General features: G+C 43.9%; 3 protein-coding genes and 1 long non-coding RNA gene across 14 annotated transcripts; 2 read left to right on the plus strand and 2 right to left on the minus strand.

The window, feature by feature from the left end:
• The first annotated feature begins 5571 nt into the window (after positions 1-5571).
• SLC1A4 (solute carrier family 1 member 4) lies at positions 5572-30746 on the plus strand. Its single transcript, XM_032653187.1, has 8 exons — positions 5572-6370; positions 17604-17646; positions 19589-19651; positions 21229-21395; positions 23640-23873; positions 25419-25613; positions 25916-26050; positions 27882-30746. The coding sequence occupies exons 1-8, from the start codon at positions 5844-5846 to the stop codon at positions 28108-28110; spliced, it is 1593 nt and encodes a 530-aa protein (XP_032509078.1). The 5' UTR covers positions 5572-5843; the 3' UTR covers positions 28111-30746.
• A 23591-nt stretch (positions 30747-54337) lies between these two features.
• Positions 54338-59206, minus strand: LOC116764496. The gene is made up of 3 exons (XR_004352897.1): positions 59147-59206; positions 55374-55485; positions 54338-54770 (listed from the first exon to the last, which is right to left on the minus strand). It is a non-coding gene; the product is annotated as an uncharacterized LOC116764496 (long non-coding RNA).
• A 3999-nt stretch (positions 59207-63205) lies between these two features.
• On the plus strand, positions 63206-100660 carry CEP68 (centrosomal protein 68). Of its 9 annotated transcripts, none has more exons than XR_004352708.1 (8): positions 63206-63327; positions 73908-75458; positions 76912-77034; positions 79449-79545; positions 83094-83266; positions 84228-84368; positions 85371-85453; positions 100544-100612. XR_004352708.1 is itself a non-coding variant. In XM_032652202.1 (7 exons), exons 2-6 carry the CDS (start codon positions 73908-73910, stop codon positions 84249-84251), a joined length of 1968 nt encoding a protein of 655 aa, XP_032508093.1. In that variant the 5' UTR covers positions 63206-63327; the 3' UTR covers positions 84252-84254; positions 85371-92795. The 9 variants fall into 9 exon arrangements, 4 of the variants coding, with proteins under 4 accessions (XP_032508093.1, XP_032508095.1, XP_032508094.1 ...); XR_004352705.1 differs by lacking the exon at positions 100544-100612 and adding an exon at positions 84524-84574 and having other exon boundaries at positions 85371-92795; XR_004352707.1 differs by lacking the exon at positions 100544-100612 and adding an exon at positions 85603-92795 and having other exon boundaries at positions 84228-84254.
• RAB1A (RAB1A, member RAS oncogene family) lies at positions 87572-115469 on the minus strand. Of its 3 annotated transcripts, XM_032652208.1 has the most exons (6): positions 115019-115469; positions 100594-100666; positions 96110-96205; positions 91106-91201; positions 89618-89749; positions 87572-89366 (listed from the first exon to the last, which is right to left on the minus strand). In XM_032652208.1, exons 1-6 carry the CDS (start codon positions 115039-115041, stop codon positions 89169-89171), a joined length of 618 nt encoding a protein of 205 aa, XP_032508099.1. In that variant the 5' UTR covers positions 115042-115469; the 3' UTR covers positions 87572-89168. The 3 variants fall into 3 exon arrangements, with proteins under 3 accessions (XP_032508099.1, XP_032508098.1, XP_032508100.1); XM_032652207.1 differs by having other exon boundaries at positions 87572-89749; positions 115019-115263; XM_032652209.1 differs by lacking the exon at positions 96110-96205 and having other exon boundaries at positions 115019-115259.
• Positions 115470-144179: the final 28710 nt, after the last annotated feature.

Here is a 144179-nt window from a genome sequence, read left to right on the forward strand (position 1 = left end):
GTTTAACCTTTTTAATATAGTCGTTAGTTAAAATATCTGGTGTCTCTTAGTCAAGGTAAAGAAGCACTCTAGAATCCAAATTTGCCTGTGACGAAGGATACAATTTTCCTTTTTCAGCCCATTCATTGGCGGAAAATAATTCCTGCCAGATGCTTGATGCCACTAGCAATTCTAGTGAAATAATGTGGAAAATACGAAACTGTCATCAGGTATAAAGTTAGAACAGAGATAATCTCTTTACCAGAAGAAGCCAGCATGTGTGTATGATGCCGAATCCAGCCTCTGTACCCCGACACTGAGTTAAATCTTGGAGATAGAGTTTTTGGTGAAGTAGAAAAGAATAGGTTTATTACTTTGCCAGGCAAAGGGGACCGCAGCAAGCGAATGCCCTCAAAACTGTGAGTCCTGAGCTGGAAGGGGTAGTGAGGAGTTTTATAGTAATGGCTCAAAGAGGGCGTGATCAGCTCGTGGACATTCTGATTGGTTGGTGGTGAGGTAAGTGGGAGTCAGCCAACATCAACCTTCTGGTTCCAACCCGTCTGGAGTCTACCTGCTTGTGGGCAGCATACTGTTAACTTTTCCCACCTGGTGGAGGTTTCAGTATCTGTAAAGCAGCTCAAAGATATTGTTATGTGTATCCGTTGAGGGGGAACCGGGACCCTGCCCCAAGGCTACTCTATAGTTTCTTGACTATTCCTCCCTTGTCTCCACATCCCCTCCCTTCCCTAATTAGCAACTGTTTAAACCTGCCCGTTGGAACGCAGGGAAGGTCATGGAGGCTGAAGGAAGCCTATTTCCTGTTATCAAGAAATGGGGAACACAGAAAGGCTTTTTTGCCCAGGAGCCTCACAGAGTCCTGCTCGGTTTCATGTATAATATCCATCGATACACGAGTATATTGGGAGTGATAAACAGTCACTTTGACAAGGTAGGAAAAACACCATTCTTATCACCGCATAAGTAAAAAATCCATATCATTGCTTTAATGAGGGAAACTGATTCTTCTTCACGATGAATGAGATATCCAGCCAGCCCCAGCTGTTCTAACCACACTAGCCTAGGTGCCAGGAGTGTGAATGAGTCATTTTGGACAGTCCAGCCTCATTAGTTGCAATGTGTAAAAGAACCAAGGATCACAGTGAATATGGCCCCAGTTGAGCCATCCCAGGCATCTTCAGGCATTAAGCCACCCCAGCTGAGGCTGCAGGCAGCATGCAGCAGAGATAAGAACCTCTGCTGTGTTCTCTCTGAATTTCTGGCCTACAAAATTATGATCACAGGGTTTCCCTGGTGGCACAGTGGTTAGGGATCCACCTGCCAATGCAGGGGACATGGGTTCAAGCCCTGGTCCAGGAAGATCCCACATGCTGCAGAGCAACTAAGCCCATGCGCCACAACTACTGAGCCTGCGCTCTAGAGACCGCGAGCCACAACTACTGAAGCTCGCGCGCCTAGAGCCCGTGCTCTGCAACAAGAGAAGACACTGCAACGAGAAGCCCGCGCACCGCAACAAAGAGTAGGCCCCGCTCACTGCAACTAGAGAAAGCCCGCATGTAGCAATGAAGACCCAATACACCCCCAAAATAATTAATTAATTAATTAAATTTAAGATATATATATGATCATAAGAAACTGGTTGTTATTTTATGCCACAACATTTGGAGTGGTTTGTTATGGTAATAGATAACTGGAATAGATGTTGAAGAGAGGACTTGTATTACTTGGCTATTGCCACAATAATGCATGACTCCAAAACTCAGTGGGTTTCAACAACAGTATTTATTTTTCTGACTCATGGGGCTGTGCATTGTCTGGGGTGCTCTCCTTTTGGCTGTGAGGGGGCTGGGCAAGGCAAACCTCTGGGCTGGTTTGAGACACACTCCTCTTTGTTCTGCTGCCAGGATGAAGGTGGAGCATCGACCTGGGGCACGCTGGGTGATGGATATTCAGGAATCCAAGGGCAACTCTGCAAAAACATTTTACTCCTCTGCTTATTTTATTGGCCAGGTAGGTCACATGGTCAAGCTCAAAGTCAAAGGGGTAAGTACACTCCCATCCAAATGGGAGGAAGAAGAAAGGAGATACTCGCTGAACAGTACTCCAACCTATTGAGAGATTCAAGCACAGATGATGGTGGTGGTGATAGTGAGTGGTGTCAGACTGGCCCAGTTTTAAGGTATTTCTGTAATTTGGTACTTATACATCTAGAACCCAGAGAGAACACTTGTGAGTGTAGTTGGGGGAAGGTGTCTAAATATAGGAATCAATAATTATTTATTTTATTTATTATGTTATAAATAATGTTTCTATTAATAATATAAATATTATTTATCAGTTTATATGATTTATTGATACTAAATCCTTACAAGCAGGAGGCATGTAAAATTATGAAAAGACAAAGAAAATGTAATAGAAGAACAAAAGGAGAGGGATTAAAAAAAAGAAAGAGAAAAAGAAGGCAGAAAATGAAACCCTTTACCAGCTGTTGGGGAGGCCAGGAGCAGACACCTGTTTTTTGGTTTGCCTCATATGTAGGTGGAACTGCTACAGGGCAGCCAGTCCCTGAAAGAAGTCCCAAGAGACCAGCTCCTCCTTAAGGAGAGGTTTTGCTAATTCAATGACAGATGCATCTGGCATGGCATAAGGCACCTCCAAATACTGCTCTCCCACTCAGCACCATACTTATAGCCAATGAAAGTGCCAACAGTGCAGGGAGTTCCCTACTCCCAGTTGAGGGTTAACTATTAACTCAGCTGTGAAGTGTGTGGGACCAGCCCAAAAAGCTATGGGCAGCAGGCAGAGTTAGAGCAAAGAGGCGTTAAGAAAGGCTTTGGGAGAGAAGAAGTATCTGAACTGGAACTGGATGCAGAGGCCAGAAAATGTGGAAGCAGCACAGTCTCATTTTTGTTGCATGTATAGAGGGCACAAGGCTGGAGAGTGAGCTGATCATGGTAAATCTTGAATGCCAGGTTGAAGAGCATATTTTTAGTTCAGTGGGAACCCTGAGAACTTTTGAACAAGGAGTAATCTGGGGCTTCCCTGGTGGCGCAGTGGTTGAGAATCCGCTTGCCAGTGCAGGGGACACAGGTTCGAGCCCTGGTGCTGGAAGTACCCACATGCCGCAGAGCAACTAAGCCCGTGTGCCACAACTACTGAGCCTGCGCTCTAGAGCCTGCGAGGCACAACTACTAAAGGCTGCGAGCCACAACTACTGAAGCCCATGCACCTAGAGCCTGAGCTCCACAACAAGAGAAGCCACCGCAATGAGAAGCCCGTGTACCACAACAAACAGTAGCCCCCGCTCACGGCAACTAAAGAAAGCCCGAGCCAATCAACAAAGACCCAACACAGCCAAAAATTAATTAATTAATTAATTTTTTAAAAAAGAAGTGATCTGAAGGAGCTGTCCTCCAATATCATTCTTTCCTACTTCTGTGGTAACAGAAGCCCCAGTTTTTAACCGGGTTCATGCCTGTGCAAATTAAGATTAGCTTTCCTAACTTCTCTTGCAGCTAGGTGTGGTCTTGTGACTGAATTCTGGTGAATGAAATAGAAAGGAAATAGTGTGTGCCACTTTTAAGAAGTGTTCTCAAAGGGAGAAGGCATTGCGCCTTTTTTTTTTTTTCCTGCTGGATGGAAGCCCAACCTAATCCTAACAAGCATATTATTCATTAGGAAGATAGGCCTGGGGCAAGGCAAAATATAGGATGAGCACTGGAGGTGGGAAGATCTTGATAGTTGAGGTAAGAAGTGTGGAAATAAGAACTGAGCCAGTATGGAAGCTTTGGGAACGGATGGGAGGGGAGTATGGGATAAATATTGCGCAAGGAGTGTCTGTGGGACTTGGGAATTGGTCAGGTGAGAGGAGACACCAGGAAGAATCAAAGGTCATTCTGAGGTTTCAAGCAGAGTTGACTGGGAAGTCAAATGATGCTGGTAACAAAAATAGGGGAATCAGCAGGTTGAGCAGGCATGAGGAAGGCCCCCAGGAGTTCAGTCTTGCACATTCTTGAGTTGGGACGCCTGCAGGATACCCAGGTGGAGATGTAAAGCAGGCAGTTGGAAATGGCAAATCCTTTGCATAAAAGTGGTAGTCAAAATGAAGGGAGGGGCTGGTTGGCAAAACAGAGAGTGTGTCTGTAGAAATTCCTCTTTCTTCAGTGCACACAGAAATAAACTTTTGCTCTGCAAAACCAGATAAAAATATGTAAGCTCTTCACCTGATTTGTACCCCCATCCCTCAAAAAAAACCCTACAAACTCCAGTCAGCAGCTGGCTGGCTGGCTTCAAGCCATGAAATCCTCACTGTCTTAAAATGTGGACATCTCCTTAAAGTTCTTTACTAAGGCGTATTGATTTGCATAAATATCTGTGCTGGCATGTTTTAAGATGACTCCTTTTCAGCAAGAGATCTATAGTAAATTGTCTTCCTCCTTAATTCAGGTTGGCCACACATAAGAAGGCTTCCCTTTCACAAAAGTCTTAAAAGAACAATTCCTTTCAAAAGCAGAATGAAAAAAATATGAAAATCTAATAAATGTGACAGTAAAACGACTCTGCAGAGGTTCCTCTCATATCTGCTGTGACCAGAGCAGATGTTAAAATAAATAAAATTTGAAATAAAAAGTAAACGAATCTAATGTGAACATTAAGGAACTTTTTTTTTTCTTTTTTTGGCCAAGACACGCGGCTTGTGGGATCTTAGCTCCCCGACCAAACCCAAGCCCTCAGCAGTGAAAGCTCGGAGTCCTAACCACTGGACCGTCAGGGAATTTTCTAAGGAACCATCTGTTCAGCCTGGCTAAACCGCTGTCTGCACTATTTTCATACGATGGCTGAGGCCCAGGGGATGGAAAAGGTTAAAACCCAGTGGCTTGTGTGTTTTAGCTGAGGTCACAAGGTAGAAACGCGACTGGAAGTGGTGGTGGTAAGAGCTCTGTTTCTTCTCGAAGAGTTTTGGTCTTCAGCTCACATACCGCAGACAGCTGCCTGGCGACCCAGGGCCTATCCCGGCGGCCCCAAGCCACACGCCTAGGAGCGCGCCCAGGATCCCCTCACGCGAGAACCCTTCCTAGGAGAGGCGGGCGGGCTCTCCGGCGGAAAACGGGCCGCGCGGGGGCGACAGCACCAACCTTGTTGGCAACCCCTCCCCTCCCCCAACCCCCAGAACAAGGAACGTCACCGCGTTCCACATTCTCCCCGACCCTCTGGCCCCGAGGGCCCAGACCCCGGCCGGCCCGAGCGGCCCCGGCAGGTACCAACGAGCCCTGGCTGTCCCTCAGGCCCCGTCACCCCCGCGGTCGCCGGGAGCGGGCCTCGGTTAGCGGGGCCTCCTAAGCTGCGGGCGCCGGGACTGGCCGGCTACACCCGCACCCCAGCGGCCTCAGTAGGCGTCCCGGGCCGGGCCGCCCCTCCCCCCGCGCCGGTGGCCAGGAGCCGGGCGAGGGGCTCGCGGAGGAGACTCTCGGGCGCTGATTGGTCGGAGCCGAGGGGGCGGGGCGGTGGGTGTGAAGGGGGCCGGCCCAGGTCTCAGAGCTCCCCCTCTCCTCCGCAACTGCGAGCTCCCTCATTACATCATCTTCGGACCGTAGCCGCCGTGCAGGACTGGGCGCGGCGCGATCCACTCACCCCGGGGCTCCAGCCCGCTCTCCCGCGTCTCTCCTGGCGCTCCCCGCACCTGCTCCAGGGCCAAGACCGGGAGAGCCCCGCGGGCTAGCTCCCAGAACCCGCTAGGCACAGCTAGCGGACCTCGGCAGCTCCGCCTGATCCATTCATTGAGAGCCGCGTATTTTCCCGGAGCCCCAGTCCCCCGCCTCCTCCAGCTTGGAGCCGCGGGTAGCGCCATGGAGAAGAGCAGCGAGACCAACGGCTACCTAGACAGCGCCCAGGCGCGGCCTGCAGCGGGGCCTGGCGCGCGGGGGAGCACGGCCGGACGCGCGCGGCGCTGCGCTGGCTTCCTACGGCGCCACGCGCTGGTGCTGCTCACAGTGTCCGGAGTGGTGGCGGGCGCCGGCCTGGGCGCGGCGCTGCGTGGGCTCAAGCTGAACCGCACACAGGTCACCTACCTGGCCTTTCCTGGAGAGATGCTGCTCCGCATGCTGCGCATGATCATCCTGCCGCTGGTGGTCTGCAGCCTGGTATCGGGCGCCGCCTCCCTTGATGCCAGCTCTCTCGGGCGCCTGGGCGGCATCGCCATAGCCTACTTCGGCCTCACCACACTAGGCGCCTCGGCTCTCGCAGTCGCTTTGGCGTTCATCATCAAGCCTGGATCTGGCGCGCAGACCCTTCAGTCCAGCGACCTGGGTCTGGAGGAGACGGGGCCCCCACCGGTCCCCAAAGAGACAGTGGACTCATTCCTCGACCTGGCCAGGTAACGTCCTCCCTTCCCCGCCAGCTAACACCTCGCCGAGTGCTCAGTGGGAGACTCCAGCTCTCTAATGCACTCTAGTTCATACTCATACACCCTCATATACTCCTAAGAGTTCATTCTTAACTAGCTGCTGGTGGCTCTTAACATTTTTTAAATATCAAAATAACGTCTGGAGGCTTTGCATATTGACCACACCTTTGCAGACGTCAGCCGGGGGCGCACCTGACATTCTCAAGGATCGGTACTGCATCTTTTAGGAAGAACCGGTCCTACCATTAGGTGGGAGTGTGTTAGGGAAGAGGCAGCGGTCTCACCTGTACTTTACTCCTTACACTCTCTGGCTGCCCACACTAGGGAAAACGTTCCAACCACGCCCCAATATCCTCACCCAATTTTCTCGGCCAACGGTGCCCAAAAGCTTCTGGGAGCATTGGTTAAATTTTGCCTGTTGGACCATTCTCACCTGTCATCTGTGGCCTTTGTTTCAGCCCTTTGGCTGGTAGGAAGCTGGCAATTTTTTGAAGAGTTGTCAGTGGACCCAAGGATAACAAGGCTGGAGGTAGTTGTGCAGGGCTCATTGCCCAGAAACATGCCTCTCCTGGGAACTTGGGACGGGTTGCTGTCAATCCCCATAGTCAGGAACATTGTAGAGTATTATGAGTTTTAAGGGGCTTTATTTGTGGGAAGATGTGAATTCTAGAGAGGAGAGAGAAAGAAGCATCTTCACTTAGCTTTGCCTGCTTTTTGTGACTCTTAGAAGTTGCATTTCATCCCTTGAGGTGTAGTGTAGTCTTTGTGGATTGGCCAAAGCCTCAGCCTCTTTTGGTTTCTCCATTAGCCCAGAGTTCACAGATGGGAAAACTGCAGCCTAGAGGCATTTACTGACATGGCCAGGTTCAGCTGAGTGCGGACCTCAGCTGGCTCCCCCTCCAGATTTCCAATAATTCTGGATTCAGACCCTCGGACATATGTTTTGTCTTGAGTCACCGAAGCAAAGCTCCTCATTGCTGAGGCTGTGAAAAACAGCAAACTCTGGGCAAAGTGACTTGACTCCCTGCTGTTTCTATTTCTCCTTCTGGAAAATGTGATGACTGTCTGCCACTTAAGATTGAGAGTGTTCATTTAATTACAACAGGAATTCCCTGGCAGTCCAGTGGTTAGGTCTGTGCACTTCCACTGCAGGGGGCACGGGTTCAATTCCTGGTCACGGAACTAAGATCCCACCTGCTGTGTGGTGCAGCCAAATAAATAAATAAATAAAATTACAAAAAAAAAAAAAAAAAACCAAAGGAATTTACACTGAAAAAATCAAAAAGCCAAACCTCTCTGATGAGGGGGACCAAAAAGTTCTTACCAAAACTTATTACCAAAAAGGCAGGTGGAGGTGGCCCATTAGAACTTTGATGAGCTACAGCGTTTGTCTAGTGTCTAGCAGCTTGATATTTGGAGTCTTTAAAGATCCTTAAGGTTGGAGGACTAACTTTTAAGTGGGTACTGAAAAAGTCTACTGAGGGTGAGAGTACCTTTGGCTTATTACCTTCAGCGTGTCAGTCAGGGAGGGAGGTTGTGGGGTTAAGGGAGTCTTTTTTGCAGGGATTAGTGGCTCGGAGTGTGGATGCTCTGACCTGCTGGTGGTACCCCATAGAGACGCTAGTAGCATTCTTTTATCTCCGAGAGAGGCAATGGCCAAGAAACAGGGGGCGGGGGGTGGGGGTGAAGGAGGGGTTACCTTATTCCACCAGCCCCAGAAGGGACTTATTTCCTGATCATGGTTTTCTAGTTTTAAATACAAGCCCCTTCAGCTCCTGCTTCTGAAGTGAATGACCCATCCTTATGGCTTAGCGGTCAGTGTAAGTACAGACTCTCGATGACTCGGGCCACAAATACAGGGAAGGACCAAGAGAACATTTGTCGTAGCTTGTTGGGGGTAGGTAGTGTTTCATAATGCTTCCAAAGGCCAAACTTCTTTAATCCAGCAGGTCACGGATAAAGGTAGGGCAGGTGGTATGAGGAAACTGAGACAGAGATTAAGTGATTTGCTCAAGGACACAGAGTGGTTTGTCAAAAGAGAGATTAGAAGAACTATGGGTCTCATGCCCCCTGGTTCAGGGCTCTATTTCTCCCACTCTTCCCTTCCCCAAGTCAACATGCCATAGAAATGAGGCCCTGCTGGCGGCCTAGTCCCATCTCAGAAGTGTTTGCTCTGATGCGCATGTAAGTGTACCAGGTAAGGGTATAGTCGGCTCGGGGCAGACGCTCGCTTCTTGTAAGCAGAGGAGTCGAGCCTCTTCAGTGAAGGAAAGCGAACGTGCAGGTTGGATTGGACTCTCATTGAGCAGCTTTTGAGGGGAAATGGAGTCCTGAGCCACGTGGAAACGCTTCCTGAGTCTGGGGACTCTCTGGGTAAACATTTTAAAATTGCTTCCGTCAAAGAAACCAATTTTATGGTTTCATAAAATTTTATGGATGCCAATTTTCAATTTTACGGATGCCAATTTTATGTGACTCCAGGCATGTTCCCTGGCAAAGGCAGGGCGCAGTCCTTTCTGCCTGTGGGCAAGTGAGTGAATATGAGATTCTGTGGGCAAACACCTCGATGATCCCGCAGGCCTGCCCCTGGTAACTGCCTAGAACCTAAACGCCTGGAAGGAGTGGGGAAAATCTCAGGTGACTGATTGCAGCTGCCGCCAAGGCTTTGCTCAAGTCCACGACCTTTCCAGACCGTGGAGTGCCCCCAAACTCCCACTGCATCTCTCTGCCATGATTTCTAATTTAGTTTTTCAAGATGGAACTACAAGTCAGAGAGAAATGAAGCTAATAGACACTGATTATGCCTTTTAGGAAATTCAGAATGCCGTTGCCAAGTGGTTTGATTTCCCAGCACAATGTATTAGAAATAGCATAGCAGACTGGGGCATGGGGGTGAGGCTAGACCAGGCCCTTTGAGAGCTGAGAAAGGACAGTGGACAGCAGCTGGCAGGTGGGAAAGTCATGGTCTCCTCTTGAGCAGCCCAAGCGCCATGCATTGGAACCTGGAAGAGTACGGGACTCAGTACTGGGTGTGACCCAAAGTGACTTCTAAGCAGGTCTTCAGGAACCCAGTCATTGTGGAACTTCTTGGTCCCTAACAACGTTTACTGACTGTGGGTCCTAGGACATGTCCATACCTTTCTGTGCCTTGGCTTCCTCATCTTTATAATGGGGATCATGAGAGTGCCTGCCTCCCAGGATCGTGGTGAGCGTTAAATGAGTTATGTCTGTAAAGATCTAAGAATAGGGCTGACCCAATAGATGCTTGCTCGTGTTATAAATGGGGCAAGGTTACAGAACAATTGTGTTTTTTTGGTTCACATGAGTTAATGGGGATGGCTCTCTCTTCACAGTCTGAAATAAATGAGAGTGAGTGGGAAGAAAAGGATGTTTGGGACCTCAAGATGACTTGAAGCTAATGTAGCCTTTAGGTATATTGGGAATCACATGGAGCCTGGAGAAAAGGTGAACAGTGACTATGTTTTGGACTAATATAATCAACACTGTAGGAGATTTGGAAAACGGAGAAAATCAAAACTAAACACAGAAGAACCTTCCATTCCGAAATGGGGCAGAAATCCTCACATATTCTCCCCAACATCTCAGTTTCTTTTTCCCCTGCATGACACGTGTCTGGTCTCCAAAGTTGACCTCAGTTTTCTTCACCTGTCAATGGAAAGGATTCAGGCAACTGACCTCAGACATTCCTCTGAGTGATAATATTTGTGGTTTTCAAATGGAAAACCAGAGGCTTATCTGCCAAGGAGGCAGGTAGCTCCTGGGCCTAGGACACTGTCTGCACTAGCAGCCAGAAGAATGATCCTGGGCCACTGTCTTGCAGAAGGGGCTACCATGTGCCTGGTAAAGGCAATTGAGATTTTGCCTGTCGTCCAGTTTTCTAGACTTTATTGCTTTTCTTGTGCTCACTTTCTCAACAGTGGACAGGGCTTGGAGCCTTTCCCTTCACACAGGGTGGTGCTAGGGACTCACCTTCCTTCCCGAGAACTGGGTGAATATGATGCCTCTCAGGCTGCAAAGAACACATTTCTTCAGTAGGTGCGAAGAAACCTGTAGGCAAGATGAAGACTCTTAGCGAATCTAACGTGGATCCAAATTAATGGAGGTTTCTCAGCCTAACTAGTCACTAAAAATGGCAGCTTAGAATATTAAAAAAAAATTCTTTAGCTCGACACCATGCCTGAATAGTTCAGAAAAGAACATAAACCCAGGACTTCCCTGGTGGTGCAGTGGTTAAGAATCCGCCTGCCAATGCAGGGGACACGGGTTCAAGCCCTGGTCCGGGAAGATCCCACATGCCGTGGAGCAACTAAGTCCGTGCGCCACAACTACTGAGCCTGCGCTCTAGAGCCCGTGAGCCACAACTACTGAGCCCACGTGCTGCAACTACTGAAGCCCGCGCGCCTAAAGCCCGTGCACTGCAACAAAAGAAGCCACTGCAATAAGAAGCCCGCGCGCCACAACTAGAGAAAGCCCGCACACAGCAACGAAGACCAAACGCAGCCAAAAATAAATAAAAATTAAAAAAAAAAAAAAAAAAAAGAACATAAACCCAGAGAGGTAGTGTGGGTAGTGATGAAGAACAGACACTGAAATCAGCTAGCCGGTTTTGAATCCAGCTCTACCACTTACTAGTTGTATGGACAAGTCATTTAGCCCCTCTGTACCTCAGTTGCCTTATCTGTAAAATGAGGTTAATAATAGTGTAGCTACTACCTAGACTTGTTACGAGGATTAAATGAGTTAATATTTGAGTGTGTTGCTAATATTCTAGTGTGTCCCAGCCTCTCAGGGACAGCTGAGGGCTACTTGACACAGAGAATGAGTACAGCTCTTAGCCTTATTTCCTCAAACATCCCCCACCCCAGGGTCCCAGCCTTAGCCTTTCAGGCTGGAATCTAAAACTGGATGTGGGCCTCAGAAAGAGGATAGGTTTCTCCCCTACCCCCCACTGTCTCCATAGTGTGAGCCCGTCACCCCCAGCCCTTCCTCCGCTCCCAGCCTTGTAGGGGGTACCAAGATCTGAAGGGGCACATCCCTGTTAACTGAACCTGTAACAATAAGCACTAGGGATAATAAATATTTATCAGGTGTACATAGAGTGTCGTATCCTGTTCCGAAGGGTCTTTGAAATTTCCATAAATTCGGTAAAGAATTTTTGAACTTAAATGAAAGGAAATACTTTGGGAACAGAAAAATTATACCAAGCCAAAGTAAATTGTTTTACAGTCTTCTCATATGGAAAAGGGAAATGCATACCACCCTTGACAATAGGATCAGAAGAACAAATAGCACCAGATGTATGAAGAAGGAACATTTCTGAAGTTTTTCATGGTGTGAGCTGCACGAGTCTGTACAGTACTACTAACAGAAGTTCTGCTTTCAAAACTTCAGCCTGAGCTCATACCAGTTTTTCTGCTTGCTTTAAGTAACGTGTCCAAAGGTTCCTAAAGCACCGGAAAGGCTCGTCCATTCATTCTCTCCCAATTTGGTCGGACTTGGGTCTCTGGATTCAGTAGTACAGTCTTGGCATTTTTTGCAAATGTTTTTGACTTAGACCCACTATGAGAAATACATTTTAAATAATGGCATATCCACATACAGACACCTTCACTCCCACATATACAATCCGAAACACAAGTCCTACCAAACAACATTTTAAGCGTGATACATGCTGATCTTTTCTACTCTGTCTAATGTATTACATCTTTTATAAAATGCTGGTTTGAGCCAGGAAATTGATTCCATGGCCAACTAATGTTTGATAAACTTTGGTCTAATGTATACCTGGTATTATGTAATTTAAGGAAATTTCTCAGGGTCAAATAACAGAAAAATGACATATTTGAGAATTTAAATAAAATGAAGAGCCTCAGTGGTTAGAAGCCGCCTAATACCCAGTGAAATTGAGTGCTGTGCAGAGGTAAGCTTGAGAAGACCATTTGATCCTTCTGATTTCCAGACCGTGGATCTCACAAATCCAGATCTCTCCTATCTAATATGATAGACACGAGCCACAAGTGGCTGTTTAAATTTAACTAGTTTAAATGTAAATAAAATTAAAAATTCAGGGACTTCCCCGGTGGCGCAGTGGATGAGAATCCGCCTGCCAGTGCAGGGGGCATGGGTTGGATCCCTGGTCTGGGAAAATTCCACATGCCACGGAGCAACTAAGCCCATGTGCCACAACTACTGAGCCTGCGCTCTAGAGCCCAAGAGCCACAACTGCTGAGCCCGTGTGCCACAACTACTGAAGCCCACATACCTAGAGCCCGTGCTCCACAGCAAGAGAAGCCGCTGCAATGAGAAGCCTGCGCACCGCAACAAAGACCCAACACAGCCGCCCCCCCACCCCCGCAAAAAAATTCAGACCCTCAGGAGCACTAGCCATATCTCAAGTGCTCAATAGCCGCACAACTACCATATTGGACAGCATAAATTAGAAAGTTCTGTTGGAGAGTGCTGGTCTGTGTGGAACGTGAATGGGAGATATAGCAAATTGACGTCTCTGGGCACTAAATGAGGGGTTGAATTTGATCACTTCCAAGATCCCTTCCAGCTCAAATGTCCCTCATTTTGAAAGCCCAGATGGTTACTCTGTCAATGTGAGTAGCTGGGAAAAGTGTCTGGAGACAGAGCTCTGGAGGAGCAAAACTGCTTGCATGACGAGCTGCTCATCCCTGAATACAGGAGAGCTCAGGAGTAAGAAAAAGTCCGATTCACAGCAGCATCTTGTTTAAAAGTCAAAGGAAAGAGGGATAAGAAGAATGCAGAGAGAACAAAGAGGACTGACACACCTGACTGTGAGACTTGCTACAAAGCTGCAGTAATCAAGACAGTGTGGTGTTGTCAAAAGAATAGACAAATACGTCAATGAAACAGAAGAGAGCCCAGAAATAGACCCACGTAAATATGGTCAAGTGATCTTTGACAAAAGAACAAAGGTGATACAGTGACACAAGAATAATCTTTTCAACAAATGGTGTTGGAACAGCTGGACATCCACACGTAAAAAAAAACGAATCTAGACACAGCCCTTGCACCATTCACAGAAATTAACTCAAAATAGATCACAGATCAGGGCTTCCCTGGGGGCGCAGTGGTTGAGAATCCGCCTGCCAATGCAGGGGACACGGGTTCGATCCCTGGTCCGGGAAGATCCCACATGCCGCGGAGCAACTAAGCCCGTGCACCACAACTACTGAGCCTGCGCGCCTAGAGCTCATGCTCAGCAACAAGAGAAGCCACCGCAATGAGAAGCCTGCGCACCGCAACTCAGAAAGCCCGCTTGCCGCAACTAGAGAAAGCCCCCCGCGCAGCAACGAAGACCCAATGCAGCCAAAAATAATAAATTTAAAAAAAATACTTCTTAAAAAAGAAACAAAAGTGGATCACAGATCTAAACGTAAAACACGAAACTGTAAAACTCCTGAAAGATAACATAAAATGACCTCTGGTATGGCAGTGACTTTTTAATAAATACAACACCAAAGGCACAAACCATGAAAAGTAGAGAAAAATGTTTTGCCTTACTCCTGCGGCCTCGCATCCTTGCCCCTTGGTGGGGGCAGGGGCATGCTCCTGCCCCTGCTCCTGGCCTGTGGCAACCAGGGGAACTGAAGGAAAGGAGTATGATTCTGTGGGTTCAACTCACTGCCTGCAGGTGATTCCTTCCAAAGGATCAATATTTGAGAGCTGAGTTATGTAATCTAAAAAGAGTTCAGTCATCCCATTGAATGTATGTATTTTTTTTGGTTGTCAGATCTCCTTTGCAGTTAGCACTGTATCTTTTGTCCTAACTTTTTAAGCAATTTTGAGATATGATTTACATACAAAAGATGCATCCATTTCAGGGGTACAGTTCAATGAGTTCTGACAAATAGATAAACCATTTAATCACTACCACAATCCAGACACTGAACATTTTTGTCTCCCATGACCCTTCTCAGCAATTCCCACTCTTCATCCCTGGCCTCAGGCGGTTTTGGATAGAAAGTTTTGCTTTCTATCACTATGCATTAGTTTTGCTTTTTCTAGAGTTTCATGGTGATGGAATCACTCAGCATGTACTTTTCTTTGTCTGGCTTCTTTTGCTCAGCACCATGGTGTTGAGATAATCCACGTTGTGTATATTAGCGGTTGATTCCTTTTTATTGCCAGGTAGGATTCCATTGTATGGATTTATCATAATGTTATTTGTCCACTCATCAGTTGATGGACAATTCAGTTTTGAGCTATTATGAATAATGCTGTTATTCATACAGGTCCTTTTTGCAGACATATATTTTCATTTCTCTTGGGTAAATGTCTAGGAGTAGAATTGCTGGTTCATATGGTAAGTGTATGTTTAACTTTATAAGAAACTGTCAGAACACTTCATGATCTTAGGAACTTGATTTTTTGGCAGGAGTCACTGTTTTGACTCTAGTATTGAATATACCCCTCTGTTCCCATTGGATTTTGTAGACTAGATATTGTAGACTGTCTGAAAACAGGTTGACCAAACGGTGGCCGTTTGGTCTAGAAGTTCTGGGTTAGGGTCCGTTCTGGGTGAGACAGTATTGGGTTATTGCTTATGCTAAAGACACCAAGCAGGTCAACAGCTCATTCCTGAAGGATACGAAGTATTTGCAGGGGAAATCGTCCCCCATGGAGAAGACAGAGGGCTTCTAACCCAGCTCTTTCCTTAACTTCCCTGTCTTCTTAGGGGGAGAAGCAGGGTGGCCAGCTCAGTCTGAGAACTACTGTGGTGGATGCAGAATGGGCAAAACCTTGGCTCAGGGCCTGTTTCTGCTTCTAACTAGTGTAGCAAATGGAAATGAGATACCAAACGTACTCCTACAAGACTGAGAAGGGTGCTTTGTAATGGAAATAAGAGGCAAATGTAAGTTGCTATTCATCTACACACTAAAGAATGGTCAATACAAATGCCTAGTCTGTTTCTGCCTTTCTTTTAAAGTAAATATGCTTGTAATAGGAATCAAACTTCAGATCACCGTTTTGCAATGGTTAATTCAACAGAAGATCACATTTTGTCTGTTTAAATACAGACGTGTACTTTTGGGTATTCTCTAAGTATGTTAAAAGCAATTCAGGTTTCATAGACAAGCAAGATGGGAAAGGCTGAGTTGCAGTCTCTAGATGCTGGCTGTCTATGGAAGCTTCCTGAGTGTTCTAATGAAGTCATTTTTGTGTCTCGTTAACCCTTTTGGTGGGTGTATTCATTATCTATTGTTGTATAACAAATTACCACCAATTTAGCAGCTCAAAATCACACATATTTATTATTCCATAGTATCTGTGGTATCAGGAATCCTGGCACGGCTTAGCTGGGTCTTCTGCTTCAGAGTCTCTTATCAGGCTGCAATCACAGTGTTGGCCGCAACTAGGGTCTCATCTGAAGGCTTGACTGGGGAAGGAGTCACTTCTGAGGACTCATGGTTGTTGGCAGAATTCAGTTCCTTGAGGTTCAGACTGGGAGCCTCAGTTCCTAGTTGGCTGTTGGCTAGAAGCCACCCTCCATGTCTTGTCATACGGGTCTTTCCAATATGGCGGCTTGTTTCATCAAATATGCAAGCCCAGAAAGCAATAAAGAGTGTCTTCTTTATGGAAGCCACAAGATGGAAGCCGCAAGTTTATGTAACCAAATCACAAAAGTGACATCCCATCACCTTTGGTGTATTCTGTTGGCTAGAAGCAAGTCATACCCATCCCCCCCCCCCCATGACACACACACCGAAGGGGAGGGTATTACACAAAGGTGTGACTACCAGGAGGCCTCTTAGACTCTGCTTGCCAAGCTGGGCTACAGTCAGACCTGCCTACCTCTGAAACCAAACGCATGCAAATAGTTGCCTAGAGATTCTAGTGCTATGAACAACTCAACCACAGAAGTAAAAATGAGTGGATACGGTTGGCACAAATTGTAAAGGATGGTCTTTCACTCTTCTAGACTTATTCTTATAGGAAGTGGGTAGAACAAACGGATTATCAGTGGGGTTTTCTTGTATATCATGACCAGCATCTGTACAATATGTGACCCAGAGGAGGCCCTCAATAGAAACTGTATGCATGAATAGATTTTGGTTTCCAAATCTAGCTTAACTGGATCAGTTCTACTGCTCTCCTTTTTTTTTTTTTTTTTTTTTTTTTTTTTTTTTTTTTAATGCGTTACGCGGGCCTCTCACTGTTGTGGCCTCTCCCGTTGCGGAGGACAGGCTCCGGACGCGCAGGCTCAGCGGCCATGGCTCACGGGCCCAGCCGCTCCGCGGCATGTGGGATCTTCCCAGACCGGGGCACGAACCCGTGTCCCCTGCATCGGCAGGCGGACTCTCAACCACTGCGCCACCAGGGAAGCCCTGCTCTCCTTTTATAACAAATATTTTATACTATCCTTCATCCTGAAATGAAATCCATAAATAGAATTTACCTACACACATCATTTCAAACATCAATATGACTTGACTGTGATATAAAAAACCCACCAGCTTGGTGGTTGCCAGAGGCGGGGGTAGAGAGTGGGAGAAATAGGTAGAAGGGGATATTATATATTTTTAAAAATAGAAATAAAAATGTAAGTATGCTATAAAATTTTAAAAGAGAAAAAATACTAAAGGACAGTGATTTATAATAAAAATAATGTCAGGATGTGAATGCTGTAAACCAAAATGGTTAGCTGCTTGCTTCTGAGTTTAGAGTCACCATTAATGGGACAGCTTTACATTCAGACATTTAGCAGAACAAATGGCTGGGCCCTGGCACTTCCCCCTGAACACACTCCCCCAGTTCCAGGGATGTCCCCCAGTTATTACAACAACAAAACACTCCTTTGGATTTCACTAGTGGGCAGTGCCACTCCCCGTTGAAAACCACTGCACTGAGGCTTAGCCTCTAGGGGAAAGGAAAGTGATGCAGTTATTCCGGTTTCCTTGGACACAGCTTACCTCAATATCCAGGGGCACCACGAGGGAGATGAGGATAAAGATCAGTGCACTCAAAGTATCTGTTGGGGCCCCGCAGCCGAAGCACAGTTGGGTGCTTGGATCAAGCAGAAGATGGCAGTAAATGCTGGACGTGGGGAAAGAGGGAACCCTGTGTGTCAGGCTGTCAGGAATGGGCATCTTAAAGTGGACACTTTGAATGCTGAATTTTAAGAATACTGACAAAATGCTTTCTTTTCCAACAGAAACCTGTTTCCCTCAAATCTTGTGGTTTCAGCTTTCCGTACGGTAAGCTTGATGCTTTGCTAAAAATATGAAACTTTGGGGAGGGGTGGGTTACGTATAAATTACTGCTATAGAGTTAGGTAAGGTGGAACAGGGAGGGTTGTATTGTTAACAACACTTAGTATCATTGGCCTAAAATTTATAGATATACCCCTGGAGTCAAAACAAACAAAACAACAAGAAACCAAAAATTTTTCCGAAATATCCCACTAGTTCCAGTATCTTTTCATATCACCTAATACCCTCAAATCACATTTTTGGGAGTTCTTAAATATTTTAGATTTTTTTTTTTGGCTGTACTGTGTGGCTTGTGGGACCTTAGATCCTTGACCAGGGATTGAACTTGTGCCCCCTGCAGTGGAAGCACCAAATCTTAACCACTGGACTACCAAGGAATTCCCTAGAATTTTCAAAAAATACATTTTAATCTTTTTTTTTCTGATTATAGGGATAACGTATGCTCCTTGCAAAAAATAAAGTGCAAAGAAGTAGAAGAAAATAAAAATCACCCATAATCACTACCTAGAGCTACCCATTAACATTTTGGTATACATCCTTCCAGTATGTTTTTTCTATACATGTGCACATTCACATGATTTTAAAATAATTATGCTATATAACATTGTTAGTACGTACACGTGCTACACATATTGTTCTGTAACCTGCTCTTATTGTTAACATTTTCTCATGTCGGTAAATATCCTTCTGCATAAGTTATTGGCTGTATTCCACTGTATGAGAGTATCATAATTTTACTCAACCAGTCCCTTGTTGATGGTGGTTTCCAGTTTTTCCCTAATTTTAGCAATTCTTCAAGTAACTCCCCTGCAGCCATGCTTTATATAGAGAAAGAATATAAAGCTCTAGATAGATGGACTAAACTCATAGCCTTTTTCAAGCCAAGACTTTTCTGTTTCTACTTACAGCCTCTCTTTAAAACAAACATACAAACAAACAAACAACAACAACAAAAAAACCCCTGCATGTAAACATAGCTGTGGCTTGTATGTATAATGTGAGGTAGGAGAAAAATACAAAGTTTGTGGGGCTTTCAGTGCCTGGCACAGAAGGTGTGGGGTGGGTTTTTTTGCCCTGCCATCCTTAATCACGGGACAGCTGAACATCTCTGCCCATCTGAAAGCTTGATAATCAAAGCTGAGAGAGACCAGAGCTCTTTAAAGGCCGGTTCAAAGCAAGCCTCTGGGTCTGAACCCTCTAAGGGGCTCCTCTTAACAGTTCAGAAGCCAGGTGTCCTTAGAAGGGTCAGGAAGGGTGTCTTATAACAGAGTCCCCTCAACGATAATGCATCCTGCCCCAGGGAGACAACTGTGTGCATTGGGCAGAAGTGTGTGAAGTCAACTGGCAGGACCAAAGTTGGAGGGACGTTTCACCTCTGATGAGTGGTCTCCCAGAAGACTCAGCCCGAAAATGCTGTCTTGCCTTCCAGCCTTTGCTCTGGGGAGTGGAGGCTGAAGGCAGATTAGAAACAGATGCTGAAAAGCAGTGAGGCTCAAATAAGTTCTGGAACATAGTGGAGCATAAATAAATGAATGAACATAAAATAACACATCGAAAAGTGTACTTCGGCATCGTGGAACGAATTCCAAGTTTCCCCAAATAAGGTGAACTCTGAGCTGTTGGAGATATCAAACCATCAGCTTGAAAGTGTGCAGACCTTCTCCAAACCAGCGACCAGGGGACATAGGAAATTCTCCCCATTTCCTTGGCTTCCTAAAAAACCAGAAGTCTGGAGTGCATGCTGCCTTGGTCTTAAGTAACTTTTGTACAGTCCTCAGAGGCCCTTGTCAGGCCAGCCAAGTGAGGAGTGCCCAGAAGACCTGGAATGAAGAAGGACAGAGTAGCCAGAGGCCCAGCAGTCCTCTCGGTTCCTCCAGGTGGTCTTCAGCTGTGAACTGACGGGAGTTTTGCTTTCTCTTGTTCACAGTATGCAACCGACTATAGAGAGGTGACCCACAACACAAGCACTGGAAACATAACCCGTGAAAAGGTAAAACTTCTTGTGAGATCACTTGTGGCAAATACTTATAACACAAATAATGCTTCATAACTGAAGGAGCATACACGATGCGTGTTTTTCTCAGCTGGACTGAAGACTTTGGGGTTTGAATGGGCTGTTTGAAACACACGGGTTAGGTTTGCTCCTTTGGCCATTTACCATGTTTAGTGGATCCATTTCATTGAATTGGAACTACTGCCCCCTTTCTTAGAAAAAATAATTTTATAACACCCCTTCTACTATTCTGAAATATAATTAATAGGTGATTTAACCTACCCCTGCACATAGAATTGGTCTTGGGGGTTTAACTCACTACAACCATCATTCATTTACAGGTATTTTTGAGTACCTGTTGTTTACCAGACACTGAGCTAGGTCCCAGCCTTCATGCTATATAGCTGGAAGGGACAAGGGACCTCAAGAATTATTCAGTCCAGCCATGGAGCTGCCACGGGGAGAAGGAGAGACTTTGCCCTTCCCCATCCCCTAGTACACCTCCTTAGGGCTTGAGTGGCTCTGAGTTCTACCAGCCTTTCTTTTTTTTTTTGCGGTACACAGGCCTCTCACTGCTGTGGCCTCTCCCGTTGCGGAGCGCAGGCTCAGCAGCCATGGCTCACGGGCCCAGCCGCTCCGCGGCAAGTGGAATCTTCCCGGACCAGGGCACGAACCCATGTCCCCTGCATCGGCAGGCGGGCTCTCAACCACTGCGCCACCAGGGAGGCCCTACCAGCCTTTCTTTGATTGAAGGAAAAGTTCTACTTTTTAAAAAAAGTCGAAAGCTATTAGTTTAGTCCATTTCACTTCATCTTGCAGACAAAGCACCTGAAGCTCAGAGAAGTTATGTAGTATCAGAGCTGGGACTAGGGTTCAGACTAGAACGGTGGTAAAAATGCTCTTTCGGTTTTTACCGTGCTGACATGTTTCCTGTTCAGGGTTTCATAATGTGTTGTGATGGAATAAAATTGTTCCTCTAACATACGCTTAGAGTAGTGAGATTCAGTGCTGCTGGAAAAAATGAATACATTATACCTGTACATTTTAAGTCAGTGATTTAGGACAGACTATCCTGAAAATATCCATGTTGACTCTGAACATCTTTTTTGAAATTCGTCAGTGAGGAGACTATGGTAAGAGCCCAGCAACAAAGAATTTGTTGACATTTAGGAGGCAAAGTTCCAATCACTGACTCTTGATCTGAAGGACCTTTTCACCAATCAGCTCTTCTTTTAAAAGCAACCCTTTGAAGTGATTGTCCAACCTCTAGCTGAATATATCCAGTGATGATGAGCTCGCTACTTTCTGCTTCAACCTATGCCCATTTTGAACAGCTTTCAGAGTTAACAACTAGGTGAAGATTTTGTTTGTTGACTTCCATATCCTCAGACTCCATCTCCCCTTGAGTTTCCTGCCCCTTGATTTGTGAAATCACTGAGGGTTAAAGAAAATAGGAGCCTTTCCTCCTTCCGGGCACAGTGTTTCAGTCTGGCAGAGACAACGGAGCAAATGCATTCTTTAATTCTCACTCATCTGTTGTAAACTTAGACCCTTTGTCCGCTCTGATCCTACAGATCCCCATTGGCACCGAAATTGAAGGTATGAACATTTTAGGATTGGTCCTTTTTGCCCTGGTGTTAGGAGTGGCCCTGAAGAAACTCGGCTCTGAAGGAGAAGAGCTCATTCGTTTTTTCAATGCCCTCAATGAGGCGACGATGGTGCTGGTGTCATGGATTATGTGGTGAGTGTCACCCTGCCACTTGCTGTCTCTCTCATTTCTCCTGCCATCCAGAAAAGAACCTGACTTAGCTGTTCTAGGTCACCCCAGTGGGACCACCTGGACCAGTGCTCTGTATGTGGTTGATGTACCACAGGACAGTCTTGGTACAAGGGGTGAAGGACCTCAGAGAAACAGGCATGTGTCATGGTTACCAATCACTTCCTCATCACCCACAATGACCCCTGGGTTTTATCATTGGGGATTTATCTATGAGTCCCACCACCATCCCATATCCCATGAGATGCCCATATCATCTTGTGGGGCAATGGATTCCATAAATTTGCTATCTGCTGTATAAAATAAGGCTCATTTCACTTTAAAGGATAGACTTCAAGCTTCAGAAGGGCCCCTTCCTATAGTATTTTACAACATGGAGGGTAAATCCATCTTCACTCCATACATATATGTAAACTTGGAATGGTCTCTCCTTTATGTGAATGTTTCTTTATGTAATATCAATGCAAGGGCAATTGTTTAATAAAAACCATCAGATTGATTTCTGGCTAACAAGGGAAAAGTTGACAAGATCTCTCAAAGTAACTTCTCAGAAATCATACCGATTTCAGTGCCAATGCCTCATAAGCTTTATCCTGCTGTTTTACTCAAGCCAAACTTTGTGGGTTTTAGCTTCTACCCATTCGTTGCTGAGAAACTAGTTTATCCTTTTGTGCACAAAGCATCTTCCTTATTGTCAACCCTTACATATCCCAGAACGTCTCTCTCTTAGATGGCATTGGGATGGCAGCTGCACTGATTTTAGGAGAGAAGCCTGGAATTTGGTAAGAAAGTTTGAGATTCGGTGGGAAGCCAAGTTCGGAGCCTCCCCTGGTGGTGTTTATCTTGCTTAACCAAATTTTCTTGCTCACCCCAAAATTCCAGAGTCTGACTCTATATTGTAAACATGACACTTCATATGACTGCTGTTGTTCAGGGGAGAAAAATATTTTCAGAAAGGAAAACATGTTTTCATCACATCGAGTTCTTTTCCTGGCTTATTTTTTTAGTCTAAAATCCTCCCAAAGTTTGGATTAAAGGAAACTGTGGAAGAAAGTGATGTTCGTATGTTAAGACATTTGTTTTCAATCTGGAAACCAATTTACAGTCATTCCTTCAATGTGATGTATTAGTTACAGAAGCAGATATTTGGAAGGGCAGACCCAGCTGAGTGTCTTAACCGCAGTGAGAGATCTGTTGCCTAAAAAGTGCCTATGCATGCATAAGAAGTAGGAGTGGTTATCAGAGGATGGGGCTGGCTTGAAGATGGTCCCTAAAGATTTTGGCCTAATCTATAATGTTTTAATTTTTTTGAAAGGAGAATGTTTTCATGTATTACTATGGGATTTTAAAATAATAATACTGCTTAGAATATCTCTGGGAAGAAAACTCAAGAAACCAGTGACATTGGCTGTCTCCTTGGAAGGAAGATGGGTGCTTGGGTACAGAGGTGGGAGGCAGACTTCACCCTTTTGTACCCTTTAAAATTTGAACCATGTGACATTATTATGTATATAATTAAAATTTACAAACAAAGTTGATAGTTATAAAATTCTTCCTCAATTTATATTAAATTCAAAACAGCAGACTTTTGTTCTTTGTAGCACCCATAGTTCATTTCTTCCCTTCCTTCTTCCAATCCTGCCATTAAAAAAATCTTCACGCTCCAAGAGTGTTCCCAGAGGGTCATTGTTAATGACTTTTTCCCACAGAATCATGTTTTCCAAACCACAAAGAATTTAAAACGTCACAAAAGGCCCAGCTTTGGCTCAATTCTGTATCACAGCAATTCTGCAAAATAGGTGTCTTTTGTGTTTCTAAGTTCTGAGAACAATCCTGAGCAAAGCTGAAAGTCAAGCTTACAGCCCCAGAGGCTTTGCTCTTGAAGAGTTCCTTGCCTTTCCACTTGGGAGCCCATATGGTTGGTTGCATCCAGCTGTTAAGAACATACAATATCCAAGGGGAAAGAAGTCTGTGTCCTAGTCCTGACTCCATCACCCACAATGAGCAATCGTGTTAATTTTACTCAGTTTCACGGCCTGTAAAATGGGCACGGTATACCCCCATCCTTTTCTGTTCCTTAGGGTCATCCTAGGGAGAGGTGAAGACCACCTAGTTGAGAGTCCCTGTGTTCTGTGACAGGAAAGGCCTACATCTCTCAGCCCCAGCATCACCACCCTTCCTGACCAGTGCCCTTTGCTCATGTCCTAGGTACGTACCTGTGGGCATCATGTTCCTGGTTGGAAGCAAGATTGTGGAAATGAAGGACATCATCGTGCTGGTGACCAGCCTGGGGAAATATATCTTCACATCTATATTGGGCCATTTTATTCACGGAGGAATTGTTCTGCCACTTATTTATTTTGTCTTCACGAGAAAAAACCCGTTCAGGTTCCTCCTGGGCCTCCTCACACCATTTGCAACAGCATTTGCTACCTGCTCCAGGTGAGTGGGTTTCAGGTGCCCTTGGCTGCCCTGAGCTGTATTAATATGGAACCAGATGAGCCTGTAGTGGATGCACACAACCGTCATCTTGACATAGTTTAATTTCTTGAAGACTCTAAATTGGTGTCATCTGATTTTTTTGTACTACCAGCCCCACAGCTCTTTGGAAGTGGATTTTTAGGATTGCCAGAATGAGGGATTGCCTCGTTCCCTTCTTCTTGCTGCTTAGAGGTCAACTGGACCATTACTTAGTCCAACTGTGGGTCTTCACCCTAATTAGACCTCTGCCTAAGTGAAAGAAGGCAGCTACTTAAAACGCATTGCATGGGAATAAAGATGCAGACCTACTAGAGAATGGACTTGAGGACACGGGAAGGGGGAAGGGTAAGCTGTGACAAAGTGAGAGAGAGTGGCATGGACATATATACACTACCAAACGTAAAATAGATAGCTAGTGGGAAGCAGCCTCATAGCACAGGGAGATCAGCTCAGTGCTTTGTGACCACCTAGAGGGGTGGGATAGGCAGGGTGGGAGGGAGGGAGATGCAAGAGGGAAGAGATACGGGGACATATGCATATGTATAACTGATTCACTTTGTTATAAAGCAGAAACTAACACACCATTGTAAAGCAATTATACTACAATAAAGATGTTTAAAAAAAAAAAACTCATTGCAGGGAAGTTTCTAGAATGATACCTGCCCAATTCTTTCTCCCTTTGGATGGGTGAATTATTTCCTAAATAAGACCAAGGCATCCTGGTGAGGGAGGCATGCTCAGCTCTCTAGGAGTCCACAGTATTGTGGGATTATCTCATTTAGCACAAAAGATGGACCTTGTCATTATTAGAAATCCTTCACAAAAAAATTGGGCTTTCCAAATACACTAAAGGAAACTTTCAAAGGATGGCAGCGCATCGTTTCACTCACACGTTTAGTTTTTGCCTCCCTACGGCGTGTTTCCTCCCATCCTGACTGGCTATGTATATGACAAGGTCGTGGGGGGAAAGAATGAAGGAGGTAAGTTTCTCCAGCTTAGGCAGAAACAAGCCTACTCTCAGCTGTGCCAGCCACACCCTGCAGAATCTGCAGAGCCCACTGGAGAGAGCGGGTCTTATTCTTTGTAATCTAGGAATACAGTTACTCTTTCCAAACTCTCAGAGCCATCTCGGCTTCTTGGTCTAAAAGAAAAAAAAAAAAATCATAGTTTGCCTTTTACTTTTTGGGAGGAAAAATATTCAAGAGAGGAGACGCACATTTTGTACCATGAGACAATGTGTGGTTCTTGAGAAATTTGGAACAGGGGTATCCAGGTAAAAAAAAAAAAACAGGTAAATCTAAGGAGTCCAATTTTGAATACTTTGGGGGTTAACAAAACCCCACGTGTGACAGAAACTTTGCAACAATTCTGATATTTCTCTTATTTCAAGGGGAGAGTGCCATAAACTAGGATGGTGCCAATTGCTCTGTTCCCAGGTCCGAGCTGAGTACTATGTTAGCCTGGGCAGGAAGGACTATTCTCATGGTTGGTTGTTTGCGTTTCCAGCTCTGCAACCCTTCCCTCTATGATTAAGTGCATTGAAGAAAACAATGGTGTAGACAAGAGGATCGGCAGGTTCATCCTCCCCATCGGGGCCACGGTGAACATGGACGGCGCAGCCATCTTCCAGTGTGTGGCCGCAGTGTTCATTGCCCAGCTCAACAATGTGGAGCTGAAAGCAGGCCAGATTTTCACCATTCTGTAAGTTCTGTAGTCTTTCCTTCATCATTAGGCCTGGTACAAAACTTGAGGTCTTTTTCTTGTGATTTCCTTTGAAAAACTTCATGAACACCAATCTCACCATGATTCGGGTGTCTCATTTGTAAACTGAGAACAGCGTGAACTCATTACTCGAAGAGAGTGGAACCTCTCTCAAGGGCACAGCTGACAGACTCTAGGGTTGTGTGGTCTTCAGTTTCCAAGCCATGGCTGCCATGTTCTGCATGTCTCTGTGCCCCCTCATACTCTGGGCTAATGGCTGACCCTGCTGTCCCATCCCCTAGAGTGACAGCCACAGCGTCCAGTGTTGGAGCAGCAGGCGTGCCAGCTGGAGGGGTCCTCACCATCGCCATTATCCTGGAGGCCATTGGGCTGCCCACTCATGACCTCTCTCTGATCCTGGCTGTGGACTGGATTGTGTAAGTAGCAAGTCCTAAGGGCACTGAATAAAAGAAGGTCTGTAACGAGCTCCCTAGAAGCTTGGCACTCCGCTGGCCTGGGGCATGCAGAGAAACTTAAAACATGTCATTACTGAGAACTTGCTCAGAACATTCAGGAAAGCCAGGGGCCCAAGGGTCTATGGAGATTGTTGGCTGCATAGGGGTCATAGCCATTGGAGCAGCGAGCCTTCGGGAATGATCATCCTTGGCCTGGAATGTCCAAGGAGTGATTTCTGCAAGGGGAGAAAAGATGAGCCCAGCTAATGCGAATGTCATGGCTTGGGCTCAGGAGCGGAGTTAGGAAGGAGCTGTGATCCAGATGGCCATTACCTGGGCTCCCATAAAGACACAGAACAGTTTCTGAGTGTTGCTTCCTTGAGTCCCATGATACCTTTCTCAGATACAAACAATACCTGTTTTATAGGGAAGGTCCGCTGAGGTACTGATGTTGGACAGTAGAGCATGTGAATAAGAAAATGAACACTGGAGCCCAGGTACCTGGGCTCAAATCCCAGCTTTGCCATTTACTAGTTGTATGATATGAACCATCCGTGCTTTGGTCTGCCCATCCGTCAAATGGGGATAAGAACAGAACCTGCACCAGAGTTATGGTGGAGACTAAATGCGTTAACACGTGCACAGCACATAGAAGGGTTCTAGGCACATGCAGGAAGAGCATTCAGTCAACACTGGGGAAGAAAGACGCCCCTGGCCAGGCTAGTCAGAGCTGGGCATGGGATACCCTAAACACTGGAGCCTGGCCCTGGGCTCGTGGCTCAACCCATGGTGGTTGGAAATCTTGTGTTTGGAAATCTTCAAGCCCTGGAGACTTGAAGGGGCTTCTCAGAATCCCTACAGATCCTCGGGGGTGAAATGTGACATGTGCCTTGGAGACCCGCCTTGTCTAGAGAGCACTTGGGAGGGAACTCAGTCCCTGCGATGGTACGTTGCGGTGAGCTGGACGGGACCAGAGCTGCGTGTCAGAGGCCCTGCCTCCTTCCTCACCCCGCTGTTTCCTCTACGTGGGGAGTGCAGGCACGAAGGGACACTTAGCCAGGACGAGGGACGCAGGGCGCCAAGCGGGCTGCCCAGGCGAGACCTGCAGTCACAGGAGCCCTTTACCACCGCGACCTCTGATTCCACAGCCCTCAGCTTCTCCAGTGCCGCGGGCAAGGTCACATTTTCCCCCTTTCTTCAGAATGGGCACAATACTTCCTCTGAGCCCCAGGGATGGGGGATGGTTATGGGGGTCTGGGAAGACAAGCTTCTGGAAGGGACAGCGCTGTTCTCTGTGAGATGGTGTTTGCCACCAGCCAGGGAAAGCATTTGGAGGTTACAATTCAGTAGAGATGCAGTGCCAAAGTGAGAGCAAGAAGGCAGGTTCCCACAGCGCAACCGTGAGTGGGAGAGAAGCTGGACCCAGGATGGAATCTATGCGATCATTCCAGCTGTCTGTAACTTTTATACGATGGTGTCTCACACGTGAAATGCATACATTGAAAGATTTCTGGAAGGAAACAGATCCAGAGGTCAATACTGGTTCACTCAGGGTTGCGGAGTATGGGGGGGCGGGGTGACTTTTGTTTTCTCCTTTGTACTTTTCTTTTTCCCAAGTTTTCATGAGGATCTGTTAGTTTCATAAAAAGTATTTGGAGAAAATCACTTTAGCATCAAGTGAGGCCCTGTGCCCTTACTAGCTTGCTCTCCTTCAGTGTCACAGCTTCCTGGTGGCTCTGCCCAAGGTGACATCCGCCCCCTGGTGGCTCCAGGCATCATTGGCTGTAATGCCTGCCTGTTCTCTTCCCCCCAGGGACCGCACCACCACCGTGGTGAACGTGGAGGGCGATGCCCTGGGTGCAGGCATCCTCCACCACCTGAATCAGAAGGCGACGAAGAGAGGCGAGCAGGAGCTGAGTGAGGTCAAAGTGGAGGCCGTCCCCAACTGCAAGTCGGAGGAGGAGACGTCACCCCTGGTGACACACCCAAACCCCACTGGCCTTGCGGCCAGCACCCCCGAGTCCAAGGAGTCAGTTCTGTGATGGGGCTGGGCTTCCAGCTTGCCTGTGGGGGATGCCCGCCCCATCGGTCCGGTCGGCAGACCCGGGCACCGCCTTCACTGACTTCTAGCCTCCCGTGCAATGCTTTGGCCCAGTCACTGGTTTGAGGATTACTTCTCAGCACAGGCATTGGGCTTCCCAGCGGGACCTGGTTCCCAAGGACCAGGACACTCTGCCATTTGACCTACCATATCTAGGTGCAACTGTGTACACCCCAGCTCTGTTTGGAAACACACCCTCGAGCTGCCGGGCAGGGGGAGTAACAGGCTCACAGGACCTGGTGGTTAAAGCTTGGAAAATGCACATGTTACTTCATTGCACCCAGGAAAGCTCAGCCTTGGGTGCTTTCCGGGCAGACCTGGACGGGTGGCAGCCATCTGTCACATTGCCTCGTGAGCCATAGTAATTGGAAGAATTCCCAAATTCATAGCCGTGGCTAGAATTCACTGAGCTGGGCCTCAGGTGTTGAGAGTCTACACATCGGCCTGACTGGCTTCTGGGTCACTAGGCTGGAGGCGCTGCACGTCGTCGAGTTAGAAATACTCCATGGTGTTAACACTGCTAGGGTCTCTGGTCAGTGGCACTAAGTAAACAATTACATTCTGAAGTCCAAGAAAGGAGGGGGAGTACAGGCTGCAGGGGGAAGGGAAGCAGCCTGATCAGGCCCGGACACACACACACACACACACACACACACACGCGCGCGCGCTAATGTCCCCATTCTGGCCCCAGCCCTGGGGAGGTTTTCTGCTTTCATGACCTGGGCCTATGTCAACACTGTGGCTCTACACCCATCTACTCTGATTTGGCAACAGGCCAGAGAGGGGCCCCCCTCCGCTGGGGAGGTGTCATGTGGTCATCACATTCAGGACCCTGGCTGGTCTAGCAACAGATTTTAATCCAACTAGACCCTCCCTAAAATGCTGCATTGCAGCAAAAAGAAAATTTAAAAAACCCCACAAACCCACCCCTTCATTGGAGTGAGGTACCACTGTTCCCAGATGCCCTAGCTTTGGCTGATTTCCATAGACTTGGTTTCCTTTCCCTCCAGGACATCAAGGTTTAAAATTATAAGCTAAATGGTCCACCTGATACTTACTGACTTGAGCTGAACCTAGGGGAGGGGGCTTTACGGAGAGAACAAGCATTGCCCGGGATAGGGAAGGAAAACCTAAAAGGCACTAGACAGCTATTTCTCTGTGGCTGTTGGTGTGTATCTGTGGGGTAACCTGCAGCAAGTCCTGGAGCCTCACTTGACCCCATTAGTACAATGGGGCTGATGTCACCTGCCTCTTACCTACCTCAGAGGGATTTGGTGAGGCAAACCGAGTGAATCCGCGAAAAACGACCATTTCGCATTTTGCTTCTTGGATATCAAGTGCTAACACCCCCGTACCCTCCTTGCTGTTACCTAAGTGATACCTAAGTTCTCCAGGAGGCTCCGTCTTCTGGGGAGGACAGCTTTTACGAGCAGGGCTTTGTTCTGTGTGCAGGAGCAACTGTTATCACGTCACTTGTTCTCTTAGTAGTTTCTTGTTAGCATCAAATGCAGCCTCTTCCTGATGTCCTTCATCTTTTTGTGAATTAACTACCCCACCTCCCAGCACACTTCTGGGTACCTGACCTCCCCTTGACTCCCAGACCCAGGCACCATTTCTGCCACCGCACATTGGCCATTAAAACTCCCAAACTTTCAGCCTCGCTCATTCCCTTGTCACAACTGGAATAGGGGGAAGGGGGGACAGAGAGTGAAACTCCCCTGTATTAAGATTGTGGGGCATGGGCCTGAGCGGAATGGGCGGGGAAGAACCAAGGGGCACGGAGCAGACCTGGCCCTTTTCCCTTCAGCCCTCTTTAAACCAGCTAAGTCACTCCCGTCTCCTGTGAAGCAGGAGTGACCAGGAGCTGGGCTGAGAGGAGCCTGGAAGCCTCGACCCTCTGGCTTGTTGCTGATGCCTTCTGTTTTCAAAGGGGAAACAATCACATTGATGGATCCCAAACTGCAAATCCCAAACATTCACTATTTTTCAGGTGTCATTAGATCTCATCTTTCCTTCTTCCACATATATACATGGCTATGTACGTACACATACATATATGCAGCATGTATGTGGGAGGTATACATGCGGGTAACATCTATATGTATGTGTGTGTGTATATTTTAGCTCCAGTCCGGGCGAATTTGAATTTGGACAGAGGTGGACTAACTGCAAGTTGCATGTCTTTGGCATCCTGATTTTCCTGTTTCTAAAGGTGAATTTTACAAAACATGGACAGTAGAGCTGGACAATCAGACTCAGGGACTGCGCATCCTCTATCCTGGACCTGGGATTGCGGTGAGGGGAGCGCCGTGCCTGGGGAAGGGTGCTTCCTTGTAAAATCCAGATGGTGATTGCTCCCCTTCCCTTGGCTCTCTCCCTGTTTTTCTGTTTGCAACAAGAATCAGACCAGGAGTGACCCGGCTGGGGAAAATGCCACTTTCTCATTGTCTGAAGATGTCTCCCCTGCGCTTCTAACATGTTGTGGTAAATACTGTTCATCTCTGACTGTTTTGTATGTGTGACACTTGCCTTAAAACATAGCAGTGCTCAGAAATGAATACAGCCTTTCTACTAGGATCTGCATGTTCCTTTATTCCTTCCTTGTGTTTTGAAGTGGTATTTACTGGTGGAGCTCTTCTAGGGGAGGGCCTGGGGGTGACTGAATTGATTATTTTTTCTAGTAGCATTTAGCCAGCACGACCCCCTGAGGCCTGGCAGGCCACTCAGGTGTCAGAGCTGCTGCAGGACAGTCACTGATGTGACTTGCGGTGGTGAGCGTCCAGGCTCCTGGGCACCCCCCACTCAGCACTAGCAGGGATCTTAAAACAGTGAGTGGTTTTGCGGCATACCTCCATAGTCAAGTCTCTTTAGGACAAGTAGGTCAACAGGCCTTAATTGACCATCTACTGTAAGCCTAGAGCCAAGCTGAAAGAATGCCCCAGTCTGTAGAATTACTGAGAAAGTCCCTGCCTAAAACAGTTGCCCATGCCTACCATCCTTGCCACCACACCCAGCCCATTCTTTTATATCATCTCATTTTCAGTGACACCGCATTCCAGCACAATTAGGGAACTTAGAAACCTCTTATAATACGATTATCCTACAAGCTCCCACTAGCAGCCTTAGTTTCCAGACCCTGGGGCCTCTGAAGGAAGAGATCTCCGGTCTTACCTGGACATATCCAGCCCTTCATATAATATAGCTCCACCTTTAGAGGGAAAAGAAAACATACATCAATCTCAGAAGTGTTCCTTCTTTGAAAAAATTTTTTCAGCTAGTGTCCTGAGGTCAGTAGAGATTCAGTGTCTCTTCACTTTTGAAAAAAAGAATACCTTTATTGAGATATAATCCACAAACCATAAAATTCACCCCTTCAAAGTATACAATTCAGTGGTTTTTAGTATATTCACAGAGCTGTATAACCATCAACAATCTAATTCCAGATTTTCATCAGCCCAGAAAATAAACCCAGGACCTCTGACAACCACTTACCTACTTTCTGTCTCTATGGATTTGCCTATTCTGGACATTTTGTATATGTAACAAAATGCTTCTTTTATAGATACATCCCAGATAAAGAGAATTGGTGTTCAAAATGTAAACACTGCCCACCTTCCCACTACTTCCATTCTCCCCCCACACACCCACAGGAGAGCCTGTAAGATCTTGTTAATCATCAAATACTGATTCAGTCATTTTAGCCTATTGGGGCAAAAAAAAGGGGGCGGTGGATTCCTGGATTAATAATGGATTAACGGACTTCCCTGGTGGCACAGTGGTTAAGAATCAGCCTGCCAATGCTCAACATGGGTTCAAGCCCTGGTCTGGGAAGATCCCACATGCCGCGGAGCCACTAAGCCCATGCGCCGCAACTACTGAGCCCACGTGCCACAACTGCTGAGCCCGTGCGCCTAGAGCCCGTGCTCTGCAACAAGAGAAGCCACCGCAATGAGAAGCCCGTGCACCACAACAAAGAGTAGCCCCTGCTCGCCACAACTAGAGAAAACCCAGCAACGAAGACCCAACACAGCCAAAAATAATTAATTAATTAATTAATAATAATGGATGAACCAGAACACAACTAATTTGAAGAACTTTTCCCCAAATGTATAACTGATGAAGGTCTAGGTACCCAGACCACATGTTAAGTTACAGTGTGGTCTGGATCCAGGCAACTGAGTCTGCTGACATGCTGCTCCCTGCACTGTGTGGTTCCACGCCCAGCACCAGGCACATCATATTCTTTGTCAACGATGCCCCCTGGAGTTATGCAGTGTGCAGACCTCATGGTTATACACGGCAGCCCTGAACTCGGGAGGTGAGTTGCAGTTAAAAGATTTGACTCACGCTCAAACATAAAGCATGTGGAATATGTCTGCCCTGTAAAAATATTTTTTTTCCTTTTAATAAGTAGTGGTTAATGAGTCTCAGAGGCAATGAGGCTGAAGTTAAGAGGAACATCCTTAATCAACTTCCCTGGTCAGGTTGGTTTTCTTGTTAGCGTGCCTGTCACAAGGGTTTGTTGCCAGCTACTTTGTAGCATGAATGTACATTTTATCTCTAGGCCACAGAGCACCCTGGGCTGGTGGGCTGGGCTGCTCACAGGCCCTCCTGACCTCCAGCCAAGCCCATTTGAGAGAAGCAATCTCAGGACAAAAGGATCTTGTGAGTGGTGGCCCACTCCACTCCATCCTTCCGGAAACACAAGAGCAACAATGGCCAGGACTGAAAGAGGCCAGACACCAAAGCGTGCAATGCTCTGTGTGGTGTTATTCCATTTACACCAACAAAACTGACCTACAGAGTTAGAAGTCAGTTGAGTAGCCTGTTCAGGTGGAGAGAGGAGGTGGTGATTAGAGGGGGACTAGAGAGGCCTCCAGAAGTGCTGGCTATGTTCTTGATCTGGACGGGTGTTTGCTTTGTGATAATGAATTAAGTTGACGCCATATATTTCATATACTTTTCCATAAGTGAGTAATACTTCATTAGGAAAAGTAATAGGGGTGGGTAGCAGGACCCAGCAGGAGATCCAACTCTCTGTAGGGGTTCCCAGTTACTTTGGGTGAACGTGTCTTTTCTTAGGTGTCCTGTGGCCCACGAGAAATGCTCTCAGCTAATTGCATCTTGGTCATCTAGAGCAGGGGTTCAGCCAACCGGCCCCCAAGTCAAATCCAGCCTGCTTCTTGCTTTTGCATGGCCCTCAGGCACTGCTCCAACAGACAAGCATTGTGAGCCATGGAGACCAAGCTTGGGTGGCCCCATCCACTGGGTCGGGGCCAACTCACCCATTAGACACAGTACACACAGGGCCTAGGGCCCACAATATGTGTAGGAGCCCACAAAGATAATTTATTTTAAAATCAGAAGGAAAGCATATAGCCCACCCTGGATTATATTTGTGTTTATAAAATATAATCACAGTTATAAAATATAATCTTTAATACGTGCTTATGGTGGAAGGGTCCATGTGACAGAAAGGCGTGTGTGGCCCTGGTCCCCGTTCCTCCCTCCACTCCCAGCACCAGCCTCCCTGGTTGGTGGCTGCATCTTACCCCTGCCCAGGGTCCACACTGGTCACCACCTGCATGTTGGGGACTTCACTGTTGGCAAATGCTGGGGACCAGGCAGTAGAAGCCCAGTCCAGGTGTTGGCAGCTTGGCAAACTGCCTCCCTCTGGCCAGTGGCCCAAGTTGAGATGACTGGACTTATGCTCCAAGGCTCAGGTGACATTGGCAGAATGAAACAGACTGTGGCAGCCCAGCCTCCCGCCCCGTCTATCAAGCCTCTCCCCATCAGGCCAGTGGCTCTCTGTCCTGAAAATGTCTCCGAGATGATGGCACCTGGGCGTCAAGGTATCCACTCCTGGGAATGGCCCACCCCAGGCAAATGGGGTAGGATGGAGCAGGGCAGGAATTTTCTCTTCTGTTATATAAGAACCTCCACTATATCCTCTATTTGGCTTTTCTCCCAGAAAGCCTAAATAACTTACCATCTGGTCCTTTATGGAAAAAGTTTGTCAACCCCTGCTCTGAAGAAAATATGTTCCCTCTCTCCTGACCGATTTGCCACTGCTATGGTTTGGTGGAAATTGGAAAGTCATGTAAACTGTGCTGTAGTGTTCAGCCCAGGAAAGAGGGCCCAGCCATCCCAACCCTAGGACAATGGCCTGAGGCTTGTTGGTTGGCTGGTTGGAGGTTTTACTAGCTGGAAGACAAACAAAGGCACGTATCTCCGGGAGACTCCAAGATGGCCCCCAGCAATCCCTGTCTGCAAGTATTTGTGCCCTGGTGGAGCTCCCATCCACACCAAGTAGGCCTCATCTGCGCACGAGTCTTCTAACCGTAAGTTGGCCTCCAGCCACAAATGCTACTTACTAGAAAAACTTAAATCCTCAGATGCCTATAGTGAGAGGAGAAAAAGCCACATTCATGAGAATAAATGAGGCAAAGTAGAAAGTCCTGCCCAGTGGTTCTCATTAGAATCACCTGAGCTTAATAAATGCTTAAGCCCCACCCTCGAAGAGTCTGATTCGATTGGTCTAGGTTTGGACCTGAATAATTTTCATTTTTTAAGTCCCAGGTGATTCTGATGTGCAGCCAAGGCTGTGAACTGCTGAGCTAGTGAGTTTATTAATAAATCTAGATTTGGTCATTCAGGTGACCAAAATCTACTTCTCATGTAGAGTTGGTCTTCATCCACAGTTCCTGGCTCACAGCTCCCCAAACGCTTGGAATTCCCTGAGTGCTAGGAGCGTGGCAGCATCTTTTGTCATAGTATTTGATCTCTTGTGCTGAGTTCCTGAAGTTGCTTCAGAGCCATAAGGGTGAAACGAACGTCCTGTTGTTCATAACCAGCCCTTTTCTACAACTTGGTTTATGTTAATGAGGTGACTTTTGGAAAGCACCTAAGGATGGGAGCTTGGTTGCCAGGGGAATCAACCGGTATTAGAGGTTGGAAATTTCAATCCCATCCCCCTAACTTCAAGGAGGTGAGACGGGCTGGAGGTTGAATTGATCACCAGTGGCCAATGATTTAATCATTTTTCTTTAAATAAATGCCATTTTATTGTATGTCAGTATCACAGTAAAGGTGTTAATGAAATCTAAACGTCTTCCTCTACAAATAATCGTATCTGGCAAGGTAGTATGTGATGAAGCCTCTATAAAAAACCCAAAAGGACTGGGTTCGGAGAGCCTCCAGATTGGTGAACACATGGAGATTTTGGGGGAGAATGGCACATTCAGAGAGCACAGAAGCTCCACGCCCCTTCCCACATATCTTGCTCTATGCATCTCTTTCATCTGGCTGTTCCTGAATTATATCCTTTTATAATAAACCTGTAATCTGGTAAGTATTTTCTGTGAGCCCTAGCAAATTAATCAAACCCAAGGAGGGGACAAAGGGGACCCCTGATTTATAACCAATCAGTCAGAAGCACAGGTGACAACCTGGACTTGCAATTGGCATCTGAAGTGGGGGCAGTCTTGTGGGAGTGAGCCCTTAACCTGTGGGATCTGATGTTCTCTCCTGGTGGCTAGTGTCAGAATTGAGCTGAATTTTAGGACACCCAGATGGTGTTGGAGAATTGATTGGTGGTGTGAGAAACCCAACCCCCCTCCCACCTGCACACTGGGATTTGTTGTTAGAGTTGGAGCTAGCCACTTTAGTCCTTTCTTAGCACAGGTGCCTTCTCTCAGTGTCTAGTCAGTGCTATTGACATGAAACATCTCTAGGCTGCCTTCAGTCCCTATATTCGATTTTCCTGCCGTGTGTCTTTTTGTACAATAAAAGTAAACTACGTTTAGCATTGTTCTATGCAAAGCTGATAGTGCCATTCACATGAGGAATTACAGTTTTGAAGAATAGGGTTAACATATATAGATTTTTTAACAATACCCGTTAGCAAGTAGATGGAGTATTATACGCCCTTGGCTGACAGCTGTCATGGCATCCTGTACTGTAAGCCCTGATCAATGAGCACTTTGCTGTGTTTCTTCATTTTGAGTCATGAAAGTCAGTGTGTTCACTTCTCCGTGGTGTTTATGTTCTCATGGTAATAGCTGTCAAAAAACATCCAAGTGACAGTGCTGGAGGTGCCACAAAAGTGCCAAGGAAGAGTGTCAGCTGGTTTTCAAAACGAACACCTTCAGGGAACTGGATGAGGAAACAGCAGAATCTGCAGTCAGGTAGGGAGTGCTAGAACCTTCCTGACTGATACGCATCAGAGCACATGGGAGGAAGAGCTCCAAACTGTTGAACAGGAACTAGAAGAAGGGGTAACAGGAGATGTGTCACAACTTCAGGGGATTTAAAGAGAATGATGTCACATTTCCTTGAGCCAGTCTGAATAGCTTTGATTTAGACAGAGTAACCTATTGGTAAGAGCTCCGAGTTACAGACAACAGAATCCACTCTAGTTATGAGAAGCATCGATTACCGGGTATTAGTAAGAAGCAGAATTTCTGAGAATAATAGGGAAACAGGTTACTAATAGCCAGTAGCCAGGAACAATGCAGCTAAGAGTTCTGAGTTCTAGAAGAACTGTTCTAACAGAAGTTCCATTGCTGGCACTGCCCACTGCCGCACACCTTGGATACAAGGAACCAGGCAGTAGAACCCCGTCCCCAGCTACTGCATCTCGACGTCCCAATATAGCTCTACCCTGTATTCCTCACTTGCACCTTCCCAGGTGCACCTTTTTTTTTTTTTTTTAAACATCTTTATTGGGGTATAATTGCTTTACAATGGTGTGTTAGTTTCTGCTTTATAACAAAGTGAATCAGCTATACATATACATATGTTCCCATATGTCTTCCCTCTTGCGTCTCCCTCCCTCCCCACTCTCCCCATCCCACACTTCCAGGCTGTCACAAAGCACCGAGCTAATATCCCTGTGCCTTGCGGCTGCTTCCCCCCAGCTATCTACCTTACTACGTTTGTTAGTGTGTATATGTCCATGACTCTCGCCCTGTCAAAACTCACCCTTCCCCCTCCCCATATCCTCAAGTCCGTTCTCCAGTAGGTCTGCGTCTTTATTCCTATCTTACCCCTAGGTTCTTCATGACATTTTTTTCCCTTAAATTCCATATATATGTGTTAGCATACGGTATTTGTCTTTTTCTTTCTGACTTACTTCACTCTGTATGACAGACTCTAGGTCTATCCATCTCATTACAAATAGCTCAATTTCATTTCTTTTTAAGGCTGAGTAATATTCCATTGTGTATATGTGCCACATCTTCTTTATCCATTCATCCGATGATGGGCGCTTAGGTTGTTTCCATGTCCTGGCTATTGTAAATAGAGCTGCAATGAACCCAGGTGCACCTTTTAAGTGTCACACAGGGGCCTCTGTTCGGCAGAGCTTCGAAGGAGTCTGGGAAAGGGGTTTCTAGGTTTTCAGGCTTTACTCCTGAGGGAGTTACACTGAGACTTGAGGGGCCAGTGGCCAGGGTCTGCTACAGCTCCCATTTACAGGATATATCTCCCTACTCCAGACAAGGTCTGGATTCCCCTAAATGCCTGCATTATGACACCTGCAGATCTCCATAAGTGAACAAATACCGCAAACCCTCTCGTGATGCTGCTGCCCGCTAGCCAGTGGGTCTGTCTCTGTGGTGTCACCATCTTCGTTCAGCAATATCTGTTTTACAGCTATTTGAAGCTTTACTTCCCCTTGTTCTTTTTTCTCTCAAATGAGTAGAAAACAGAGATATGAGAGTAATGATATTTGTGGTAAGAAACAAAGTTCTCATAAATTTAATAAAACTGAAACAAAGACTAAAGATCACCAGTAGTCCCCAAAGAGGTCCACCTATAGCCTCAGTGAGACCCTTTTATGTGACAAAAAGATCAACATATAAAGAACACATCCTTTCTGGGAATGGAAACCCCCTTGTAATGTGGAAGGCTGTTTTTTGGTTTTGGGGTTTTTTTTTTGGAGTTCTGAGTATTTATTTAGATACTACTGTATAATTCTAAATTATATATTATACATAAAAATTAATTTATAAAAATATAAGTTATTTAATTATAAGTTTTTGTAATTTAATTTTTTGAATTTTATTTTATTTTTTTATACAGCAGATTCGTATTAGTTACCCATTTTCTACATATTGGTGTATACATGTCAGGAAGGCTGTTTTTAACTTTTGCACATTATCACGTGGCTGCATTTTCCAGGCTCCATGAATGTATGAAATGTATGTATGTTTCAGTCTACAAAGAAAGAGAAGCAAGAGAACAGGTGTGCACGGGAGAAGAGGGAGAGCCATACACTGAGTCCTTGCATGCTGCCCCGCCCAGCACTCTCCACTTTGGCCCATCAGCTGCCAGCCCAGCCCCTCCGCTGGTACCAACACCTCGCCCAGGAAAGCGATAAGCCCTGTTCTCAATCCTCCGTCCTTTTCTCCGACTCCTGCTGGTCCAGGGCCCCCTTGGCTGGCTGGGAGTGAAGTGAAGACGCCGGGCAAGGGCAGGTGGCCGCTGAAGGAAAGGCGCCCTCCTCACCCACAGTAAGGAGGTAGGTGGAGGGGTGTGAGGGGTTGAGAGGCTGATCAGCCTATGCGGCGTCTACTGTGTGCAGGGCGCCTTGGGCTACACAGAGCTGGACGTCTGTCCTGTGTGTGTTTCCTTCCTTGTAGGCTCCAGTGAAATCTCCTTTCATTTTCTGATACAGTGTCTTCTCACACTTACACACCTATCTTCCCCTGTGTCATTTCCATGTGAAGGACAGTGGTGATTTCTAACAGAGCACAGAAGCTTACATTGCTGAGGAGGCCACCAGCATGCCCCCCATGAGACAGCCTTTTGTGAACAGCAAACGACTGGCCCTACAGCTAAATTCACCAAAAAAAAAAAGGAAGGAAGGGAGGAAGGGAGGGAGGGAGGGAGGGAGGAAGGAAGGAAAAGAAAGAAAAGAAATGGTTGGGAACTTCTCCAGATAACAAAAGCTGGTTTAATTGGGGGCCAGTGGAGTCATTACCGGAGCTAGGGGGCCACCTTGTGGCTAAGTATTAAAAAAAAAAATGAGGTCCGGGTTTTTTTTTTTTTCCCCATGCCCGAACACCAGGACAAAATTTGCCAAAATTCTGCTCAGAATGTTCAATTGACCTCCAGGCTGGAATATTTAAGCCCAAGTATGTGCCTGGTCAGAATCATCAGCATCACCTGGGAAGTTATTAGAAATGCAGATTTTTAGACCCACCCCAGATCTACTGAATCTGAAACTCCTCTAGGGGTGGAGCCAATCACCTGAGTTTTAACAAGCCCTTCAGGTGATTCTGATGCCAGGTAAAGTCTGAGAACCACCAGTTTAGACCAGTTGGGTAAAAAAAAAGCATCTCCCTGGGCTGGGCTAGCGTAACAGCTTGTACTAATTGTTATATTGATTACAATTATTATAGAATTTAATTCACTAATTCATGCATTCAGCAACTATTAGATTTCATTCATTCAACACAGATTTATTGCATGTTTAAAGAGCAGCAAGAAAGCTCATGTGATGGGAGCAGAGCCGCCAACAGGGAGAGTGGAAGAAATGAGTTTGGAGAGGCAGGCAGGGGCTGGCTGTGTAGATAGTCGACCATGATGAGACGTGGTGTGTAATGGGAGCCACTGGAGAGAGAAGAGACAAGATAAGACTGTCTTCTCATAAACAATCACTCCAGGTATAGATAGAGAACAGACAGTGGTGGAAGTAGGGGACAGATAAGGAGCTAAAACAAAACTCAGGAGAGGGAGAGAGGAGGTGACCTGGACTGGGGTGTAGTGGCAGAGGTGTCAGCTCAATCCTGGATGGATTTTGAAGGTAGGGTCAGCAGGATTTACAGATGGATTGGATGTGAGATGAGACCAAGGGAAATCTAGGATGACTCCAAGGTTTTGTGCCTGAACAAAACTATATTTAGTGAGAAATAAGGTGCCTACTAAAGATACACTTAAGATATATCTCATAGTTAAAGATCAAACGTTTTAGTAGGAAAGACAAACTGGAGATTATGGGTTTTTCCTTCCACACAATTTACCTAATTCTTTGTGTTAGTCAAAATATTTCATCATCTTTTATAAAAAAGTGTTTTAATTTCAACAAGTAGCCTGGAATTTCAGACAATACTTTCGTACACTGGTATCTACAATGAAGGTAGGGGCTGTACTTAAGGTAATCAAGGGCTGTTCTTCATATTAGAAGTGGACCTAGAACTTCTTTATCAATTTGCTACTGTTGTTCTTCCTGCGGTACAAATCAGCAGCAGTTACGTGTGCCCGCAAACATACATTTTGATGCACACTAGAGCCGCATCCCCCATTTAATTCCGCAGCCAGACTCCTGGCTACCTCAGCCATTTGGAACTCAGGTAAGAATTCCCAAACCTCACTCAGCGGCTTAAGGGATGTGTCTAAAATTAATGATTTAGTAAGCTTAATCATTTGATTTCCTTTGGCAGACTTCCATTCTTCCCAGGTTTAATCCAATGCAGTAAATGGTTATTGGGTGCTTACTGTGAGCAGGGCCCCCTATTAGGCTGCTATGAGGAGTGTAAGAGGGATAGAGAACAGACTACAGTTACAAGGTGGGGACGTGGGGAGCAGATATGCTGACTGCAGCAAGGAGGAGGAAACGGAAGATCACCACCTAGAAGAGAAGCAAGGTCTCAGGGCTTTTGAATCAACACTAATAACAGCAGGTAATTACATAGCCCCTTAGGCTAGATTACAGACAGCTCAGTGCCTGAGGTTTCCTAACAATGATTCTGAGTCATAAAATGTTTTTTAAAAAGTTGTTAGTGACTCAATTTCCTATGACAGGCAGTGATACAAGACATTAAAAAAAGTTTAATCAAAATAATTAGCATTTAACATAAAGGGGTTATTTTTTAGTCGCCTGAATGATTAATTAAATCTATCTAGCTTTCATAAGAATCAATAGGGGGACTTCCCTGGTGGTTGAGAGTCCACCTGCCGATGCAGGGGACTCGGGCTCGTGCCCCGGTCTGGGAGGATCCCACATTGCCGCGGGGCGGCTGGGCCCGTGAGCCATGGCCGCTGGGCCTGCGCGTCCAGAGCCTGTGCTCCGCAACGGGAGAGGCCACAACAGTGAGAGGCCCCCGTACCGCAAAAAAAAAAAAAAAAAAAAAAAAAAAAAAAAAGAATCCACCTGCCAATGCAGGGGACAAGGGTTCGAGCCCTGGTCCGGGAAGATCCCACATGCCACAGAGCAAATAAGCCCGTGCACCACAACTGCTGAGCCCGCATGCTGCAACTACTGAAGCCCACACACCTAGAGCCCGTGCTCTGCAGTGAGAGAAACTACCCCAATGAGAAGCCCATGCAGCACAACAAAGAGTAGCCCCCCCTCACCTCAACTAGAGAAAAGCCCGAGCGCAGCAGCAAAGACCCAACACAGCCAAAAGTAAATAAATTTATTTATTACAAAAAAAAGAATTAATAAGATGTTATTACAAATGTGCCTGGAAAGTTCTATTAAGGAAAAATTTGAAAACTGAAATCTTGACTGGCCAAATATCAATAGATGGCTAGTCTTTGGATCTTTTCACATTAATGGGCTACAGGCTAGCCAGAGGTGTAGGTCTGGGAATAGAGAGGGTAATTGATAACTTGTTGTCACCTTGTGTTCTTTCCTGTAAAACCTTTTTATTATGGAAAATTTTAAATACACACAAAAGTAACAGAATAGCATAAAGACCCTTCACGTGCTCATTACCCACTGACCAATTCCATTTTATCTATACTCATTCACATCCCCCTCCTGCATTATTTTGAAGCAAATACCAGACATCATATAATTAGCCATAAATGTTTCAGTATATATTTCTAACAAGTAAGGACTCTGAAAAAAGTCCCCCAAATTCCATTATTGTATCTAAAAAATTAACAATTCTTTAATGTAATCAAACTTGTAGTCAGAGATCAAATTTCCAATCACTTTATAAAATTATAACTTTTAAAAGGTTTATTTGAATTAGGATCTGTATCAGGTCTGCACTGATACCGATTGATAGGTATCCTCACCCCCCTCGCCTCTGCCCCATTTAATACTTTTTCATTGAAATGAATTTGTTGAATACAACAGGGCTTTTGGCCTGGAGAATTTCCCATAGTCTGGATTTTGCTGATTACAACTCTGTGGTGGCATCATATATTGTGTTTCACCTCGCCTTTGAATTTCTTATAAATTGGTTGTAGGCTCGTTCAGATTCAGGTTCAATGTTTTTGTAAAACGGCTTCCTAAGTAGTAGTGTATTCTAGCAGGAGGCTGTCTGGCTGTCTCTTTTTGTTCTGACAAGAGGTGTCGACACTCAATACTTAGATCCTTTAATATATTAGGGCTTATCAAATGGTGATAGTCTAATTCCACCATTCCTTATATAGCACTGAAACAAAGAAAAGTCCCTTCATTTACTATCTGGTTACCCAGTGGCACAGTTCAGAAAAACAGGATAAATGCTTGATTCTTTTTCTTTATTTACTGGTTTTCAAAACACTGAGTTGACTTCCTAGCATCCTCCAATCAGGAACAATACACTTCTTTTTAGTAGCATTGTTAACTTGTAGCTTTAAATATATGTGCCGTTTTTTAATCCATTGCAGTTTTTATCTTTATTGAGGCTGAAATCATCCCATCTTTGGCCAGTGGGAGGCATCTCAAGTTGGCTATTGAGTCCTTTCGGGATGACTCAAGCCATCTTTGAAAGCTTCCTTACTTTCTGGTATGACAAGACCTTCCAGGCTCATCTCATATATTTCCTGGAGCCAACAATTTCTCCAAGGACGACTGGTTCCTTTTGGGGGAAATGGTATTTTGAGATGTATTAATCATGTTTTAAATGTATGTGTTTTTTTTTTAAATTTTATTTATTTATTTATTTTTGACTGTGTTTGGTCTTCGTTTCTGTGCGAGGGCTTTCTCTAGTTGTGGCGAGCAGGGCCCACTCTTCATCACGGTGCACGGGCCTCTCACTGTCGCGGCCTCTCTTGTTGCGGAGCACAAGCTCCAGATGCGCAGGCTCAGTAGTTGTGGCTCACAGGCCTAGTTGCTCCACGGCATGTGGGATCTTCCCAGACCAGGGCTCGAACCCGTGTCCCCTGCATTAGGCAGGCAGATTCTCAACCACTGCGCCACCAGGGAAGCCCCTATGATGTTTTGACATCTTGGGGAGCCTTGCTGACTGGAAGGACACTGCCTCTCGCAGAGCTAGCTAATTCCTAAAATAATAAACAACTCACCTGCACTGTACCTTTCATACGCAAACCAACAAACCCTTAGTCCATACTCCCAACCACAGCCTTTATCTGACTCTCACACACCAAGCCAATATTTCCCCGGCCCCAAATCAACACAGGGCCAGGTACCGGACAGCTAGAGACCATCCCAGAGCCCACCAACATCATGCAAACTATTCAGTCCTAAACTGTTTATCCTGCTCTGACTGGCCTTGAGCACAGAAAACACAGTAAAGGCTCTGGACCATGCTGTCTCCTCACTCCTTACGCCTTCTGTCAAAAACCTGGTGCTTCCCCACATGGCCCAGTGTGGTGTGGCATGCTCCGCTCTTGGAAACTGCTAGTAATAAATTCTTTTAATGGCATTACCTCTCTGTGTCATCGCTCAGTCACCTCCATAAATTAATATCCTAATATTAATATGATATCATAATATTAATATAAAATGGGTACATTTTAACACATGAAGCCACAATCTGGAGGCTAGGAGTGCTCATTATTGGTATGGGTTGGTCATTATTTCTAGGTCTTTTCCATGGACAGAGCTAAGAAATACATTCTGAATTCATCCCAATAGTTCCTATTCAAATTCAGGACCATAGGGATTTTACTTGACCTCTTCTGCCTTATCACCTTTCTCCCACACTGAGAATTCTGGCTCTCATTGACTCTGGGAGTGACAGAGTTGCAGTGTCACGTATTGTATTACTTTATCATAGCACAACAAACACAACAATCTGAGAATAATACTTCTGCTAGCAAAAACATGATTACTTTACACATCTTAATACTTTCATTTTGGCTGTTCTTTTTTTGTCCTCAGGGTATATTGGACCGGGGATATACACTTAAGCTTACTGTGTTTTGCAGTAAGCCTAAGAAAAGAATCCACCTGCCAACTTAGTAGAGTTCCTTCTCTGGGTAGTTATCCCCAAAACGGATTTATTTTTTACTTTTAGGGATGACTTTAAAATTTTAGAATGTTATTTTATATAAGTTATTTACATGGCTCCAAAGTCATATCTACAAATGAAGTTATGTTCAGAGAAGCCTGGCTTCTCTGTCTTTCTCCTCCCACATGACCCTGTTCCCTCTGTCCCCATAGGTAACCATTTTTAAATTTTATTGATTATTCTCCCATTATTTGGTTTTTAAATATAAGTATATGCATAATTATAGGTATATATATTTAATATTTTATATATTTAATACGGTTGTACACTTTTCTCTACCTTGCTTTTCTCCCTTCACAATACATGCTGGAGACCACATCATGGTAGCATTTAGAGATATTCTTTACTCCTTTCATGTGGAGAGCTGTCAGCTGTGATTGAGTGCTTAGTTTACCATGTGCCAGGCACTGTGCTAAGTGGCTTACACAGATTATCCCATTTAATCCTCAGAACAGCCCAGTGAGTTTGGCACTATTGCCATTTTACAAACAAAAAATTGAAGGTTAAGTGATTTGTCCAAGGTCACCCAGCTGAAAAGCGGTGAATAATCTTTTAAGATAGAAACAGGAAATGGGTAAATTTTAGGCCTACATTATACATGTATTTCTTTCTCTCTAGTAAAACATAGAGTTAGAGAAGCCATTTATACCAGTGAATTGGTAGACATCAGTGCCCCAGAATACTCAGGAGTCCTGAATCGTTTGTAAACAAGGATTCATGGAGAAGTTTCCATGGATGCAGAGCAGAAAGCAGGCAGAAAATTTAAATAGACCCATAAAATAACTTGAAAACCATTTTTTAAAGTTATCCTGGCATGTGAAAAAGAGCAACCTACTGTGTAGATTAATTATATATATAAATAATGAGGTAACTTGGAATCAGTGAGAAATCAAAGTAGACAAAAGTCATCTTGGAACTGTCAATTCTTTGGACACAAAACCAGAGATGTGTCTACAGACATGCTGCACCTCGTTCTTCATTGTACTGTTGTTCTTTGTTTTCTCATAGGAGAGTCTCTTTCTGCCATCAGCTGTAGTTGGCCTCTACCCAAGGGCAGGTGGGCCAGACTGTAGAGAAAGGGGAATTAATGGCCGGTGGGGTGCAAAGATACCCCACATGGTATCTGTCTCAGGCCTTACAATGCTTTGTATCCTAGTTATTTGTATGCTTATTTTCACCTTTTGGAAAAATTGTTAGCAAATTTAGGCAGTCTCTCATACACTCACTCCCATATACCTTCCCCCATCTCAGCGTAGCTAGTGGACCAGGGCGGGGCACTTGACCCAAAGGGAGCCAATCAGACTCTTGCCAGGCTTTGTGGTTAGGACCTGAGATGTGGAACGGCCTTTGCTGGACACTCCTGATTCTCACCCCCATCACCACGACTCAGTATTCAGGCCAGCAACTGAGGAGTCCCTCTACTTTTCTTCTTCACTCACCTCCTACTCACCCGCTTCCCACCCATCGGTAAATCGATCATGCTGATTCTACCTCTAAAATAGGTCTCAGATTTGCTCGGTTTCTCCATCCCACGGTTGGCACCTGTCTGGGTCTCTGCCATCTTTCACCTGGACAATTGCAGCAAGTTCCAAATTAGTGCCCCTTTTTCTCGAGTGATCTTAAGATGTGAATTGGAGTAAGGCTCACCCCTGCTTCAAATCCTTCGGTGGCTCCTCTCTGCACCCAGAATGGAATCCACACCCTGATTCAGGAAGCCCTGCTACCTCTTCTGTCTCATCCAGGCAGCTGTGCCCTTTGCCCACCTCACTCCAGCCACCTGGCCTTGTGTAGTTTCCTCATGCACCTGGCACTTACCCACTCACAAGCCTGTGCACATCAGGATGCCTGGAATTCCTGCCTTCCCCCTGCCCTTGCTGGCTCCTCAACTCTCCAGCCTCGGCTAATGTCACCTCCTCCGAGAAGCTTTCCCTGACCACACCATCTAAAGTAGGTCATCAGTATTTTTCTTCTCTCAGCACCTCATTTGTTTCCTTTCTGGCACTTAGCATAATGTAAATTGTCTCCTAACTACACTGTAAGCTCCATGAGGGCAAGAACCACACCTATCATGCTGGCCATTACATCATATCCTCTTGGGGAAATAAGGACAGACTTTGTATTCGTCAGAGTTCTCCAGAGAAACAGAACCAATAGGAGATAAAAGAATGTGTATTACTCAGTCTACCTATTCAAATGCTGGTCTCTTCCATAAACACCCTCCTAGACACACACCCAGAAATAATGTTTTACTAGCTCTCTGGGCATCCCTCAGCCCAGTCAAGTTGACGCGTAAATTTTACCGTCACAGGCTTCAAAGAAAGAGATGGCACTTGGGGCGAGTGTGCTGCATCCCCTCCTCTTTCCATTTAGGACAGCCGCACCTTTGTTTTGTTTTGAGGGCATCACCCCTCATCTATTTCAGGCACAGGGTTTGGGTTGAAATGACCTCAACCTCAGCACCAGGGAAGACTCTTATTCGTTTAGCTGGATCAGCACATTTCCGTTCTCATCACCATCACCACCACCACCACAGTGATTGGTTCATGAGTGGATGAGTATACAGTGGAAGCCAAAGAACATGAAGATATGTGCTGGGCTTCCAGGCAAGAAGCTTCATCTTCCTTTTATTGAAGCAGCTAAACGAGAACTGCTCCCTCCCTTGAACCATGCAGGGTGAAGATGTATGATGTGGGACTGCTGCAAATCATTTTGCTACCATGGAAGGGGAAAGCCTGCTATATCAGTCAAGATCCCAGCAGGAAATAGAAGGCACACTCAGTGGGGCAGTTTGAGGAGCAATTAATTAATGGCCTATTTACAAAGGTAGGAGCAAAGTGCAGGGAAAACTCAAGGAGTAGTAAAGTATCTTGGAGCCATTACTACTCTAGACCCACAGAGGATGGTTACTGGAATGCAGAGACAGCGAGTACTGTGTAGAGACCGTCACCTCATCGGGGAGGGATGTGCCCCATGAAAGACAGAGGTGTGACAGACACCCCAACCATCTTCTGAGTCCTTGCTGGTGCTCTACACTGGCCAAGCCCAAGTGGAAGGCAGAGAACACAGGAGCCCACTAATGTAATCCAGGTCAGCCTCCAAAGACATGGAGGACATCTACCACCGCTAGGAGAGGAGAGAGGGGAGCCAACAGGGAAGAGACAGTGTGTGAAGACAAGCTGATCCTGCAAGAGGCAGAAAAGAAGGATAGAGCAAAACCACGTCACTTGTGGTGCTGAGTTGCTGGATCAGGCACCACCTGAAGCTATATATCTCTGTGTTTCTCAGTTACATGAGCCAATAGATTCCCTTTATTGTTTGAGTGTCACCTGAAACGTAAAGAGCCCTCCCAGATGTAATGAGTCTTTGAATATGATTGAGATTTCAACAGCAGACATGGGAAAAGAACTTTCCAGAAATAGGGAACAGGATAAGCAAGACAAAGGTAGGAAAATGAGGAACATGTTTAGGGATCTATGTTTGGGTAGGCAGCTGGCTAGAACCTATAGGTCGAGTAGAAAAGTATTAGGAGAAGATACCGGAAAGGTCAGTTGGGATGATAGAGTGAAAGCCCTAGAACTTCCAGGTCAAGGGTCTGGGAGCTCCTGCAATTGGCAATGGTGAGGCATGAAAAGTTGAAATGTGCTTATAATAATTATTTTCTTTGTGGTTTCTTTGGGGTGTTGTGGAGAGGGGGGCACTGAGGCTGGTACATGTCCTTGTGATTAACTTGATAGCTTGAAAGATCAGTCACCACAAGGCAGGAGAAAGGCTAGATGCGACTCACCTGCAGAAGTAGGCCGAGGGCTCTGTGGCTGCCGTGGAATCTGATCCTACACCCTGCTAAGCCCCTCTCCTGCCCAGGTTAAGCCGTTCCCACTTACGGTGTCCTCCCATGAAGCACCAAATGGTTGCCCACCTGCCCACTGCAACAGCAGCACATCCTAGTGCTACTCCGTGTGCTGAGGAAGCTGGGTGCTCCTAACAGACTGTCATAGAGGTCTGGACATAACCTCATCTCACACTCCCTTTCTCCTGGCAGTGACTCAGCTACTCCAGGAGTGGAAGGAAACAGTCTGACCATCAAAATATGAGGGACATGAAATTAGCTGGGGACTACTAATGATGCCTTATTTCGAATACATTAATTCCCTTGGAAACCAATAAACTCAAGTTACATAATAAAACTATCAGTCCATGTTAGTCTACTCAGGCTGCTATAACAAAAGAGCACAGGCTGGGTGGCTTAAATAACAGAAATTTACTTTCCTGATTATGGAGGCTGGGAAGTCCAAGATCAAGGTACTGGTCAATTTGGTTTCTGGTAAGTGTTCTCTTTCTGGCTTGTAGACAGTCGCCTTCTTGTGTGCTCATCTGGTCCTTCCTTAGTGCATCTAGAAAGAGAGAGAGAGAGAGAGAGAGAGAGAGAGAGGGAGAGGGAGGGGGGAGAGGGGAGGGGGGGAGGGGGAGGGGGGGAGGGGGGAGGGGGGAGGGGGGAGAGGGAGAGGGAGAGGGAGAGGGAGAGGGAGAGGGAGAGGGAGAGGGAGAGAGGGACAGAGCTCTCCAGTGTCTCTTCTTATAAGGACACTAATCCTATCAGATCATCCTTATTATCCCATTCAACTGTTATCACTTTCTTTCACCAAGTACAGCCACACTGAGGGGTAGGGCTTCAACATATGAATTGGGGGTGGGGGAACAGATACATTCAGTCTACAACACAATCAACATAGTGACTAAGACTGCAGGTTGTGGAACCAGGTTGCTTGGGTTTGAACCTTGGCTCCATCACTTACTTATTGTATGGTCTTAGGCACGTTACTTAATCTCTGTGCGCCTCAGTTTCTTCATCTATAAGATGGGGATGAAAAAGTACATGAATATCAATAATAGTATTTAATGATAATAGTAAAACTGTTGGTGATTAAATGAGATTTATTAATATGTAAATTCCTTAGTGCTGCTTGGTACCTTGTAGATGCCTATGAAATGTTAGCTACTATTATTGTAATAGCAGCTATAGACATTAAATTAGAAGTTTCAGTGGAGGCACCAAGATACAATAGATTTTGGATACTAATGTGAGTTGTGAATTCGAATAATCTGAAGGATTTTCAAAGTAGAGGACTGAGATCTATTAGACAAATTACCCAGATCAAGTGTATCAGAGAGTACTGGTGGTTGGAAATGAGAATAATTTCTGGAGCATTTCTTTAGAGTAACAAAGAAAGGATGTGGTAGTGTTTAAGCTAGGGTCTCTCAGCTTCAGACCCACCCTCTGCACTAGGCTTTGTGATTCCTGGTGGGGACTCTCCTTTGCCAGCTGCTCCTTTTAGGTTATGCCACTAGGGGGCGTTAGAGGAGCTCGCAAGGCTGGAGTGGGAGGAAGGGCTCTTCCCCTCCCTCTGCTTATTGTTTCTGTTGCCGTCGCCCTAACGATGCTTCTTCACCTTGGCAGCAGTAGTTTGTTCCAGTAGCAGCAGTTGGTTCCAACATACAGTTTTTCTACCTCTGATCCAGCTAATCACACCCCCTTGGACATGCAGCACCAGCTGGCTGGCACCCCGTCCTCAGAGGTCTGAGTTTCAGCTCTGCTGGCCCCTCCAACAAGCTTCTCCTTGTAAATAATTCCAACAGCTTCTCTGTGCTTCCAGCCTTAGGCACGGTAGTGGCTTCCTGTCGTTGCCACCTCCATGATATCTTCACGCTCTTTTGCTTTTTCGGTTCTTCAATACCTCGTTAACAATTCTTCACGTTAAATTCTCTCGGTGAAAATAACAGATGTGTTTTCTGACTCCTGACTGGACCCTGACTGATGGGGTAGGGCAGTGCCTGCCTTTGCCCAGGCTAAGCGACAGGGGCTTCAACCAGAGCCCTTAGAAACCCGGATCTGTGTGCCCTGCAGCTACAGAGGCAGAGCGGATGAGTGTCTCGCCCTCACTCAGGAAATCTAGAGGCAAGAGGTGGGCTGATGAGCTGCTTTGGGAGGAGAATGAAGAAGAGTTGCCTCTGCCCTGGGATGGACCTGCATGCCCAGTTTCTCAGGCCATGTAGAGTGAGAGTGTGTCTCGTGGACCTGATGATAGCAGAGAGAAAGAGAGCCACTGGGGTTGTCTTAGACCACCACCAATGGGGCCGTCTAGAGGAACATTGGAACCTCAGCCAAAAGAAGACTGAAGTGGATTCTTAGGGACTGTGGAGGGAGCAAAGAAACTGCTGAATTCCCAGGTCAAGAGAATTCAGGTGAAACCAGCAGTGTTGGGATTCTTGAAAGAGAACCCCATGAGAAAATCAGCTTTAAACACCTCCAGACCTGAAGAGCAGGAAGCCATCCTACTACAGTACCAGTTGAGTAAAAATGTACCCGGCCCCCTCCCACCTCCTGTAATCCTGAGGATCCAAAAGCAGAGTTAGAAAGTTGGGGTGGAGGGGGTTTGCTTGGAGCTGGGGACAGGAGGAGACAGACGCCTCCGTCCTTGATACACACTGCATAGCGCGCCCTTGTAGGGAGAGGGGAGAAGGCTGGAAACAATGTTTGGAGTTCTGATTATTTAGGACTGACATCTCAATGGCTAAACTGAGCCTGTTTATGATGTAGAGTGATGACCTCTTTTTACTTAAAGTAACTAGGATAATACTGGGGATTGCAGGGTTTAATGCAGATGAAGGGGGAAAATTACTTACACCCCACTCCCAAAAGGGATAATGGCATTTAAATCTAAAGTTGCTGTTTGGATTATAACTCATAAATCCATCTTCTTCAACATACAGTTAGACTAATAATGCTGATAACACTGTACTTCCTATTAATAAGGCATTTTATTTTCTCTAGATAGGAGAGGTTTACTGTCCCCCAACACTCTCTACAGGGAAGATCTGTGCCTTTGGTCAGATTTGCACTTTTCAAATGGGTCAGTGTCCTGGTTTTTTTTTTTTTTGTTTTTTTTTAAAGGACTGGAAGGTAGGGAAGAGCTTTGGTAGAAAGCCCCAGGAAATCTCTTGAGTTCTGTTAAATGTTATCTTTTTTCTAAGTGCATTGTCAGAAACAAAAAAGTACTTCAGGCTTAGGGAACTCAGTTTTGTAGTTCACTCTACACCTGGTCAGATATATCAGTGACCAACCTGGAAGGAAAATTTCCCTGATTAGGTAAAGGTCTAAAAGCCTACAGTGGTAAAAAGAGAAACTCACTGCCCTCCCACCAAGCTGAAGCCCCCACTATACAAGTCAGGAAGCTTCTGGAAGGCAGAGTCCGGTACAGAGAACATCTCCATGGTTGTTTGGCAGATGAATATGGCGCTCCCACCCCACCAGTCAACAGTCTAAGGAGCTTTTTGCACAAAAGGGCCTCCACCTTGTGGTCATACTTGAGAACTCACCATTGCCCAAGGGTAGCAGGATCACCACCCCCTCTTTTCTAGTCCTTCTCATACATGTGGGTCTCTTAAAATAGTATACCAAGATAAACTCTACTGCATGGAACCCCCTGCAGACATCTTAAACACAATTTCTCTCAAACCACATATATTCTTTATTCTCAAGTGATTATATCCTCTTCTATCCATATAATCGGTTTTCTTTCATTTCTTCAAAGCCACAATAGGCCAGGTGCTTTAAAAACATTTTCATATCTAATCCTTACAGTAACCCAGGAGACTAACATATGTTACTATGGCCACTTCACAAGTGAGGAAATCTAGGCATGTGGGCTTAGAGAGTTTCAGTAACTTGCCCAAGGCCACACAGCTAATTAGTGGGGGGTGGAGGGCTGGGATTTGAGCTAGGTCCATTAGATCCATGACACAGGCTCTTTCCACCAAAGCTCACTGCTTCCTGATTGATAGGATTTTCGTCTACCCAGTTTTGAAACTGGAAGTTAGTAAGTTGCTCTTGATTACTCTCTCTCCTTCAGGGATAGGCAGAGATGGTTTACTGACATCACCTCCTAAATGGCACTGGAATTTGTCCCTTCCTCTTTCCCCACTGCCATAATATTACTTTGGCCCTTCCTCATGTCTCATATGAAATACTGCAAGAGCCTCCCAACAGGTTTCCCGTCCCTTCCCACCCAACCTCACTGAGGAGAGGTCCTAGTTTTAAAATCTAAATCTGAAAAGTCACAAAGATTCCAGAGGACATTTAGGTCATATGTATCAAGAGCCTTAAAAATGTCTATACCCTTTCAATCAGTAATTCTTCTACTTCTGTGAATCTACCTTTCAAAAAGCATCCCATAGATAGAAAAAACTAAGTGCATAAAGATGGTCAGGGCAGTTTATTGATGTAGTGCATTAATCCCCTCCAAGTTTTTAAAAACTCCATTATGGAATAAATTATCTAAATCAAGTTAATTTCACCTCCAAACAACAGGAAAGTCTGTCTCAGGCCATCCTTGGGAGGCCCTTGGAACACCCTGCCATTATGGGTCATCCCTCGTCACTGCCAAGGCCCCCAGTCTCAGTTTACCTGGTTCCCTCAGTTCGAGGAGCCACTAGCTTACATGTCACCCTTGGCGCATGTGGAGATTTGGTGAGGTTGGAAACCCCTCACTGTTCCCTCCGAGGTCACCCAGCCCCTGGGGTGTTGTCAGGGAGCAGGGCACAGGTCCTGGCTGTCGCAGGAGCCTGGACCCTTCCCCCAGCCAGAGGACATCTTTTTTTTTTTTTTTTTTTTTTCGGTACGCGGGCCTCTCACTGTTGTGGCCTCTCCCGTTGCGGAGCACAGGCTCTGGACGCGCAGGCTCAGCGGCCATGGTTCACGGGCCCAGCCGCTCCGCGGCATGTGGGATCTTCCCCGACTGGGACACGAACCCTGCATCGGCAGGCGGACCCTCAACCACTGCGCCAACAGGGAAGCCCAAGAAACCCCACCAGTGCCTCTGCTCCCGCAAAGCCATTTCCTGTCTCCTCTCCCCACTGTGCACTAAATCACCTCAGCGGGGCTAGACTTTTGAAAACAAAGCCAGGAATGGAATGTTTCCTAGGCAACTTCTTTCATCTCACCACAAACCTCCCCTGAGGAAAGTAAACACAGAGCCTGCTACCTGCTTGAGGAAGGGGAAGAGGTAAACATGGTTGAAGGAATAGATATTATTACAACAGTGGCCCTCTGCATTTTCAGCTTTCTAATCTCTTACACGCCTGTGGAAGTCTCTTTCCTGTCTGTAGCTTTTGCTATATCACGTCTGTTGATCTAAAACAAATAGACTGCCAGATTTTTCTCCAGCAAAGATGGGTTTATTCAGGATCAGTCAAAATTTGCAAGTCAGGGTCTGCAAACCTGCCATGCAAGTTTCCCACGGCAAGGGAAGGAGAACACTTTTATAGAAGGGAAAAGGAAGTGGGGAGAGCTATAGTAAACAGAGTCCATGGCTTTTCCTTCCCAGGAAAGAAGAGGAGTTTTTCTTCTTCCTGTTGGGCTCCGCTATGGTTGCAGGGTGTGAGAGCTCCCCATTCTGGTCTCCAAATTATTTAATTGAGGTTTCTGCTTATTAATTTTTACATGTGTATATGACCAATTATCCCATCTTCACCTCCAGCCCTGACCTCCAGATAAGCTTTCCAGACAGTTGGGGAGCAGAAGAAAGAACAGGAGGTGTTTTCTCTTCTCCTCTCTCTCCTCCCCCCCACCCATCTTCTTTTTTCCCTCCTTTCTCCTTTTCTTTCTTTTCTCCTTTTTTTTCCTCCACCTCCCCGTCATTATTATTTTTTGGTCTACCCAGCATCTGAATAACTTTCCCATCTGAGAGGAATCCCCCATTGTATGAGTCCTGGCAGAAGGCAGGAACACAGTTCCCACTGCGGAAGCTGAGAAAGCCAGGTCGTTTCTGGCCCTACACCTGGAAGCTTGAGCTTGGGCACGGGACGATCCTGCTAGTGAATCCGTTGAGAAATAATTTACTGCAGGAACATCAAATGTCAGCAGTGGCTGGATTCAGTATGCAGGGCCATGGTGCCAACAGCAGTGTGCAGGCCAAAGTGTCCCTGTGGTGAGAAAAACTGCAAACGCACAGAAAAATTAAAAGAGTGCAATAGATGTATCCTTTACTTAGTGAATTAGTTCTCTATCACTGTGAAACAAATTACTCCAAAACAGCTACTTAAAGGAACAAATATTTATCATGTCACAGTTGCTGTGGGTCAGGGCCCCAGGCACTGCTTAGCTGGGTGTCTCTGGCTCAGGGTCTCTCATGAGGCTGCAGTCAAGGTCTTCAGACTCACGTGAAGGCTGGTCTGGGGAAAGATCTGTATTCAAGCTCACTCATGTGGTTGTTGGTGGGATTCTGTTCCTCGTGGGCTGTTGGACTGAGGGTCGCAGGTCCTCACTGGCTGTTGGCTGGAGGCCTCCCTAAGTTTCTTGTCACGTGGACTTCTCCATGGAGTGGTTCACAGCATGGCAGCCAGCTTCAATCTGAGCCAGTGAGGGAGAGAGAATGTCCAAGACAGAAGCCGCAGTCTTTTTGTGACCCAAGCATAGAAGTGACATCCTATCATTTCTGCCACATGCAGAAGCCAATCACTAACTCTAGCTCATACTCAAGGAAAGAGATTACACAGGGTGTGAATTTCACGGGGGAAGGACAGGATTCATTGCATGCTATCTTAAAGGCTGCCAACCACAGATTCATTGATTGTTAACAGTTGCTATTTTTATATAGATATAGGTACACACATATACTTTTTTTGTTAACCAAAAATAAGTTATAGACATCAAGACATTTACCTCTAATTACTTCAGCATGTGTCTCCTAACAAGGAGGACATTTTCCTATATAACTACAATCTTAATAATAGTGCTATAATATCACTCCCCCCAAATTTTATAATATAATCTAATATCAGCCCAAATTCAACTCTCTCCAACTTTCCCCCTAAAATCTTTTATAGCTCTTTTTTCTTTTTGCTCCAGTTTTCAGTTGAGGTTCCCTTATTGTTTTTTGGTTGTTTAATCTATTTAGTCTCTTTTAATCTAGAACAGTTCATCCCGATACCATCTGTTTCTATTTTTTCATACCTTTGACATTTCTGGAGAGTCTAGGCCAATTGTTTTGTAGAACATCCCATATTCTGGAGACAGTTATTTCCTTATGGTGGTATTAAACTTGTCCGAGTATCCACTGTATTTCCTGTAGTGGGAAGTTAGGTTAAATATTTTTGGAAAAAATACTTCTTAGGAGGCACACATTTGGTAGTCCCATTGTTAGTGATTTTGGTCACTTGGGTATGATGATTGCTTGATTTATCCTTTATGAATGCATAACTTTCCTCTTGTAATTAATAAGTAATCTGTGGGGTGATGCTTGGAGTCTGTGTGAATATCCTGTTCCCCAACAACTTTTCCCAATAGCTTTAGCATTCATTAATAATCCTTGACTTGGTTAATTATTACATTTGGGGTTGCAAATGGTGATTGTCTATTTTCTTATTCCTTGTACACTTACCACTTTGTAAAGATGAACTTTTCTTGTTCTTCCCCTTTTTCTTATGTTTTATTTGTTCAAGAATTACAATGGACATATTTTTTAAATTATTATAATTGATTAACATTATTCTTTTTGATGTGCAAATTGTCCTAAATTTGGCCAATGACAAACTCTTTGAAGCTGACTCCTGTATCCATTTTTTTTTAAAGCTTTACTGAGATGTAATTCACCTACCATACAGCTCACCCATTTACAGTGTACAATTCCATGGTTTTTAGTTTATTCACAGAGTTGTGCAATCATCACCACAATCACTTTTAGAATATTTCACCACTCCACAAAGAAACTTGTTACCCATTAGTGGTCACTTCTAATTCTCCACAATTTCCTTAGCCCTAGGCAACTATTAATCTATTCTCTGCCTCTATAGATTTGCCTATTCTGAGCATGTCATATGAACGGAATCATATAATATGTGGGTTTTTTTGTGACTGGCTTCTTCCAACTATGTTTTCAGGGTTCATCCATGTTGTGCAGCATACATCAGTACTTCATTCTTTTTATTGCCAGATAACATTCCATTTTATGGATATACCACATTTTATTTACCCACTCATCAGTTGATGGACATTTGAGTTGTTTCCACTTTTTGACTATTATGGATAACACTGCGATGAACATTCATGTACAAGTGTTTATGTGAACATATTGTAAGCTCTCTTGGGAACATACCTAAGAATGGAACAGCTGGATCATATGGTAAATCTATGTTTAACCTTTTGAGGAGCTGCCAGACGGTTTTCCCAAATGGCTGCACCATTTTACATTTCTACTAGCAAGGTATGAGAGTTCCATTTTTTCACATCCTCACCAACACTTGTTATTACCTGCCTTTTTTATTATAGCCAACCTAGTGGATGTGAAGTGATATTTCATTGTGATTTTGGTTTGCATTTCCCTGAGGCTAATGATATTGAGTCCATTTTTTCCCCAGGTCCCTTTGGTCCCTTGGAGGAATTCATGTCTTATTTTATTTCCAGAAAATTGTCTTGTATTATAGTTTCATGAGTGTTTTCGTTTGTTTGTTTTTCTTTTTTGGGGACTCTGATGATACGTATGTTGGCTCTTCTTTGTCTGTCTTCTGTGTTTCTCACTTTTTCTCTGATTGTTTACTTCTTTTCCAAATTTATTTTTGGTTCTCCTGTGTTAATTTTTTTTCTCAATGTTCCTTACTGAATTCTTAGTCTAACCCATTTGTCCTTAGACACCATATAATTTAGTTTTCATATCTCAAGATTATTATTATCTATTTATTTTTTTGCGGTATGCGAGCCTCTCACTGTTGTGGCCTCTCCCGTTGCAGAGCACAGGCTCCGGACGCACAGGCTCAGCGGCCATGGCTCACGGGCCCAGCCGCTCCACGACATGTGGGATCTTCCTGGACCTGGGGCACAAACCCATGTCCCCTGCATCGGCAGGCGGACTCTCAACCAATGCACCACCAGGGAAGCCCAAGATTATTATTTTGTTCTTCTTTTTCTTTTCTGAATCAGTCAATCCTCATTTCTCAGCTTTCTGTTTTGTGTCCATTTCTATCTTGAGCTTTTCAGTGTATGATTTTTTATGTTCTTTTTAGCTGCAGTTGCTTACCAAATGATATTTAATTCATGTTGAGTGCTGTGTTGCAGTTTCCCCCTATTTTTTGGTTGTATTTTCATTAGCTGAAAAGGGTTGTTATTTTCTTCTTATAGTTGATTTATATGGATGGTGTTTGCTGTTTTCTGTTTATTTCAGAAAGTCTTGGATCTTCATGAACCAGAAATAACAAGTTTTTCTAGTGAGGGGAGATTACAGTATAGGAGGCCTAAGGTAAAATAATAGGTCAAGGTTGGAGCAAGAGGTTGGAAGTAAACAAGCAAGCAAGGAAGAGAGGAAGATTTCTTAGGAAGAAAATCTCTAGGGGAAAATGGCCATGGAAAAATATGTGATGAGTGTGAGCATTTTAAAACAATGGTAGAAATATGACACATTTGATGGAAAAAATAAGTAGAGATACAATGAAATCTATGCAGGGAAAAAATCATTAGCTCCAGGGAAAATAAAAGTTTTAAGATAAAGAAAATATAACCATGGTATAGAACTTGGCTCAGCAGTAAACAATATTTACAAAGTCATAATGATATAAGTGGTGTCTATTCAAATGGTGTCTATCTTAAATTATAAAGATTGTGATATAGCAAATAAAAGGTGGATGAGAGAAAATGGGAAAGGGCTAAATTCTCATATAACAAAAAGTCAACAGATCGGGTATCAAATTCATAAATCAATAATAACACAATGAGTATGTTATTTATAAATATGAAGATAATAGAAGAGAAAGCTAAAATTTTGAAAATGAAAGCCTCTAATAAAGGAGACTAAGGAGGCGGAATGGGCAGTGGACTCCTTTGTCTTATTAATCTTCTAGTATTACATGATTTTTAAAAAGAATACGTGCATATATTACTTTAATAACATAAGAACGTAATTTCAAAAAAAGATCAGTTCAAGTGCCAGCCAGGAGACAGTACTCTGAGAGTTTGTAGTACTCTCCTGCTAGGTGAAGTGTATGTTCCGAACCAAGGACAAATAGAGTTTTCTTCCTCAGCAAAATGCAAATGTCAGTGAACCAACTGGTTCACTGGTGAAAGTGGGTGTGGCACCTCTCAGATTATACCTAATGATTCTCCAAAATTCATGCTTCCCTTTTACTCAAATCAGCTGATTTAGATATTCAAGTGCAATACTTTCACCAGAGCCTTACAGCAATGGCTCCTATTAACTGGAAACTGATGTGGTCTCCTCATGCCACTGGAGGTTACATTGTTGGCTGGTACCTGGTCCTGACTATCAAGGGGATAGAGGCAGGAGGGGTATGACTGGAACCCAGTAGGTCGCCTGGGACACCTCATCACCCCCACACCAGGGATACAAGTTAATGGAAAGGTACTGTACTACATATAGGCAGGCTCACCAAGTAGGATTCCTCAAGAATGAAAGTTTAGTTAACCCCACCAGGAAAGAATCCTGGGCAGCTTGAAGGTAACTGGAAACCTGGAATAGGTATTGAAGATGGGGAATCATAAATGCCAATAAAGCCTCATTACTAGTTTCAAAAATGAGGATTGTAGTCTCTACTTGTATTTCCTTTCTTGCTGCATTTATAAATGTAAAGTTTTTAGTGACTGTCTTTTTCTTTCATCTTCCTTCTCTTCATTATTGTATTTAAAGTTTATTAGTGATAGTTAATTCCAAAATTAGGCTACATATTACAACACTGAGATAGGATGATGATGAAAACTTAGAAGAAGGATGTGTTACCAACCTGGGTTCTTGGACTCTTCAATCAGTAGAAATTGATAAGAGAACAGACGAGGAATTCAGGCAAGGCTTTACTGGGACTCCTGCTGTGGCACAAGGGAGCAAAAACAAGTAAAAGATTCCCTTGCTCACTCCCTGAGGTGGGGCGACCTGGTTTCTTAAATGGGGTGAGGATTGGAGTGGGTCGGTGGGAGCCGGAGGTGTGGCTTAGGTGGCCTGGCCACCCCCTTGGTGGTGCTGTGTGCAGGAATCATGCGTGGTACCCCGCTTTTGCTCCTGGCACCTCAGAAGAGGCAGTTGGCTTTGGGCCTTTTTTGTATTTTGTTCATAATTTGCCCCAACTACTCATGCACACAGTTATTTTTAGTCCCTTATAGTTTCTTTGTATTCTGTTGCCCAAGGAGATGTCTAGGTGCCAGCATTGCAGTAAAGGGTCCCAAGTCCCAGGTCCCAGCCTGTCTCAAGTGGACCATCACTTGCAGACTTGGACTTGGGGCCAGATAAAATGACTGATGAGACTTTGAACTGTTCTCCTTTGAGGAGGGCATGAGTGCATTTTTGTTGTTGTTGTAGGAGAGATGGTTGCATTATGCGGCCTAAGAGATGGACTATAGTGGAGGTCCTTTTGGCTGCCAGCACCTGAATATCCCTCTAATTTGGAGGGAACCCCCCTATTCCGAGTCTTGGAAGGAAATTGGGCCCCTCCTCCCACACTAGAAGCCAACTGATCCAGTACAAGCCACAGCAGAAACCAGAACTCTCCTTGCTTGTTGGCAGTTAGAATACAGGAACATGACCTACAGTTAGACAAGTCAATGGTCCTGCCCAAAACTTGAATCTAGAGTGAATACCTAACATCACAGAAGAGTTGAAAAATAATTCACGGTGGCATTAAAAGTACAGGCATACACCCTAACCAGAGCAGCTCAAGCAGCTTGACTTGGGCTAAGTATTTTGCTGCCTGACCTTCCTGGATTTCTACCATTTCCAGACCTGGTCCCCCAGGTTTTCTGATAATAAGGAATATAACCATATACAGCTCTAGGTTTACTCTGCTTAAGCTTAGAGGCACCTGAGGAAATAAACTCTCTGCCAGCCTCATTCTTTAAAATCCCAAGCAAGGGTTCAGACCATCTCAGGTTGGGTCTCTGTGGAGAAGAGGAAGGAGGCTATAGTTGGCCAGGCCTGGGCTCCACACCTGCTCACTCTCCACCTTTCCTGCCTTGGAAGGAGAAATGAGAGAAATGAGATGTCCCTAAAGAATCATCTGGTCCAGGGGATTTCAGACAATTCCTCAAAGGAAAGATCACTTGTCAGGCAAAAGAAAAAGATGCTCACAACACAAAAGTACAGAATGTCATAGCTGAAAGGAACCTCAGGAGCCATCCATCCTAGGCCATCTTACAGATAAGGAAACCATACAGGGTAGAAAATTATAAAGGCTATGGGAAAGGTGAACACAGATGCTGCAGAGTTCAAAGGAGGGAGAGTGCACATCTGGTTGAGGAGATCAGGATGGGATCTGACCTGGGATCTGACATACAGCAGGTATACTGGGCTGCTTTTTTGCTACCATCAGAATTACTTTTTTTTTTTTTTTAATCAGCTCAGCTTTATTTATTTATTTACTTACTTTTGGCTGTGTTGGGTCTTCGTTTCTGTGCGAGGGCTTTCTCTAGTTGCGGTGAGCGGGGGCCACTCTTCATCGTGGTGCGCGGGCCTCTCACTATCGCGGCCTCTCTTGTTGCGGAGCACAGGCTCCAGACGCGCAGGCTCAGTAGTTGTGGCTCACGGGACTAGTTGCTCCGCGGCGTGTGGGATCTTCCCGGACCGGGGCACGAACCCGTGTCCCCTGCATTGGCAGGCAGATTCTCAACCACTGCGCCACCAGGGAAGCCCCCAGAATTACTTTTATGTTTATAGTCTGCTTATCTCAAATTCCACCACCCATAACTTCCTTGGCTTTTTGAGAGCTTATTCATTTGGGCTTGATTTTGTTTTCAAGTTCCCTTTCACTTGGATTTGGTGCCCTGGTTCTATGCTTGACCTGGTTACCCATTTGGACTTGGCCCCATTCTCTGTCCAGCTGGTTGTCTTGTCTGGGAAAGACCCAAGTCTCAACCAGTGGGATTAGGTGACACCGCCAGAGGTCTTCTGTGTACTCAGAGAAGATCAGGGGTCACAAACGTAAACATCTTTCAGTGTCAGGCAGGTAATAAATGTGTGAAGTGGGTGGCTGTTACTTAATACAGAAGTAGTGCTTGTGGGATTTAAATTCTTAATAAGAAAACAAAAGCAAATAAAATCAACATGCTTTCCAAATAAAAACATCTGTGGGCTAGTTTCTGCTCTTACTGTCAAAGTTTGTGACCCTTGGATTAGACAAAACCTACAGCTGTCATGACAGGTTCTGGAAACCCCAACAAGTATTTTACTTCCTAAACCAGGGGTCCCCAACCCCCAGGCCACGGACGGGTACCGCTGAGCAGGAGGTGAGCAGCGGGCGAGCGAGCGAAGCTTGATCTGTATTTACATCCGCTCCCCATCGCTCGAATTACTGCCTGAGCTGTGCCTCCTGTCATATCAGCAGCGGCATTAGATTCTCATAGGAGCGCGAACCGCACTGTGAACTGCGCATGCGAGGGATCTAGGCTGCGTGCTCCTTATGAGACTCTAATGGCTGATGATCTGAGGTGGAGCTGCGGCGGTGATGCTAGCGCTGGGGAGCAGCTGCAAATACAGATTATCATTAGCAGAGAGGTTTGACTGCACCACAGACCATAATAAATCAATTGCTTGCAGACTCATATCAAAACCCTATCAATGAGTCGCAAGTGAAAACAAGCTCAGGGTTCCCACTGATTCCGCATTGTGGTGAGTTGTCTAATTATTTCATTATATATTACAATGTAATAATAATAGAAATAAAGTGCACAATAAATGTAATGCGCTTGAATCATCCCGAAACCACCACCCTCCCCCCGCCCCGGAAATACTGTCTTCCACAAAACCAGTCCCTGGTGCCAAAAAGATTGGAGACTGCTGTCCTAAGCTCTCTGACGCCCGAGAGCTCCACGGTAACTAATTTGTACTCTGGAATTCAAGTTGCCCACAGCTGGGGTTCAGACATTTACGGACATGTTTTACGAACTGGCTAGGCATTCAACGTAACCCAGATTGCTGAAAGTGTTGCTAGGTAAAAGCATCAGAAGGCAGGACCGGTCTGAGAGGGGTTACCTTGTGATCCTTTCCCCATTCCAGCCCGGTGGGACTCCACTGAGTGGTACAAGCTAAAGAGCTGTGCCAGTAGGCTCCCAGGCTTCATGCTGGCGGGAGCGGAGGGGAGGAGGAGGTGGAGGAAGGAGATGTGCATCATAGCCTCCCACGAGCTGGATCCCAATTCCCCTCAAATTCCATTACCGATTTCACATTGGACAGGCTGCTCCGAGAGCCGCTAAGCAGCTCCTGGCTCATTTATCCACACCCCTCCCATCCTTTCCGAGCCTGCCTAAGTCCCACCTGCCCCCTAAGACTGTCTCTAACCACCCGGCCTGATGACCTCGCCCTCCTCCGGTGCTTGTGCCCCGTGGCACCTGTTCAGGCCTCGGTTCACGCCTGGTTGTTTACAGGCGAATGTAAACAGACGCACAAAGACTGTGGATCCGCCTCCCTGGCAGCGTCGCTCCAGGAACACTGCCCGGCGCTCTGCGCAAAATGAATCAACGAACGCATGCCTCCGGCTGCGGCCTGCTCGCAAGGAGAGCGCCCCAAGTCACCCTCCCCTCCTCGCTGCTCGGGACTACGCGCCCTCTTGCGACCCCATTGGCTCCAAACACGCAAAGCGAGCGGCGAGCGCGGAAGGCGAGGGAGGCCTGCAGATAGAATAAAGTCAGACCTCCCATAGGCCAAGACGGTGCCAGGGGTGGGCTCTTCTTGCAGGAGTGGGTCGTACATTGGTCGATCCTCCGGACTGACGGCTGGGATTGGTCGCGCGGCTCCAAAGGCGCCCTCCGCGCGGAGGCAGGGCGGGCCCAAAGGGCGTGGTCATCACTCGGTCCCGCCCCAGGCGTTCAGGACTCCGGCGGGAGGGCGGCGGTGTCCACCTGGGAATCCCGTTTCGGGGCCGCTGCGTGCGGCTGCTTTCGCCCCCGGCCCGGTCCGGGAGTCCGAAGGGTTTGAGGCGCGGTATGTAGCTGTCGGCGTACGGGAGCGGGGTTTGGGGGTCCGCGGCGCAGGGGGCTTTGGCCCGGCCCCCTCTGCCCTGCGTTCTCAGGGTCTGCGGAGGCGGGCCGGGCTGGCCTCTGGGCCTCGCGTCCCCCGCCTGGAAGGGCGCAGAGACTTCGCGGAGGCGGGGGCGCCTCGTGCCTGAGACTCCATTTTGCAGGCGAAACGGCGGGTGAGGTTAGCGGCCGGGAGTCTAGGCGCGGAGGTGGGAGGCCGGCGTTGGAGGAGCCTGAGCGCCGCGAGGCCGGGCCACGGGAGCGCGCGTGTCCGCGCATCCTCCGGTCGAAGCAGCTGCGCCGCGGGGCTGCCTCGGCTGCTGGGGACTCACTTTCCCTCGCGGCCTCGCCCTGGGCGTATCTTGTTTACACTGCGCGCTCGCCGGGCCCAGGGTCCCCGGGAGTTAGGGGCCCGCGCTGCTCTCGTACCTGGTCTACCGCAGAGACCCTCTCTCACCCGCTCAGGATCATTACCACTGTTAAGATGGAGACGAACGATGCCTTCTGGTCACCTTGAATGCAGCAAACCCGCTGCCGAGGGGAAAAAGCAATTTGTCTCACTTTTTTTGCCTGGAGGGGCCACCCTTTCCAACTGTCATCGCTAGAACGGTTCTCAGCCCAGGGGCACAAGTCCAAAACCTGTTTCAAGGCCTTTTATAATTATTAGGTTGGGTTCGGTGTATTGTTTGTAATAAAAATGAGCGGAAACCTGCTAGTGCCAGAGCAAATTTGGACATCACTGGGAATTCATTGGAGTGGGTGGGGGAAGGCAGGCACAAAGATAGATGGCATTCATAAATACCCTTACGTTCCTGGACCTAGGGTGTAAAGGGTGTTGTTAAAATGCATGACAAAATGTGTTGGGTCAAGGAGTCAACGATACAGGGCTTGGTTAAAAGAGGTAGAGGTCACCCCTTCTCATCCTTGTTCCCTCCACTACCTGGGTCGATCAGTTCTGGGCCACCCGGTACAGAAAAGAGCAAATAATTCAGGTTTTATGTCTTCTGGAAAGCTTTTGCCCTACCCCACAACTAATTATCGCTCCCTCCTTTGCACAGCCGCCTTCCATAGCCTCTGATTTTATACATCACACTGTATTGTGGTTTCCCCAGCCCGTAGCATAGTGCTTGGAGCATAGAAGGCACTCAGTGATTGAAGGAAGCCAGAAGAAAACAAAAAATCAGCAGTGTAACCAAAAGCTGACGAAATAAAAACTTTAATTCCTTTAACTCGGCCCGATTATTCTTACAGGCGAGGGAGACAGTTGAGCTCTGGCTCTGAAGTCAAATCAGACTTTAGCTCCGCCATGTTCCTAACCCTGGACAAGTCATTTAACTTCCGTATGCCTCAGTCTCTATAAAGTGGGAGTGACGATAGGTCCTACTCCATTATTTCTGAGGTTTAAGTAAAACATTGACATGAAGTGCTTAGCATAGTTCCTGGCACAAAGAAAATGTTCAGTAGCTGTTAGCAGTTGTTAGGATAAAAATAAACGTACTTGAACAGATTCACTAGTGCTCAGTATCTGTATAGTATTTGACCCTTCAGGTTCTGTCTGCCTCTTGGTCCTTATCTGTTCCTTGATTTTAAAAAATCCCTTAAGCCATTCCAGACTTTTCCCCCCGCTGTAAAAGTATTCCATGGAAGATTACTTGTTTATGCCTTTGGAGTACCTCTACCCAATGGAGATTGATGGAGTGCCGAATAACAGTTTGGCCAAGTAGTACAGTAGTATTTGATGCACTCTTCATGTGGTCTGTTACTCAGAGTGGTCATGTGAAAGCAGAGGAGATGGGGGCTGATATGGCTGACAAAAATGTTGGTTCAGTTGGAGGCGGACTTGAAGTGGCTTCTCTCCTTTTAACTTAAATCTGTTCTCTCTTAAAAACTGTCTCCTGTCTCTAAAGTTGTTCACAAAAATTGTGAAAAGTGGAAGAAGTCTTCTGGTAGCTCTGAATCTATTTGCCAGACCTTGAGGTGGCATATACATCCCCTAGGAGGATGTTGCCTCACTTCCAGGTTTTCCTGTATCACTTTCTGGTCACAGGAAACAGGCTAAGTTGTCCATTTCCTTCCAGCTGTAGGTCCCCTTGGCATGTCAGTTTCTCTGAAATTATTTGGAGTCCCCAAAACAGAGACCGTACCTCTTCTCACTTATAACTGTCTCGAGAATTCTGGTCTCTGATTCTGCTTTTAGTGTAGTCACACGAATCTTGAATCCTTTCTAGGGAATACTGTTCTTTCTGAAGATGCCCTTCCAGTTGTGACATTCTATAATTAACCATTAAAAACCTGCCACAAGGTGTGAGCTTCTTCTAGTGTCCTGTTGGAAAGACCTTGAGGACAAGGACCATAAATTTCCTTCTTTTGTGTGCCTTGCGTAAGTAGGCGCTTGATGAATGGTTCAGGGCGCTGAAACAGGCTTACTGACCTGGTGGTCCTGAAACATTACTGTGCTTACCAACCACCTGGAGAGCTTGCTAAAATGCAGATTCTGATCCCAAAGCTCTGGGGTAGTGCCTGAGAATCTGCGTTCCAAACAGGCTCTGAGGTGCTGCATATGCTGCTTTTCCGTGGACTTTGACTAGAAAGGTACTAACATAAGTATCTACATTTGCTTTTTAGATGTACTGGTAAACAGGCTTTGTTTCCTTCTGGTATTGAGATGAAGTCTTGGATTTAGGAGTTTTTTTTTTTTTCCTTCTGTTTTTAACAACAGTTCCTCTATTTTGTTCCAAAAATGATTTGAGGAATCTTTCCAAAATAGTTTCAGAGTAACAAGATTTTTAATAAAAAGTGATTGAGGCAGATAGGGTAAAAGAAAATTAAGAGAAGTCAAAGATAAGTACAAAAGGTGAGTTCCTCTCTGTGCTATACATTTTACTTGGGTGGGACTACTGATTTGGTTCTGAGCTTCCAAGCAGCAAGAGCAAAGAGGAGAATATTTTTTGGAACCAGTTTTGCCAGTACCTATATAAAGTAAAAACAAACTGGCTACCCAGTGAAACAGCTGTTTCTATTACTGAGACCTGAGAACTCTTCTCCAAAGAGAAGTGTTCTGAATAGTATCTCCAGAAAATCAGTAAGATTCTTATCAATCTTCATACGATGTAGCCCAACAGACTCACAGAAAACTGCCAGTACAGTAAAACCAGTGGCCTGTGGAACTGCAGCCATGTGGTCCAGGGCCAGCTTCTTCAGACAGTAGGAATGATTTTTGTTACAGGGCAGCTGTTTTTCGGTCTTGCTCTTTGGTGGGAACAGAGTGTCCAGTTGACTGACACGTTCAGTCCCCGTCATCCTCATACTTTGAGCTTTGTTGGATGGCAACGATCTAGTGACTGCTGAGGAGGCCAGAGAGCTTGGGGTTGAGGGGAGGGGTGGCTGGAAGCTCAGTTAAGATCCTCGTAGATGTGACAGTTGCACCTCTTTATAGGTCATCTAAAGACCTCTCATGACAAGTTAGAAGACTGGCCTTTCTGTGAGGTTCTCTGCGGCCCCAGTCAGTCAGCCAGCTATTGAGTGAGAGTGTGAAAGTAGGGGAGAGCAGCCTGGTGGCAGCCTTCCCACCACTTTATTAGAGGGACCCAGTGTGCCTCCTAGGGCCCTGGAGGACTCTTTGTCTCCAAGCAAAAGGTAAGGAAGCTGCCCCAGTTGCGGGGGAGGAAAAGGGCTGCTGGGGCCAAGGATCCTGTAGACGGCGTCGACCTATTGCCAAGCTGTGGGAGACACGTCTACCCCTTCATAGCTTTGAGCCTGTTCTCCCTTTTCATTTTGCTTGCTTTCACCTGCAAAGGAGGGGGACAGAACACTTGGGGTGACCTGCCCCACAGGGAAAGACAGGGCCAGTGTGGAGGACTGAGGGGCTGCAGGGCTTGTACATCCAAGGAAGGAGCAGGTGGAACGGCGGTTGCTCTCCGCCGTCGGCCTCCCAGTCTCAAACCTCCCGCCACAGCGTTCCCGGCACCACCCCGCTTTGAGGCGGGCCTGGCCCTCTTGTGACTGCCCCTTTTGTTGGCCTCCCCCGCGTAAGTCTTTACCCGCTTTCATGCTGCCTCCCATGCCTGGACTGGCTTCTGCCTTTGAGCTCCTTTCTGCTGTCCATCTAGTTCCCCCAGAAGCCTTCCAGCAACCTGACAGTGCTGGGTCCTCCCCACTGGCCCCCTTTCCTTGTGGGTAGCTTTATGTTCCTAGAGAAAGAGTGGCATTGAGAGCCTCTTTGTCTGCTTCTCTGGCCATATTCTGCCACTGTGTGTGCACGCCGTGACCACTTACACCTGTGGCCTCCTGCAAAAACAGCACGGAGCTTCAAGACTTTGGACCCTGAACAGGTAGGGCTGGCTCTGTCAGGCAGCACCTGGCCTTCGTGGCCTGTACAGGTGCCGTCTGTGCACTTGGCTACAGAGACAGGCCCTGATCAGAACCCAGCTTCCTGGGCAGAGTTGGTAGTAATCAGATTGTTTGGAAGGGGAGCTTGTGATTTATAGAATCGTGGGGAAAGTCTTTCTGATCAGAGGAGGATGGCTCCCTAAGTCGATCATTTGTACGTTTGACTGGTTTAGTTAAGGGAGGGGCATCACCCCCCCCACCCCCCATACACACGCACACCTCCCTGTCCTCTGTTCTCCATCCTGGACAGGAGCAAGTGGGAGGAAGTCCTGGTAGCTGTGACAGGCCTGCACGAGGGTGGTGCAGCAGATAGCAGGAAGCGTCAGGAGTCCAGGCTTACCCAGTTAGTGTGACCCCATACTTCTGTAGGGCAAGAGTAAGCCAAGCCTACATAACTCCTCATTGTATCTGGTAGGTCATACGGTCTCTGCAGGTCGTAGAAACTAATGGAGAATTTTAATACCAAACTCCAGGTGGTCCCTAGAACATCCTGAAGCTTATGTGTCTTGTCGCTTGGTCTGGCCAAGCACAGGGGTGAACTGGTGTGTGCAGACCTTTTTCAGATGGGAGGCTTGAATTCATTGTTCATCGTCCGTGCTCAGAGCTCTCCAGTCACTCTGTCCAATCTCCTGTTGCTTCCCGGTTAGGAAGGAGGCTGACTGAGGCCAATGCCCACCAAGAAGCTGCTAGCCTCCAGAAACACTGTAAACTGTGTGATCAGAGAGCAGGGAGGACCCACGTAGAGTAGTAGGTTGTTTGAAGCTGCTGACAGCATAGCAAGTTGTTTTCATCTGAGCAGTCCATTGGGTGTTTAGGAAAGCAGTAAGCTGTCTCACTGGAAGGGTTCAAGCAGAATCCCCATCTCCATCCTCACCCTCAGAGGGTTAGAAGGAATGATGATGTGTAAAATCTAGAATCTATGGAAATAAGGACTGGACTTTCATGCAGTATTACAGATGCCCACCTGACAGATGTAGACAGAGTTGAGCCCTAGAAATCCAAAGCTTATACCTTTGCTACGCTGATGTTTTCTTCGACATGATTGATGTATTCAGCAGTCATTACTTCAAGAAGTTTCCCCTGATTATCTCACTCCGAGTTGATTTCTCTTTTCTTTGTATTCTGTGGTACTTTACGTAGAATTTGGAATGGACACTCATGGACTTTTTTTCTTTCACATGAATCTGTCTTAGTTCTCACATAAAACCCTGTGGCGCAGGGAAAATACAGCATGATTTGTTAGGCAGATTAATAAGTAAGATTATGAAGGGACTGCGTATCCGGACTGAGAAAATAACCACCTATAATCTGTCTCTTCAGAAGTACCATTTCCATGAAAATCACTGCATTTCAGACCTTCTTTGCTAGTTGCTGAAGGGCCTCTGGCGACACTGTTAACCTAGTTCAAGTTTGTATGTATACCTGAAAGTTATCTAGAGGTATATCTCCTGCATAGCTTATAATTCTAGCTCACCACTCACCCCCAGAATGAATGGATACCTTCTTTTTTGAATAACGAGATCCAGACAAGACAAATCAAAAATACATCATTAAAACAAAGACAGAGATCATTTGTTTGCACCCCTCTTTTGCCCCAGCATCATCTTATTTCAGTCCTGTCTTATGACCACATGCTTTAGTGGAGGGGGAGGGGACTAGGAGAGTAAAAGGGGTATTAGCCACCCATCATGGCCCAACTCTGGCCATTGAGAGAATTTCTAGAGGTGGAGCAAGAAGTAGAAATTGGAGGCTGCAGGCTAGGTTCAGCCGTCACCCTAATATTTCCAGCTTGTGGGCTCAGCTTATTCCTATAATTGTGAAAACACAGTTTGCCTGAATCGTCTTCATGTGCAGTTCCTTAAATAGCCACTAGGTGAGGATGTGGCTCCATGAAAATCGTTCTCAGCAGGACTTGGTCACTCATCTCTTTGTTCCTGTACCAGTCTCTCCCCTCTTCTACTTTGTGTGTCTGTCTGTTTTGTAACTTGTTCCCCAGTTCATAAAGAGGTTGGGTTGTGGGGTCACACAGGCCTGGATTTGACTCTCTCTGAGAGGTTTTCCCCTCTGTGAAATGAGGATAGGAGGACCTGCCTTGTGCGGGAAACTGGCACTCTCTCAGGCCACTGGTGGGAGTATAAATTGATGCTACCCGGTAGAGGTAGAACGTATGCCAGAAGTACACATGCGGGTCCCTTCGCCTCAGCACTTCTCCTTCTGACTGTTGGCGCTGTGGGTGTGCTAGCACACGAGCAGTGGTGTGTGTATGTGGTCGTTGATCACAGCGTTGTTTGTAGTAGCAAAAGGTTGGATCTAACGTAAATATCCACCAGTAGGGGACCAGTGGAATACGCTGGCGTGCATCCTTACAGTGGAGTACGGTGCTGGGCAGTGGTTAAAAAAGAGAGAGCGCTGTCTGTTTATTGCTAAGGAAGGATCTCCAAGATATTTCACTTAAAAAAAAGAAAGAAAAGCAAGGTTCTGAACAGTGTGTCCTGTAGTTTGCTACTTTCATGTAAAAAGAGGGGGAAGGATGAAATAGATTTTTGTGTTTGTCTGTATATACAATCAAGAGGTGAGAAACACACATGACTTTAATTAGCATATTTACCTGCTTTTGTGGGAGTATGTAGTGGTAAGCATTTTGCTTGATTTATATGAAAAAATAACCTGCTTTTTCTTCCCCTGTTGGACTCCTTCGTTCCTTGCAAGGTGACTTTCTGCGCTGATTCCGCCCCTCCCCCCCAAAACACTAGCTGACACTCAGCATGCACTGTGCACAGGCACTGTCGTCATGCCCCGCGTGCCCTGGCTCGTTTTAGGAATGGGGACAGGGCTGGAGGGAGACTTACATGTGCAGTGTATTTTATATTTGAACCACGTGTGACCGGTTCAAGACTGTCATTCTTCTGATTAGTCCCTGCGCACGTGCTGCTGGCGGTGAGAAGGCGATGAGAGTCCGTGTGACGTGTGTTGTGCTCTAGGCTCGCCTCTGATTGTCTGGAGCCTCGCCAGGCAGGCGGGGCAGGACGCTCTTGTTTTCCGGGCACACAGTCCGCACCAGTGGTGGTTCCCAGTGTGCGGGCCCAGCAGGATGAGCCCGCAGCCCCAGCCCTCCGCCCTCTCAGGCTTCCCTGCTGCCACCAGCGCCTCCTCTTGCCATCACCCGCCTTCTCGTCTCTGAGGAACGGGGCTGTTTCTGGCCAGGGTTTAGCTTTGAGTTTGACCCAGTGCATTCCAGGCGGCCGCCCAAATCCTGGGTGCTTGTGCTTCCCTCGCCTCCGTGTCCAGATCCTCCTGGAGTTCTCTTCCTGCCCGCTTTTTGTCCCACCCCATCCAGCCAGGGCTCCTGGTAGAGCCCCTGCCTGCACACTCAGGCCGGCGGGGGTGGGGGGTCTCCCTCTGTGGTCCCTGAAGCTCCTGTTGGAACGGTTCTGTTTTCAGATCCAGCTCCCAGATTGTTCCTTCTCTTGCCCCGAGTGCTCACCCTGGTCTCCTGCCCCACCTGCCCGCCGCCTGCCCAGTGTGCTTCTCTCTCACTGTCACATGCATGCACACGGCGTGACCGTTGCTGTTGTTACCAGCCGGATTTCCACGGTTCCCTTAGTCGCCGGTTACCTGTAACCCAGTCAGCAGGAGGAGAGCTGCCTCTCCCTCCGGTCACGGGCCATCTTGGAGCCCCCCAGGCCGTGTGTGGGTGCGAGGCTGCCTCTCGGCCGCCGGGTGTGTTGCGACGACAACTGCTGCAGGCTGGCACAGGGAGGGCCCAAGCCGGGCCCCTTACCCAGCGGGGCTAGGGCAAAGCGACAGGGGCGGAAAGGCGACTTGAGGCAGGACAGACCTTGACTCTAATTGGGGCCTGCATTGAGCCTCCTGGCACCTGCTGCTGGGACTGCTGCCAGCCACACAACAGCAGAGGACACAGTGACGTGCTCCCATGTCCCCTGTGGAAGGGTCTGGAGCTGAGGAAAAGCCAGACCTCTCTGTTTTCCTTCGAGGAGGGAGCCATCATTTGCTCTTTTGGCCAAAAAAGTGTTTGTCTTAATCATTAAAAGGTAAAAAAACAAGGTTTCTTAGCCGTAGATGCAGAAAGCTTCTCTTCTTCTCTCCCCTTTCCATTTTGTAGGGAGCTGGAGCTTCAGTAGAGCCCTGATCTAGGAACATCTCGATGGCCCTGGGAGAAGAAAAGGCAGAGGCAGCCGTGGCCGCGAAGGCCCCGTGCCCTGGGGGGTGGAGCTGCCCGGATCAGGAGCTGGACCCCGCAAGGCCTGCGCGTGGGGAGCAGCCGCCCCACCTGCAAGCCGAGGGGGGCCTCCCTCCCCTGTCAGGGGTGCCCAGGGGCTTCCTGACCCTGCCTGCCACGGTGGGACTGGCCCTGGCCCCTCGGGAGCCTGCCAGCTGCAGGCCAGCGGGGCCAGCAGGGAGCCGGCAGCGGGTGGGTCTAAGCCGGCTCTCAGTTCCCTGCTTCCCCCTGCCAGCCTGGGGACTGGAGATTGGCACTCCGTGAGAAGCCCGGTAGGGGCTGAGGCAAGTGGGGCTGTAGCGTCACCTAAAGGTGTCCTGTGAGAGTACCTTCTAGCACTGCCTCAGCATCTGACACGCTTTCCCAGCCCCCGTACGAGGTGGGGAAGTTGGGGAGCTTGGGTGTGATGATTTCTGTTTTACAGGGTCACATGGAGAGTTGGGCCTTGGGGCCAGCAGGGGGCTCTGTCCACAGCATCTCCTGTTCCTCAGGAGTGTGACTGGTGACCTTTTGAGGATCAGGGAAGCTATGGCCAAGACCTGCTGTCCAGAGGGCTAGGCCAGGGGAGCCCTGACAGGGGGAGCCATGTTCTGTTTTTGACTCGGTGATGTGTAGGCTTTACGGGGCCCCTGAGGAGACGTGCGAAAGGAGGGTCCGGGGCTGTGGGCTCCTGAGGGCTCTGAGACTGTATCTCCTTGGGACCCAGGGAACCTGGCGGTGCCTTAGAGCCCCTGTGGTGGGCAGCACCATCTCTGGGCAAGGAGAATTTTGGGGGCCTCCCTGATTACAGGGCAGCCTCGCCTAATGGGAGTCACGTGGAGCAGGGAGTCCTGCCGGTGTCTGTGACCTCAGGCAAGTCACCGGATCTTTCAGGCCCTCAGTATAGTTGGGAAGATTATCTGATGGACCTGCCCCTCCCATCTCTGCGTCCTGTTGCGTTCTGCTTGCCAAGGCCTTTCACGGGAACGGCTTTGATCTCTTCCACCGCACTGTGGCATCGAGTGCTACATGATGCCCCCAGAGCCCCGTCTTGTGAGGAGGTGCTGAGCTGACTGGGAGAAAACAGGCTAGGCCCACCTGCCTGGGGGCTAGGGACGGTGCCAGGCTCGGGTACCTGAGTCAGATTCAGTGAGGCCGGCAGCACGTGAGCCAACACAGAAATGGGCTGTTTCCTGAGTGCGAGTCTGGTGCTGTTATAACTCTGCTGTTTGTTGAGCTCTCACCCTGTGCTTTTCACCCTTGAGCTCATTTAATCCACATGTCCTGAGGAAGCGGTCCTGTCACTACCCCCATTTTACAGGTGAGAGAAGTGAGGCTCAAAGTCGTACATCTGGAAGCTGGCAGCTAGGGGCTGGCCTCAGGTCTGTCTGGTTCCAAAGCCCATGCCCTTAACCTCTGTGCCGTCCTGCCCGCCTTGGGGGCAGCCTCTTCATCGAGCATGTTAAAAACTTGAGGCTGAGGTGAATGACTCATTTTGCCACGCGTCACCGCTGGGTGTGAGCTGAGCCAGGTGGGCTGCCTGACTGCCAGGTTTGGATGTGAGTCAGCGACAGAATGGTTGAGGTTCTGCCTGCCCAGGACACGCTTCTCAAAGGTTAGGCAGTGTGTTCCAGCTTCAGCACGGCAGAGCTATTTGAGTTCTGCTCACTCACGAACTAGGCATCTGCGGAGGAAGAACTTTGGAAAGGACGGGGGGTGGGATCAGTTCGGGGCAGGCAGTCTGCTCCCCGGAACAGGCTGCGTCTCCAGTCACCAGCGGCACGCTCTGTCTGATTCTCGCACCAGGTAGCAGGCTCTTCCTTTCAAGACCTTTCCTCAGTATCATCTGGGTCCCCAGAGAAAAGTGCCAACTTGTCATTGAGGAAAGAAATTTGGCGTGCTTATTTTCACCTTTTCCTTCCCTCCTGTCACTGCAGATGGAGGAGACTAGGCTTTCTGCCTCGGAGGAGCTACCTCAGACTCACACCGTTCCCCGAACCGCCGCCCTTTGCTCAGGACGTGATGCTGACACTGAAGATGACCCGTCCCCAGTGGAGTCGCCGCAGGCGCTAGACCACAGCCCACAGTCTCGCGTCTCAGGGTTCCCGTTCCCGTCAAGGTGGAGGTCCGCGGTGAGCCCAGGTGCCACTGCACCTCAGTCTTGCAGCTGCAGCGTCTGTGCCTCATCCCCGGGCAGCAGCCTCCAGGGTCACCAGGGTCACCAGGGTCACCAGGAAAAGGTGGAGCCTCAGAGTTGCTCCCTTGCCAAGGTCTCCTCCTCCCTGGAGCTGGCTGTCCCGCCATCGGCCCCCTCGGTGGTGGGGCTGGGGCCTCAGCTCCAGTGGTCGCCCCAGCCAGTGTCCTCAGGGGGCGATGCTCCCGGGCTGGGCGGGAGGCGCCTCTCCTTCCAGGCCGAGTACTGGGCCTGCGTGCTGCCGGATTCCCTGCCTCCCTCCCCTGACCGCCACTCCCCACTCTGGAGCCCGAATAAAGAGTATGAAGACCTGCTGGACTATACTTACCCCCTCAGGCCCGGGCCTCAGCTCCCAAAACACCTTGACAGCCACGTGCTGGCTGAGCCTGCCCTGCAGGACTCAGGCATAGACCTGGATAGCTTCTCCGTCTCCCCAGCAAGCACCCTGAAGTCACCCACTAATGTCTCGCACAGTTGCCCACCAGCAGAGGCCGCTGCCCTGCCGTTCTCAGGGCCCAGAGAGCCGCCGATCCTTAAGCGGTGGCCCTCTGGAGTACCCCAGAAGCAGGGCAGTGTGGGGTTGGCATCTTGTAGCCCCATTGCCTCTACCCCCAGAGTCCCAGGCAGTAGGGACACTCCTTGGGAGAGCAGAGAGCCAGCCCTGAGGGGCATGAAGCACTGGCCACCTGTGGGCAAGCACCTTGAGCTGGGCTCTCTCCACCTGAGAGCACGGGACAGAGGGTGGCCCTCACCCAGGCTGGAAAGGGAGAAGGGGGCCAGCCAGGGTGTCGAGCGCTTCGCCTGCACGGAGTCTGGATGGAAACCACAAGAGGAGGCAGAAAGTGATGACGAGTATCTGGCCCTGCCCTCTCGGCTGACGCAGGTTTCTGGCTTGGTTTCGTATCTGGGTTGCATTCCCACCTTGGTGCCCCTGCCCACTGATGCTGCCGAAGGGCAGAGATCGCTGGATGTGTCAGACAGTGATGGGCCAGCTTCCCTCCCGTCAGACTCCAGCCAAAGCCAGCTTCCCTCTGGAGCTGCCCTCAGAGGGTCCCGAAGCCCTGAGGACCGCAACCACCGCTTGCTATGCTCCTTCGTCCGCGCAAGGGGCTCAGCGGGAGAGGGCAGTCTGCTGAGCAGCCAGGCCCTGGGGGCCTCCTCTGGACCACTGAGAACACGCGCCTCCTTGCCGGCGATGTTGGACCAGCGGGCATCCTCGGATCCAGATGCCGAAGGGCAGCCTCCCAGGAAAGGAGGAGAGCAGGGAAAAGAGTCACTCGTGCAGTGTGTGAAGGTAAACTCAGCATTTCAGAGGAGTCTTTCTTCTTCCCCCAGTCCACTAGCCTCATAATAAAACCTAGTGACACTGAGTACTTACGCACCAGGCACGGTATTGCACCTTCTCCTGTCTAACCCCCATGACTTTTCTACTGGCGTTCTTATGTCACAGTTGGAGAAAAAGGCAGTCAGAGATGAGGTAACCTACCCGTTCACAGTTAGCAAGGGCTGGAGCCTGAGCTGCTAACCACTACCCAGGCTGTTCCGCGAGGCACTTGACCTTGAGGATTAACAGGTACTCTGCACAGGAAGGACCGGTGCTCAGATGCCTTCAGGAAATATGGGCTCAGTGAAAGTGCTTCTTGGCCAAAGGACTGCTCAGAGCTTCAGTTTGATAAAGCGGTGTAACTGCAGGGTTGGAGGTATCAGATGCGCCGTTTCCTGGGCTTCTCGGTCACTGAACCTTCTCTTGTCGACCACCTAAGACCACCAGGAGATGGAGCTAATACTCCGAGGAATCGGGTTGTCAGGCAGATGTGAACTTTGGCTCAGTCTCTTTAGTTTTGCTCGTTTGTAGAATGGGGAGCTTTGCCTCTGTGGGACTGTCGTGTGGATTAAATTAAGTAATTCATGCCGAGGGCTTTGCGTAGTCCCTGACACAAGGATGTTTGGAGTGTGGCTGTACACACACTTGGAGAGCTCACGGCCTGCCTTCCGGCTGAGCGCCCAGGTGCTGTGTCCACACGGCAGCAGGGCAGCCAGCCCGAGGGCTGTGTCCCCAGGAGCGACATCACAGAAATTTTCTAGCTCTCAAGGAGGGCTTTAACCTGCCCCCTGATGTCCCGTGGATGACTTCATTTGTACGGTGGAGCAGGTAGGACAGGTGTTAGCGTGTGCCCTCCTTTGTGATGAAAGACTGAGAGAGACCGTGGGGTGAAATGCTTGGGTCACGGCCCCCCGGATGAGTGAGTGGCAGGAGTCTAGGTCCCCAGCTCCCTGGGCGGGTGAGAGCAGAACAGGGACAAGCAGTTTTAATTCAGTCGTTTTCAGGCATAGGATCCGGTCAGTCACAATCACGGTCACGTATTTTACATCCACGTCTTCCCCAGGAGCAGTTCTAGAGTTGGCGGTAGTGCTGACCCAGGAACTGGTCTCTGTGCCAGGCAGGCCCCTTCTGGGCTGTCCCCGTCCCTGCCCTCACCTGAGCTCCTCTGTCCCTACCTGCGGGGCTGGATTTTCTCAGACTGAGGGGGGCAACAGAACCAGGTGCGCTCTTCTTACTGCCCTGGCGGAGGTCTGGAGTCACGGGGTGGGGACAGGCATGGAGGAGAGAGGAGACAGCGCCTCAGTGGGGAATGCTCTCGAAAGGTGCACAGTCTGTATCCTGGGATTCCCCCAGGTATCTTTAGCCTTTGAAAATGTAAACAGCGGTTCCATGGGTAACACCACGTGTTAATTTGTCTACACAGACATTTTGCTGTCAGCTGGAAGAGCTGATCCGCTGGCTGTATAATGTTGCAGACGCTGCTGACCACCTGACTGCGTCCCGGTCCAGCCTTACAGGCCTCAAGTCTTCTCTGCAGCTTTACCGGGTAATGTGTGGTCCTGGCATCTGACTGTTCACTCACGAGAGTGGTGGCTAAATTACTTGATTAGAAAGTAGAAGTTCAAATAACTGACACTGTGTGTGTTGTGGTCCATTGACTTTTACCTGAAATCTAATCAGAGGTTCTTTTCGAATTCTTAGAGCTGAAAAACTGTTAACATGTATGAGTTATTTCCCAGACCAAATAGAATTTGAAGAAAGTGCATTTTATTTATCCTCAATCAAAAATACTTCAGGGTTATTTGTGATGTGATTTCCCAAATATCTCAGGGATTGATAGGCAGAGACCTGCACTCTTCAGACGTCACAAGTCACACGTGGCTACTGAAATTAAGTAAAATTAAAGATCAGATTTTTCAGTTATCTGGCCACGTTCCCAGTGTTCAGTCATCACATCTGTCTGGTGGCTACCATGTCGATTGAACAGAGCATTCAGAGCCTTTCCAGCATCACAGAAAGCTCTTTTGGACAACACTGACTGGATTTAAGGATCTGAGTTGCAATTGTAGTGACTCCAGAATATACACAAGGCAAAAATAGGATCCAGTTTGCTTCTCAAGGTATTTTTTGGGGGTGGAGTTTGCCTCTTTTTAGATTTTGTTATTTTAAAAATCTCTTTGTGGGTTCCGGTTAACTTGACTTTAGAACAGGTGTATTTTGGGTGACAGTTTGTGCTGTTCTGGCGTAATTATCAGTAGGTCCCCCTTCATTCTCAAAAGTGTTCTGAATTGGATGATAATCAGTTACCCTAAGTATAAACATTAACTGTGACTGAAGTACCCACTGACTTCTGGCATGTCTGGTTGGCCAAGCCTTTCTCACCTCTTCTGAAGGAGCAGAGGTGGTATTTGTGGTCTGAACCTGGTGCTAGTCTAGAAAGGGTTTTCTGGGACACTTCTTTGAGTAGGAGAGCGTGTGATTTGCTTGTGCCTGAGCCAGGGCCGTACCACCCCACTCAGAGCTCGCACCACACCCAGGCAGGAGGGAGGGCCTTTGTTTTACAACTTGGAGCCTACTAAGGTTTAGGGGAGGGGGCTTGCCTGGGTGGGCCAGCTGCCCTACCCTAGTGGGAATGCTGTTTCCTGCTGTATGGAGAGAGGCTGCCAGAGTTCCTTTCCCAGAGTACGCTTGAGGAAGGAGAGGAAGGCCCGAGTGCAAGGGTCCTCTGTGTGGGACCCCCGGAGAGTATGTGCAGAGCTGGGCAGGGCCCACCCCCGGGAGGCCCAGGGGCAGCACCAGTGTGAGGAGAGGACAGTGCCTGGAAATTGCCCTAGTTGGATCTACCTGGGTGGCCTTTCTGGAGTGCCCCAGCCCCGCTCCCGTCAGAGCAGGTGTCACGTAGAACAGCTCCATGCCCTCCGTTTTATCCCGCATTCAGTCCTCCTGCACCTCCACTTCCAGGGTGGTTGTAAGCAACTACCTTGCCCTGTGGGTAGAGCTGAGATCTGAGCTGGGAGTTACCCCTGCAGGTCAGCGAAGCCTAGCCCACTTGTGTCATCCACACAACTGTGTCACAGAGTGGGACCACACTGTCAGTCCCTCCCTACACAGAATGGGGCTTGGCTCAGGCATATGTATGAGCTACCTTGACCTAATATAAGCACACGCGCTTGTGTTCATGTATTTTCACTCGTGACTCTGTCTTATATACTTTGTCTTAATAACACGGTGGGTTCCTGGCAGCATATAAACTGCAGAGAGTGCTAAAGAATAAAATAATAAGTATAGGTAATAGGGCAAAGGAAAACTGAAGACAGGAATACAGTAAATCCAAAAGTAAAACTGTAACTTCAAAATTAAACTGCCAGTTTCTGCACCTTGTACTGAAGGTGGTCACGGATTTGACGTTACATCTTAGCAGCTAAAGGAAAAACCAGAAACGGCTACAAGGCTTGATACTGCGAGGGGAAAAGAAATCAGCTGCTTGGGAGACTGTCAGCTTCCCTGACGCCTTCCCTTGGCCTGAGGTCCACAGAAAGCAGGACATTGAGGGGAGGACGTGGGGCGAGGCAGCAGCTCCCTGTGGTCATGTGAAAGGCGTTGCCCTTGTGGCTCTTACTTACCAGGTCCGTGTTTTGAGACTCTCACAGGCCTGTGAGTTTAAAGAGAACCCTGTGAGGTGTGGCACAAGCAGGAAACCCTGACTCCAGGCTGTTCGTGAGCCAGGCTCTGCCAGGGAAAAGAAAGCTTTGCTTTTGTCAAACTGTAAACAGAAAAAAGGATTGACTCTGTGTTTGCCTTGGGCTCAGAGAAGGTGAAGTTAAACTACCGTACTGTTTACTTGGATTCTGAAGACTGGGTGGGTTAAAAGGGGGATCCAGCTACTGAACGAGGGATCATTTTTAATAACTTCTACGAAATGGTAGTAATGAAACTTTTTTTTTTTTGATATGCTTTAAGCAATTTAAGAAAGATATAGATGAACACCAGTCCCTGACGGAGAGCGTCTTACAGAAAGGGGAGATCCTACTTCAGTGCCTGTTGGATAATACCCCAGGTGAGACGCTTGAGGTTTTGAATTAAGCCAGGGCTTAATACCTCTCAGTGTAAGTCCGGGACCCACACTGTCACTGGGAAGGAGCCTAGTGCCAGAGTCCCTCCCATCCATACCCGTTGCCTTCGACTCCCACAGCCATCTGCCAGCCCGTCGAATCATCACGGCCCCGCAAACACATGATGAGGCAGTCACAGCCCTGCAGGTGCTAAGAAGTTAGGCACTGAACCTGCAAGAACCGTGCTCTCTAGTTTCTGCTTTTATCTTTCCTTGATGGTGTCCTGGATGGGAATGCTGGCTTTAGTCCTGTCCTTGGCTTTCGGCTAGGGTGCTCACAGCGGGGAGCCCCTAGGGTTCCCATCCTTTCGCAGTGCAGGCTGGACCCCTCTCAGGTTATCTGTTTGGGGAGGGATTGGTTCCAGGATCTGAGAGCAGTCAGTCTATTCTACAGGAAGAGACTGAAGGAAGAAGTGAACTGATGAGAGGGGACAAGTGGACAGCAGTGTACAAACTAAGCTCGAGCCCCTTTTGCAGGATGGGGTCCCAGGTTAGAAAGGTGTGAAAATCACAGACTTTGAGAGTACACCTCAGCGTGCAGGGGGCAGGGGTTTACGATTGGCCTTGATCTTGCTGGGGGCAGGTATGATAGGATGAGCTAGGAGAACGCTAGGTTAAAACAGTGAACTGATGGACCACCCCCCCCCCCCGCCCCCGCCAAGAGCAGCCACTATTTTCCTGTAAGACTGAACCACCAAGTGTTGAAAGAGCCTGTCTATGTCTTGCCTCAGTTTTGGAGTGAAATGGGGTTTACGCTGGAAGCAAACAGCATAAGCAGAAGTGGGCAGGACCCACTGGCTTGAGATGGGAAGAGGTGGCGCTTTCCTGACCAGAAGTGGTGGGCGGTGGGCGGTAGGGAGGTGGTGGAGACTGGAGTTTCTCAGCCTAAGCACCGCTGAAGCTCTGGGCCATGCGATGCTTTGCTGTGAGGGGGCCGTCCTGTCGTTGCAGGGTGTTCAGCAGCGTCCCTGGCCTCTACCCATTAGACGCCAGCAGCACCTCCCCAGTTGTGACAACCCTGAACGTCTCCAGACATTGCCAAAAGTCCCCTGGGAAGAAAAAACCGAGATTGAAAACTGTGAATGGGCAGAGGGGTTTTGATGGGACGAGCAGCCACTGAAGGGTTTTCAGTAGGGCATGGTTTATCCAGTGTGAATTATTTGAGCCCTTGGTGATCCCCTGCCTGCGGGAGGCCTTTGTCTTGGCTCTTCTGATGTTCTCTCGCACTAGGGTTTTTAGGGATTTTTGGTTTTTATTGGGGCAGAAGTTCAGTATGCCAGGCTCCTTTGCCCTTGTGATTACACCAGTATTTTCTTGAATACTGTGTGCTGAAGCAGTTGACATACCAGTGTTTTCATTCCATCACAGCCCTGTGAGATGGATACTATTATTACTCTTATTTCACAGAGCTGTGCATCTGCCTTGGGCCACACAAGGAGTGGCAGCCTGGCTCCAGCCCCTGTGTGCTGACCCTCCGGCTCAGGCTCCTGCACCTCCAGACTCAGCCGCACAGAAGAGCTCAATACCAGGACACTGCCTGGAGGCCACGTGTAACAGTGGGCTTCTTACAAGCTTCACGTTCTTGGACCTTCATTTAAAAAGTGGTTCAATAATACTTCTCAGCGCTTAATCTGTAATAACAACCCACTTTGCCCTCCTCTCCAAAGGAGTCTAGAGGTATTTTACTGCCCAAATAAGAGGCTTTTAGGGAATTCCCTGGTGGTCCAGTGGTTAAGACTCGGCCCTTTCGTTGCTGTGGGCCTGGGTTTGATCCCTGATTGGGGAACTAAGATCCCACAAGCTGCACAGCGCAGCCAGAAAGAAAGAGGCTTTTGGGTATTCTATGGTTTCAGAGTGACACCCTGCCCGACCCTCTGCTTAGAATAATCAGAAACTTGGCTGTTTTGTGAAAATCACAACTTTCCCTAGACATTCACAGGGTCTCTCCAGCTAGATGCACAACTCTTCTTCCCAGAGCATGCTGTCAGAGACAGTGGAGCCTGAGCACGGACACCTCCTATCCCGTCCCCTGCCCCCGCCCCCCTCAGGCTTCTTCAGAGCCTGCTTTCTTCCTCAGCCACAAGTATAACTTTAGGGACAGGTCGTCAAATTAATTCCTTCAAAACCTGCCCATCTCGGCCTCCAGCCAAAGGCCTCCCCAATGGCTATCTGGCAGGTTTTCACACCATTTTGACCCAGTTACTTTGGTGCATGAGTTGATGGTCCTGTCTCACACCCTAATTTCTCGTTACGCTGGATCAAATAACTAGAACCCATTGGCATCAAGCTGAACCAGGCCCCTGTATGCATGTATTCAATTAAAACATCAAAGTCTCAACTGAGAAAGATAATTTCGTCACTGTTCCCAGCTTTCCTTTTATTTGGAGCCAACCAGATGTTCTAACATTGTAAAATAAAAGTTCAAAAAATAAAGGTCCCCTGAATTCCACTGACCACTCACAGGAGGACTGGGCAAAGGTCTGGTGAATGTGGGAGGGGAGAACCCAGCCCATTTGCCTTTCCAGGTGAGCTGTGCCGTGTGCCCTGGCTGCATTCCTCGGCCTGCCTTGCTGGCTCTCATAAAAGTTGTCAGGTCGGCACTTTGCCCCGATGATGCTGCACTGACGTGGCTTCCCCAGGGGCTGATCTCAACACAGCCAGCCCCTGTTCCTTCTTCCACCCATCTGTCAGTATCCTTTGCAGATATGCAGCTTCCCCTTTCCCTTCCTCTGTTAGCAGATGTTGCAGCTGTGGCAGGAAACTAGGGAGAGTGTGAACACAGCTGATAAAGGCGCAGGAAGCAAAAGCAGCCTTTGTGTTTAACAAAGGAAGTAAAGTTTTTAAGAGAAAGAAACAAGCCTGCTGTGGGTGATGCACTCTGAACCTAGCCCATCCCTTCCTCAAATGAACACTTGACCTGTAGGGGATGGAATCTTGGCCTCACTAACCATCTTGTCTTAGCCTGCTTTCAGGTAATTTTCTTTTGAAGTCTGTTCATTTAGGACCCACAAAAAAGGGTTCACAAGCATTCCCATGTTACATTACCAGATCACCCATATATGTGCTAAATGACAGTCCCACAGCCAACAAGCTGATAGGACCTGGTAGCAGGACCCAGAGTCCTAATCTTGGCATGTTGTTTTGGTTCATTTCAGACTTCTGCCCCACAGGATCTGGGTGTGTGCCCTGGGTCTTATCTCTAAAAGTCAGATAATTCCTGTCACCAGACACCTATGTCTCTGTGCCTTTTTGTGGATTACGTTAACTCCAAAGTGGAGCCAGTGAAATAATTCTCTCAGCTTTAATCAGAAGCTAACAGCATAGATCCTCCAGTGCCATACAGTCCCTGGAGAGTCACTGTCAAAAAAAAAGTGGACATTGTGAAACTATTGCCATGTTCCTGTCTTGTATAAAGTGCTACACCCTTATATGTTCTTTTGAAAACACACTTGCATTGTCTCTTTGGCCTGACTGCTTTAAACCTCATTTGTTAGTGTTAAAGGACATCCTCGGGAGGATCTCCAGGCAGCCCAGCGAGCTGGAGAGCCATGCAGATCACCTGTATGACACTATCTTAGCCTCTCTGGACACACTGGCTGGCTGCACCCTCATCCCCGAGAACACACCAATGGCACACAGGAACACCAGTGTGAAGGGGATTAGCCTGGTAAGTAGAGCAACCCAAGAGAACATCTGTCCTTGTGCCCAATTAGGGTACAGAGCTCCTGCTGTAACCGTTGGCTGTTTCTTAGAAGCTTGTCGAGTTAAGAGCTGATGAAACAAATAAGAGGCTGGGAGAAGCCCCTGAAACTGAAAAAGGGAGATGCTGCCATTGCCAGGAAGGGTGGGGGGGTGTCTTCCAGTGATGATGAAAGCTCACTGTGGTGCTTCCCATTACTCAGTTTCAGCCCTGCACCTGCTGAGGACTAGGGTGCTCTAGCTTCCGTTGTCTATGCAGACCCGACACTGCCCCCACCCCCCACGAGAACAACTGCAAAATTTACCTGTACCTACTTTTTTGTCTGCACATGTACACTTCTCCAGTACAAGCTGCCTCTGTTCTGCAGACTCTTCTCACCCATTTGGTGCCCCATCTCTAAGCAACTCTTAACAGCACCGAGTACCCACAGGGATCCAGAACTGCTGACCACTCTCCATACCTCCTTTTCCTGAAAAGGCTCCCTTCCAAAAAAGGCTAGGGGGATAAGATGGGAGTTCCATGCCTTGGAGGCTTAACAGCACAACTTCTTATCTCTGGAAAAGTCAAGCAGGAGTCATAGGGAAGGGAGGCCAAGAGAACAGAGGGATCAGAGGGATCACCGCTGGCTGTGGGGTTGCCGCTGCCCAACATGATGTTTCCACAGCTGGAGCATACTTTCTCTGAAACTTCCTGTCCTACAGCCAAAATCTGGCTTTTAACTCATAGATTTTCTGGGTGAGAATTCACTGTAGACAAAAAGAAGGTAAAGGATAAATCCAGGTGTATCAAGAGCAGGGGAGTCCCTTTATTTGCCTCAAATAAATCTGAGCAGTAGTCATTTTAATTCTAAAGTGAATGCAGGTGACTGCCCTGTCGTTTCTTCCTCTGCAACATTCTGCCTGTAACAGATACTTCTCTTTTCTTTCAGGCATCTTCTCAGGAAGAGATGTAATCTGTTAGTCCAAATCTGGCTATTGGGAAACTTTCAGAAGTCCTTGTTAAGAGCCATTCAGTACTGAAATCAAGGGGGAAACTTTCCTGTACTAGCTTTAAAATGTTCTTCCCTGAAGTAAGGGCTGTTGAGTTAACTATTTTTATTTAAAATGAATCCTTCCAAATTAAGGTTTTCCTTTGGCGCTTCTCTACAAAGAGCATGTAGCTTTGCGGTTGTTGATAAAATAATGCAAATAAGGCTTACAGGTCTTTCCTCTGTCCCTTTAAAAGGAGGAGAGAGTGCTCCTAAACTAGTCCACCTGCTGAGATCATTTAAAGAAGGTGTGAGAAAGCAGGTACCCGATACTTGGTATTCTCAGGCATACAAGAGGATCCAAGAGACTGGCGGGCCTGGAACTTGGGTCTTTTCATAAAATGAAGCATAGGCTTATAAATCCCTCCTCTTTGAAGAGACTTTTAACTCTCCCAGTTAATAGAAGGTTCTGAACAAATAGAACCTCTGTCAGTTATTTTGGGCTGTTGTTAGGATACCTTTTATCATCCTAAGTGCCCAGGCCTCCATCTGCCTGCCTAACTAACATCTTAAAGGAGAATGTGTTAGGGACTTGGGGAACTGCCATTGAGCTTCAGCAGGACTGTGGACTAATTATCTGCTTTAAGGGTACCTCCGGGAGGAGCCTTCCTCCATTCCTGCTCTCCCTTGTAAGAGTAGTCCAGGGTCAGAGAAGGGCATGGATAGGATCACACAGCCTCGTTAACTACAGAAGCTAAGGCTGTCCATAGTGAGGGGAAAGAGGTAATTCTTCGTTGCTTTGGGAGTTGACATGTAAGTAAGTATCTTGTAGAGAAAAAAAAAAAAAATGTATGGATCAGCCATTTAAAGCCAACTCTGTGGCTTTTTAAAGCAAAATGATCAGCTACTGCTGGTAACCACAGATTCTGCAAAAATAAAAAAGCACTTAAAAAAAAGTTTTACTGGGCTGCGAATGAACATAGAAGGAGGAAGAAAGCACTTTCCCCACTGACTTAGTGTTACCGTGGGCTGAGACTCGAGGAAGGGTTCTTCACACTTAAACATGTGAGATAAACACTTACAGATCTTTTTCTCAAACTGCAGATTCTCATTTGAGGAGAGTGCTTAAGAAAGGAAGATCTTTTAAGTTTATAAAGCAATGAACAAGTCACCTGAACCCAGAGAAGGTAACATTAGAAGTTATTCTCATAGAGCAGACTTCTGATATCCCCTCAGAATAAAACATTTAATACAAAATTAGCCTCTTTAAGAGAAGCTGTGGACTTTAGCTTTGGGGGCTGAGCCACATGATCTTAACACCATCTGGTCCACCTAGGTGTGAACTAAGATCCTATGAACGTGACTTTTCTGCTTCAAAATTTCTCAGACTTTATGCTGGAAAATGAGCTGTAAGTTCTAATATTTAAAGATTAACTATGAAGTAAAACTATATATAATTCAACAGTAGCTATATAAAATGCAGTATTTCAAGTGCCTCTGTTACTCTGGTATGATTTGTCATAATGCCTAACGGCATGATCAGAACTCAACTGTGTATTATGATTCTGCCATCTCTATTTTAATCTTGGTTCCACACATAGTGAGATTTTAAAAAGACAGAACACCTTCCTAGCAGATCATTATATATGTAAAGTATTTTTAAAAGCCTAGAATTGGTTAAAAAGGCCTATCTAATGGCCTCTGTTCTTAAATTGATACATTTCACCTCTCTCTGTGGCTATAAATTGGTACATGCCTTTCCAATGAGTGTGTTACAAGACAGCCCTTGGGAGTTAAACCATTTATTTACTAACATTTGATCGACATGAAAATAAGTCTTACTAGTCAGCAAAAAAATTGAAGATGACAACCCTATAGAAACTAACTGGCTGATGGTATTTTATAGCAGTTGAATGCTGAACATGCCATTCTACCATTCAACCTAATAATTATAATCAGCTTCAGCTGACAGGAATTTTCACAGAATATTTTATTTCGGAGTACCCTGTTTCCCAACAAAGTACTGCTTTTAACTAGAGATGATCTAAGATACTTTTGTTCACCTCCTTTGAAGTAAGGTGTGACTGAAGGGTGCCTACTCTGGACCTAGTTGTGAATGCCACTGAAGAGTATCAACACAATTGTTAATGATGTCTTCGGCAGTGCTATAAGAAGTTTGTTTAAGACCTCCCTTACAGCTCAAGCTGAAATTGTTTCTGACTAGGAAGACGCTGCCAGCAGCATTCCATGAGCAAATACAGCCAGGTTAGATTCAAGTGGCCTGGCTAGCCAGTGCACTGTGGTACATATTACCTTAAGGACAGCAGTGCCTTACAGTGACATATCATGTAGTTCCAAAATCCCAAGTTTACCTGTATTATAATTTCCTAGTAGTCCCCTTAAATTAGTAGAACTTAAGTCCACAGGGAAGTGGCAGTACTAGGAGCTGGATTGGCAGTTTCAAAACCTGGGTTCTTGTTGAAGCTCCAGGGCTAAGCTCATCTACAAATAGGAGACAGTGTCAATACAGGGCTGTTTTGAAGCTTAAATGGGAACATAAAGAAGGGCCGATGAAAAATATGCTGCAATGGCGACATACATGCCAAAGGAAATTTTGGTCCAAGGTCAAAGAACAGGAAGTTACTGCTCATACCAGAATGGCTATCATCATTCTGTAAGGATTCCCAGAGACTGTGACTGCTTAGGTTTAGAATACTCTTCCCTTATGTAAGCTAATTCATGGCAGCCACTTATTTAAAATATGGCGAGCAGTAATTCCCTTTACTGAGTTGAACGGATTATTAAAAGCCCATTAGTAGCTTGAAATATTTGTACCTGAAAATGGGGGTAGGAATGGGAATTTCCCCCCTCCCCACCAAACTGCATTTATTGGCAAATTTAAAATAGCCAAGCAGTGAAGCATGCTGAAATATCTACAGTAAGCCCCAGTCTGGACTGCCATGGAGGAAAAAGAACACTAGAATTTTCCAAACTGAATAAGTATGTAAATATGCTTACATCTCAAATTCATGTAATGTTTTTTTGCTAACTCACCAAGAATAAGCTGACAGTTTGAACAACTTGCTGTATAAAACTGAACTGCATCACACTTCTGACATTTGTATCATCTACTTTAAAACAGTTTCTGAATTCTTTCCCCCTGTATACTGTATTGATAAGGCAAAAAAAACAAACCTTCTGAAGCATTAAAAAAAAATCTTCACCCAAATAACTACTGGTAACTTGAGGAATTTTTCAGTTGCCTTATGTGAGGATGAATAGATCCAACAAGCACATCTATAATACAAAGTAAACTGTGATTTTATTGTGAAATTCTCATAGATGGAAAATTAAATTGAATATTTATTCTGTCCATTTCATTTTACAATAATCTTACCACTTATTTTTGTACCGTGTATTTCAGTTGCCTGTTTAGTGAAAATAAAGAAACCTATAATTTTTGGCTTGTTTTAGCTTAAATTTTACCATTGAATTAAAGACCCCACCATGAAATGCGTTGCCAACAGCCACATCCCAAGCCCCTAAGTAAAGAATGTTTTGGCTGCTAGTTCAACCCCAAGGAAACAATCTTTCTTTGACTTCTATCACCTTAAAATGCCAGTGTTATTAGCAAAAGATTTTTGTTCCCCACAATAAAAACCAACCCTAGGATCTTTAAGGTCCTAGTTAACAAAATTTTCACGTGTGCAAAATTCGACTGAAATAAATATATTTCTCTCATTTATCATTCCCACCCAGCATTCCTGTTTTCAGCTAATTTTAAGGGATATAATTTCTAAAATTAGGGCGAAGAGTAAATTTCCTGCGTTCTACTTCAATGCTTTAACGCTCCTCCAGCCTACACAGCTGTGAAGGATAAGAGCTGACATCTGACTCCAAGCATGGAAGAAACAACATTAGCACACGTTAGTCTAATCATCTGCCACTTAGGAAAGGTGTGCTGCTTTCCACCTCTACCACAGAATTAAAAAATGTTGATCAATGAAGCCATTTCAAATGGTTTTAGAGAAGGATCAGAGATAACAGGCTAGATTAGCATACATCTCCCTGAACCACTAAACTTGATTAAATCCCTATGCAGCACGGAAGCCTCCCTAGGTCATTTATTAGTTATATTATCTGGAAAGCATATTGGATGCTGCTCTAAGATAGGTCTACAATGCCCTGGTTGCACACACAAATGGCTGTTTTGAGTATAATGCAAGGCTCTATTTCCCTTTAGCCATAAGAATTAAAACAATACTTATCACCATACATTTGATATTACTTCCAATAAGTACAATATTTATTAAACATATCTTCAGTTGTTTTGTTACATAGTGTGCAACAAATTACAATATTCTGCAGCCACAAATTATATGCAGAGTATGAAGAAACTATTAATCAGATAGTGTAATCTTTCCGTTTATAACTCTACGAGGAAGAACTAGCAAATCAGATCTTACATATAACATCTCACTAAACTTTATGCATGGAAAGTGACAGACACTGGTTGTGCTGTTTGATACAAAATGGCTGAACTTCATCTTCAGAAGACTAAACCTGACATCTAAACATGCCAATATAAACATCAAAACAAAATATATTCTAACCAACCACGGGAAACAGTCTGGTATCAGGAAAGCAACAAGGATTACACACATTATTTTATAAACCAGCACACAAAGGTTTAAAACAGTTCTGAAAATGAAGTTAGCTGTCTTGAGTCAAGGGAATAAAAAAAAAGTCAGTATTGACCATTTACAATCTCTGACCTTTGTGGAGACGGTAAGAATCTGTTGTAGTGCAGCTACATACAGTACAATTCAGGCAATTTTGTTTTTTTTTCACTTGGGTTCAGATTGCAAATTCATTGCTGTGAGAAAAGGACGGAGGCAAATTTTAGCAGCAACCTCCACCTGACTGCTTGACCGGAGTGCTCTGAATTTTAACATTGGACTTCTCTGCACCACCAGCTGTTGCTCCAGGACCCATTCGCTTTTTAATCTCAGCTGCCATTGTCATGAAAGACTGTTCTACATTCGTTGCATTCTTAGCACTGGTTTCCAAAAATGGAATTCCAAGGGAATCAGCAAATTCCTAAGAGAATATATAAGGCACAATTAATTGAAAAATCTTTTTCACTTAGTGCATTTCATCATCTGAAATGGGGATTGATGAAGGACTAAGTTTACTGAATCCAAGCAGACACTGCACAAATTATTACTGTCAAAGTATTCTGGCGCATGTATTTTTATAAGGCGGTTGCGGCCATTGTGTGACTCCATACCCATATATAATTCAAATTCAGCACCTTCCAATTCAGTTTGAAGATCAAACTTTAAACATACCTTTGCTGTTGTGTAGTCTACTACTTTCTTTGTGGTCAGATCACATTTGTTCCCTACCAACAACTTGTTGACGTTTTCACTGGCATAACGGTCTATTTCCTGCAGCCACTGTTTAACATTATTGAAGGACTCCTAAAAAGATAGACATTTTAAAGAATGATAATATAGTTCTGGACACAACTGTTCTAATGAAGCAAGTGATAAACAGACGCATCTCTCCTGACCTAAGACGAGCTAGTGAGACAATCTAGCTACAAAAAAAGAACTCTTAATGCTGGGAAAGAAGTGAACTGACATATTAAAATGATACATACGTACATGAATAAGAAAACAGAATTTTAAGGCTTGAGGATGAAAATGCCTTATCTGAGAGGGAAATACAGCTCAGCATTAAACTACAGCTCAGGCAAATCGAATTGTTTTGGAGTATGCCATTTATATGCACTACAAAACCTGGTTTTTGAAACGTGACAAAATTTTGGTTTATGAATAAGCCTACTAAATGTGAACTACCAGAGATGTCAAAAATCATTAAATAAACAGGTCCAAAGTAAAGATGCTTGTTTTCTTTTCCATAGTCATATTTAAGGGAGGAAATTTTCCATTTTTAAATATTACAAGTCATTACTTGAGATTTTTAAAACTAGCAACATTTTTTTCCTCATGTTGATATCACTCACCCAATACTCCTAATGGTGCTGAATCTAGTCTGTAATTCTAGCTATCTCCTAATTAGCTATGATTTCATAGTTGAGGTGAGATTTAACATCTCCTACAAGAATTATATATTCTAATTTTCAAAGTTCATCTTTCATTCTTTTCTTTGATGGGCAAAATAAAAGGACCCTGAAATTTTCTAACTTTCTGATCAAAAGAACAATTACGGCCCTCAGACCACATTCTTCACAGTACCTCCACATCCCCCTACCTTCTTTCAACAGCTCACCTTTAGCTACTCACTCTCCTCTTAAAATCTTCCTCAAAGTTCATCCTATTTCTGAACCACATACTCCACAGGCAGAAGCCTCTAATCTTACTTTTGGCAATTCCGACGGGTCTAATTACCAGGCAAATTCCTGTTAACACTTGGCACCCAAAACACAGTATAAGCCAAACAATCCCAGTTCCCTACACACTCTTGACAAAATGATCAGTTATTTAGTTGATAATAAATATAACTTGGGTCCCTTGAAAGCAAATGTAAAACCAATTACTAAATTTCCTATTTACTAAAGGAAAATATTAGGAAATTTTGGTTGACCCATTCATTAGGTGTTCAAATGATGTAGGGGAGAAAAATAACAATGTACCTGTCCTTAAAAAATAACATTGGTTTAAAACGTTTTTTATGTCCTTCCTTAGGGGTGGACAAAGTTTTCTGCCATATAAATGATACTAATGGCTTATATGTAAAGTAAAATAGTCTGCTATTTATCAAATAGTAACTTACTACTTTGTCAGTATAACACAATTTTTCCTGGAGCTTACCTGATCTGTAACATCATACACAACTATGATGCCATGGGCTCCTCTGTAATAACTGGAGGTGATTGTTCTAAATCTTTCTTGGCCTGCTGTGTCCCACTGTTATAAAACAATCAAGAAATCCAAACAATTCCATTAAAACAGAGTTGGGGAAAAGGAGGGAGGAGGGAGAACAGTTTAGTTTACATAGTTGTGGATTACCAGGATTTGATATAGAAGCATTAGCTCTCTGTGCTCACACTACTAAATTGCAGGGTAACTGCCAAATACCCGAAGGTTCAGAAAAGAAGGTAGTATCTAATTTAGCTTGCAGTAATGCTACCAGTACTATAATTATAAGCTCTTTGAGATCAGAAACTGTCATACTTTTCATATTCTCTACAGCCTTTAGCATTGTGCCAGGCTAGTATGAATGCAAAGACAGGCTGACTTGGTTTTAGGAAAGCTACTGGTCTACTAACACCCCTGTAACACAGTACAACTCTCACACATAAGACAGAATTACTTGCTGGCACAATTGATCATCATGGAAAGCGCTGACAGGACCTAATGCAGATAACCACCCGTCAAGACAGCACTTTAGCCATCTCTGGAACAATTATTTTAATCCCAGGGAAAACCATGTAGGTAACATGATTCCAAATACTTTTATAAAATTCATTTTAAGAGCACGTTACCACACTTCATTCAGGCTCCAACACTGGAAACAAATAACATTGCTACATTAAAGCTCTGGGTTAAAAAAAAACTATTAAAAATACCAAGGGACTCCCTGGTGGCACAGTGGTTAAGAATCCACCTGCCAATGCCGGTGACACAGATTCGAGTCCTGGTCCGGGAAGATCCCATATGCCACAGAGCAACTAAGCCCATGCGCCACAACTACTGAGCCCGTGTGCCACAACTACTGAGCCCGTGCACCTAGAGCCCGTGCTCCGCAGTAAGAGAAGCCACCGCACCTCAAAGAAGAGTAGCCTCTGCTCGCAACAACTAGAGAGAGCCCGCGCGCAGCAATGAAGACCCAATGCAGACCAAAAAAAAAAAAAAAAAATCAAGAAACAGATTTTTAAAGCCACAAGTTTAACGAGGGCAATGAGAATTTTGTTTAAATTGCTCCTAGACAATGTCCTTTTCTTAAAAAAAATTGTTTAGAAAAGCTACCTGCCCCACTAAAAAATACCAGTAAAAGATAACATCTTGATTGATGGGGAAATAACAGAATGGTTACTTAATGGTTACCATTAAGGAAACAAAAACAAAAAGTGGACTTAAAGCCTAAGACAAGTGGAGATTAAGATGCAACAGCCTTTAGTGGGAAGGAATTGTAAAGTTTTGGAATATATCTGTGAACTTGACATTGATCCCCACTAGTCCTAGATGGCAAAAAAAAAAAAAGTTCAGGAGCACTCAGTGAAATCACTTCCTTTTCTAAGACCTAGCCAACATAGAGCTGTTAAAAATAAGCTTTAATTTTGGGGAAATTTAAATACAAACTGGATATTAGATAACATTAAGGCATTAGTGTCAGTTTTGTTAAATGTAATAATGGTGGTTACATAGTAAAATAGAGATGCATAATTAGTATTTCTGGAGTAAAGTACCGTATCTGTAATTTAACATACTGAGGGGGGAGGGCGGGGAGAAGTAATAATGAAGCAAATAAGGTAGTATGTTAACAACTGTTAACTTAAAACAAACAAAAGCCACCATAGCTACATTACCTTTTTCGTCCAAAGTACTAGCCTATGAGAGTCAGGAGACTATCTAGATCTACTGTATCAGTAAGGAGCCTCAAGTCTTTCAGGATATCCTTGGAGAATCACGACCTCTGGAGCCAAGCCAACGTGACTTCAAAACATCTTCTTTAGCTTCCGGGATATTTAACTCTAGGGAGAGTCACCTAACAGTTTCTTCGTCTATAAATCCCAGATACCGCTCACTTTATAGAACTGCTAAGTTTAAATGAACTAATGCTTGTAAAATGCCTAGCACAACGCCTGATTGTAGATGCTGCTCAGTAAAATGTTAGTTCCCTTCTCTTCTCTGCCCACCAACCCCTTTAACAAAGATAGCACAACAACAGGAAGAAAATGTTTCTGAATAAATGTTAACAAAGAATTGTAGCTGACTAAGCAATGGCATCCAAAGAGCAAAACTTCTGAGGTCTCCTTGCCACTCTGAAAACTCTGCTGACTCTATATCCTAACAATACCTTCCTCTGTAATTGATCACCCTTTATGTACATAATCCTCATTACCCCTCATAATCACAGGGTAACTGATTTTCCCATGTTTGTCTCTCCCACTGAAATGGGATCTCCTCCTATGGGGCTGTGTTTCATTCATCCCTGCAACCTTGAATCTACCTGAATGTCTGTGTAACGTATGCATTTCCATAAAGCTTCGAAAATGAATAAACCATCACAGAAAGAGGCCTTTCATGGTATAGGACTACACTCTGTACATGCCCCGCACTGCTGAATGTTCTGTAGTCACCAACTCTGATAAAGACGCAGATGGCACACTTGAACAGGAAAAGCAGAAAAGATAATTAAAATATAGATAAACCCAATCATTTTGAAAGATCCAGAAAACTTGGAAGGGTAATTCAAACCAGGCAAGATGAAATGTAACAGGGTTAAAAGTAAAATCCTGCATTAAGATTTTTAATGCCCTAGTCACAAAATATAAGACTTAAAAAATCAAACAAAAAAACCAATCAAAAACTTTAAGATCCAAACTAGTAGGTAAAATGGTTACTGAGGCAGCAAATGTAGTAAACACAGGTTTTCTTTTTATGTCCTTGAATGGGCCAATGAAGAGAAAATGGCATGAGTCCCTGAAGTGTGAGAGAAAAAAAATTCAGAGTCCGAATCAATAGAGAATTTACCCCATGTAGTCACACAGGCTGGATTATATCTTTGTACTTGATTTTAGGAATATTTTAATAAATGACACGTATAAAATGTAAGAGCAACCCAAACCCAAATTGTAAAAGGTTCTGAAAACATGCTTCCAGAAGGGAATGACCAACTTCAGAGGTAGAAGGTGTGGTAAGATCAATCTAAATGGCAGGCTGCCAATAGAAAAGAAATTAATCTCTATCAGGCAGCTACAAAAGGCTGAGCAGTAAGAGACAGAAGTTAAAGGAAACTGGCTTTGGCTCAAAATAAAGAATTAATAACTAAGAGGTTATTTATAAATGGAACTAGCTGCTTTGAAAAATGGTGAGCTTCTCAGAAATGTTCAAAAAAGGCACCAGATAGGGAAAGGAAATTCCTACTGAAGATGAAAGAAGACTGAGTGAGTGCCCTATAAGATCCCTTCCAGCCAGAGGAAGTAGCAATATATAAGTGTTTCACAAATATATACCCAAATGTTATGAATACCAATGATCACACATAACACAGTCATTTCCCATCAGTAGTTACAGGCTTGGGTGCTTCTTTCTGAAATATTCTTTATGGTGCCAAGCTGGCACTCTGCATATAATGGGAAAAATCAATATGGAAGATACTCTGTTCATTGGTTGAAAGTATTTCAAGGTATCTCTGATAACTACATCCTTGCAAGTCCTAATTTGGGATATCAAGGGTGTTGGTCACTTGTATCAAAATCCACAATTCTTTTGTAATGTACCTTTCTTTTCCTTATCAGAGTCACATAAGAGAACAAAGAAAAAAAATAATAACCTATCAAATATCCACTTGTCTGGGTGTGTTGCATCATCAGTAACAATTGTATATTGCCTAAAAGTTTACAAAGGGCTTTCACATACATTATCATACACACATACACAGAGCTATAGATTTGGTTCTCACAACTACCTTATTAGTTAGTAAATCAAGCATTATCACACTCATTTTAGAGGTAAGAAACTGAGTCTCAGGAAAAAAAATGAAGTTAAACCCATGACTCTCTAATAAATAGCAGAATGAAGACAACAAATCCAAGTTTTCTGACTCCAAATTCAGAACTCCTTCCAGTTCAGGGTGTTATCAATTCTATATAAAGAACAGTCACTTGTTTTCTATGTTACCTCATACTAACAGCCAACTCTAAAAGATACCCAGAGATTTTTTTTTTTATGACCATAGGTATGTCCACACTGGTAGTAGCCAGACCCATATTAAGTTTCTACTACAACTGCCTACTTCTAATTCAGGGTTGAGGATATAAGGATTGATAAGGGAGTGAGGACAGCACAGAGACACAAAATATTGAAAACAGAGAGCTATGGGTTACTTGGTTCTGCTAGTAACTGTAGGCAAGTCACTGAATCTCTTAGCATCCATCTTCTGAGCTGTAAAATATGTAAGAAAAGCTAAGTTCCCTTCCAATGAAATTCTACTTTTCTACAAAGTTGGTACATACTATCTAATAAATACTCTTCAACTAAACCACATATGAAGAACCTCTCCTAGGTTTCTTCGAATGTTCCATAGTATTCAGCACAATAAAAGACATACGAAAATTGCTCAATATACTTCTGCTATAAGACAAGGTAAACCTCAACTTAGACCCCTTAGACCACACTGATAAAAGCACAAGAAAAAGAACTAGGACCAAGTTTGACTTAAAAACATGTATTTCTCTGCTTTATGAATAGAAAATTCAATGAGGAAGGTAATCATATCATTTTTTTTTTTTTTTTTTTTTGCGGTACGCAGGCCTCTCACTGCCGTGGCTTCTCCCGTTGCGGAGCACAGGCTCCGGACGCGCAGGCTCAGAGGCCATGGCTCACGGGCCCAGTCGCTCCGTGGCATGTGGGATCTTCCCAGACCGGGGCACGAACCTGTGTCCCCTGCATCGGCAGACGGACTCTAAACCACTGTGCCACCAGGGAAGCCCATCATATCATTTTTAATCTAAACAATTCTTATTCTACCACTGTCATTAGAGGAATGATTCTTAAGATACTTTAATTTTGTTAACATATTAGTAACAAATACACTCTAAATTTACCAAAATAATTTCCACAAAAATTTCTAGTCCAAAAATTACTTACTATTTGAAGTTTGATTGTTTTCCCATCTAACTCTATAGTTCTTATTTTGAAATCCACACCAATTGTGCTGATATAGCTTTCTGTATATGTATCATCCTGAAGGGAAGGAAAGCTAACAATTAAAATGAATGTTCAACAGAGTAAATAAGAAAATATAAAGTTAATTTTTATCTACAAAGCTGATAAAGTTTATAAGGCATAACATGTTGAGAACAGCCACTCCATCCTCTCCTGCACTCTGTTCATGTTCTGAAGACAAAGTGCTATTTAACAATGGTTTCTTCTTAAAACATTTTTTTTCAATAGCTATTCTTTAATTTTTCCAAACATCTCTTGGCAAATTCTTTACATACATCACATAGAGAAAGGTTTTATATTTTCAATTATTATGAAAGATTTTTCTAATTTTCTAATCAGTGGAACTCTTGCTCCTCCCCATCCACTTATTCACCACAAAGCTATGATCATGTCACTCTCCTGAAATTTTTTAGAAGTCAATTTTATTTCTTAGTTGCGACTTTTTAAACAGATATAACTCACATACATGAAATTCACCCTTTTAAAATGTACAATTCAGTGGTTTTTAGTATATTCAGAAGGTCGTGCAACCATCAGCACTATTTAATTCCAAAATTAATGGCTTCATTCCTTTTCATGGCTGAAAAATAGTACCCTGTATGGATATACCACATTTTGTTTATCCATTCATCAGTTCGTGGACATTTGGGTGGTTTCTACATTTTGGCTATTATGAACAATGCTGCTGTGAACATTTGTGTACAAGTTTTTATGTGAACAATAAACTTTTAAACTTTTTAGATTACACCTTTTTTTTAAATTGAAGTATAGCTGATTTACAATGTTGTGTTAATTTCTGCTGTTCAGCAAAGTGATTCAATTATACGTATATACAAATTCTTTTTTTATTCTTCTCCATTATGGTTTATCACAGGAAACTGAATATAGTTCCCTGTGCTATACAGTAGGACGTTGTTGTTTTTCCATTCTATATATAATTGTTTCCGTTTGCTAACCCCAAACTCCCACTCCATCCCACCCCATCCTCCCCTCCCCTTGGCAACAACTGTCTATGTCTATGAGTCTGTGTGAACCATGTTTTGAATCGTGAATCAAACCAACTATAACATCCTATAAAATAATATTAAAATAAAATGTATTTTATAGGAAAATGTCCAGTTCTTAGAAATACATATTGAAGTATATAAGGGGAAAATGACACATTTGGGATCTGCATTTGTGGCACTCCCAACAAAGAGAAAGGGAAAAAGGATTAAATGAAGCCAGTGTGGGGAAGTCTTGATAATGCTGAACCTGATGTGTACATGAGACTGAAACAAAGATCACTAAAGAATAAAATGTGATCAAAGAGAGTTCCAAGTGGCTAGAGGTAGCTATGCTGACTTATCCTCCACATATATTCACATTAATGCATACACAGAATCACTGGATAAAAGGATACTCTTGAAGCATTGACTGCAATTTGACAAAATGCTCATCATTAAATTCAAATTTTTTACTTGTCTAATAAGCATCAGGTACTATAGAAAGTGGATAGAGAACAAAATGAATGCAATAAACATTCATTCAGCACTCGTACATGCCACTTACTTTGTTAGAAATACTTACAAATGCTGTTAGAATTCTTATAAACCCCTAAATGACCCTCACTTGTGTGCCTCTGAACCATTGCACATGCCCTTCCTACTGTCCAAATTCTCAGTATCTCCTTCTCCCCACTCCCAAGCTTTATCCCCCTACTCCCCAGTCCCTGGGTCACATGACAATTTTTATTCATTTTTCAATTCTGAGCTCAGGCAATAATACTGACTGTCCAAACATTGCCCAACTATTCAGCCAACAGTTAAGAGATTCTTCCCTCTGTACTCCCAAAGCTTATACATTTATCACACCTTTCGCAGCTTGTCTACTTCAGGGGTGTGAGAATCAGTATTTTCAAAATGCATCCTAGGTGATTCTACTGTGTAGGTAGTATGAAAACCTATGACTTAGGTCAATAGGCATCCTGGAAAGAATTTTCTTTGAAGCAAAAATACCTCAGGCTATAGCCATTTTCCTCTAGAGAGGCCAGCTTCTTCCCACCTACCTAGAATTGCTGATTTTTTTTTGAATTGCTGATTTAATACTAGGAATTATTCTTAATTTTAATTTATTTTTAATATTTGCCAATTTAATAAAAGTAATATCTAATTTTAAAGTCCTTTAAATACAAATAAAATTGAACATTTTTTTCATATTTATTGGCAATTTGTATTTCTCCTTTTGTGAACCGCCCGCTCATGTATTTGCTCATATTTCAATCAGGGCAAACATCCTTTTATTATTAATGTGTAAGTGTGCTTTATATATTGAGAATATCACCCCTTCCTCATATATATTTTTTTCCTAGTACCATTTGTTTTCCAACATTTTTATGTGCTCAGCATTAATCTTAATGCAATCAAATTTAACAATCTTTTCTTTCCTGATTTTTTTTCTGTGTTAGAAAATACTTTCACACAAGATTAAAGAGTCACCTAGGTTTTATTCTGGTACTTCCATGGTCTCATTTTTTAACTATTATATATAGTGAAGTTTTATACATATATATATATATATATATATATGGAATTCATTAATATCACTTATATCATCAGAAAAGTCATATTAAGTATTTGAGATGCTGTCAAGCTTGCAGTGGTGAATTTTAAGTTTTCTAAAATTCTAATTTTCCTTTGAAAAGCTTGAATTTATTACAGGCAGCAAAATGCTGCTAGATATTTTCCTTGAAGTGATAATGTCTGTTCATCTAATAAAATGTGTACCCAATACTCAATTCTACATAATTACAGTTTGTTAGTTGTTCTTTCAAGTAAAAATAAAAAAATGTTCAATGAAAAAAGCAGCTAGTTTAGCTCAAAATGGAAACAACTATACAAGTGCTTTTCTTTCCCTTAAGACAACCAACATACTCCAGTCTTCAGTAAAACTACTTTATGCAAACTCATTTCTTCACACAGAATATTTAAAAAAAGAATACTTGAGGATCAAGATTTTATTAATTAATCATTTTTAGAAGCAACCTAAGTGTCCATCAACAGATTGAATGAATAAAGGTGTATACATATACATACAATGGAATACTACTCAGACATAAAAAACAATAAAATTTTGCCATTTGCAACAACATGGATGGACTTGGAGGGTATTATCGTAACTGAAATAAGTCAGACAAAGACAAGTACTGTATGATATCACTTACATGTGGAATCTAAAAAAAATAAACTAATGACTATAACAAAAAAGAAACAGTCTCACAGTTTGTTCATAGAGAACAAACTGGTGGTTACCACTGGGGAGAGGGAAAGAGGGAGGAGCAAGATAGGGGTAGGGGATTTAGAGGTACAACCTACTCTATATAAAATAAAAAGCTACAAGGACATATTGTACAACACAGGGAACAGAGCCAATATTTTATAATAACTATAAATGGAGTATAACCTTTAAAAACTGTGAATCACTATGTTGTACACCTGAAACATATAATATTGTATATCAACTATACCTCAATTTTTAAAAATATGAAAAAAATTAATCATTTTTACTGTTTCATCAAAGACACTCTTAAATGAAAATGGTGCTTTTCCCCACTGTGAGTGAACAGAGGTAAACACCAGGACTGTGAGTATAATTTGGGGCTTAGCACTACTTCAACATGGTGCTAATAAGGCACCGGCAGTTTTACCCACCACTGCTTTTGCATCATCAGAGCAAAGATCAATAGAGTGAAAAAAGGCAAATGTCTTTTGCCTTAGTACTAAGTAATTATTTACTTAATAAATACTAATGGTTTAGTGTTATTAGGAAAGTAGTTTTGATCTCCTGGACCCCAAGACGGTCTTGATAATCCCCACTGGTCCATACTCTTAAGAACCAATGATCTAGACAGTGAGAAGGAAAACATGCTAAATTTAAAGGCAGCTGATAAGACTATGAATAAGACTGTAGATTTTATTTATTAGGTTGAAAGTTACTTATCAGTTTGTAAATTTCAGCATATAGAACACTATGCCATTTTCAAAAAAATTTTGTACCAGGCCCTGCTTTTTTTTTTTATTCTACTAAAGTTTTACTTGAAGATTTGTCTTCCATCAAGTCACTTTCAACACAGACCTATTATTTTCCCCTTACCTCACTACTTATGTTGGAATGAAACACTGATCTCCAAGAAGAGTATTAGACACTCTGACTTTATAACTACACTTTGCTTGAATTTCTTTGAAGAGCAACAGCATTTCTTCTATTTAAGAGTCTAGATATCACTGGGGATGTACACTTGGAGGCTTTATATATAATATATAAATTCTGGAAAAGTTAATATTCTGAATAAAACTGTTTAATCTTTTGTCTCCCTAGAAAACATAAACAGCATTAATTTCTTTAAAAGCATTTTGATTTCAACTTACTGCAAACCTAAGAAGGAGGCAAGACTTTCCAACTCCAGAGTCGCCGATCAGAAGTAACTTGAATAAATAATCACTGCAAAGAGAAAAAGAAAATCACGTTAATAAAAAGCATATTGTATTTTAAGTTCTACGACAACAAAAATATAGCCAAGAATAACAGCTCACTGAGGAAGACTACAGCTTCTGAAAAGCCCATGAACGGCCTAACAGAAGACCGAACGGCCTAACAGAAGACCAAACTGCAACAAACAGCAGGAGCCCTTTTGATGAATCACTGAACATGACAGAATTATGTAAAAATAAGATAGGCAATGCCACCCGTGATCTCTAATATCAGCTGAACTTCCACTGCCAAGCAATGAATGAAAGGAAACATAAGTGATATGCATTCTTGGAGGGCCGAAGAGCTATGCTAGAAAAATCCCACTCTTCTGCAATATTAGAATACCGGGAGTTAACTTTTCATTGTTCTTGCCAATGAAACGTATCTCTCCTTCAAATTCCAATCTAAAGTCATTATTTCATAAGAATCCTCCAACGAAGGGCTTTTATGATCCTTCCCTAGCATCCACCTGGAATTCTCTCCCTTTAAAATGGATCATTTAACTTCTGAAAGTCTGTATTATAAATATCTTAAACTGGAGATGCAGTAAAATCAAAGGCTGTGTAAATGCACAACTTTCCCAACATTCTAAGCTTGTATTAAAGCATTCTTTGGAAAACAATGAAAGCTAGGCTATGTTTATGCACCTTTACCACTGCCAAACCTAACAAAAAACCATTCCCAGGCACGGACATATATACACTACCAAATGTAAAACAGATAGCTAGTGGGAAGCAGCCGCATAGCACAGGGAGATCAGCTCGGTGCTTTGTGTCCACCTAGAGGGGTGGGATAGGGAGGGTGGGAGGGAGATGCAAGAGGGAGGAGATATGGGGATATATGTATATGTATAGCTGATTCACTTTGTTATACAGCAGAAAGTAACACACCATTGTAAAGCGATTATACTCCAATAAAGATGTTAAAAAACAAAACAAAACAAAACATTCCCAGGGATTCTTTCATGAACCTGAAGACAACAGACGGTCAGCCAACGGTCTCCAAAGGAATCTCTCATAGATTGTTCCCAACTCTGACCAATTCTGTATGTTCTTCTTTTTTTTTTTGTGGGTACGCGGGCCTCTCACTGCTGTGGCCTCTCCCGTTGCGGAGCACAGACCCCAGACGCGCAGGCTCAGCGGCCATGGCTCACGGCCCAGCCGCTCCGCGGCATGTGGGATCTTCCCGGACCGGGGCACGAACCCGTGTCCCCTGCATCGGCAGGGGAACTTTCAACCACTGCGCCACCAGGGAAGCCCTCTGTATGTTCTTTTAAAGCAATGTCAAAAAATCCAGAATTTACAGATTTTTTTTCCAGAAGATATACATGATTCTTAATTTTCTTCCTTGTGATTTAGTTTAAAAAAAAAAATGCTACGTACTTAAAGTGAACCCCAAGTATCACTTGCAAATGAAGTGTAGATTACAATTATCAGATTTACATGTAAGCAAGATGTTTAGAAGTGATTATCTCTGTGAATATTAATCAACTGTTGTTACCTAGGTTTATACAGTGATGTGTATTACTTAAAACATAGCTTTCTGGTTTTACCGAATTACCATAGTACACTTATTGTTCCTAATTATACCTAAAGGAAAGAATTTTTTTGAAAATCCAAAGTGCCCTAGTCAGCAGCAAAATAAAGGTCACAGAAGGAAGTAAGCTTTTAAATAAGTCATTAGGAAGAGTTGATTGAAACATAGGATGAACTTAACAACTAACATCCTTTCCAGTTGAGATCCTAAGGAAAAAAGGGGGTAGTGGGGATAATGATTATAAAAATTTACCCTTAATAAATTATTGGTACCTAATACCAAACAACTTTTATTTTAGTCAATACAGTTGCTGTGCTGACTCACTTCAGTACTACTGATAGCTTTCTCTTTAATTAGACCAAATGAATTCTTAAGAATGCTGAACACTGAACATTAGCAATGAATTTACATTTCAGTCAGCAAGAAAAAAAAATCACACCACCGATACTACTACAATTACTTAGTTTTTAACAAAAATTTTGATACAACAAATGCCCTGAATTTACCAGTTTCCCTCAGGACAGTGCCAGGCATCCAGTAAACACTCAATAAACATCCTCTGAATCAGTGGTACTGGACCCCTTTACAGTAAAAGACAGCACTGGGCCCACATATGCTGCCTGTGGTATCATTCATTACCTTAAAGATCAATTTCTCTCTTTCAGAATAACCATAAGGCTGTAAAAAACATGAAAGCTTCCTAACTGTGCTACAAGTTACATTATGATTTCAAGGAAATTAGTAGTCAATTTTTTTAAAAATTACTTTTCAATTATCATTCTTTTTAAATTTTACAAGCGGCATTATTTTGAAACATTATTTATGAGTTCCTGATAATTTAAGGCTCAGAGCCATGGTAAATAACATGAAGAGTTGAGCACTCTGTTCTAAAACGAATCTTGTCAAAGAAGGCTATTTTGTTCTCTCCCAAACCATCAGCTTCACTAACACCACAAGAAACGTGGAGGAGAATGGCAAACAAAATCAACTAACAAACTTCTTGCCTTATTGAGTTCACACACCAGGAGACTGTGATCAACAGCATGTTACCTGCACTGGAACGTTTTAAATTACCTACTCCTATAGTACCTTATTTCTAAACTATTAATACACAGGATGTACAACAGAATTCATATTTGAGATCACTTAAAGACATTTCTGTAACTATATTTACAAAACAGAACACAGTAAAAATGTTGATAGGAAATACACAAATCTAAAGTTAGAAAGCTCAATATCAGAATTTTGGTACAAAGAGTCAAGAATAATTTAGCAAATAGTAAGACTTTAAATGTATTTTTCTTTTATTCTCAAGACTTTGGATTAAGTTTTCAGTCTGCAATACCATTTTGACTTAGGTGAAAAAACTGAATTATATCAGTTGAGAAATCTTTATGTACAACTGTAATCACCACTCACCTAAATCAGATAGTTCTAGTAAATCCTACCCACTGTTCCCAATCACAATTTCCTCAGGTTCTTTTCATGTCTAATTTACTATGACAACGACACTTCATATTTTCTCCCCATAAGTAGTCCGGAGTCTGTTTTTCCCCACTCTTATGTTTAACATACCTATCTGTGTGAAGGTAAACTGACTTATTCATCCAAAATATAACACGGTGCCTTTTACAAAGCACTGTGCTGAGAGATCAGAGAACATTTTAATTTTGCGTTTTTAATCAGGTCTCTTTCATTGTGAGAAACACCTAAAGAATATCTATAGCCATCCTTGAGTAACATTTTGGGCAAAATGCTAGAGAAAAAAATTTACAGGGACATGGCATGTTAAAAGGACAGACGCCAACCTCAATGGCCAAGGCAACAATCTGAGCCACAAAGTAAACAATCATGTACTGGATTATAACCCAAAGAATAAAATAAATATCCATGAGGCCATAAGTGTATAAATCATTAACTAAATAAATAGGAGAGGAGAGACAACACTTCCTTACATGAGGATTCCAACTAATGCATGTAGAAGGGATGAGAGAAATAGAAAACCACTGGTAGATTAACTGCTACAGGCAAGATCCACCGATGAATGCTAAAATTAGTGGGTGAAACTTCAAGGAGACTTAGGATATTTTTTGCATGGCCTCAAAATTTGTCCCCCCCAAATATTTATTACTGCAGTGGTTTTAACATATGCCCACAAATTCTTTGAACACTCCTCCCTCCAGGAAGTGGAGCTTAGTTCCCTTCCCCTGAGTGTGGGTTCTTAACGACTGGTTTCTAACAGAGTGTAGAAAGGGAAAAATAGTAATTTTACACTGGAGAAACCTGACAGATGCCACCTTTACTAAGTGATCAACGTGAACATCACCAGCAATAAGTCATATTGATATTATGATGTAATGAGTAGAGTGCTTCACCTCTATGGTATTTCTCTCCAAATCCATAACCCCAGTCTAATCATGAGGAAACATCAGACGAATGCATACTGAGGGAAATTTACAAAGTACCTAAACTCTTCAAAACTGTCAAGGTCATGAAAAATAAGACTGAGGAACTCACAGACTGAAGGAGGCTAACATGACATAACAATTAAATACAATATGGTATCTTGGATTAGGTTCTGGAACAGAAGAATGACATTAGTGGAAAAACTGGAGAAATTGGAATAAAAGTCTATAGTTTAGTTCATAGTTTACCAGTGTTAATATCTTAATTTTGATAAATGTACCATGGTATATAAGATGTTAATATTAGGGGAAGCTGGGTGAAGGGTATACAGGAATTCTCTGTACTACTTTTGCAACTCTTCTGTGAATCTAAATTTATTTCAAAATAAAAAGGTTTTAGAAAAACAAACTATGAGGACATTAGTGAAATAGGTACAATCTCGTTGAAAAGCTAGCCCCTGATACTTTTTAAACATGAGAGACATATTTTGTGTTTTCTCGAGTTAAGTCAACAATCATAAATCATGCTGGATTCTGTAAAATAAAAACTTTGCTTTTGAGGCACAAGTATGTTTTGAGAATATTAATTTAAGGTGGAAATAATTCAGTGAGAAAGTAAGACAGTTAAGACTGACATAGATTAAGGCTCGATGGAAAGGGGCAGATTCAACCTTTTAATAATTGGATGGTGGGATGTCAAATATGGTAGCAAGTGAAAAATTATTTTTGCTATCAGTTTCTCCTTAAGTCTACTCCTGGTCTACTTCGGCAATACTCTAGATCCTCTATTTCCATTATTTATGATCTGAACATAATCGTGATACTCATGCCATTTTTGCATGTAAGCATTAACATTTTCTATACCTTAAAAAACATCACTATTGAGAGAGCATGAAAGAATATTTATAAAAAGTTACCAAAACCCATTTTGACTCAAAATTCTATTTAGGTAAAATGTTTTCCTTTTTAATGAAGTTACCAAACTACATCTATAAAATATGAAGTAGGAGATGAATCTGCTTGTTGCTGAATCTAAAATACTACTCGGAATTCTATAATCTCAAAAGAGACTACTACATGATACTGTTATGTAAAAAGATTATAGACTATGTTTGTCTAGTATAACCCATTTTTGTTAAAAAAAATTTGTACACACAAAAGATTTGGGGAAAAAATGGACACTTCTAAATTGTATGATTACACTCGATCTTTTCTTTATATTTTTTAAAAACAGTCTGCAGTCAGACTGTATTACTTTTCTAACCAGAAAAAAAAAAGTCATTTGAGGGGAGCAAAAACTTTTAATCAATGATTTATTCAATGACTGAACAACCTTACAAGTTCTTTCAGCATACCTGTCCGAACACAAATGACATCTACGTAGGTAGAGTAGGTCAAGGTTATAAGCAGACAGCACTGGCACATTCCCAATATAGCCACAAAGATATGAAGTCAACTTTTTGGATTAAATAAGAATAAACATTTTTTTCTTCTTTTATGAAACAAAATTTGGATTACCAGACATAGTTCACCTGTCAATGAATATAAGAGATAGTTGACTGACATTAACACAAGTTTCAACTACCCTTTGGAAACACACCAAGGAAGACAAAAGTAAACAGTGGCCAACTATATAGTTGTTTTTATCCAAACAGTACCCCCAAAATACAAATTTCACAGTGTCAGCTATAAGTATACCTTAGAAAAGGCTGCTATATTAAAAAGTTCAATGGAACCTAAATTTGTTCTCTTTCACCTAGAACAAGTTCACCTGCATGATAGGAATCATTTAGCTTTTATCTTTTTATAAAATCATACTTGAAAACACCCTAAAACTAAGCTCACATAACAAATTTAAAACAAAATCATGGTTATGATATTATGATATAGTGGCCAAATAAATTTGAATTCACTTTAAAACTATACACTAGTCTATTAGTTTTTGGGGTATGGAATGATTAATAAAACTTGAGCTGCAATAATTGTGCTTGACATCTACTTTTCTTCTTCACTCACTTTAAGTATGCTCCACAGAACACAATTCAAAACTGACCATCAGGGGACTTCCCTGGTGGTCCAGTGGTTAAGATTCTGCACTTTCACTGCAGGGGCCGCGGGTTCTGGGCAGGGAACTAAGATCCCACATGCCATGTGGTGTGGTGGCAACAACAACAAAATTGCCCATCAGGCTGGATAAAAGAGGTAAGAACTTTTAGTTACTTCATATGCTTCTATATCATTTGAATTTTACAGAGTACATATTACTTTTGTGATTAAATTAATAAAAAAACCTAAATAAACCTTCAGCTATGGACAAAAGCAGCCTGTTAGTCAAATAAACAATTACCAAGAATCTGAGAGGGCAACAGTCTTTCCTCCATATTTAAGAAAATAGCCAAGCAATTTTTTAAAAACTCTCCCCATAACTGACCCCTAAAACTACATTAAAAAAAAATATTTAGAGACAATAGATTAATTTTCCAGGTTCCACTTTATCTCTGTTTAAAACAGTGTTCCAAAAATCCAAAGCTGGAATTCTGAAAATGAGGGAAACTTTGGTTGTTCTGAAGAAGTAGTAAGCCATACAAGAGGACAAGAGAGTAAACGGTCTTACCACGTAGATAACAGCAAATATTTAGTGAAAAACGCACCAAGGAGGGGCTGTAAGTGTCCATACCTCCTTACCTTTCAAAGCCTGCATGGGTTTTAGACCTGGAAAGAACTGTATTTGAATTCAGGCTTCATCACATACTAGCTACAAGATCTTGAGGTAAGGTACTTAATCTATCACCATGAGGCTCTATTTCCTCATCTGTAAAAAGGTTCAATTAGCACTCTCTACCACCCAATTAGGCTCTGGTCAAGATTATAAATACTGCCTCTAAAGCATTTAGCACAGTGTCTGGTACAGGGGCACAATAAGTGGCAATTATTATTATTTTTCCTTCCTCCCTCCAAATCAGGATGCAACCTAATGAAAAATCTCAAGAGCTACAGACAAAAACTTTGAAGCTATTTATCCAAAGTTTCAGTACAGATGATGGGTGACAAAGTATCACAGGAGTTTACCAGTATAATCTACAGTAAAAGTGTAAAAATTACCAGCTAACAGTTATAAGTACTATGATCACAACTCCCAAAGTCTAGCAACACATGAAACAGTAACACGGTCTGCAGCAAATGTGCCTGCCTCTCCAGCAAGAGACACGCATTCTCTGCTTTACTTGCTTTTCTCACAGAAAGACATCCATGACTTTAAGGCCCCAAGTATAAGTATTCAAGAATAGTCATGAGGGTAGAAAAACTGAGAATGGATAAGATAATTAACTTCAAGCCTAGAGAAGCTTTAAATATCAACCCAACACAAGATGTGAAGAAAGTCAAAGGGCCATTCACCTTACATACCTCACAAGCCCTTCTTAACATTTTTTAAAAGGCCTCTCCAATCACGAATTTTAGACATAATTGACCACAAAAATGCTAGTCGCCTAATTAACTGGCTTAATTTTAAATTCCTAGAAGTTAACCACACACACTAAACTGGAAACAGCATACTTGGACTGTAAAATCACAGGCCCTTGAGTTAAAATTCCAATTCTACTGCTTCCTCTGAATGCCCCTGGGCAAGCCATTTAACTCTTCTCTGGCTCTGACTGCTGTAAAATTAGGACACTATTTCTTCATACTATTAGGGGAAATAATGGACATACATAAAATTTCTGAGTAGTGGTGGGAACTCAAATTGTTATTTGTTGACCTTATCCCAAGACTAGTGTCAGGGCTTCTGGAAAGTCCTCCTCAGTGCTCTGTTCCTCTCCAGCTAAAGCAATATAACTAAAACTTTGTGTTAATAATAGAAATCCTAGGCCCCTTCTTCAAATCTTTTGCACTATTATGCCATCTTACTCTTTAAAAATATCACAAGATTTAATTTCTGCTAATACTGTTAAATCGATTATGCTTGTTTGAGCCTGAGTCATCTTAACTGGTAAGCACCTGGAAGCAAAGTCCATGTTTTATAATTATATATAAAATAATAAAAAATAAAACCCCCTCAACTCCTAGCACAGTCTAACTGATAAAAGAGAAAGAAAGGGTTGGCTATTTTCTTTACCAAGCTTTTTTTTCCAGGGAAATCAGATTGTGTGTGCATGTGTGTGTGTGTGTGTGTGTGTGTGTGTGTGTGTGTGTGTGTACATTCACTGGAAGATTTTAAGTATCTGTATTGAAAACATTTTTCAAATAGACAAGGTCAGAGATCAATGTGTAATTATTAAATGTGTTAGAAAAACATTAAAATTGAAACCACCTGCATATATATATATTACATATATTCTTACATATATTCTAACATCCCTTACTGGAATACACGTGTCAACTCCTGCATAGCACTGTACAGTTTACTCTTGAGACTCAGAACTAAGGCAGTACTAATCACGTTATAAAGAGGCTCAGGGCTTCCGTGGTGGCGCAGTGGTTGAGAGTCCGCCTGCCGATGCAGGGGACACGGGTTCGTGGCCCGGTCCGGGAAGATCCCACATGCCGCGGAGCGGCTGGGCCCGTGAGCCATGGCCGCTGAGCCTGCGCGTCCGGAGCCTGTGCTCCACAACGGGAGAGGCCACAACAGTGAGAGGCCCGCGTACCGCAAAAAAAAAAAAAAAAAAGGAATAAATGCCCTAAATCAAGTTATTGGAAAACATCTATGGGCAGAGTAGCAAGGACAAAGAACAATTCCACTTAAGTACTATTGTTATTCAAAGAAAATACATTCAGACAAGTTAAATCCATCACTGTTCCTAGAAAACTTCAATTATATAATTCACTCAATTTCCTTTGTAAAGATCACTAGTTTGAGATGCAGACTGCATAAAATATCCTGGGTAAAGACCCTAGCCAAGTAGCTGGCACAAAGAGTAAGCACTTGTTAAATAGTAGCTATTATTATTAAAAATAATGTTTCCAAAGAGTGGTCACCTTTGTGAGCAAAGGTAACACTACCTGTCAGAATTGGGAATCTATAAACATGGAACAGAGTAAACAACTGGAACCTATCAACAATCTTGGATTTAATAAAGTGGGGTGTTCTGACCAACTGAGCCATCAGTCACAAAAGTACCAAGGAATATTTCATTTCCTACCTCTCTTTTGTACCCTATTTCTTCACATGTTTAAGTCAGTAAACAAACCAACAAACACTTGTTCTCTTGTTTCTTAAGGCCTCAGGATTATTTTTTCCCCCAAAATATCATTACACCATTACCCTTTTATAATCTGAAACATCACAGGGTGGTTCCAAAGAAAAGCCAAGACTTTGGTTTTTTTCCCTAAATTCTATTCCAGATATCAAAGAAGCAATCTCTTCTCAGCCCCACCTTCTACAAGAAAACAGTGGAATAGTCTGACTGTTCCCCTCTCCCTGTAAGATTAAAAAACAAAAGTGGGGGGGACATTTTCGGTTTCTCTTCATCTTAAAACACTCAAAGTATTTTTTAGCAAATCTTTAAAAATCTCAAAATCTTAAAAAGCATTTTATTTAACCCTGTTTTTATATATTAGGAAAGAGACAAGAGTAGGTAACATTAGCAAAAGGAAGCTATTCTTAACTATCAGAAATGAAACTTAACTATTACAACTACAAATAGTAAAACCATCATATATGTACAATCAAAAGTTACCAAGGAGAGGAAACACACACGGCCAAAGGACTGCTGATAGGATATGAATCCAGCAAGATGCTTAGCACTTGTTAATCATAATCACTTAGATAAATCACTAAGATTGCTTCTAGAATAAAAACTGAAATATTAAAGAAATTGCTCAGAAAACAAAATTCTCTTTAAAAGTCAACTAAACAGGGCTTCCCTGGTGGCGCAGTGGTTGAGAGTCCGCCTGCCGATGCAGGGGACAAGGGTTCGTGCCCCGGTACGGGAGGATCCCATGTGCCGCGGAGCGGCTGGGCCCGTGAGCCATGGCCGCTGAGCCTGCGCGTCCGGAGCCTGTGCTCTGCAACGGGAAAGGCCACAGCAGTGAGAGGCCCGTGTACCGCAAAAAAAAAAAAAAAAAAAAAAAAAAAAAAAAGTCAACTAAACAGTCGGCAAGAGAACACTTGATTCTGAAGCTCTTCCATCTTTAAGACAAAAAAAAAAAAAAAAAACCTTGAATATGTAAGAAACCGTCAACATCTTATACTTTAACCTAATTATGATGAAAAGGAAGAAGAAAATTTTAAATGCAAAATTTCAGTTTCTTTCAGTGATCCTTGAAGATCATCCATTCACACAAAATTCTTAAGATGGAAAGTCTATATAGCTACTGGTAACTTACATTACCCAAAGAATTACATACATTGATTCTCTACGGACATTAAATAATCATATTCTGAATAGTGAGAATACCTCTTCTTTAAACTTCTTTGAATTTCTCAAATCATTACCAACACTACGAAAAAGTCATCAAGGCAACCTACAAAAAGAAAATCTATTTTTAGTTGATTTCTGCTTCTTTTCTAATAAAAAAATTCTAACTAAAAATTATGTAAAAGGCAGTAATGATATACTTATTAATGAAATTACACTCTGTCAGACAGATAACAGAATTGATTAACTTTTTACCTTTAAACCCTTAAGTTAAAAGACAGATTTATTCAAAGCAGAGTGCTGACAAAAAAAAAAAAAAAAAAAAAGTCAGATGTTCCTTGAGTCTACCATAACAGAAAACAAAGTTTAAGAGACTGACTAAAACTTAAGCCATGATATTTTAAAAAGTTAAAAAGAAGGTAAGTTTTTTTTTTAAACAAATTTTTTCTGCATTAACTGATGGATCTAGCCAATCCAAAGAGACTACTACATATAGTTCTTCCTACCGCAGTTAACTGGTATATTCATGATAGGTACACCTACTTTATTCTTAACACACTCCTTGATGAAACGGCCAAAATTATTTTCTTGACACTAAAAAAAAAATCTACTAGAAGCTAATGGATTTGGAAAAATGCTTCTGATATGAGAATAGTGTTAAGTACTTCTTAAGCAGTGTGCTGAAATAATCACTGCCTGCTTTACCACCTAGCTCAGGAAAATCAAAATCTTTCCTCAAATCTCCAGAAAAAAAAGAAAGCTCTGATCCTTTCCATCTACTTTTTCCACCGCTCAGATTCCACTTCAGTTGCATTTTGTTTTTGTTTGTAGCATTTGTAATTCAAGTGAGTCGGTCATTACCCTTAATTTCTACCATAAAGATAACCCAGGGCCATCATTTCTCCCAAATCAGCCAAATAACGTAGAAAGTAGTAAAAGAAAAAGCTTAAAATTTAATCATTGATTGACATATTTCTTATTCTCCTCACTCCCAAACCAAAAGCTTACAACTTAAAGATCATAAAGTAAAAGCATTCCGTAATAAAGCTACCATCAGGTAATTGTATGTCAACCTATATAAATCTAAAATCCTGTTCATTCTGAGAGAACCAAACTTTTTCTTTTGTCAAGAACACATCTTCAGTACCAAATTCAGCAGCACCCATAAAGCAGATTTTGAAAGTTTCTAAAAGGATTAAGATAAATAGTAGATGATAAACCAAAACAAGGAACATTTGGGGGTGCACCTGTAAACATTACCTAGTATACTATTATTTCAAGTTAGTATATAAAGTGTACGCTATAATATACATGTATTATAATGTACAATATTGTACCTGGCATATAATAAGTGGCCATAAATGTTAGCTATTAGGATAACACTGTGGAATCATGAAAGGCATTCATCCATTAAAAGTTTTAACTTAAGAAAAAAACATGCGACTTTAAAGTTTAGAACAAGGTTTAAAGCAAATGGACTTGTGTTTGGGTGATTAAACTGTAAGAATTTCCTTCTTTTCTCTATTTTCCAATTTTTCTCTACTTTTATGATGGTAACAAACTTTATTAAAGATAAAAAGAAGAAACCGCTGAACTCAGATTTCTAAAAATCTGCTTGAAAAAAAAAAAAAAAAAATCTGCTTGCTGGTTGCCTTTGTGACCTTCTGTAATAAAATACCACCTCCTCTCACCTTAGTACTTTTCACTAGTGCTTTTCCAAACATTTTTCCAAACTCCTAGGTTATTTTACTTAAGAGACAGTCTAGAATATAAATACAGTAACCCAGGTACAGGCACACTCAAGGCCATAAAAATATACAAATTATTTCTGGGACTGATTCTGTTGAGGTCATTAATCTAGAGTCCTCAAAAGAAAGAATGGTTTGGCACTCTATTTACTTAAGAATTACTACCCTTGCCATTTATTAACCATTCTTCTTTCTTCTTCTCTCTTGAACAATCCTTTTCACTCCCACTGCTTCTCCAAATCTAATGCTAGTAACTCCCTTACTGGTTTGTTTTCTATAAAGTCTTTCTAAACCCTACTAGCCAACCACAGTCCCATACCTTCTTTTAAAATCTTGTGGCTCCAATCCATGCCACACATCTGGAACTTGCCATATGTACTGGTATTTAACATATATAAAATCTATTTTTTATATTCCATTATAAGTTCCTTGCAGGTAAGGATTATATTCCTAAATCCCAGCACTACTGGAATGCCTCACCTAATGATGTACACCATCTACAGTGCTCTTACAGTTTACCAAATTGTTCTATATATACTTGAGCCTCACAACTACCCGGATAGGAATAAAGATGACTCCTATTTTACAAAAGGAGAAACAAATTCAGAGTCTAAATCATTTGTCATGGTTCTGTCCAACTAATCTTCAAGATCTATTTACAGTACTAAATATATGTAGCAAATTTAAGAAACTCCTGAACAGAAGACAAACCTCCATAAAATGGAAAATCCATGTACTTTACTGTTGCCAGGAACTACTAAATTAGGGACCTCAAGTTCAACTCTGCCCAACTATGCATAACCAACTTTGTCCTTGGAGCCCTTGATAAAAAACTGCCAACACAGCAAATATGACACTATTAGAACACTTTCTTCAACTTCTTAAGGTATATAAAATTTTAATAAAATACTATGGCTTCTATTTAGAACAAAAAAAAGGGACATTTCAGCATCAAACCACAGTATTACAAAACTTGAAGTCAGAATGCATTTTGCAAGAGCCATGTGACACACACATGACAGTCAGCTAAACCCATGGGCGGACCTTTTAGGGGAAATGTTTGGCAGTAACTGACCAAAGCAGCAAATAAATTCAACATTTAGGTCAAATACTGATCTTTGCTTTAAAAAATTCCTCAAAGCCTTCTGACACTATAGAGGAATACCAATTAAATCTCCTTCAATTATTCCTTAATTTCAATATGCAAACTGTAGAAGGATGTTTTTAAGGGCCATTAAGGAGAACCCAAGAAAGTCTTCCCAAGGAAAGTAAACACCAGTTCCCAGGAAAGGTGCCAGGTGTGTCACATCTGCTGTGGTGACTTACTGAGTAAGCAAGAAAAAGAAATACATTAACTTTTCATGACACGTCATGGAACCTCATTCCCTATCTGCAAGCATTCGAGTAGGTAATCCAAACCCTACAGATCTATCATAGGGCCCATTCGTTTCTCTTTCAACTTGAAAGCAAAGTCTTCCTTTTAGTTGGTAATATCACAAAGATGTCCCTAGGTTTTAGTGCTGGTGTTTTGTTTTTCCCTTGACCTACACATGGCAAAATGACTGTAGTGTCCTCAAAAAAATAAAAAATTCTCACAAATGCCCAGGTTTTGGGGAAGGCAATGGGACCGCTGAGTTCGTAAAGAACTCCAGGAAAAAACTAAAAGAGAACTAAAAATTTTAAATCTCTTCTCACCATCTACCCATTCCCCTAAATCCCACGCAATCCTGAAAAGCATCCATATTACCTACAACCTGGCGCGGAGGGTGGAAGAGAGAGCCAACAAGCTCAAGATTTGCAAGTAACGCTGGTTTCCACCCCAACGGCTCTGACAGCTCCGCAGATCGCGGGCGCAGGGTCTAACAGTGTCCTCTAGGAGAGTTCTCCCACCCCATCCCCTCCCTCCCCTTAAAAACAGGCCCTCCTTCAAAAGTCACTGCCTCCAAGAGAAGCTACCCCTTCCCACGACCCCACCACCGACTCCCCGACACCCCAACCCCCTTACCAGACTGCTCCTCCGCACCGGCCTGGCACTCAGGCCAGGACTCCAACCAGACCGGGTCCAGGCCCGGACGGCTCACCCCTCCGACCCGATCCCTCCCCCCGACCGCCCCTCCTCCGTCAGACAATGGGGCCCGACTCCCCGCCGCCAACCTCTCCTGACCCATCACCCCCACCTCACCCCGGCCGAGGCCCCCGCCTCCGCCCTCCTCGCACCCTCTAAGCTTTCCCAAGCTGGCCCACGGACCCAGCCGACCGGCGCTCTCCTGCACTCACTATTCGGGATTCATGCTGGACATGTCACTGCAGCTGCCGCCGCCGCCACCGCCGCCCTTGCTGCTGCAGCCGCCGCCCTGACTCTCCGCGCCACGGGTAGTCGAAGGGAGAGGAATGAGATACGCTGTTCCGAGAGAGCAATCGTCTTCCCTCCACTCCGTCCCCTTAGAACACAATCAGCAGCCGCCACCACTCAGCTATCGCTTCCACCCAAAATGGCCGCCGGCGAACCAGGAAATAGGAAAGCCTTAGACCAAGGGGCCTTTACACAGCCCAAAGGGCGGCCGCACCGCGTGGCATGCCGGGAAAGAGAGTTGCGAGCGTCGCTGCGGGCGCTGAGGAACGACGGTACGGCGCCGCGACCCGGACTCAGCTTCCCGCCAAGCCCCGCGTTTCTGGCGCACGCGTACTTGAGGGGTTGTCGCCCGCCCTATTCCCCCCCTCTCCCAACACCCCCCGCTCCGCCCCTCCCTGCTCCCCTCCCCTCGGACTCGCTGGCTAGGACTTCGCTAGGACTCCCCCTAGCGGATTGGCTAAGGCCGAGCGGCCCTGGTGATGTCATCAGTGAGACGTGGCAGCCAGGCGAGTCAGCGCCCCACGGGGGAGGGGAGGGACTGAGGGCTGTGCCGGCCGCTGGCGGAAGAAGGGGGTGGGGATCAGGGGACCCTGAGCGGCGGGCAGGTAGGGGATGGAACCCGAGGGACCGCCTGAGTACCTAGGCGGAGGGAAGGTCTTGCCTCCTGTTCGCCTTTTGCTGGCCTGACCAGCTTGAGGCTTGAGCTTCCCGGCTGGTCCCAGGACCTCCGCTCTAAGGATGGAAGAAGAGTCCAGGGGCCTCTGCGGAAAACTTTGGGTCTTTGGAAAACACGAAGCCATTCTTTCAGTTCTCTTCCTCACTCACCCAACCCCACTGGGTCTGGTCATCGACCACTGTTGGCCGCAAGCACTACCATTTTCTTTTTTGATCTCTTACCATTCCCTTTCCAGCCCCTCTCTGATCACGTCAGCCTGGATATTGCAGCAGCCTCCGTCCGAGCGGACTATCTGCCTCTGTCTCTTCTCTGCCCCATGCCATTTGCACCCATATCTAGACGTATCTTCCTGAAACATTTCCATCCCTAACCCCACATCTTTCAGTGCCTCCACATTGCGTGGATGGAGCACACCCTGGAGCCAGACAAAAATCGTGATCTTCCTGCCCTGGTTCCAGCCTTCGTGTTGAGTTATACTTATTTTTAGTTGTTATTTAATTCTGAGCCATTCTATAAGATTGACAAGTAATAAGCAATAGCGCAGATCATCACTATACAATATCTGGAAACTTCAGGAGTAATATTAACACTACATTTTTTTTTTTTTTTTTTTTTTTTTTTTTTTTTTTTTGCGTTATGCGGGCCTCTCACTGTTGTGGCCTCTCCCGTTGCGCAGCACAGGCTCCGGACGCGCAGGCTCAGTGGCCATGGCTCACGGGCCCAGCCGCTCCGCGGCATGTGGGATCTTCCCGGATCGGGATACGAACCCGTGTCCCCTGCATCGGCAGGCGGACTCCCAACCACTGCGCCACCAGGGAAGCCCAACACTACATTTTTTAAAAAGCTTATTGTCTTAACAGCTCTCTTTAATCAGCTCAGGAATTTAAATCTCCACTAAACTTTAACACATTATCTCGGGTTACTTAATTACACAGGGCATAGTGTAATACATTGGCCAAAGTTTATCTTGCAACTTGTTCTAAGAACCGAGAAAATTATCTCAGAAGTGTGGTTGCATGATCACTTTAAATTCCCATGACATCAAAATATGGGAAGAAGGCAGTTCTTATTTCTACCCATTTACTAACTACACCCCTTTAACGCACAAATTTAACGCATGCTCTTTAGTTGACCACCTCATCAAACAGTACACTAGAATTCCTTCTCATCATGTTGGCTTCTGAAACGAACGTGGTCAACACGTCAGAAGTACCCTGAATGGATCAATGATAGACGTCAAAAAGTGTTTATTACCCTAGACTCTCGTGCCTTCCTGCTTATTGTGATTTCACAGAAGAAAAACTCAGAAAATCTCTAAAGAATTCATCTTGAGGGACTTCCCTGGTGGTGCAGTGGTTAAGAATCCGCCTGCCAATGCAGGGGACACGGGTTTGATCCTGCCACGCAGCACCTAAGCCTGTGCGCCACAACTACTGAGCCTGCTCTCTAGACCCCGCATGCCACAACTACTGAAGCCCATGCACCTAGAGCCCGTGCTCAGCAGCAAGAGAAGCCACTGCAATGAGAAGCCCGCGCACCTCAACGAAGAGTAGCCCCTGCTAGCCACAACTAGAGAAAGCCCACATGCAGCAATGAAGACCCAACGCAGCCATAAATAAATAAATTTATTTATTTATTTATTTTTTAAAAAAAAGAATTCATCTTGAGCCAAAGATAAAAATTCTAACCTGTTCCTTCCCTTGGAGGTATAACCCTATACTTCCTTTAATTACTTATTTCCTTTCCCAAGAAATAACTAGTAACTTTAACCTAAGCGAGAGTAGTTGTTAGATTTAAATGAAACATGAAAAAGCATGTAGTACAATGACTTTGGGAGCACTTAGTAAATGGTAATTACCTTCCTGAAAGTTTTTTTTTTGGCTGTGTTGCGCCTTCGTTGCTGCACACGCGCTTTCTCTAGTTGCGCAAGTGGGGGCTACTCTTCGTTGCAGTGCGCGGGCTTCTCATCGTGGCGGCTTTTCTCACTGTGGAGCACGGGCTCTAGGCACGCGGGCTTCAGTAGTTGCGGCTCATGGGCTCTAGAGTGCAGGCTCAGTAGTTGTGGCGCACAGACTTAGTTGCTCCGTGTCCCCTGTAATGGCAGGCGGATTCTCAACCACTGCACCACCAGGGAAGCCCCCTTCCTGAAAGTTTTAAGTGTACCTGCTGTATACCAAGGACAGAATGCCTCATATCATAGTTGTGATGTTGTAGTATGCAAGGAGATCAGAGGCAGTGGTGGGTGGGTGTTTTCCACCCCGTACTACACCTTATATGTCATTTACGTTAACTTCCTTCCCCAAAAAAGTGACAGTTTTGCTGATTCAAACTTTAATATATTTCATATTAGGTGTTTGATTAGCTACTTTTATAGTTCAGATTAATAACTCTATAATTCATTAAACTAGCATGAGCCCTGTTGATTGCCCTATTGTTAAATCAGAACTCTCCTAAGGCCATTTGGCTATTTGTTCTCTGGCTCATTCTTTTCTTTCTTTCTTTCTTCGTTCCTTCTTTTCCTTTCCTTCCCTTTTTCTTTTATTAAATATTTATGACCTGGCATGTAATAAATGTGCTTGGAACTTGCGCTTGGAACTATGAGGAATACAAAGGGGAATGATTACAGCTCTCTAGCTGCAAGATAACAACCTATTGAGAGAAAGATGTGTACACAAATAAGGCTTAGGGGGGAAAATGCAAAAATAAATTTAAATAATACAATGTGTATAGAGACAGAAATCAGATCAGTGACTGCTAGGACCTAGGAATGGAAGGAGGGAATTGTCCACAAACAGACACAAGGGAACTTTTGGGTTTGATGGAAATACTCTTTTTTTTTTTTTTTTTTTTTTGTGGTACGCAGGCCTCTCACTGTCAGGGCCTCTCTTGTTGCGGAGCACAAGCTCCAGATGCGCAGGCTCAGTAGTTGTGGCTCACAGGCCTAGTTGCTCCACGGCATGTGGGATCTTCCCAGACCAGGGCTCGAACCCGTGTCCCCTGCATTAGCAGGCAGATTCTCAACCACTATGCCACCAGGGAAGCCCTGTGGGGATTTTTTTGATGAAGTTTTAAATGGGATTTTTTTTTAACTTTCTTTTTCTGATATTTCAGTATTAGTATATAGAAACACAATGCATTTCTGTATATTAATCTTGCAACCTTGCTGAATTCATTGATTAGTTCTAATTGTTTTGGGGTGGAGACTTTAGGGTTCTCTATATAAAGTATCATGTCATCTGCAAATAGTGACAGTTTTACTTCTTCCCTTCCAATTTGGATACCTTTTATTTCTTTTTCTTGTCTGATTGCTGTGACTAGGATTTCCAATACTATGTTAAATAGAAGCAGCAAGAGTGTGCATCCTTGTCTTGTTCCTGAATTTAGTGGGAAGGCTTTTAGCTTTTTACTGTTGAGCATTATGTTGGCTGTGGGTTTGTTGTAAATGGTCTTTATTATGTTAAGATATGTTCCCTTTACCCACTTTGATGAGAGTTTTTATGATGAATGGATGTTGAATTTTGCAGAAGACAAACTTTTTGCATCTTTATCACAAGAGGCCATGGAGCAAGTTAGAGCAAGTTGTCCACTGAGCTGGGAGTAAGAGTTATCTCTTTGAATGTTTGCATCTCAAAGATATAGGAAGCAGAAAAGGATTTATAATTGCAAGCTTTCTAAAGTAACTGCTCTAAGAGGGGGTCCTGTGGCCTGTCTGGCTGTCACCAAGTTTTGGCTGGAATAAACAGTAAATTCTCCAGGCAGTATTGCACTTTCTCAGGCAGGCATTTTAAGGCGGGCTGGGGTCATCCTAAGAATGTGGCCTCGAGCTGTTAGACACTATCCTGGTGTTTGTTCAAATCTCTTGGTGTGTAGGGGTGAGTGGGTGGGTGGGTGGTGTAGACAAAATCATTTGTGCTGAAAGTCCATAATATTTATAGGCCAAGGTTGAGACCTAGTTGAGAAGAGGGCTCAAAGGAAGTTGACCAGATTTTGGCCAAAGAGAGAGTTTTTGTCAAGACAGAACTCTGGCTTTAAGATGTCCAACAATTGTGTGAGAACCATCCCTTTATTTCAGGGACTCTAAAGTACCACATTTGATACAGAAAGTAGGCAGCAATGGTGAAAAATCTTAGTAAAGTTGGAAAAGGTTTCCAGGACTTGAATTTCTGTCATCACCTGCCCCTTCCTCCAGATACCCCCTCCCCATACCCAACTTTACCCTAAAAGTATACCCACAACACACATTCAGCTCATCCCCAATTCAGTTTAAGGGGTTTTCCACTCCTCCTCTACTTTTCCTCACCTCTCCCAACATACAGAACATCTCCTCTTGCCTTAGGGCTGAGAGAGAGTTTCAAGGCGAGGTTACCACTTCACCTCTGCTTTCTCCCTCCAAAACAGGAAGGTGGAGAGGATGTAGACTCTTGCTTCCCTACATTCCCCCCCATTGAGTCTTCTCAACCTTGCCCAAGACTTGAAGCTGGATGGCATTGGCTGAACCATCCTGTTTCACTAAAATGTGGTGGGAATCAGGGAACACTGGTATGGGAGAGAACCTTGGAGAATATTTACTAAAGAACACTTGATTAATTTTAGGCAAGAAAACTAAATCCTGTGGGTAAGTTAACGACACAGGAGGAGTAGAACCCATCCCTCCCAACTCGCATTCTAGTGCTCTTCCCATTGAGCTTAGGATTATGTGCTGAGGCCCCTGGAAAGGAAGTGTCAGAGGGCACTTAAAAAAAAGAGAACTGTCTCATCAAACCCAACCATTTTTTTTTAACACAATAGATGAAATGAAAACCAGAAGAGGACTCTACTCTGTTCAATATTTACTCTCTAGTACCCCCAACAGGGCTCTGAAAATTCCCAGAAGTTGGTACTATCTTCTACTTATTCTCCCGTCAGAATTCCACATATTCCTAGGACCCAACTATAATCACACCCCTTCCTGGAAGCCTTTCCTGTCCACATCAACCTGAAGTGGGCTACCTTTGCCCTCTTGTTTACCTCAGCTCTTGTTTTAGTGCTCACATAATTCCTCATACAAAGCTGTCCAATTCAGAAGCCATGATCAACATATGGTCATTTAAAATAATTAAAAGTAAGTTAAAAATTGCACTATCCACAATTCAGATGCTCAACAGTCACATGTGGCTAATGCCTACTTTATTAGACAATGCACATTATAGAACCTTTCCATCATCACGGAAAGTTCTATTAGACTACATACCATTAGTTATAATGTTTTATGTATATATTTTATTTTTTCCAGCTAGACTATGAGCTCCATGAGGGCAGGGACCACACCTTACCAAACTCTGTATCCCTTCCCACCGGCACTTAATACAGTGATTTATACCTAATAAATATCCAACATATTCATTGATTGGGTCCTCAGGAAAGCATTGCCTTATTAGTAAGCTCTAGGATTACTTAAATCTTTTTGCTTTTTCCTCAGCCAAAAATAAATCTCAGTCTATCTTCCCAGAAAGAGGAACAATTCATCAAAGCCTAACAGATAAGAAACTCCTGTCCACCCAGGCATGGTCAGCAGGAAGAAAGGGCAAAGGAAGAGATTGGCTACAGTGTACTATGGCTGGCACGGATATCAAACTCCAGGCCTTTGACCCTCTGAAAAGAGCTCTCTCTGAATGCCTAGTTCCTTGACTTCCACCTCCTGTGGAGTTGTCTCCAATCTGCAATATTTCTGTGTTGCCAAGACCACTACAGTGTTCAGCAATCAGTAGGGCAGGCCACAGGTGTGTCAAATAAAATCAGATTGAATATTCCCTAAATAGCTCTCAGAACCATTCCAGACACCCCAGATCCAGAGTGACAAAGGGCTCAGCTAGTGAACTTGGACCTCCAACAGAGCATACCTCCAACAGCCTGACTTTCCCCAGCTCTCAGGTACCGACCTGATCTCAATCAGTCGGGCTTCTGGACTCAGTTACTAAAACCTAATCTCTCCCAGAAATCCACTAGCAAGTAAGAGTTGAACCATGCTTGATTATATTCAGTCCAGTATTTTCTCCTCTAAGAGCTTCTTTATTTTCTAATTGTTTTAAGCGTAATACTTGTACCCTTGAGAGCAGAGATCTCATTGCCATCACGGTACTCCACATTTTTTGAGGTGATTAAATGAAGGCAATGTTTGTGAAAGTGCCTGCCACGGACGAGACCTCAAAAATGTCAACTCCCTCTGCTGTTGTCTCCCTCTCTGGCATCTAGCCCAGAGCTACACCTCCTTTCCTTGTTCCTCTAAGTCTCACCCATTCTAAAGATGCAATTTAAAGTGCCCTTTCTCTCCAGGAAGTTCCTCTTGACCACCCAGTGGGAAATGATCTCTTTCTCCACTGGACTTCCACTACCAACACCAGTGAGTCCTTCATGACTCTGCTGGCCTGGGTATTTTGTTAGTTACCCTCCTGTGTATGCTTCTTTTTTTTTTTTTCTGTGGTATCATTTTATTTTTTTTAAACATCTTTACTGGAGTATTATTGCTTTACAATGGTGTGCTAGTTTCTGCTTTATAACAAAGTGAATCAGCTATACATATACATATATTCCCATATCCCCTCCCTCTTGCATCTCCCTCCTACCCTCCTTATCCCACCCCTCTAGGTGGTCACAAAACACTGAGCTGATCTCCCTGTGCTATGCAGCTGCTTCCCACTAGCTATCTATTTTACATTTGGTAGTGTATATATGTCCATGCCACTCTCTCACTTTGTGTCAGCTTACCCTTCCCCCACCCCGTGTCCTCAAGTCCATTCTCTAGTAGGTCTGAGTCTTTTTTCCTGTCCTGCCCCTAGGTTCTTCACGACCATTTTTGTTTTTTTAGATTCCATATATATGTATTAACATACAGCCATCTTAATATTAATTAATATTAATATTAATTAATATTAATTATTAATATTAGCCATCTTTTTATGGCTAATATTCCATTGTATATATGTGCCACATTTTCTTTATCCATTCATCTGTTGATGGACACTTAGGTTGCTTCCATGTCCTGGCTATTGTAAATAGAGCTGCAGTGAACATTGTGGTACATGATTCTTTTTGAATTATGGTTTTCCATATATATCCCCAGTAGTAGGATTGCAGGGTCACACGGTAGTTCTATTTTTAGTTTTTTAAGGAACCTCCATACTGTCCTCCATAGTAGCTGTATCAATTTACATTCCCACCCATGTATGTTTCTTGAGGATTGTAAACTTCTTTATGTCTCCAGGGCTTAGCCCATAACAGATCTTCTGTAAATATCTAGTGTTTGACTTGTTTGTAAAATCAACAAATATATTTTAACAAATGTTCAATTATATTGAACACACAGGTGCTGGTATCTTTCTCCAGGAGAGACTATATTCAGGACACAGGCTGAATGTATAACACATAACAGTGACCGGCTTTTATCAACCACACCATTGATTGACAAACCTCAGTGATGGCTCTTCTTATGCGGCATGTCCCAGTGCTGTTGCCATGGCACCACCTATGGGCATAGCACCATAAACTTCTGCACAGGATCACTCAAATTTCAGCTGATGCTCTTGTAGAGGGAAAATATCTTTTTCCTCTACTCATTTTAGCTTCATTGGCTAGTGCCCCATAAATTAGACTGATAAAAGACATTAACAAGAGAAAAACAAACAGAATTTTATTAACATGTGCATCGCACATACACGGCGCATTCAGAGAAAGTAACTCAGAGATGAGTTACTCACATAGGTGTTAGCATTTTAACAAAAGAATAATAAACTTTTAGAGAAGTGTCAAGAGGAAGGGAAAGGACTTTGAGTTTCTAGCAGCAGCAAATTGTGGAAAGGTATATATATGGGGGAACCAATGGAAGAAAAGGGCTAATTAGTGAGATTTGTTATGTAGATTCCTCTGGTGCCATCTCTGGGCTGATAAGGGTCTAGAATTGTCTCTGATGATTAACTTCTGTCCTTCCAGGTAGAGAGGAGAGAGTGGTACATCTTTACAAATGTATGTCCTGCTTTTAGGCAACTATGGGAGGGTAGAGAAGTTTTCTTACATCTGCTTCTTCTCTATTGCCTTCAGCTGAAAATAATCCTTATGCCAATGTGGCATATTTTGGGATGGCATATTCTGTTCCCTTTCATTCTTCAAGCAGCCAAGCCACAGTGACATATCATATGCAAGGAACTCATTTTTACTCACTTTTCAAACAATGGCAACCTGTATGGACAACTTCTATTTCATATAACAGCAATACTATGTAAGTAGGCTGAGCAAATAAAAACTATGATCTAGCAGATAAGCAGCTGTAGGACAGTATGAGATCATCACTGCATGATGTTCTCTGGAATTGGGCTAGAGTGGAAAGGTAAGAAAGTGGAGTTATCTTTTCTGAGTCACTTTGCCACAAGAGTCTCAGTCAGGAAGTCTCATCACTAAGAGTTGCCTTTGCACGCCATGAAATCTGTCTTGGTCTCTCATCTACTCTTTGATCCACTCATTTATTCAACAGTTGTATATTAAGCACCTATTCTGCTCTGACACAGAGATAAACCAATGAACAAAACTGACCAGGTCTATGTCCTTACAAAGAATGTAAATTCTCCTGAGAGCTCTATCATCAATGAACTACTGTATTTCCTCAAAGCTAAGGCATCACTGATTTCCATCATGGATTTAATAGCAGTTTTTCAAGAAAAAAAAGTGCTAAACATGTACACTGATTGGATGTTAGCATCAAAAATGCCTCCCATGGGCTTCCCTGATGGCTCAGTGGTTGAGAGTCCGCCTGCTGATGCAGGGGACACGGGTTCGTGCCCTGGTCCGGGAAGATCTCACATGCCGCAGAGCGGCTGGGCCCGTGAGCCATGGCCGCTGAGCCTGCGCGTCCGGAGCCTGTGCTCGGCAATGAGAGAGGCCCCAGCAGTGAGAGGCCCGCGTAGTGCAAAAAAAAAAAAAAAAAGCCTACCTGCCAACATCACCAAGGCAACGAGTTGCTATGACAAAACTCAGTTTATTTCTTACCAAAGTAAGGGAGAACACTAGACAGCCTTCATAGCATCTCAAAGAGGAGTAAGGGCAAATTGGGCTATTTATTGAACTTTAAAAGTCTGGTTTAAGGTGAGTCTTTCACTGAGGAAAGAGGGAAGTCTTGGTTAGCACTGGATAAGGATCATGATAAAATGGTTTTGGATTGGTAGACACAGAAATTGAGGCAATGGGCTCAAAGAGTCTTGGAGTATAAATTGTCATTTGATGCTTTATTCTGAAGAGTTTATGGGTTTTTCAAGAAGGCCCTGGAATCAACAATAAAGTAATTTGTAACTTTTATCTTCCTGGTCAAGAGTTTCCTAGAATAGTAAAATTATGTTGATGACAGCAGAGGAATAGTAAAGTCATGTTAATGTATGGAGTAAGCTATGTAGGTGGGCTTATAAACGTGAAAAATATGCATCTTAAGAGAAATAAAGTGATTACACAATTAATTATAATTGCAAAATATGTTGTGATGGATAAATATACGGTGTTATGGGAGCATGTAACTCGGGCACCTCGCCTACCCTGCAAAGGTCAGGAAAAGCATCTTTAAGGAACTTGTGTTTAAACTGATGCAGAATGATGAGTTTGGCTTGAGGAAGAAATGGAAAAGTGGGGATGGGAGGATAATATAGCATGTGCAAAAGTCCCATGGCAGGAAGGAACATGGTGTATTAGAGGACTTGTTGAAAGGTCAGCAAGGCTGGAGCACAAGGATTGAGAGGATAGACGCACGTAGATAAGCTAATTGGCTGTGGCGTGAGGAAGAGATTGCTGTCCACTGTTTCAGAATGATTTCTTTTTTTGAGACAAAAAAAAACTTTGTGCTCTTAGATCTGAAGATTGTATCCCCAGAATCTCAATCCAACATTCTCAAAGCTTTAAAAGGGGTGACGAATGAGCCTCCATGCTAGGCTCATAACATCAGATTCAAACTGTTGCCCAACAATAGCAAAACCAGTTCTAGTATATCCTCCTACACGAACTCAAACTTGTGATCAAACAAGTTGTCTTGATACTGGTCTGGAGATCTGGCCACGCCTAGGAAGGCAGATAAATTAAGGAAGAAGAGTAATTCTCATGTGTTTGATTTGTAAATGAGCTAGTCAACATTCTTTTTAAAAATCTGGGATTAATCATTCATTAATTCATAAAAATACTTCACTAATGTCTGCTAGGTACCAGCTGCTATGCTAGTTCTTGAATAAAACCTTCTTCCTGTTTTTAAAGATTCTAAGCAATTGAGGATGGGTTTAGAACTACATGGTCAAGTCAAGTTCTTTATTCAGGGCCTCTTTGTTCCAATTCTTTATGGCTATGTAACAAGCTACCCTCAAACAACAAGTTATTATTATCTTTTGTGGGTTTGTGGGTTGACTGGGTTCAGATCAGCAGTTCTTGCTTGGGGTCTCTGATGCAATTGCAGCTGTAGGTCAACTGGGACTGTAGTCATCTAACTGCTCAACTAAGTTAGATAACCCAGATGGCTCACTTACCTGGCTGGCGGTTGGTGTTGAATGTTGGTCAGGAGCGCACAGCTGAGGCTGTCACCCAGAGCACCTACATCTGGCTTCTCCTCATGGCCTGGACTTCTCACCGCATGAAGGCTGAATTATGAGAGGAAGCAGCCCAAATGTAACCTTCCAAGAGACAGGAGCAGAAGCTGTTGGGCCAGTAAAGGACAATGGGTGGAACTTCCCCAGTGTTACTTCTGCCATGTTCTATTGGTCAGAGAAGCCACAGGGCCTTCTCAGATTCATGGAGTTAGAGAAATAGACTCCATCTCTTGATGAGGGAGGGAAAAGGTCACATTGCACAAGAGCAAGGGGGTGGGGTGGAAGATATCACTGCAGCAACCTTTGAAAAGTACGATCTACCATATTAGAATAGTGATAATATTTGGGCAGAAGCTTGTGCCAAACCTTATAAGAAGGAGGAGAGGGCGTGCAAAAGAATAACGTGCATGGCTCTCGCCTCTGAGGTGGTTGTTGGCAACGCTAAACACTTGAGAGAATGAGTTAAGGTACTTCCAAAACTACATACCTGTCAGTATAGAGAAATGCACAGGCAGCTTCCACTCAGGAGCAGAAGAGCTCTTTTGAAAAGTGGAAACTCTGTGTAAAAACCCCAACTGGGAGCCCAGTTTGTATTATTTAAAGGGGAAAAAGTATAATCAGTTACACATCAACTCCAAACTTCTGATCAATCTTCTCAGTCAAAATTAAAACACTGTAATGCACCCATATATGAGTGACAGTCAATTATTTTAGGGTGTAAAATGCTTAAAACATTTCTTCTTGATCATCGGACAATTAATATGAATGTTTATAAACAGCTGCTTTGTGTCAAGAACTGTGAAGGATTCGAGATTTTTATCCCACTTACAAGCTAACAAGTTAGTCTGCCACAGTTTTGTGGAGGCTGACCAAAGACAACTCTCCTGGGTTAGTGACAAAGGACACTTTAGCACTCAGAGCAATAGAGAACTATCATTTTCTTGCATCGGTTCTCTGACTCCAGTTCCTACAGGTGTCCCAAAGGAAGACACTATCTTTATTATACTGCATAGCAAACAAACTTTCTGCTCTGGAGGGAGACCCTATCTCCATCTTCCCATGCTACACTATCCTTGAAAAAATAGTGTGGAACAAAAGCCTGTTGGTGCCTTTGCTCACAAGACATGAAGAAACATGAGAGATCCATGGAGAATTGTCTCCCAACGTTTTGTGGGCAATCAAATGCTATTTCCCGCGTGCTGCAACTACGGAAGCCCGCGTGCCTAGAGCCCGTGCTCCACAACAAGAGACGCCACCGCACTGAGAAGCCCACGCACCGCAACGAAGAGTAGCCCCAGCTCACCACAACTAGAGAAAGCCTGCGTGCAGCGGTGAAGACACAACGCAGACAAAAAAATAACAGTAAGTTTTAAAAAAAAATCAAATCCTATTTCCTAGATCAAATAATCGCTGAATCGTGTGCCCCCTTTGTTGACATTTGGCATTTTCAAAATATCTGCATGGAATTCTGACGTTCTAGCACTTGTTTTAGAATATAATAAGAGACTTTCCCTGAATATCATTTTATTATTCAGTTTCAAAAGAGAAAGAGAATGGGCAAGATACATTTTTTTTTCGGTCACCAATATACTGAAAACTGAGGCCATGAAAGGGGATGATGAGATCACCATCAAACCACTTGTTTATTTCTCCATTCACACACTCATTCATTTATTCAACAAGTAATTATTTAGGCTCTGAGGATTTTGGAAGTAGAAAAGATCGTCATGTTTCCTGCTGCCATGGAGCTTATGGTCTAGTGGAAGAGACAGACATTCAACAACTAATTACACAATGAATTGTTGTTAGAATTGTGGTAAGTGCTCTCAAAGAGGGAAAGCTGATCCTACCTGGGGAATCGGGGAAGGCTTATTGTAGAGAGAGGCAGGTTAACGGATGAGTGGTAGTTAATTAGGCAGCAATGGGGGAGGACTGAGAGCAGTGAAAAGAGAGACAGCTGAGGACAATCCCTGGAGATAAAACCTTGAAGAACACCCTTATTTAAGGGGAGGTAGAGGAAAAGAAGCTCACAAAGAAGATTAAAAAGTAGGAGCTAGAGAGGTTGGAGGAAAATGAGTATTTAGAAAAATTGTCCAAAACTTTGGAAATGAGGTGAAGAGGGTGACTGCATCTTCTTTATTTTTTTAAATTTTTTTGGGGGGGGCCTCACTGTGCAGCACGGGGGATCTTAGTTCCCCCACCAGTGATCGAACCCTGGCCCCCTGCAGTGGAAGCGCAGAGTCTTAACTACTGGATCCCCAGGGAAGTCCTTGCATGTTCTTTCAATATTATGATGAAGACTATTTTAACAGGCCCACCCAACGATGATTCAATTTTTGAGGAGAATGTGCTATGTTTGGCTTTGCTCTTTATTACTAATTAAGGACTGAAACTCTGTAAAATTACTAACTGACATGTCAATTTGTGTCTGGTAGAGATTTGAATAATTTATTTCCACTAGAAATGGCATACTGATAAACTGGCTGAGGGACGAGGGACTGGCTTACAAAGTTCCTGAATTTTTAACAATCAGCTGGTATGACCCAGCTCCAGCACAACACGTGGCGACCTCAAAAGTTATGGTTTATTATCCTGTAGGACATTAACCAATTTTGTCCCTAACCTAGCAATATTACTCTAAAATTCTTTTTTTAAAAGGATTATATAAACTCTGGTTTCTCAAAATACTTTTTGAGCCAGCGCTACCATCTTACTTGTTTACTCATTAATTAATGAATTGATTACATTTTGACACATTTTCATTTTAGATTTGTATAAGGGTCATGTTTTTAAGCTCTTTTGAAAATTATATTTTGATCCTAAGAGTGTAGCTTCACGGAAACCAAGGTAAACATTTATAGTCAAGAATAATGGGGGATTTCCCTGGCAGTCCAGTGGTTAGGACTCCACGTTTTCATTGCTGAGGGCCCGCGTTCGATCCCTGGTCCGGGAAGTGGGATCCTGCAAGCCATGCTGTTTGGCCAAAAAAAAAAAAAAGGAATAATGGTGTGTCACAACGGAAACCACTTCACACCCACTAGGATGACTAGATCAAAAAGTCAGATATTAACAAGAGTTGTCAAGGAAATCAGAACCCTCATACAGCGCTGATGGGAATATAAAGTGGCTGCTTCAGAAAACAGCATGGCAGTTCTTCAAATGATTCAACAGTGTTACCATATGACCCAGATATTCCACTTCTGGGTATATACCCAAGAGAAATGAAAACATATGCCCACACAAAAACTTGTACACAGATGTTTATAGAAACATTACTTATAATAGGTAAAATGTGTATACAACCCAAATGCCCATCAACTAATGAATGGATAAACAAATGTGATATATCCATACAATGGAATACTATTCATTGATAAAATGGAATTAAGTACCCATACGTGCTATAACTCAGATGAATTTTGAAACCATCATGCTAAGTGAAGGAAGCCAATCACAAAAGTTCACATATTATGTGATTCCATTCATATGAAAGTCCAGAATAGGCAAATGTAAAGAGATAAAAAGTAGATTAATGACTGCCTAGGGAAGGGAGTGGAGGATAGTGAGAAAGGGGAGTGACAGCTAAAGGGTACTAGGTTTCTTTGTGAGTTGATGAAAAGCTGACCGTGGTGATGGTTGTACATATCTGTGAATATACTTAAAACCACTGAATTGTACACTTTAAATGGGTGAATTATATCTCAATTTTTTTAAAAAAAGAAGAATGGTCTGGTTCATAGTATTAAATGTTCAGAGGAATCAAACAGAAAAAGAACAGTGAAGTAGGAGGTGAAGAAAGAGATGACCATTTCAGGAAGTTTGGCTTGTGAAGGGCAAGGTCTAAGGTGGATGTAGTATTGAGGAAATATTTTTTTAAGATTGAAGATGAGAAACTATGTTTAAAGATGTCAGTAGAGGGGAGAAGTTGGAGAGAGGTTTATTGATAGATAGAGGTCCCTGAAATGGCAGCAGTAGGAAAATCCAGGAGACAGACGACAGGCACAATCATGGGGAACATTTCTTTTGGTGGAATGGTGGAGATGGAGAGAGGCAGGTGGGTGTGTAGGTTGGGTCATAGGAAAGTGAAGAAGTTCTATGATGGCTTCTGTTCTTGCTGTGAAGTAGACTGGACCATCTGAGGGAGAGAGAAAGACGGTGATAGGATTGAAGACGGAGGAGCGGAGTAAGTTGAAATGGTTGCTTCCGAGAATGGGAGGGTGGGTTTGCAGTGTTGCAGGAAGAACTGTAGTTGGAAGAATCTTATTTGGTTCCTACCCAGCAAGTTCAGAAGAAGTTTAATTCATAAATATATCCACCAAGCTGAGCAGGAGAATGATGGACCCAGGGTTAGGGTGGCCTGTTGGAGATTCCTTTGGGGATAAATGATTCTGGGTTTGGGTCTAGAGACCTGAGTTCTAATTTCAGATAAACCGCTTATTTGTTGTGTGATCCTAAGCAATCAGTTAACCTCTCAGTGCTTCAGTAGTTTTTTTCATTGAAATTATATTTTTAATCTTTTATCTTGAAATAATTTTAAATTTATAGAAAATCCAAAGATGATAGAGTTCTCATACACCTTTCACCGAGCTTTCCTTAATGTTAATATTGCCCATAATTACTGCACATTTATCAAAGCTAAGAAATTAACATTGGTACAATACTAAATTACAAATTTTATTTGGATTTTACCAGTTCTTCCACTAACATCCAGGTTCTGCTCCAGAATCTAATTCAGGATACCACATTCCATTTACTCATCATGTTTCCTCCCATCTATGACAGCTTCTTAGTCTCTTCCTGTTTTTCATGAACTTGACACTTTTGAAGAGTATTGGTGAAGTATTTTATACAGTTTCCCTCCATTTGGGATTTGTCTGATGTTTTATCATGATTAGACTGGGGTTATGGATTTGGGGGGAAAGTACTACAGAGGTGATGTACCCTTCTCATCGTATCAGGGGGTTCATGATATCAGCATGACATTACTGGTGATGTTTGTTTGATTCCTTGGTTAAGACGGTGTCTGCCAGATTTCTCCATTATAAAATTATTACTCCCCCCCATACTCCATTTATTAGAAGTCAGTCACTAATTCCAGCCCATATTCAGGAGGAGGGGAATTCTCTGTTTCCGTTTTTTTTTTTTAACTTTTAAAAAAATATATTTATTTATTTGGTTGTGCCAGGTCTTAGTTGCGGCAGGCGGGCTCCTTAGTTGTGGCTCATGGGCTCCTTAGTTGTGGCTTGCCGGCTTTTTAGTTGTGGCATGTGAACTCTTAGTTGTGGCATGCATGTGGGATCTAGTTCCCAGACCAGGGATTGAACCCGGGGCCCCTGCATTGGGAGCGTGGAGTCCTAACCACTGTGCCACCAGGGAAGTCTCTGTGTTTCTGTTTTTAATCTTTGCAATGAAATTTAGCCCCCAAATTCTATGCTTCTAGGCTGTTTTCTATAGTTATACAATTTGAGGGGAACCAAGAAGTTTCCTAAAACTAATCATCTACCTATCTTAGCCTATGATTGAAATTCTGAAATTAATGAGGCATTCCTTGGCGTTTTGTGTTGCTTATATCTTTCAAAATGCAGTCCTCTCTGGGAGAATCAGTATTGTGAATGGGTTGGAGTTTTGGATTTAGAAGGATGCTTGGAGACTAGATAGTGCAACCTTCCATACAAAATGCAAACATTCCTATTGTATGTATGCATATGTAACCTGAAATTGCCTATGCCGTTAGACCTTTTTTTGTCCTTTGCCCTGCCTTGAGACCAGACATTTATTTCCTTATACATATACCCCCCAAAATTGTTCCCAAAGCATTGTTGAGTCATGTTGATCTCACTGACATTTTCATGGGGAGACTGAGCCAAACAACAGAAAGTTCCCATCAGACATCTCTGCTCTCTTTCTCAAACCACTCCTACCTCAACTGACTATTCCTAATCTCCTTCCACAGTCTGTCCCCTACCTTACTCTCCAAGCCCTCTATTATCCCCATCAGTAAACTCTCAGCATCTTCCACTAGTAAGACAAAACCCCAAAGCTGGTGAAATGGCCCCTGGGGTGGATCTCAAGCCTGCTTGTCTCAGCTGGGTCATACCTCTTTGAGACAAAAAGCTAAGAACTCTGTTCCCAAAGAACCAGCAGCTTGCCAACATCTCCAGGGGCATCACTGGACTCCCAAAGTCCATCCTTAACCCCACTCTCCAGATTCCCAATGCTCCACTTCATCCCTGAAAGCTGGCCGTTCACCTCTGCTTGACCATGTCTGGGAGATGGAGTCCTTAAGTAAATCTGTTCTCTGGAGTGACAGATAATAACTCAAGTTCCCTTCCATATCACTGCTTTTCCTATATTTGAGGACTGTCATCATAACACTTTTGGTTTTCTGATTTTTCTAAGTAGCCTTGTTTTCTTCAGTTATTTCTTAATGTGATATGTTTGCATAATTTTCATCAACCTCAACACTCCTCACTGGATATAAGACCAGTTTTCAGAGGCTTTTTAGAACGTGATACCCCAATGAGATTCTACTTCACACCCATCAGATTGGCAAATCTGACAGTACTAAGTGTGGCAAACTGCTACTGGGTAAATAAATTCAAGGATATATCCAACAATGGAATACTACACACGATTAAATGTCAATGAACCTGAGTTACATGTATCAATATAGATAAATCTCACAAATGTAATGTTGATCAGTGTCAGAAGGAGGGACTTCTCTGGCGGTCCAGTGGTTGAGACTTCACCTTCCATTACAGGGGGGTGTGGGTTCGATCCCTGGTTGGGGAGCTAAGATGCCTTGCGGCCAAAAAACCAAAAAACATAAAACAGAAGCAATATTGTAACAAATTCAATAAAGACTCTAAAAAAAGGTCCACATCAAAAAAATCTTAAAAAAAAAAGTGGGAGAAGGATACATATAGTATTATTTCATTTATATAAAATATGAATACATGGAAAGCATCTCTATGTGCAGATTAATTTTTTATATGAATATAAAAATATATGGGAATAACAAACACCAAATTTGGCATAGTGGGGTCCTCTGGAAAGAGGGAGGGGATGAAATGGGAAGTACGTACAGAAGACTTTGACTGTTGGCATTGCTTTACTTAAGTTGGGTGAGGGATACATGTGTGTTTCTGGTACTGATCATAATGTAAAAATAAACAAAAGTGGACCCAAGATCGGCGATTTGTATTAAAAGCCTTAAAATTCTTTATACCCTTTATCTGCTCATTCCTCTTACAAGGAATTTTCCTAAGGAAATAATAAAAATGTACACAAATACTTATAAATATGGATGGCTGTGGTGGCTTTATTTATAACAGGGGAAAAATTACAAACCACCTAAAGTTTCAACTCTAAGCGTTTAGTCAAAGATTATGTTCCATTTGTATGATAGATGGATACCATGTAGCCACTAAAATTTTTATGTGTGGAGAGTATTTGGTGGCATGGGAAAGTGCTGACTATTTACTGTAGTTTTTTTAAAACGATGTCACAAAGTAATATACTATGTAATTTCAATTAGAAAATGAAGATTATGGACATGGAGAATGAGTAAATTGTGATATATTCCTGCAATGCCATACAAAATAGTGATTAAAAAAATGAATTAACACTCATGTATCAGCTACATAGAGCTCAAAACTATAAAGCTGAGCAAAAAAGGATACAAAATGATACATAACATATGCTACCATTTATTAAAAGACTAAAAACAGACAAAATAGTATCACATCTTGACTGTGGAGATGTACAATTTGTAAAACACTTAAAATAGTACCTGGCACATAATAAGCGCTTGCAGTAGGTTGCATTTTCCAAGATAGCCACAGCAAGACTTCTCATCCTACGTTGTGACATTTACATTCTTCCTATCAAGAAGTGGGAGGGTCTATGTTCCCTCTTCTTGAATCTGGATGGGCCTATGACTATGGTGGAAATAATGCCACGTGCTTCCAAAGACAGATCATAAGAGGTGTTACAACTTCTACCTGCTCCTCTTGAAATCCAGCCACCGTGCTGTGAAGAAGCCCAGGCCACACGAAGAGACCACATGTAGGTGTTCCAGCTGATGGCCCTAGTTGAGGTCTTAACCAAGAGCCAGCATCAGCCACCAGATCTGTGAGTGAGGAAGCCTTCAACGTAACTCCAGCCCCAGCCACCATCTGGCTGCAGCTTTATGAGAGAACCACCCAGCTAAGTCCAGTCAATTCACAGAACCGTGAGAGATAATCATACAATTATTGTTACTTTGTGCCAGAGAGTTTGGGGGTGATATGTAATGCAGCAACAGATAACTGTACGGTGTATATATGTGTTTATTAAAATAAATAAAACAGTAAAAGTATAAAAACAGAGACAGGAAGTGTACCTGTCAACTTCATGATAGTAAATACATCTGGGAAGGGAGGGAAGAAGATTTAGACTGGAAGATGCTTTCCATGTATTCATATTTGTTTAATATATAAACAAAAAAATTTGTTTAATATAAACAAAAAAATATCTGGAAGAAAGATAAAACTGACATTTGTTAATTCTAGGTTTGAAAGTTTTTAATGAAAAAATTGTCCATTTTCCCCCTACCCTGCAATACACATACTCCTCCAAAAAGCAGATATAGGTCTACAGAAGGGACCCTAAACCTATCAGTTTTAATCAGATGCTATGTCGCCTGCCAGATGAGCCCTGAAGCTATGAGAGGCTCTTGTCTGTGCTTCTCAGGGTGGGGAAGGGCTTGTGGGCTGAAAGGATAACAAAGAGGCTAGGAGGGCACCGAAGTCAGCGCAGCTTCCTTCACAATCTGTGACGGAATGTAGGAAGGTCATCTCATGTCCCATTACGGGTTACGTCACATCTCAGCTAACCTAACTTGTCTCTGATACAAGAATGATAATAACACACAACTCCTCCTGGAATGGGACAGAGGAATGCGGAGGCACCAGAGAGGACATATTCCTCAGCACCCTCTAAGCACAGGGGCCCAGCCAGTGTATCACACACACATTACAAAGGGCGCACTTTTGTACTGCATAAGTTCTGGAAGGAAATGATTAAGGAGACTACCAGGAAAGGATTAAGGAGGCTAGCAGGGCAGAAGGAATGGAAACTGGTTCTCCATCAAAGAGCTGGTATTTTCTCCAATGAAAACACCAGATGTTGTATGTCTTCACACTTTGAAGTAGAGCAGCTCAGAAGGACAGAGCAGTATTATTCTGTAGCCTATGAAAAATTTATGTAGACAGTTATGCTTGGAGAAGATAGCATAGTGCTGAAAGATTCCCTACAACAGCACTTCTCAAACTATCTTCAGTGAAGGACCAGATTTTTTAAATTTCCAGTCCAACATCTACTGACACTTTTGCCAAATGAAATGAAAATAAAGTACTAGAAAAGTAATCACGTGCTTAGATTGCTGTAAAACTTCCTAGATACTTACTCTCAATTTCTGTGCCCACGTTGTCACGGACAAGCAACGAATAGTTTGCCAAGTGGTTGCAGTCAGTGGATTCCACTTTGAATAGCAATGCCCTACAAAGCTGTCTTAAGAAGCAAATCTCCTACTTTCGAGTTTGACAATAAATAGGTCTCTTGTAAGTGAACTACTTATAGAAAGATGGGAATTCAACATCTATGTTTCTTTTTCATTGCTGCATCGAAGGAAGTTGGCTCATTCTAAGCAAATATATTTTAAATGGTTTTGGTGGAAGAAATTAGGACAGGCTGGCATTTTGTAAAACTCCATCTCAAGCCTTAAATATAGAGTATGACAGATATGCAGAGTCTCAGGAGGTAAACTACTTGTCTTATCTGGCAATTTTTATTAATTGATCCACCAGTTAATTAAGAGAGAGAGAGAGAGCACCTTGATAGTTGATCTACAGCATGGATTGTCAAAATTGATGAGCATAAAATTTCACTGACCTATCTCATACCTGCCTAACTCTGAACCAGGTGCACCTGTTTCCCAAGACAACCTCAAAGATAATACGTCTAGTCAGGGTGGCAAGGAGAGCAATGAGTTTCATTTGGGGCTTAATGAGGCACATAGGACTATTATTTATAACACAATCACCATACACAATTTACAAAGTGATTAAATCTTGTCCCAGAAGGTCTCACATGGATCCATGCCGTGAAGACCCGATTATTTAGAAGATTTTTTTCTATTCTGTCATAATTTGCTCTCCTGTGACCAAAAAAAGGATTTGAACTATTCTGAGATAAAGTTCAAGGCCATAGCAGCCTTTGTTTTCCCAGAGTTAAATGGTAACAAAAACAAAGACTCAGCTTAAAAAGCAAAACAAATTTAAAAGAACCTCATCCTGAACCCCCAGATGTGGCCATGCACATTTTGATCTTTGGGTTTTCGTCCTTGGTAATTTAATATCCTTTCATTCCCTAAGGCCTTACATTTATATGATTGTTATTCTTTGAAAGTATCTTTAGTTACTGTACAAGATCCTTCCAAACTCTTTGGGGTGGGTGGTATAGTTATTATGTCCACTTTCTGTGGCAATAGTAAAAATATTTGGCTTGGGCACCACGGGTCTAAATGAGGCACGAACCCATAAGAAGTGACACCGACAGTGAACTCTCATTGCAGTTGGAGCAGAGCCCACGAAGAAAATTGGCTCTATCCATTTGTGAGAGGAGGAAATAGTCAGGAAAACTGTACCTTATGGTCACACAGTCAATATTTTCCACTTCAAGGTAGTAGGACTGGTTCCAGGCTGCCTGACTTCCAATCCAAACCCCATCCATCCCACCACATTTCTTACCACTTTAAAATAATACTGAAAGTCCAAAATGAGTGGAGAGGATGGTAGATAAGTTTCTTTCATGTCACTAAACAAAGAAAGGAAAGTTGAAGGGGAAGTGAGAGGGAGAGAGAAAAGGAAATATCAGAGCCCCATAATCAGCATTTTTTATGAGAAGTGGAAATATAGCCTCATTGTGATCAACTATTTTCAAACCTCAATTCTGTTTGAGTTGATTGTAATTGTACGATATATTTTGTCTGTTTAGTGCCAGGTTTTTCAACAGTGGTTCTATTGATATTTGACGTTTTGGGCCACATAATTCTTTCTTGTGGGAGCTGTCCTGTGCACTGTAGGATGTTTAGCACCATCCTGGCTTCTACCTACTAGATGTCAATAGCACCCCTGGAGCTGTGGCAACCAAAACTGTCTTCAGACACTGGCAAGCATCTCAGACCATTCTCCAATTGAGAACCATTAGTTTAGTCGGTTTGTTCTAAATATGTTTTCAAACTCAATTCATTTTATACCCAAGGATCAAAAAGTTGCAGCCAAGAACTGGAATGTGTATAGAAAAGAAAATACAAGATTCTTGCATTAAAAGAACTCTATAAATTGATCAAAATTTTCACCCATGATCTTCTCTGACTAGATTTTGAATGCAAATTGAATTATTAAAGCAGACAGGCAGCCAAGAGTAGGTAACTATCTTGTTTTTCGGTACGCAGGCCTCTCACTGTTGTGGCCTCTCCCGTTGCGGAGCACAGGCTCCGGACGCGCAGGCTCAGCGGCCATGGCTTACGGGCCCAGCCGCTCCGTAGCATGTGGGATCTTCCCGGCCCAGGGCATGAACCCGCGTACCCTGCATCGGCAGGCCGACTCTCAACCACTGTGCCACCAGGGAAGCCCAGGTAACTATCTTTGAAGTGTATGGTTCATACACCTAACAACAGGTTTGCATTCATCTGCCTATTATGATACATAGAATTCCATTTCTTGATATTTTTCTAATATTTTCAATAATTTCTTATGTTTGTTTTAGATTTATAACATATTTTCTTTCATTTTTTCTTAAGTATAATAACTATATTATCTGAGGAATTTACACAAATTCTTTTTAATTTTTTCATGCAAAAGTAACTATACTTTGATATCAATACTTTGTATCTATCAAAGTATCAATACTTCGATAGAATTAAAAAGTGCTCGGTAAGAAATATACCTTTCAGGGACTTCCCTCATGGTGCAGTGGTTAAGAATCTGCCTGCCAAAGCAGGGGTTATGGGTTCGACCCCTGGTCCTGAAGATCCCACATGCCGCAGAGCAACTAAGCCTATGGGCCACAACTGCTGAGTCTGTGCTCTAGAGCCCACGAGCCACAACTACTGAAGCCCATACACTCTAGGGCCCTCATGCTGCAACTATTGAGCCTGTGTGCTGCAACTACTGAAGCCCTCGTGCCTAGAGCCTGTGCTCTGCAACAAGAGAAGCCACCACAATAAGAAGCCCATGCACCGCAAGGAAGAGTAGCCCCTGCTCGCTGCAACTAGAGAAAGCCCGCATGCAACAACAAAGACCCAATGCAGCCAAAAAAAAAAAAATGCTCATCAACGGATGGACAAAATGGATAAACAAAATGTGAAATATAAATACAATGGAATATTAATCAGCCTTAAAAAGGAAAGAAACACATGCAACAACATGCATGAACTTGAGGACATTATGCTAAGTGAAATAAGCCAATCACAAAAGGACAAATATTGTACAATTCCACTTATAAGAGGTACCTGGAATAGTCAAATTCTTAGAGACATAAAGTAGGATGGCGATTACCAGTGGCTAGAGGAAGGAGGAATTGACAGTTTTTATTTAATGGGTACAGGGTTTCTCTTTGGGACAATAAAAAAAGGTCTGGAGATGGATAGTGGTGATGATTTGCACAACAATGCACTTAATGCCAATAACCTGTATACTTCAAGTGATAAAAATGATAAGTTTTATGTGATGTGTATTTTGTCACAATAAAAAATTAAATTGTAGCATTCAGCAATATAAAAAGACTATGTACATAAAGAATGTGCAAACATAATACCTCATTCACAAAAAGCCCTTTTCTCTGGAGCAAAGGGCATGACATTACTGTGATATACAGGGACACACACACTGTTCCTTGGAATTTGGTTGAATGTGTCTCCAGCTGTTCCGCTGAATGGCACTGTGGCCAATTCAGCCATTTCAGTCATCCCTGAAATCCAATTGCTGAGGCAAGTCAACCCCATATAAACTCACTAAGCTCATGTGGACAATTCAAAAAAAGGAACTGCCCTCTCTATGCTTTTTTCTGAGTGCCAACCTTGGATTCAGTTCACTAGCCTCAAAAACCATTCAGGTCATTAAGAGTTGAGAATGAATCTTGTTTCTCTCACCCACTGGGAAAACAAGGGAAGCAGCACCCCATTTCTTTTCATTGCCCCAAACCCTATTCATAAATATCTGACACTGTGGAATTGATTTCTTCCGTCAGTAATAGAAAAAAAATTAGTGTCTGTCTCTAGCAGAGTGCATTGTGTACAAAATGATACTCTACACTTGTCAATGAAATTAAAAGTTGGAAAAGAGAGTTGTCATATGTGGGATGAAGTGCAATCAGTGTCCAAACACTTCTGTGTAAAACAGGGCATTTATCGTCTGGCTACTGTCAACATAGACACCCTACTTCCATCACCAATCCTACACCCAGGTTCATATCAGTTAGCATATACACATTCATATGTAAGGAGTTCTTATTTTGTAACAGGATGTGGAGAGGAAGTCTGGGGACAGGGAGAGGCTGAGGTTAAGGAATTGGGGAATGGAAGGAAATAGAAGGGCTTCCAGTATCCACCTAGTTCCTTGGACTGGTTTTGAGCTCACTAGTGAGAGAGAGTTAGAAGCAGAAGTTGATGGAACTATTCAAGAGGGGCTTTGGGAGACCTGTCAATAACAGGGAAGAAAGAGGAGGAAGCTCCTTCCTCCCCCTTCTGTTTGCTTCAGCACTGTTTTTGGGCTCTGAGAACCCAAATGTCGAGAAAACCCAGAGACCACAGCTTAGGTATGGGAATCAGAGGGTGCCATCCTGAGGCTACAGACAGCAGCAGTGGATGAGGTGATTCAAATATGGGGAAGAAGATGGGGAAGGATGTCATGACAGGTTCTGCTGAAACACTGCTATCAGTAATGCTGGGTCACCGGGCGGGGAGGAGATGGGAGTATTGTGATTTGTGAGCAGAGTGAGTACAATGTGATTCATAAGAGTCAGAGTATTGAATTACATATAGGTTTTTAAAGTTAACCCCTATAGTAATTCTGTGAGGGTGGTGTTTTTATTATTCCCATTTTACTGATGAGGAGATTGAGGCTCAGGAAGGTTGGGTAACTTTCTCCAGGCCACATGCTCCCAAGAGGAAGAGCTGGGATTAGAACCCAAGTATGTTTGACTCTAAAACTTATGTCCATAACTGCTATGCTTCACTGCTTCCTAAAGCAGAAAACAGGGACAGGTTGGGAACATCAGAATTGCAAATGTTGCTAATTGCTCCATTTTATGCTTTAACTATTGCTTTATAAAACACTTAAGAATGCTGCACGTTGCATATATCCATGATTTTGTCATTTTGCTACTAAATGCTGTAGAAAGAGACTCATCGTCTTTCTCTCGAGTTTACACATTCAATATAAGTGACTGCCTTTCTTTTGTAGCTTATATAGTACTTTTAAAACGTTTAGCGTAAAAGCGAGGCCAAGTGCCTATCCTAAACCATTTTCAGATCCAGTTGTTTAAAAACAAATGCTCTCTAAAGTACAGTTCGGAAAAATTAAAGGGTGACTGCCTGTACCTCCCACTATCTTTGTAATCTGAGTGCATATATACTTCATACGTTAACAGTTAAGATTCCATCACACTTTATTGTGTCTGATCCTTCTAAAATGTGTTCACACTTTTGGCTTACACAGTCTCCTCCATAACAAGCTCCCTTGACGTAGTTAAACACATTCCAAGAGTTTAACAGAATGTGACAGAGCGACCCTGGATGCCCTTTGGTGGGATTCCTCTTGCATTTAGCTCTCCTGTTTGGTTGCAAAAAGTCTTCCCCTAGAATCAAACTCCCTGAGAACAGAGGCCTCAGTTTGTTCTCTGCTGTAGCTCTGGAATCCGGAACTGTGCCTGGAGCTGAGTAGGTACTCGGAACATACTTGTTGAACAAACAGTGAGTGAGTGAATGCCTCCAGGCTCATTGAAGGAAAGGGAGGGGTGTTATAGATACACATGGAATGGAACTCTAGTGCCTATCTGGCTCTTTGGGAACTACAGGTACTGCCTTTGGGGCCTGGCCTTTGCTTTGGTGCAAATTCCTAGTCTGAGTGGCTCAGCCAATGACCAAGCCCCCTTACACTCTGCCATCTTATATTTTGAAGCCCTCCCTGTGGATAAGACCTTCTTGGGTCAGAGGCCCATCGCGGGTCCAATCAGTATCCTCCTCTCCCCAACCCTCACAAAAGTCCTGAATGGAAGACGACGGAGGAGGGTGGTCAGTTTTGGCAGATACCAAGGCTGGCAGACGTGTCCTCTGCTTTACTCTTTGACGTGTGGTCCCTCGACCAGCAGCATCAGCATCACCTAGAGCTTGTTAGAAATGCAGATTCTCAGGTCTACCTCAGATTTACTGAATCAGAGTCTGCATCCTAACACAATCCCCAGGTGATTTGTAGGAACATTAAAATGTGCAAAGCGCTGTTATTGCAACACCATCCTTACAACATCCCAGCCAGACACAGTGCTAACCAGACATATTACGTTCAGAGCAGCTCTTCAGTAGCATATTTGACCTCGGTAGTACCATTTTCAAGCTCTCATTCTGCCTCTTATTTTATTTTTATTTATTTATTTTTTGTGGTACACGGGCCTCTCACTGTTGTGGCCTCACCCATTGCGGAGCACAGGCTCCAGACGCGCAGGCTCAGCGGCCACGGCTCACGGGCCCAGCCACTCCGCGGCATGTGGGATCTTCCTGGACCGGGGCACGAACCCGCGTCCCATGCATCGGCAGGAGGACTCTCAACCACTGCGCCATCAGGGAAGACCTATTTTTACTTTTTAAACAATGGAAGAGTTGCTATTTATTGAGCTCTATGAGATTTTAATTCTCTTTTTTTATACTTGAGGAAACTGAGGCTAAGAGATGTTATACTGCCTGCTCAAGAGTGTCATACAATTCCTAAGCACTCCTTGCCACACTCAAGGGATAAGTCCTTAAAAAGTATGCACAGGGGGACTTCCCTGGTGGTGCAGTGGTTAAGAATTCACCTGCCAACACAGAGGACACGGGTTTGAGCCCTGGTCCGGGAAGATCCCACATGCTGCAGAGCAACGAAGCCTGTGCACCACAGCTACTGAGCCCGTGTGCCACAACTACTGAAGCCTGCGTGCCTAGAGCCTGTGCTCCGCAAGAGAAGCCATCACAATGAGAAGCATGCACACTGCAACAAAGAGTAGCCCCTGCTCACCACAACTAGAGAAAGCCTGCGTGCAGCAACAAAGACCCAACACAGCCAAAAATAAATTTATATATATATATATTAAAAAAGCCTGCATAGGTCAAACAATTTCCTCAGAAGGAAAACAAGCAAAAGATCTTGTTGCTTCATTTCCAAACTCTCAGAGTTGAAGTGAGGTGGCCTGGGTTTCTCTGGCTTGGCCCTACCTAGAGTAGCTATCTTAATAAGCTCTGGAGAAGCCCCCAAAACTTCAGCTAGTCACTTCCCTCCAGTAGCCCCTTGAGTCAGGGCTGTTACCCCTGCTGTGCTTTAGAATCACCACAGGACCTTAAAAAAAATACCACTGTCTGTGCTCCATCCCCAGATATTCTGAATTAATTAGTCTGGAGTGAGGACTGAGGACAAGCTTTTGTTTTTCTTTATTTTTAAGTTTTAGATAATCCTCATTGCAGTCAGGGTTCAGAGCCCATGCCCTAAAACCAGAGAAACCAATGACTCCCAGGAACGACCAGAAGATAAGTGTCTAAATATGGCTCTGCTGAAGGCCCTTTAGTGGCTTCCTGGTGCCACAGCTTTCCAATGAACTAGATTACGAGAAGGGCTTTTCCTGATGGGATATAAGGCCAATTCACGAGTAGTTTTTGTAATTAGAGTTTATTTTGTGGTGCAGGTAAACAAAAAGAGCACAAGAATAGTATGATAGAAACCACACTGGAGGTTTCCATTAGCTGGTGACTAGCTCCTTCCAGAGTTATTGCTGGATAACTCTGGTGTTCCTGAGGCACAGTCCACCACAACTCCTCTCAGGGCCAGTAGGTCATGTCAGTGGTGTCTCTGGGTTATTAAAAGATCTAAGGAGAAAGTTCAGGCCATTCTAAACTTTGAAAGTCTACTAAGAAATGAAAAGCATATTTTATCCATGGAACTGGATTAAGCCTGAGTGCTTGAGTCAGGAATGACAAATAGCAACTGGCACAAAACCTATTAATTTCATTCCCAGAGTTCCAGGGAAAGATAGTAAATACTTTTGCCCAGTAAGACAATAGTAATACATTTTAAAGGGAATTGTTTTTAAGGTATAAACTCACAAGGACAGGAAGAATGGGAGAAGAGACAATAGCATCACAGTTTTGGAAGCTGGAAAGCAGGGGGAAAGGGATTTAGCAGAACAGAGAAACCTAAAGGTAATAACATTGAAGGTCACCCAACCAACTGGTTCAGCCAGATCAACTACAGAGAATTTCAGTCAGTAAGGTCCATGTTTGCACTCAAAGCTTCAAATCAGACTTTCCATCTACCCATATGCTCAAACAAGAGTACTATAAGATTGGGGCATGACAAGAATGCCTACTTTCACCACTTCTATTCAATATTACACTGGAAGTTCTAGCCAGAGTAATTAGGTAAAAAAAAGAAATATACGACATTCAAACTGTAAAGGAAGAGATAAAATTATCTGTGTTTTCAGATGACATGACCATATATATAGAAAATTCTAAGGAAACCACACACACACACACAC

This window comes from Phocoena sinus, chromosome 13, assembly GCF_008692025.1.
Source record: "Phocoena sinus isolate mPhoSin1 chromosome 13, mPhoSin1.pri, whole genome shotgun sequence".
Taxonomy (NCBI): Eukaryota; Metazoa; Chordata; class Mammalia; order Artiodactyla; family Phocoenidae; genus Phocoena; species Phocoena sinus.

Excerpts from the sequence above, each read along its gene's own strand:
- SLC1A4 (XM_032653187.1), top strand. The coding sequence starts at position 5,844 with ATGGAGAAGAGCAGCGAGACCAACGGCTACCTAGACAGCGCCCAGGCG. Across the intron at positions 25,614-25,915 it reads GGCCAGATTTTCACCATTCT|AGTGACAGCCACAGCGTCCA; the intron begins GTAAGTTCTGTA and ends CCCATCCCCTAG. Across the intron at positions 26,051-27,881 it reads CTGGCTGTGGACTGGATTGT|GGACCGCACCACCACCGTGG; the intron begins GTAAGTAGCAAG and ends TCTTCCCCCCAG.
- CEP68 (XM_032652202.1), top strand. The coding sequence starts at position 73,908 with ATGGAGGAGACTAGGCTTTCTGCCTCGGAGGAGCTACCTCAGACTCAC. Across the intron at positions 75,459-76,911 it reads CACTCGTGCAGTGTGTGAAG|ACATTTTGCTGTCAGCTGGA; the intron begins GTAAACTCAGCA and ends TTGTCTACACAG. Across the intron at positions 79,546-83,093 it reads CCTGTTGGATAATACCCCAG|TGTTAAAGGACATCCTCGGG; the intron begins GTGAGACGCTTG and ends CTCATTTGTTAG.
- RAB1A (XM_032652207.1), bottom strand. The coding sequence starts at position 115,041 with ATGTCCAGCATGAATCCCGAATA. Across the intron at positions 96,206-100,593 it reads GCCTCCTTCTTAGGTTTGCA|GATGATACATATACAGAAAG; the intron begins GTAAGTTGAAAT and ends CCTTCCCTTCAG. Across the intron at positions 89,750-91,105 it reads TGTATGATGTTACAGATCAG|GAGTCCTTCAATAATGTTAA; the intron begins GTAAGCTCCAGG and ends CTATCTTTTTAG.